Below are 144,179 nucleotides of genomic sequence, written 5' to 3' on the forward strand. Positions count from 1 at the left end.
TTGGATCCAAATGTTAAGTTAACAAATCTTTTCCAAGCGTTGATGTGAGGCCATAGGCATTCCAGTTTGCCAGTTGCTGGTAAATGAAGCTTGCTGCCTTGTAAGCATTTAGAAAGTGGCAGCCTTGTGACATTTCCCTTATAAAATTGGACATTAAAAATGAGGAAAATAAACAAACTTGATTATAGAAATGCAATGATTCCCCCTAGAATTGTCACTATAACCTATAAAGAAAAATTGCAGAGATATCATTTGTTTCCTTTCCTGACTGTCTTTTGGGGCAGGGTGGAATTTATCTCTTCTTTTTCAAATGTTAGACAAAGATCAATTGTCCAAGGATAGAGAGCAAGAAGAAAGCCTTTGTCTTCTTATCACTTTACATGCATATTCTTTATTTCCTATCCAATGGGAAACTGAAATAACTTACTTTTGTATTTCTTTTCCAGGTATCCATCAAATGGATTAAAAACCCAACAAAATACAACAATAAATATGCAACTGCCTTCAAGAGAGACAAAACCCTATTTTAATAGCTTGGATCAAAAGGACCTAGTGGGATACTCATCCACAAGGGCCAGTTCTGTTCCCATCATCCCTTCAGTGGGCTTAGAGGAAGCCTGCATGCAAATGCCAGGTATTTCTGACATCACAAGCCTCAAATGGTGCAAAAACTCCTGTTCTGCTGAACTTGTCAATGTGAGTGGTCCAGTCAGCAGTTGTCTTATAGTAGAACAACAAGAAGTAAAAATATTGCTAGAAACTGTTCAGGAGCAGATTCGAATTCTGACTGATGCAAGAAGGTCAGAGGACTATGAACTGGCCAGTGTTGAAACTGAGGACAGTGCAAGTGAAAACACGGCCTTTCTACCCATGAGTCCTGTGGCCAAATCAGAAAGAGAGGCACAATTTGTCTTAAGAAATGAAACACAAAGAGACTCAGCCTTGACCAAGTGACTTGGGAAATGAGGATCTGTGCATTCAATGCTTTGCTAAACAGGAAAGAGAGGAAATTAAATACAAATTATTTATATGCATTAATTTAAAAGCATCTACTTAGAAGAAACCAAATAGTCTATCGCCCTCATATCATATAGTGTTTTTTAAGAAAATATTTTTTTAAAGGGAAAGAAACATTTCAGGAGGGATAAAGCTTACATCAAAAGCTTTTTGGTAGGATTCTGAATACACTTTCAGTTAGTTTTAGCACTGTTCTCTTTGGCTCTTAGAAGGCTTGGGCTATGCGTAAACACCACTCTAAAAGTTCAATATTGGCCTTAGATACGTTTGGGGTTTCAAGGTTTAAATGCAGAATACTATTCACTGAACGCAGATTGTTTGGTGAATAGGTACCTGCAGCTTTGCTGGAATATGCTCAAACCTTTAATTTCTTGTCCACCCAATAGGGTCACTGCAGGTTCCACTGTGGCAACAGATTTTAATATTCCCTATCTGATTTTGAAATATGGCACAAAAATAACTAAATTCTGGAATGGTCAGAAGCACAGGAGATGCAGGTGCCCTCCAAAATGCTTTGGTGCACTGTGAGATAATAAGAATTTCAAAGGGTTTTAAAGTCCTAGAACTTGAAGGAGTTCTAAATGTGGCACTGATAGAAACAGTCAACCATCATAATTTGTCACAAAATATACTACATAAAAAGTCAGACTTTGAAGCTCTTGATTTTCAAAGGAACACTTGTAGGGATATGTGTGTATGTATCTGTGTCCGTGTGTAGGCGTGCCTGCATGTACTCACATGAACCTGTGTGTGTATGTGTGTGGGCTTTCTTTCCCCTTAACTTTGATATATATTTTTTTTCTTATGAGATGTCAGGGAATCCAATATTCAGCCAAATATGTTTCCATTTTAAGTCTAAATTTTATTTTTTCTTTTACTTTTTGCATTATACATAAACTTAGTAAGTTCCTAGAGCCCAGGGTCCTCATGGTGGGGTCCTCTTAAGGTCTTAAACATTTCTCTGCCCCCTTTTTTTAAGAGGGAGAAAACATTTCACCAGATGACAATAAATCAAGTACTGACTAAACTAAAGGTGTGTTATTTTTATTATTTTTGAATTATGTCTATTCATACAACTAACCAGATAGCCTTCTCATCTTCATTGCTAAAAAGATTGATTTTTTTTAATCTAGTCTAATCCACATGAACTAAGGCATTTGGCTTCTTTTATTAGGAAGGGAGGGGCAAATTAATAGAATGACATAGGCCAAATTCCTCAGTTCACAGGGAACCCCTTGCTGGTTCAGTAAATTGTGATATATGTTCATTTGGAATAAAGCAATATTTTGACCAATGTCAAGTCAATGTCAATATTTTCTAAAGGTTTATCTTTTATTTCCCTTTCATATGACATTAAGGAAAACTAGCCTTTTCATGATCAGTATTTTTTAGCCACCTGGACAATTATCATTAATCTACCATTTCTGTGGCTACAATCTTTACTCTGTTTTCACTTAAAAAAAAGGCAAAGAAGTTGAAAGGATACATGAATTCTGAAGCAGGTTGGAGAATATTTGCTTAGAACTTCACATTGTAGATTATCATTGCACAGAAGATCTTTGGGTTATAACCCCTTATGAAGCAAACCTGGATACCATACATTTTTATTGCAAATTAATTTGATATTGAAAACGTAGTGTGGGATTGCTTTAGAAGAAGAAATGCAAGAATTTAGCAATGTGTTTCAAAAATAAGATTAGCTTAATCCAAGTAGAGTAGGAGGGCTGCAAAATCACTTGATTGTGAAGGAGGATCTGAATTAGGTGGAGTTACTACTTTGTGTTCAGTGAAAGAATGTGTGTCTCTTATACGAACTGCCCTCATAAGTTGGTACACTGCTTGAACACAGAGACATTAATGGTAATAATTTAACAAAGACTTATGTCTTTTTTGTTTGTTTTTAAATGCCATACTTAGATAAGTTCTTTGTTTGAATAAAAAAAGATTTAGAAAGGTAAACTTGTAAGTGGTATGCCCATTCCCCATATATCTAGCTTCCTGTTGGATGGAAGTTATGATTTTGCCAATGTGTCCCCATATAATGGGTAGGCAGCACAGGTGAGTAAGTGAGAACACTTTATCCATAGCTGTATCCACTACAATGGGAAATGTTCCTCAGCTACATCTGTGTACTGTTCAGCTAGCTGGGAGAAGTTATGCAATGTGTGATGCATAATAAATTCATTCAATGTCTTAATTGTCCTGGCAAAGACTGAAACTAGCCAATTCCAACCAAGGTTGGTTGCATTTTCTCAAATATCTCTTTTGAGCTTATCTCAGTGAGAAAGTTAAAACACCCCATGCTATTTAAACTATGAAATGAAATCCCATATACATGGGATTCTAGGCATCAAATAGTACATGTTCTATTAATCACTCAACATACTCCCCTAGAAATCCTGACATTATCATGAAAGTGGACATGATGGAATTATTCAACTGGGTTCTTTATCTGAGTAATTGTCAATTAATTTTTAGACAAGAAATTCCCTAGCAATTTATCTGTTTAAGAGTTTCAAAGACTTATTCTCCCTATTTTGGGAAATGCCCCATTACAAAAAATGTACAAGCAGAAAATGTGTATCCATGTGTACGAATTTAAAAGATCTACATAGAAACACTTTAAAAGTCATCTTAAACAGCAAACACCTGGAGCTTGTCAGTACCTTGTCCTTCGAGCTCATTTGCCTAAAGGCAAATCTTTGTGGTTTAATAAGATACTTCTGATTCTTTTTTTTTTTTTTGAAATGTCTTCCCCCCCTCAACCCCCACTTCTTTCTTGTGTAAACAGGAAGCCTAAGTTTAATTGAATTTGTTATTCATTTTCCATTTCAGAATGAAGTTTGCCTATTGTGTTATGTTAAGGCGCTTCTTTCTGTCCCTTCACTCAAAACAGAGTTGTTATTTGCCAGGGATTATGGGAAAATGTTAATGTCATTGATGAATGGGAGATGGAGGGTCTTCTGGAAGAAGGACTGGAAATGGAAGATTAACATCCAGAACTTGCCCCTCATTTTCTTGGGGAAGGGAGGTATGGTGAGTTACATTATGTCTCTGTGGGTGGTCATCTCACCTTGCTTTGAGTTAAGGACTTGTCATTTGCAAATTAATCACATATCCACTGTGCTTTCACTATTTTAAGTGGCAAAAGAAAGATGTGAACTGAATGAAAAGGTTTTTTTTCAAGGCTTCATGGATTTTGTGCTTTATAGTTGTAAAAATCAACATGAAAAAAGAGAAAATAATAAAGTTACAACTTGCTTAGCGAGAGCCCACTTTGGATAGCCATGACCACCTAAATATTCAGATGATTCAGACTGAGCTTCCTGAATCTGGACCAACCTTGGGAAAGCATACTGTACCAAGCATCAGATGTAAAGAGTAGATTGAATTAGAAAACTGGGAGGGAGAAAGAAAATCAAAAACTTTCCTTCCCTTCTTGTTATTTAAATGTTGCCAACATCATTCTTTTCAGTTTCAATTACTGGTCAAGCCTAGCTTTTGGATCCCCACTCCTAGTAATTAAGATGGCAGAACTGTTAGTATTATGTGTCTTTCACTGTTGTCAGCAATGGTGGTTCTCTTCTAGCCAAGCCCTAAAGACTAGGAAATATTGCCCCAGAACAACTGTTGTGAAACAAATTTTCCAACTAAATCTATCCTACATATAAGAGGGGTAGGGTTTTTGTTTGTTCTTTTGGATATGGGAAACCTATATTTTATATATAATGAACTCTTTTTTTATTACTATTCAATTGTGTAAATTCAGTATATGGTATACAACTATGGCATGTCAACTGTGTTTGTACTGTAGTCATAAGAAATACAATGTTCATTTGGCAGAGAGCCACAGACATCTGTGCTGTCCCTATCACTTAATGCATACCAACACACAGGAAGTCACAGGCCTTTGAATAAGCTTTATCTCTTCCTCTTTACTTCTTACTTTCCCTTTTAAAGAAACAGTGAGGGTAGAGAGGACTCTAGATTTAAGATCCCAAATTAAGCACTCCTTCTATCTGACTTTCTGGAGTTTTCTTCTAATTGTTAGTACATTCCTATCACAATTTGTCCTGATTGTTCAAGAGTTTCCAACATTTCAAATATTGTATTCTCAATGATGGGGGGTTATTTTTTGTTCTTTCTGCTTCCATTTCTATCCCAAACAATAGTGATAAATACGGTTTCCAAGTGTTTGGGCATTTGTCTTGTTCTTTTTGTTTGTTTAAACATGCTTCACTTTTTCAGGTCTTTTCCCCTGCTAACCCACTAAAGACAAACAGTGACAATGTGACATGGAGTCCCAATGATCTCACATTAAATGAGAGGCGTGGCCACTTGGAAATGGTTGAAAGTATTCCCACATTTTTGATCCTCTTCTTTCTTGGACAAGCAGAGCTAACAGTTGGTAGAAAGCTTGGGATAACCCTGGGGTAAAATCCCTGTTAGATTTCCTCTTAGGAACTAAGATGTAAAATTTTGTGTGTATGATTGCTGTCCCTAAAGTGTATAATGGTCTCAAATATATATATTTTTACACTCTTAACCATAATGTATTTAAAAGGTGTCCAGAAAGTCACCTTTGAATTCTGTTCCCCAACCTGTTAAACTGGCTAGCTGGTAGAATGGGGACAAAATGGGGAAAATTCTGAGTTAGTGCCAATGTTGGCTAATACTTATGGAGATACTTGGAGATCTGACCAACACATCCTTGGCAAAATGGAGGTCCATTTGGTAACTTGTCATAAATTACTGTATTGATTGCATGTGTATTGCTGCCTATGAAAGAATTAATTGTGTGATAGCAAGCAATCAGTGTTACTATTTGTTTGGAAAGTATTAGAAAACTATCATAATGAAACTCATTACCAACAAAATAGTGTCCCACTTATTTTCAGAGACCAAGTCCTAATCTGTTAAATGAGGGGGCCTGATCTAGATGACCTCTAATTTCTTTTCCATCTCTAAAATTATATGGTTCTATTTCAGACCTGTATTAAACCTCACTCCTTTCCCTTCAATTCCACACCCCCTAAATTTCCAACACATCTTCACTTTGATTCTTCTATAGGACTGAGACAGAGAAAAATGAGGGAAAGGTCATATAGATTAGTGGCTCATAGGAGAGAGGGCATCATTTAAAATCAAATCTTCTTTGAAAAGTTCATGGGCCTCACTTCAAGGTCTTCAATATATTGACCAGTCTGAAGCTTGAAATGTGTTTATGACAGCATCTGATATATTTTTTTCTGCTTGTTTTCCATAGAACGATTAGCATATTTTTCCCCAATAAAATGAAGACAGGTGTTATAGATGAAACAAAGGAGAGTCTCTGTTGGATTCTTAGTAGACACACTCAATCACAAGTTTAAATTACCTGTTTTCCATTTGAAAGCCCAAATGCATAGCTCCCTATATAAAGTAAATTGTATGGAGCACCAAAATATCGTATTATGCCCATATCAAAGACAGTATTTCTCAATATGTTTGAGTATACTTAGAAGACTATGTACATTCACCACCAGAAAGCAAGTATCCTTAAAGAGACTCCATTGTCTCTCAAAGGCCATTAGCAGAAGCAAACTAAACACAAAAATTAAAGTAGATATTCATATTTGTTATTTTTCCCCTTTTTTTGCATCTTATGCTTAATACCATATTCGTCTATCTAGTCAAAAGTGAACAACTCTGAAATAATATCTCAAATGCTCAAAAACAATTGGGAATAATATAATAAGAAAACCCAATATCTCTGGGTGAAATTACTTCTTAATGGACCTATGATCTCATTAAATAGCACTCATTCTAATGATACAGATTACAAATCTTCCATACCTGCCCATCCTATGTAATTTTTGCCCACGTCCTCCCATAAATCTTCCACAGAAAACTTCCTCTAGCTACCTTTAAATTGCAGGAATGTCACCATCATAATGTACCATTTGTTGGACGATGAATATTTTATTTTTCTTAATAATATGTTGACTAGTAAGGGCCCCTTTTTGGGGGGTTGGCAAATAAGAGTACATTCTAGGACAACAATTCAACAATATTCCAGTCAATAAAATGTGAATTTAAATGTAACTTCTCTTAAATGGATCAACATTTGAATATTTTTTTCCTGTATACATTGTAAACATGTGTATGTTTGCATTAAATATGAATTGCAAATGTAAGACTTGTATGAATGAACAAACATATTTCCCCTCTTTGACCATGGCCTGGTTCAATGGTTACAATACTTTGTTTACTTTTTGACAGTTTGTAAACGATGTTGATTCTAGAAGCAAGAATTAAAAACACAACATTTATGACATCAGACTGATCTTCTTGAAGATCACAACCTATCAGTATTACCCATTTAGAATATCCATGACCTTGTGAAGGTCAACAAACCCTATTTCCTTCATTATCCCTTGAAACAGGGCAGAATTTTTAAGTATGTTAAGGTAAATGGAAATGAAAACTGAAGTTTACAAATCATCTGATGAAAACAAAGAGTTTTACCACTGTATGTTTGCAATTTTTAAAAAAGGGGATAAAGTCACTTGGAGGAAATCAAGTCAGGAAAAACATTGATCTTTGACATTCCTTTTGATTTGATGGAACTTGCTATTTAACCAAAGGGACCATTCTATATCAATACCACTCAATGACACCCTCACTTGACAACAGTTCTCTAGGACTTGCTCGTGTACTTTAGCATTGTCTTTCTTAATTAAGCCCCACTCCCAAATATATTACACTCATGTTGTATGTTAAAATCCAATGTTTTACACTTGTTTTGCATATTTAAACTTATTCCCACACTTCTCACTGAACATGTTTCATGTCTGCTGAGACACTGAGGGCTAAGTGCTAAGATAAATTGCCCAGCAAATAAATGAAAGAAAATTTAAAAAAGAAGTCAACATTTTAGTCTGACTTATGCACAGGATGTTTCAGCAAATTCTCCTGAACAATAAAAAGCTTGGCAAGAACACACACACACACACACACACACACACACACACACACACACTTATTTCAACTGTAACTGATTAGATAATACAAAGTTGGCTAAACTTAGATAAGTTAATGCCATGGAATTGACATACGTGGATTTTAATTTAGAAAAAAAAAATTGGACCTTACCCACATGTTCAAATAGCAGATTAACACCATTAAGATCAATCATAGTCTATCATACTATTCCAACCAAACATTTATGCGTTTGATTAATCATTTCTTAATGATGAATGTTAAACCACACCCAGTACAATAGATTAGAAAGTAGGTAGACTATTTGTGTATTTCCAACTGGTGAACAGTTTGGAATATGGGAAAGAAGACTGGATTTGTAGGCAGCAGCCCAGGATTCAATTTTTAGCTCTAGTAATTACTTACTAGTTGTGTGACCATTCTGAGCCTTGGGTTCCTCATTTACAAATGGGGATGTTAATGCTGACACTACCTACCTCACAGGGTTGTTGTGAGGAGAGTGCTTTGTAAACTCAAAAGCACCATACTTACGAGCAAATAATAACTGTCATCATTCACCTTTATTTCACTTTTATTTCTGTTCTGTAAAGAAACATTCCTAGTGCCTAAGATGAAGATTATGTTTCAAGGAGACTTCAATGTGTATCACTTTTCTCCTCTTTCAAGTAATGATTTGAAAATGAAATCCACTCTTCTGTTGGCAATGGTAATCGGAAACAACCTTGAGAAATATGTCACTCCACATCTGAGCAAATGTTGCGTTCCATTATGTTTGGACTCCATTTTTGGGGGAGATGTACATTCCTGTTCATGATTTTAAAGGAAAGAAATAAGAACTGATTTTAATAATCAATCTGTAGTTTGACTCTTTTGTTGAAATTTTAAAATAGAGTATATCTTACCTTTAAAAATACCTCAAAATGGGGGCAGCTAGGTGGCACAGTGGATAGAGCACCAGCCCTGGATTCAGGAGGACCTGAGTTCAAATGTGGCCTCACACACATAACACTTACTAGCTGTGTGACCCTGGGCAAGTCACTTAACCCCATTGCCTAAAACAAACAAAAAAACCCCAAAAAAACAAAACCCCCAAAAAGGGGGGGCAGCAAGGTGGTGCAGTGGATAGAGCACCGGCCCTGAAGTCAGGAGGACCTGAGGTCAAATCTGGCCTCAGACCAAATACTTGACACTTACTAGCTGTGTGACCCTGGGCAAGTCACTTAACCCCAATTGCCCAAAAATAAAAAAAAAAAATTATAATTAAAAAAAATACCTCAAAATGGCAATGCCAATTTCCCTTTTTTGTCCCCTTGGTATTATGTAAGCAGCTGACCACCCCAAACCTCCTACTCAAGTTGTGTTCATACTGAGTGTTTGTCTTATCTCATTTCTCTTTATTAAACAGGGATTTTCAGCACCTAATCAGACCACAAGGTGAGAGGCAAATGTAATCTTATGGAAAACAAAAGCTTTGTTCTTTCCAGCTTCATTAGTAAAGGGATAAACTGAGATTATTTAGAATATAAGAGATGATGAGGTTCATGACTAGCTGCCATTTCTTCACACACAGAAACACTCTAGAACCCTTCAATTTTACTGACAATATTAAGTCTACAGACCTTTCAGCCCTCTTAGAATTATGGCATTATCTGTACTAGGCCCATTTTGAAAGATAGAGAGACAGATGCAATTATACATTTATATAAAAAAGCAATAATAAGTTACAACATTGCACCAAAGAGCACAGCAAAACAAAGTGGGTTTAATAAAAAATGTTCACCCATTATAATAACATAAAACATGATCCAGAAGAACACTAAAAGGACTTTCCCTTCTGGAAAACAACACTTAGGATAGTGTATCAGTCCAAGAGTTTCCATAATATGATTCTTTTTCTTACATCATTGAAAATACTTGTCAGCCTTTTTTATCAAAAGGACTTTTCTTCCTGGATTAGTATCTTTTCTCAGAATTTCAATCATGCAATTTCTGTTGCTCCAGTACTCCAGCATTGCAATAGATCTTCAGCCAAATGGATGTGGATAATAATTCCAAAGACAGAGATGGGAACTTACTCAAATCAGTCCATCCTGACTGACTCTTATTCAATTCCACCCATGAGATCATCACAGCAGGTACATTTAACTAGCAGGGGGACTTCCTTATGCTCTCTTCATGTCAGGAGGCTAACAATAGAACACATATGCTATATATGAGAAATGAGCTGCCAAATGAAATGAAAAGCCAACTCATCTCCATTATGTAGCATATTAAATCTCAAAGGCACGTATGTACCAAAAATGTCCCCATTTATCTCTTGCTTTTAATTTGCTTTGAATATTTATGTATGTTTTAATGCATGGTTAAAAACTAGTTGGCAGAGTTCATATCAGAAAGTAAAAACAATCAGATGAGACAAATATCCCAAACCAAAATTAGAAAGTTCAAATATAACCCTCAGATGTTTGTTTCAAATTTCATTAAAAAAAAGATTATTGATATTTTAAGGTTACAGGAAGTCTATGATTGCCAAGCATACTTCCATCCTGGGTGAGATAGGGAGACCTAGTTTCAAAAGAAAAAAAAAATTGGGGGAATTTGGGAGCCAGTGAATTAAATGACAACCTTCATCAATGCTTCAAGGATCAATGGTTTCATCAGTACCATTCATTTAATATATATGTGAAAATGATTTGAAATTTTAAAATGTTATATATGTGAAAAACATATACATAAATACAAAATTTACGTATAAGAATGTGCATAATTCCTATCACAGGATATTAGTGTTAGATCAGCAACACTTTGCAGAGGGTGGACAAATGAGGGTATTTTTCTCTGATTTAATAACTAAATAAATAGGAGCTTATCTATCTTTTCTGAGAGGAGGTATGGAACAAATCTTGCTATGTATCAGATATTGCTATATATCATATGTTCTTCCCATATGATTGAAGAGTCTGCTTTATATCCAAGTCAAATACCTTTAACCTCTTGTCAAAAGCACTTCTATATCAAATATTTAAACTTTGTAGGGCAATGCTCTGACTTACCAATTTCTAATGAATTCTTCTATAATATATTGATGTTAAAATATTGATCATCTGGGGGCATTCAAATTGAAGTTCATATTTGAAAAAAATGTATAAGTCCCCATTTACCAGGATGTTATTTAATGTAATATTTTAAGGAAAATGGCCCTTTAATGAACAGCTCTCTGTCTCTCTCTCTCTCATTTGTATACACACACACATAATATATATATATATATGTATGTATGTATAATATATATACACACACAATATGTATATATATACATATGTATACATATATATACATACATATATATATATATATATATATATATATACACACACACACACACATAAACACACACACACACATGTACTAGGAATCCCCTTAACAATATAGGCCAACACGCTCTCTACAGCTCATAGTTCAAGACTAAGCCAAAGCACTTAGTGACTTAATGAATAAGTGACTTGCTTTGGATTACATGTATCAGAGGCAGGACCTGAACATAAGTTATCCTGGTTTTGAACTTTGAGGTCTATTGAGAGAGGTTTAATGGCTTATCCAGTTACACAGACAGTATAGATTAGAGGAAGAACCTGAAACCAAACCTTCCTGATTCTAGGAAAGGCCTCACTTCCATTATATAATATTACTTCCCATTGAGAAAACAATGCTCAAAGGAGGATTAATATTTATTCAGTTGGTCAGTGCCCATATGTTATAAATATACATTTACACACATATGTGTATATATGTGCATGCATGTGAATATGTTATATATGTGTGTATTATATATGCATATACACACATACATGTAATCACTAACATGCATTTTTACACACTATATCCACATATGTCATTTATAATTATACCTATATCTACATCACCTAACCCCCTCTGTCTCTGTCTCTGTCTCTGTCTCTGTCTCTGTCTCTATCTCTCTCCTCTATATTTACATCCACTTAAAAGATTCTGATATAATGTAGGTCCTTCCTGAAGACAGATTTACACTGTAACCTAACAAAGCTGAGTGAACGATTTTTGCTAACATTAAAGCTGCTGATTCCAGAAGCTCTTTTAAGTTTTCCTTCAGAACAAATGGCTGGATTCCTGTGTCTTCATTACTGATTAGGAAACAGCTTTGGGGTGCTTTGCATGGGACAGCGTTCCCTCCTTCTCTGAGTCCGTGGCGTGTCTTTTTGGTTTGATTCATAGTTGCTGTTGTTCCACTCCTCTGCATAGCTGTGTTTATGTTGTGTAGGAGGAATTGGAGACAGAATAATATTATTACACTCTCCCTCTGAGGCTTTCTATTTTCCAGAGTTTAGACATATTTGGTCAACAGCACCATGTTGCTGGATCAATTTCCCTCTCATTTCCTTGGCACCTGAGGGCAAATGGCAACCTTCTTTTCTGTCATTTTCCAACTTGGGAAATTGATGCATGTTTTGTCTGTGATTTAATATTGGCAGACAGTTCTGAGAATCCACCACCCATGAAACCTGCTGGCCTCTCCATGCTGAAGAGCTGAATTAACTTTCAAGGGGCTTTTTCAGTGCTAGCACCTAAGAATGGCATGACAGGGGTTCATTCTTCACAAAATTATGAAAAATCTCTTTTGACACTAGGTTAGAATTTAGCTGACTGATGGAATTCTACTCGCTATTGTCAAAGTGATACTAATTATTTCTTCTTGCTGAAGTCAACTGGAATACATGTGCATGTCCTCTAATGATTTTTGAGTCTGACTATATGGGAAACAGTCTTATAGAATGGTAAGATTTAGGGCTCATTGATTTGGTGCTGAAAGTCAATAATCAATAGTCAATAAACATTTATTAAGCTCCTACCATGTACAAGACAGCACAGCTAAATGCCGTAGTGGATAGAGAGCCAGGCCTTGAGTGAGGAAGACTCATCTTCCTGAATTCAAATCTGGCCTCCAACACTTAACTAATTTTGTGACCCTGGTCAAGTCACTTAACCCTGTTTGCCTCAGTTTCCTCATCTGTAAAATGAGCTGGAGAAGGAAATGGCAAACCACTCTAGCATCTTTGTTAAGAAAACCTCAAACGAGATCAAAAGGGGTGGACACACCTGGGAAAATTGAACAACTGTACAAAGTACTATGCTAAGTGCAGGCAATACAAATATGAAAAAAACCAGTCTTTGCCCTTAGGGAGCTTACTTAATAGAGGAAGAAAACAATATACAAAAGCAAGCTGAAAAGGGAGAGAGGAAATTAATGAAAGTGAATGTAACAGGAGAGCTTGAAGTCTAAAATGAGTGTCACCAGGTGGGAATTGGAGAAATATCTAAAGAAATTAGGAGAAATGAATTCAAAAGCATTCTATAGGCCATGAGATAGTTTGAGAATCCCTAATTTTATAGGTGAAAAAAATTGAGAACCTAACTTGAGTGTTTTGGGGCAATATGAATGGAAGAAGTAGCATTGTCTAATACTGGACTAGAAATGATAGGCTATACACATAAAAGCTGTTTTCAAAGTGGAACTTTTTTTTATAATGACAAAAGAAGTATAAAATAATTTGATTCACTCTCTTCAAAAATTGTTGATTCTTCAATCTATGTATTAGCCTATTTACTTCTTTCCCACCAAACGGTAATTTAGGGATTCCAATAGATCCCAGAGGGAATTCAATATTATAGAGACTATTAACAAAAGCACATAAGGGCTTGAAGTTGAGGACAGTATCGTTAAGCCTCGATTTCCCCATCTCTAAGTGCTTAGTTCTGGGCCTAATTCACCTTTCTGTACCTCAGTTTCTCCTCTGTAATAGATGGGTCAAATGAAGTGTTCCCTGAGGCTCCACTCAGTGTCAAAGATGTGTTTAATAATTGCTTTCTTTAAAGTAAAAGAAAGATTCCTTTTCAAGACTCTTTTCTAGTGATACTTTCCTAGCAGTTTGGATTTGCTTACCAAAGCACTCTGTCCATTTTGTAAATTTCAGAATATTTCAGAACGTTTCAGTAGAGTACCTGAATGGATGTGCACTAGCTCCAGAGGCAGCCTCCAAAGATGGGCCTCTCTTTCTATGGCGCATTTACTTTTGATTGTGATACTTAATTCCCTTTAAATCACACTTCATTCTTTCAATGTCTTATTCTTCAAAATGAGACGATCTAGAACTCATATTGAAGGGGGGAATGTCGAAGTGCTAAATACTGAAAGGCCATTATAAAGATGAGTAAGACAAGATATGGTCTCTGTCTTTAAGGAGCTCATACAGGCACATGCCCATGTGCACACACGAACACATACACATACATTCACACATACAACCAAATAATTCTTAAAAGAACTAGAGCAGAAATGCATAAGAGAGGTAGGAGCATAGTGCTATCTCAGGACAAAGAAAGGAAATATAATTTCCTATTATAGGAAGAAACCAAAATATAACCAAAGTGCATTTCCAAATTCTATCATTTTTATTGCTTCAAACTTATTTTATAATAGTTTGTATAACTATCAACTAAATAAACTCCAGTAAACAATTTAAAACTTTTAGAAATATAAAACACATTTTAGTAATATAGTCACACATAAAACCTCAAAATCCAACTTGTCCATTTTTCCAGAATGTTCCAAACAATTTGATTTTGATAAAATCTAGATTTTCTAAAACTAAGATACTTTTCAAAAGTTAGAGTCACAATTTTTACCTAAACACTTAATTGTTCTATTATCCAAAATTTAACTATGTGAATTAAGTTTTAGGGCAAGAAGGATCTGTCCTCACAATATAGTTATTCTGATTCTAGACTTATTCTTGAATTATTCTATGAGTATTTTTGAAAAGAAAAAAGTCAATAAGTCAATGAAAAGCCAACTAAGGCATGCATCTGATAATTTTTTTTCTTGTGACAATTTGCTAATTATCACAAGATATAAGTTTTGCTCTTGTCAATACATACATTTTTAAATACTGTGTCAAATATTACATGCAGGTCATGATTAATATGAATAATGACTCCCTAGCTAGTCCATTATTTGAATTTACACTGAATAACTCCTTTGGACTGGAACCAGTTATTGTATTTCACACAATTATAACTTTGAATAGTGTGAATTCAAATACATGGGACCATTTTAGATGATTGATTATTTACACCAACTGAGGCCTAGCTTTCCGAGTAATCATTCAACCACTAAAAACAAAATGAGCCATAGCATTAAATAATTTAATACATTATTTTAACTTCATAATTATGTTAAGAATTATGTTAAATTTTCTTAAATGCCCCATGATGACACAAAAGTGACTCTAGGTTTTCAAAGGCTCTTTCAGTGGTGTACAAACTACCATACTTTATCAAATGTCTCGCTGACATAGTGATTATGTCAATTGCCTCAAGATAAGCTAGGAAAGGCTCATTAATAGAAATCTAGTTAATGGGAAATTTTTTCAACTATAATAAGTCATGAAGTCAGGGAGTGCTTATGATCAACATTGTTGGAATATGTTCCTACATGAAAGATAGCATCCATACTCTGTTTCCAAGTATAAATTAATCTTCACTGAATTCCCATTCATATACTTGCTCACATGCATGAAAAAGACCCTAGATGCTTAAAAAAAAAAACATCACAGACAGAAGAATGAATTTCTGGAAAGTCCTTTTCCACTGGAAATGTTTTAATTTTGTGCCCAACATCTAGCTTTTCTCTAAGGACCAGTCTGATCAAGCACTGATAAGTTCCTCAACAGAAATTTGACCCCTAGGTCATGATTTTTTTTTTTTTGAGAGGGGAAATCAACACATAAAGTCCATATGCTAAGTGTTTTGGTTTTGAGGAAAGGCTGTATGCATAAAGGCTGTTTTTGTAAGTAAATCAGCCTGTGTGTGTGTGTGTGTGTGTGTGTGTGCGTATTTTAATGTTGAAGAGATAAAAAGTATTTGTAAAGTAACTTGATCTACTCTCTTCAAAAATTTTGTCCTGGTCTATTTACTCTTTTTCCCCTCACTGAATGATAATTTAGGGGTTGTAATAGATCTCAAAGGAAATTCAATATTATAAAGAATAGAACCTTACATTACTAGAAGCTACAGGTTTATTATCTCTCCTCTCTAAGCTATTATATTTTTTTTTTGACTGCTTGGCCTCTGATGTCCCTTATAACTAAATCTATAATGCTGATGTTTTCCAATAATTAAAAAATGTAGCATTTAGAGAAGGATGAAACAAAAATCAAAACAAAAATAATAGCTATGCAAAATCTCCAGACATTTGATACTATATACAAGAAGATAAAGGTGACAGTCTTAGGAAGCTTATTTTTTTCTTGGAAAATATAATACTTGAAGATAAGTACCATACAATGCAAGTGGGGATGGAAGCTAAGGAACAAGCTAGGGTGTTGTTATAGGAAAAATGGAGAAGGAAGAGAAGAATTTTGACTTGGGGATCAGAAAAGGCTACAAGAAGTAGATGGCATCCAATCTGATCCTTAAAAAGGATGAATGTGAGGTGTATTGTAGTTATGGGAGATGGTCTGTGCAAATGCAAAGAGATAGGCATTAATGTGTTGGCTTTAAGGAATGGCAAGTAATCCATTTGGGCTATGATATGGAATTAATGGAGATAGGTAACATGAAATAAGATTGAAGTCAGATTGTGGAGGATATTGATTGATAGGTTGAGAAATTTGAGTGTTGTTGTAGAAGCATTAGAAAGTCACTTAAGATCTTTCTTTCTCTCTCTAATTTTTAGTTGGGATGACATGATTAGAGTGATCATAGAGGAAAGAGATGGTGGCAGGAAGAGAAGTTAGAAGCCTGTGACAATAATCTATGTTACATGTTGCGGCATAGTGGGTAAAGAGCTAACCTCAAAGCCAGAAGACCTGGGAAGTGCTGTTTTGGGCACACACTGCCAATAAGGCTGAACAAATCACTTCACTTCCCATTGTTTTAGGCTACTCTCTATGACTGTATGTTGCTGAGAATGTGCCAGGCTGCACTGGTTGAGAAACTTTATCAGGGAAAGCACAGGTCCAATATCTCTCTATATCCCTCTAACATTCAAGACAAAAATGAGAAGGGCCTATACTGACAGTGGACATAGGAGTGAAGAGAATAGACCAACCTCTAGGGATGTAGTGAAGACTGAATCAGCAGGATATAACTCAATTGGAGGTCAGTAAAAGGAAAGTCTTCTAACTGGACAAGTTTTCAAAATTGAGTTTGGTGGAAGGAAAGTGATACCTTCAATAGAAATAGAGATCAGCTCCATTATAATTACATAAAACTAATTTCTCTGTCTTGTCTGCATCTAAAAGGGCAAGAAAGCGTCTATGATAAAGACAGCAGCTGATGCTCATGACTGACCTTCGTGTCTGAAGTCTCTCATCTGGTGAGCTCTAGGAAGTCAGGCCAAGTCCAAGAGATTGCCATTTAAATTTTGGATCTCCCAGTACCTACACAGTGCTCTATACATAGTAGGAACTTAAATGTTTGGTACATTGAACCAAACATATCAACATCCATTCTGAATTGGTGGTTCAAGATAGATATCAAAGCCTGCTTGGTACATAGTGGACCCTTTAGAGAATTTCTGTTTCAAGGGAAGCAATATGGTGGTACATTGGAAAACAGAGAGGATTGAATTTACAAGTTCTTATCTAATCTCTGTCACAAATGGACTGAGTTTTCTTGGACAAATCTTGAGAATAACCCAGATATCAGTTTCCACATATCTAGAATGAGAGGTGATTTAAATATCTATTGTCCTTGTATGGATCTAACATTATTTAATTCTATTACTGAGGAAAAATCCTTAAGAAAAGAACCCTAGCAAATATCCCTTATCTACCAGTAAAAATGAAGGTAAGAATTGAAGAATGACTCCGATAACTCAAAGTAAAGATGGTTTGGGGCCAAAAGGATTTTTGTATCTGTCTCTATTCTCCAAAGGTCTGACCCTCATCCGATAAAAGAACACATCTCTATTTTGAAGTGATGTGTTGTAAGAGAAATGAGCTGCCAACCATCAAACATTAAAAAACCTTTTACCTGCCTTGTAACTGCACAATCCAATGAAGTCAATATGAATCTTCTCTGAGTATTTACAGAAAGACAGCTTTCTAAACAGGAGAAATGATTGAAACCGACATAAGGGTGGGGGTGAAAATCTAATGGATTTAATAACACTTTAATCAAGGAAACTCCTTAAGTAGCCAATTTAATCACTGTCATCAGCAGCATCAGTGTGATTGAAAGCATCATTACCTTAACAGTTGATTATGAAGAGCTGGATGGTATAGTTTTCTTTTTCACTAAAACTGGTCATTATGGAGGTTTCTAAGGGGGGCATATTAACCATCACCTTAAATAGCAAATGGACTTGATGGGCTTCCACCATAAAGTTAACAATTGAATTCTTTCCCAAGGCTTTAAGCATTGTAATAATGTACATCCTAGAAATGCACTGATTTCATCTGGTTGATATCAAGCAAAGGCCTGTTTGGTCACACAAGTCCAACCGTCTCCTGGGACTGTTAAGTCAAAGGAATGGGTAGAGATCTGTGGGAGTAGTTTAAAAGGCTCAAACAAGATAATATACATTTTACACCTTTAATTTGTATTATTCCCTTCCTTTCCCTTCCCTTTTCATATGTCCAAATGAACACTACTCATTCTAGATCACATTTCTGTCTATATATTCCATAATCTTTAAAATTCAAGCACTCAACCTTTCAGAATCTTTTTCCTAATGTCTATGCCATCCCCAAATCGGATAGTTCTAGAATAAATAAATCTGGTTTTCCTGACTTGCTCTTCCCAGAAATCTATTTATTTTATCCTCAACCTTAGAATTTTTAAACCGATTCTTTCTGATGAGGGGTGAGGTAGCCTTCATTTGCTCTCATTGGAGCTGGGGACTATGAAAATTCTCTCCAATAGTGGACATAGGCAACTGTCTGTAACTAACAAAGACAAACAGTTTCCTATTATACTGAGAGGTTATATGACTTGCCTGTGGTCACATGGGGAAAAAGCAAGACTTGAATGAGTTTTCCTGAGTCTAAATTTAGCTGTCACTCTACTGAACATTGACTAAATACACTGTCTTAAATGTTGTTTCTGTTCAGTGACTTTTGAGAGAACCACAACTTCATGTAAATTATCAGTGGAGAGTTAGTAAACAGTTATCCTTACTGACTTTTCTGATACCTTAAATGTAAGGTTGGCAACAAACTGCTGTTAGAATCATTTGGCTTGAATTTTGCCACAGAAGCCAAAGGCTGCCAACTGAGCACTGATGACAACTTAACCCATTGTGAGGTTTTATTTTTCTTGTTTGTTTGTTTTTAGGTTTTCATAGTATTAACCCTGTTTGAATGTGACCAATTTATGGATTACCAAACATATTACTATTTTTTGCAAATAACATATGGACAGCAATAGGGATATTGGTTCCTTTTTTGGTTTGAGATATTTTAGTGGACATTATTTTTTTTTGACCCACAGTCATCAGAAGGGAAAGTAAATTTTGGATCATAGCATCATACTGTTGCAGAATTGTAATGGACCATGTATTACAACTAACTCACCAGAAGGTAAAAGGGAAGCATTGCAAGGCAAATAATTTTTAAGATTAGGAAATCAAAGAGCTAGAATTCAAACCCAGGTGAAGAGCTGATAGATAGAAATCACCCCACAGAGAAATAAGCTATACAAATGGAATGGATAGTCTTGTGAGATTAAAAGCTAGCCATCAACAAAAGTTGGAAGAAATTTGTAAGCTTCCCATGTATCACCCCCACTATTTTCCATATGAGGAAAATAAAGGTCACAGAAGTCAAATGACTGATCCAAGGTTGGTTGGCTGTTTTCCTTCATGCTTAGAAACAAAATGACATCACTATCTCTGGGTCAAGGTACAGTCTATGTGACAGTGGCTGATCAAATTAATACAAGCTCAGAAGGCTCTACCACAGGTAAGACACAAATGGGTCATATTGATATTTGTAGTGGAGATGTCTCTGAATTTATGCATCTCACATTTCTTTTGAGCTACTGCAATTGTGCTTTGCTCATAGAACACAATGCCTTCTTTGATGTGGGTATACCATGCTGGGCATTCTTGTACTAGTGTCTTGAATGTCTCACAATTCATTGCAAAGCTTTTCAGAGGGATCTTGAGAGTCACTCTGTATCACTTCTTCTGACCTCCATATGGGCATTTGTCTTGTATGAGTTCTCTGTATGATAGTTTTTAGGCAAACATAAGTTTGACATTTCAACAACATGGCCAGTCCACTGAAGTTGTCTTCTCTGCAATAGTTTAAACGCTTGGCAGTTCAGCTCAAGAAAGGATCTCAGTGTCTGCTGTCTTATTGTGCCAGGTGATCTTCAGACTTTTCCTAAGACAATTCAAAGGAAGTGATTCAGTTCCTTGGCATAGCATCAGGATATTATCCAGGTTTCATAGACATACAACAATGAGGTCAGCACAACAGCTCTGTAGACCTTCAGTTTGGTAGCCAATCTAATAACTCTTCTCTCCCACACTTTCCTTCAGAATCTCCCAAACACTGTACATGCATCAACTTCATCATCTGCATGTACATCCCTAGAAAGTATACTGTCAAGGTAAGTGAACTTATCCACAGCATTCAAAATGTCTCCATTTGCATAAACAGTGGTTCCAAGTATGGATGATACAGCGCTGGGTGGTAGAGAACCTCTGCTTTCTTGAAGTTGTCAGGCCAAAATTAGCATAAGTGGCAGAGAATCAATACACAGTCTGTTGTTTCTCAGCCTCAGAGTCTGCACTGAGTGCACCTGTGAACAAAAAGTCATGCACCAAGTCTCCCTCCACTTTATTCTTGGTTTGTAGCCTTTTCAAGTTAAATAATTTACCATCAGTGCGATAGCTGACCATAATGTTTTTTATCCTTGCTGAGGGCATCTGACAATACTGCTGAAAATGTCATGCTAGGAAGTATGGGAACAAGCACACAGCCCTGCTTCACTCCATTGATGACTGGGAAAATGCAAGAGTACCATTCGTTATCCAGAACCCATACAAGCATGTTGTCATAGAAATGGTTTACAATACTGATGAACTTCTTCAGGCAACCAAATTCTTCCATGCTCTTCGATGAGCCCTGAAGACCAACAGTATCAAAGGCCTAGCTCAGACTGATGAATGCTGTATGCAGACCTCTGTTCTGCTCCTGGCATTTGTCCTGCAGTTGTCGAGCAGGAAAACCATATTGACTTTTTTTTTTTTTCCTGAAACCACCCTGGCTTTCAGGCAGATGATCATCTTCAGGTGAAGGATCAGCCAATTAAGAAAAATTCTGGTAAGAATCTTGCCAGTAATGATTAAGACAAAGGACCCCCACCTATTATTCTCATAGGACAACTTCTTCCTCTTTATTTTGATAGAGATGTACAATGGAGTCATCCTTGAAGTCCTAGGAGATAACCTCCTCTTGCCATATAACCTGGAAAATTTCAGTCATTTGTTGATGAGCAGTGGATTCCCTGCCTTGTAAATTTCAGCTGGAATAGAATTAGCACCAGGTGTTTTACCACATGAGAGGAGCCTACTGGCATTTAAAACCTTTTCTTCTGTTGGAAGTTCACCTACAGAGGGATTGACTTCAACTTGAGATATACAGGCCATGGCTTCAGCATTGATTGATAACGGTCTGTTGAGAATTCTATAGAAATGTTCAGCCCACTTCTCCAGGATTATATCATTATCACTAATCAGCGTGGCTCCATCAGCACTGAGTAGTTGAGATGCACCATAGGTCTTTGGCCCATAAATAGCATTCAGGATATCATAAAAGCATTTTGGATTGCTACTTTGGCATAAAATCAATTTTATCTTCCATCTTACTGAGGCAAGAGTACTTCACCTCTCTAAGCTTTGCTTTCACTTTACTTTTCAATTGAGTTAAACACTGCCTTATTAGAAATGGATGAAGGGGCAGCTAGGTGGTGCAGTGGATAGAGCACCGGCCTTGAAGTCAGGAGTACCTGAATTCAAATCCATCAGACCAAACACTTGACACACTTACTAGCTGTGTGACCCTGGGCAAGTCACTTAACCCCAATTGCCTAAAAAAAAAAATTAAAAAAAAAACAGAAATGGATGAGCTATCCTCTTAGCAAGTGCTATGGAGTTCTTGGATTTTGATCTGCAGCTCCTGAATTTCCCCATCATTTTTGTCAGACCAATCTTGATGTTTGGAAGTGTTTTGGTCCAGATGAGTAAATGTGATGCTGTACACCAAAGATCTGAAAGCTGCCTACTCCTTTTCTGCTCCACTGTTGCCAACTGTTTGTTGGCTCAGTTTCCCTTCAAGTTAACAACAAACTGTTCACATGTGGAGAAGCATTCTAATCTGCAGACATTAGGTCATCTGGTAATCATCTTGCCTTGGGGTCACCATTTTTTGTTTAATGTGAATATTTAGTTGGAAAGGATAAGACTATAATCGGCCCAGCACTCTGAGCCATATATCACCTTTGTCACTTTTACTCTCTCCTTACAGTCTTATCTCTTCAGTCTACTAAATGCCAGTTTGTGTGATGTCATGCCCATGAGGTTGTATTTTGTAAACAGAAGACAGTGATGATGATGAGGTCATAAGTTGCACAAATCTTCAGCAGTAAGTGGCCATGACTACTGCTATTTCTGACTCCATTCCTCTTGATACTCCCTATCATTTCTGATAGTCTGTGCCTACTCTGGCATTAAAGTCACCCAGAATTACAAGCTTATCCTCTTTCAGCATATTGATGATGAGGATCTCCAGGCCTTCATAATTATTTTTCTTTGATCTCATCAGGCATCATCATGGTATCATCATGCACACTGATGATGGTGGCATGATGCTTTCCTGCAAGTGGCAATCACATCATCATGGGCCTGTCATTCACTTCTTTTGAGGGGCATATAAGCTTGTTGACTAGATTAGTTTTGATTGTGAAACCTATGCTAGCTTCCATTCCCCATCACTATGGCCACTCCAGAAAAATGTGTATTTACCTTTGATTTCAGTAAGCTGGCCTTCATTTACCAGGCTTGTTTCACTCAGGGATGATATTTGGATGTGATACCTGCTGAGTTCTTTCACAAAAAAATTTCCTTAAGGTCTGCTGGATTTCATGTTGTCAATAAGCACATGAACATTCCATAAATCAATGGTGAGTAAATTATCTTTGTAAAAGTTTTTGTACATTTTTGTGTGTGTGTGTGTGTCTGTGTGAGTGTTTCAACCACAGGGTAGGAGGCCTGGCTGCTGCAGTAATCAGACCAGGGCTGGGTTAAGGATACAATTTTTAGGGCATTTTTCCTAGCCCCTCCCTCACTCCAAGAGGTGAGCAATTCAGTCCTTAAAAAAGGCTGCTCAGATACTCAGAGGGCTGCAGAATCCCACTGCTGCTTCAGTTCAGGGAGATGATCCTATGGCTCAGGCCACCTGTGTGTAAAGTTGTGACTACAGCTCCTATTTTATCCATATCTGCTGCTTAATCACTTGCATGTTGCAGAGGACTTTAAGGTAGGTAAAGGTGATAAAATGGATGGGTGGTGTCTTTTAACATGTATAAATTGAAGGCAGATTTGCACAAAGTTGTGGACTTCAATCTCTCCTCCAGAATCATCAGAACTCAGTAGTAAGAGAAAAAGTCAAGATGACTAGTGATGGCTCAGGATGCAGTAGATGACTTTGGCATCTTTTATGTCTGAAGCTTTAGATGATCCACAGAATTTGCTTCCACCGCCTTCATGTTTTGTTGGAACAATTTTTTTTACATCTGCTATTCTTCTAGGGAAGCCTTTACATGCTTGGTGTAGACACCCCACCTACTCACCGAGGAGTTTAAGGCCTATCAGTTACAGTCAAATTGTTTTATCCCATCTGCTGAAACAGTTTACTGGAGTGGGGCTGTTGTGCATGCTACAGCTTCTTGGAGCCACAGGTAAGATTTGGGTGACAGGTGTACATCAAAGGTGGAATGAAGTCCTGAAAAGGGCTGAGCAGACATCAGATCAGAGGTACTAGTATTCCCTGAAAACCCATACAATACAAGGTCACTCAGCTAAGTAATGACCAAGCTAAACTAAAAAACTCAAACCCCATGATTCCTATACCAATGTTGTACCCATTATTCAAATTGCTTCTTTCTCAGGGATTTTATAGAAAATATTTTGTTGTTTGGTGGGAAAATTTCCTAGATAAACTTAGATTATATTTCAATGCTAATATTGAAATAAATAAAAATATTAATATTAAAAAACTCAGAAAGCCAAGTAACATTGTTGTTGTTCAGATGTTTTAGTCATATCCAACTCTCTGTGACCCCATTTTGGGGTTTTCTTGGCAAGAGATACTGGAATGGTTTGCCATTTTCTTCTCCAGCTCATTTTACAGATGAGAAAACTGAGGCAAACAGGGTTAAGTGACTTGCCCAGGATCACACAGCTAGTAACTGTCTGAGACCAGATTTGAACTCAAGAAGATAAGTCTTCGTAACTCCAGGCCCTGCACTCCATCCACTGAGCCACCTAGTTGCCCCTTTTGACCCTTAGTTGCCATTAATCAAATCCAATTATTTCTTCATATTTCTTAGAAAAGGGATCTTCCTGATCAAATATCTTGGGATTAAGGATGGAGTCTGGTTGCTTCTGAGCTCTATAATCATCCCTTGAATATGTTATCCCAAGAGCAATAGTATGGTCCTAGAAAATGTAGTTCTCCACTGTCACTATTTAAGCTGTTGCTTCTTCGCATAGAGCAAACTGTCCCCTATATGGAGATGTCTTTCTCTAATAAATCTGGAATAATAAGGACTGTGTGGTGCACATAGCAACTACCTAACGAGTTCTTGCTGAAATGAATTGAATTGAATTGGATGTTCTGTTACTTCGGAAATCATCTGATCAGTATTCTTAGTGGTCTCTAGAGTTCTGCGGTAGTATCTCACCAACCTTTCTTCAGTTTTAACCCAGATCACAGAACTAATTTTCAGTCAGGCATGTATTAGTGTCTTGTGGAAATGACTAGGTCCAGTTTTACTTTACTAAAACGCAATACCTCTTTTTTTTTAATACAAATTTATTTGTTTTTAGTTTTCAATATTTACTTCCACAAGATTTTGAGTTCCAAATTTTCACCTAATCTCACCCCTCCCCCCACCCCAAGATGGCATGCATTCTGAATATCCCTTCCCCTAGTCTCTTGTCTCTTCTATCTCTCCCCCCACTTCTCTTATCCCCTTCCCCTTCTATTTTCCTGTAGGGCAGGATAGACTTCTGTACCCCATTTCCTGTACTTCTTATTTCCCACTAGCATGTGAAAACATTTTTTTAAACATATGTTTCTAAAACTTTAGGTTTCAAATTTTCTTCCTTCCTCCATCCCCACCCACCCTCATTGAAAAGCAAGCAACTCAATATAGCTTATACATGTGCAGTTATGCAAAATATTTCCATAGTAGACATGTTGTGAAAAACTAACTCTATTTCCCTTAATCCTATCCTGCCCTCCCATTTATTCTATTCTTTCTTTTGACCCTGTCCCTCCTCAGAAGTATTTGCTTCTGATTACCCCCTTTCCCAATCTGCCCTCCTCTCTGTCATCCCCCTTCTCTCTGGTCCCCTTCTCCCCCTATTTTCCCGTAGGGTAAGACAGATTTCCATACCCAATTGAATGTGTATGTTATTCCCTCCATAAGCCAAATCCTATGAGAATAAGATTCACTCATTCCCTCTCATCTTCCCCTGTTTCCCCACTGTTGTAAGAGCATTTTCCTTTCTGTTTTTTTTTTGTGAGATAATTTACCCCATTCTACTTCTCCCTTTCTTCTTCTCCAAATATAATCCTCTCTCATCCCTTAGTTTTATTCCCCAGATATGACCCCTTCATCTCCAATTCATCCTGTGCCATCTATCTATCTATCTATCTATCTATCTATCTATCTATCTATCTATCTATCTATCTATGTATACATGCAATTTTTTTCCTCCAACTACCCTAATACTGACAAAGTTCTAATGAGTTATAAATATCATCTTTTTTATTTTTTAATATAAATTGATTTATTTTCAGTTTTCAATATTTACTTCCACAAGATTTTGAATTCCAAATTTTCACCCCATCTCACCCCTCCCTCCACCCCAAGATAGCATGCATTCTGAATATCCCTTCCCCTAGTCTGTCCCCTCTTCTATCTCTTCCCCCCTTCTCTTATGCCCTTCCCCTTCTGTTTTCCTGTAGGGAAGGACACCTTCTGTACCCCATTTCCTGTATATCTTATTTCCCAGAAATATGTGAAAACTTTTTTTTAAACATATGTTTTTAAAACTTTAGGTTTCAATTCTTCTTCCTTCCTCCCTTCCCAACCACCTTCATTGAAAAGGCAAGCAACTCAATATAGGTTATACATGTGCAGTTATGCAAAACACTTCCATAGTAGGCATGTTGCGAAAAACTAACACTATTTACCTTAATCTTATCCTACCCTGCTATTTATCCTATTCTTTCCTTTGACCCTGTCACTCCTCAGAAGCATTTGCTTCTGATTACCCTCTTTCCCAGACTGCCCTCCTCTCTATCATCCCCCTGCTCTCTTGGACCCTTCTCCCCTATTTTCCCATAGGGTAAGACAGATTTCCTTACACCAAATCCTATGGGAATAAGATTCACTCATTCCCTCTCACCTTCCTCCATTTCCCCTCCAGTGGAAGAGCATTTTCCTTTCTGTTTTTTTTTTTGTTGTTGTGAAATACCTTACCCCATTCTACCTCTCCCTTTTTCTTCTCTGAATATAATCCTCTCTCATCCCTTAGTTTTATCATCCAGATGTGACCCCTTAATCTTCAACTCACCCTGTGCCTTCTATCTATCTATCTATCTATCTATCTATCTATCTATCTATCTATCTATCTATCTATCTACATACATACATAGAGATTTTTTTCCTCCAACTACCCTAATACTGACAAAGATCTCATAAGTTATAAATATCATCTTTCCATGCAGGAATGTAAACAGTTCAACCTTAATAAGTCTCTTATGATTTCTCTTTCCTGTTTACCTCTTCATGTTCCACTTGAGTCTTGTATTTGAAAGTCAAATTTTCTATTCAGCTCTGGTCTTTTCATCAAGAATGCTTGAAAGTCCTCTATTTCACTGAATGACCATTTTTCCCTGAAGGATTTACTCAGTTTTGCTGGGTAGGTGATTCTTGGTTGTAATCCTATCTCCTTTGCCCTCCAGAATATTATATTCCATGCCCTGTGGTCCTTTAATGTAGAAGCTGCTAAATCTTTGTTATCCTGATTGTGTTTCCACAGCATACTTGAATTGTTTCTTTCTGGTGGCTTGTAATATTTTCTCCTTGACCTGGGAACTCTGGAATTTGGCTACAATATTCCTAGGAGTTTTCCTTTGGGGATCTCTTTCAGGAGGAGATCTGTGGATTCTTTCAATTTCTATTTTGCCCTCTGGTTCTACTATATCAGAGCAGTTTTCCTTGATAATTTCTTGAAAGATGATGTCTAGGCTCGTTTTTTGATCATGGCTTTCAGATAGTCCAATAATTTTTAAATTCTCTCTCCTGGATCTATTTTCCAGGTCAGTTGTTTTTCCAATGAGATATTTCACATTCTCTTCTATTTTTTCATTCTTTTGGATTTGTTTTGTAGTGTCTGATTTCTCATAAAGTCATTAGCCTCCAATTTCTCTATTCTAATTTTTAAGGAGGTATTTTCTTCAGTAATCTTTTGGACTTCCTTTTCCGTTTGGCCAATTTTTCTTTTTAGGGCATTCTTCTCCTCATTTGCTTTTTGGACCTCTTTTGCCATTTGGGTTAGGCTATTTTTTAAGGTGTTATTTTCTTCAGTATTTTTTGGGGTCTCCTTTAGCAAGCTGTTGACTTGGTTTTTTGTGATTTTCTTGCATCAGTCTCATTTCTCTTCCCAGTTTTTCCTCTACTTATCTTACTTGCTTCTCAAAATCCCTTTTGAGCTCTTCCAAGGCCTGGGACTGATTCATATTTTTCTTGGAGGCTTTGGATGTAGGAGCTCTGACTTTGTTGTCTTCTTCGGGTTGTATATTTTCATCTTCTTTGTCACCAAAGTAAGATAATATAGTCTGACTCTTTTTGTACTGCTTGTTCATGATCCTGGCCAATTACTTGAATTTTAAACTCTTTGTTAAGGTAAGAGTCTGCTTCCAATGTGGAGAATGTACTGTCCCAAGCTTCGGAGGTTTATATAGCTGTTTTGAGAGATACATGTAGGGACCCGTAAATTTTCAGTTCTTGAAAGGTGGTATGACAAGGGGTGAGGTTTTTACTCCTTTTCTGCTGTGCTGTGGTCTGTTAGTGACCACAAGCACTCCTTTCTGTCCTGGAACTATGAAGAAGGTTTCCTGTCCACAGCCACTGCAAGCTCAACCGTACCAGCGCTTCTCCTCACCCCAGTACTCCCATCCAGAACTGTGACCCAGATCCAAGCACAGGCAAAGCAAGAGATTCCTGCCTCAGCACCAGTGGAGAGATCCCTGAAATTCCCCTCTGATCAGCCACTCAATTCCCCTTCAGTCTGTCGGCTGGAAGCTCAGGAAGCAGCTGCCCACTCTAGGGCTGTGATCTGGGGGAACTGGATCTGTGACCCCAGCTTCCTCTCTCAGCACTGCAGAAACAGACTTTTCCCACTGACCTTCTAAGTTGTCTTTGGCATCCCTGGATTGAGGAGTCTGGAAACCACAACAGCTTCCTGTGATTCAGTCCCCTGAGGCCTGCTCCAGGTTTGCTGCACCCTGCAAACCCATGCTGAACTGTGCTCCTTTCCCAGCCCAGTACGATATACTTTTCTGATCAATCATCCAGGTTGTCTTAGGCTGGAAATTTGTTTCACTCTGTCTTTTTGTGGGTTCTGCTGCTTTAGAATATGTTTAGAACCATTTTTATGGGTATTTGGAGGGGTTTTGGGGAGATCTCAAGCAAGACACTGCCTTCACTCCACCATCTTGGCTCTGTCCCCTGGCAATAGTTCTTATGGAGCAGGAGTTACTCCTAAGAAAAACATAGAAAGAAAAGCATAATGCTCACTTAATATACTTAAAAATAACTTCATTTTTAGTGAAGACAAATGAAGAAGGTGAAAAAAATTCCTTTCATTGTCAGTTGTCAAAATTCCTTTAATTGCCAATTACATCAGAAAATACATTTCTCCTTAACTACATATTATATGTTAAAAAGTATGTTTCATTAATGAAATTACTGTATACTTGGGTATAGGAGTTAAAGGTCCAATAGTATGGTAGCAGAGAAGTAAGTTTTCACCAAGCAGGGAGGATTCTGCACTTATTGAACTATTCATGAGTTAGGACTCCAATAAAAGGTAGATGAAACAGGATGACTGATATCTGTGTGTACAATAAATTATCTCAGAAATGCTTATCTAGTTTTTAATTGCAAACATATCTAAGAAAACCAAATGTGGAAAATTGCCACCCACTTTTCCAGATGTTTGGTGACTGCCAACTTCTCTTTCTTTGATGAAATTATCACTTTCTCTCCTATATGTCATGATCCCAGTCTCTTGTCTTTTCCCTAGCCTTATTCACCTTCTCTCAGAAAATTTTGTTGCACGTTCAAGACTGAATTCTAAAAGCTAGGTGTAAGCTGAAAACAATGTCACTTGGGCATATGGCTTCAAGTATGCCAATGATTACATTATCTTGGAGAGGAAATTGTATCCTTCTTATTTCTACAAAAGATAAGTACACAAATTCTTATAATAGCTATAGCCATTACATCTCCTTTTAGTATAATTCCCTTCATGTCTTCCCAAACAATCTCAAAAATTTAATCCTATTACATGACCACAGAATCACAGAACCTCAAGGTTATCAGGGACCACAGAAGTCCAGTTATTCTGAATAAATATTCTTTCCAGATTAATTGACTAGTTGAATACATACTTTGCTTGAAGACATTCAGTGTTAAGGGTCATGTGCCGCCTCCAGATGTAGTCAATTCTATCTGTAACTCTATTTGATAATAAGTTTTTCCTTATATTAAGTGATTAATAACTCATCTTAATTTGCCTTCTTGCATCCTTCTCCCATTGTGCCTGGTTTTACCTTCTGAGGCAAGATTTTGAACAACGGAATGCCACTTCAAAAAATCGAACTTACTTGTCATGTACCTTCTAGTTATTCTATTCTCCAGGCTAGACATCTCCAGTTCTTTCATCCTTATATGACATGATCTTAATGCTTTTCATCCTGCTTGTTAGCCCCACCTGGATATTCTCCAGTTTTTAATATACTTCCAAAAATTGAAACTTGACAACTGCAAATGTGATCTGACCAGAGCAGAGTACAGTAGCACTACAGTCTTTGCAATCTTTAACACTGTATATTTAAATTTAACTTAAGACTTTATCAATTTGGTCTTAGGTGGTAAAAAAGAGCATTCCAACCATCCCTATAGCCAAAGCTCTTGGATTTTTTCTAAGATATCAATTTATCTAATCATAGATAACTATTTCAAAATAAATTTGTCTAAATCACTTAATTCTATATTGGACCTTCTGAGTGTGTTAGTACCTATTATAATTCAATATTTTAAAGGATTTGGGTGCTTATCAATGCAAGTAATCGACAGTGCTTTATCCTCCTCCTATGTAATTCTCATCTTTATTCACCCATGACTGTTTTAGAGATGAACAACCCACTGACCTTGAATGTGCTCCTCTTCTTCTCTTACAAGCAGCTAAGTGGCACAGCAAAGAGGATGCTGGACCTATAGTCAGGAAGACCTGGGTTCAAATCCGGACTCAGATACTTTTTAATTTTATGACTCTGGGCAAATCACTTTACCCTGTTTGCCTCAGTTTCTTCATTTGTAAAATGAGCTAGAGAAGGAAATGACAAACTGCTCCAGCATCTCTGCCAAGAAAACCCCAAATGCAGTCAGAAAGAGCAGAAAATGATATAACACTTCATTTACATTTGATGATTCCAGTACAGCCTTTGCAATATCCCTCTCTTGTCACCAGTTGATGTGTTCACCATATGACCTTAGTTTTCATTTCCTGAATAGTATCCCCCATCCTGATCACTCTGTAAGCCTTCACTGAAAATAGGGAACAGCCAATTTTCATTCTTTTTTTTTTTAATTTTAGATTACTCACAAATTTAATTATTTGTAGTCTTGTTCTATCACACTGATACGAAATTCATTCAATAATGAATCAATTTGATATCATCCTTATAACTTCCATGTTTCTCCCTTTCTTGCCAAAAGAACACTAGAATCACAGCCTCATAGAATCTTCAAATTGGAAGCGATTTCAGAACTTAACCTTAACCTTAACCCTAACCAACCTGTACCTTAAGCAACATGCCTCTACCTTATCCTAGAAAAGTGATTACTAAGTGAAAAACTAACTTGAGGAATGGATCTCTACACTGATAGGTTTTGGGTCTTTGTTTTCATCTACCTTTCCCAAGGTAATAAATGTATTACTGTTAATAAATACATTTAATTGATCAATGATTTTCATCTTAGATTATCATTATCTATTTTTTAAAAGTAATTTCTTTTGAAACCACCATGGAAAGGGCAGCCCCAGTGCTAGTGCCTTTGATTTTGGGATGTTTCTTTTCTTAAAAGAAGATTAAGGGGATGAGACATTTTGACTACAAACTATAACTCTCAGAAAAATGACGTATCTCTAAAACACCAAGCCTTCATTTAGCTGTTAGCAGTTAAGCACACATGGAGAGATCATCATCTTTAGAAATCAGGGTAAATTTGGCAAACACTCAGGTATAGAAGCAGACTTGTTATTGCCTATGCATGAACTCTTGTGTATTTACATTCTTTCTTTTTTCAGTGATGATTTTAATAGTGAAAGAAATGAAATATGGATATGTTCAAACTTAACACTTAAAGCTCAAGCATACTTAGAATGATTAATAATACTGATATGTACTGAATAAATGATGGTACATAATTCAAATGTCAGTAAATACTTTAAGGTGCAATTATGTATTTCTAATAAGAAGGATTTTCAAATCATAAGCATTCTCTCTGCTTGTATAGTTTTTTTTTTTTAAAGACAGGACAAAGGGAATGCAATCCAACCAGTATTTTTTCAAGTTAAATTTTAATTTGAAGTTAAATTAAAATTTAATGACATCTGAATTTTTACATAGTCTAAGCTCCCTCCATAATTATGGTTAAGATCTGGATCACTGGAAAATGATAGAAATTTGTAACATTTTCATAATGTTTCCTTTCATTAATTCCTTTATTGGGGGGGGGGGACAGGGGTTCCAGTTCTGTGATTTTATCAAAACAGAAAAATCATTCCACCAATGCCAACTGTTAACATTTCTGAAATTTATGGCCTTAGATGACTTCCTGGTGATTTAGTGACTTTGACATTGTTTCAAAGATAGTAAGTATATCGCAAAGCAAGGATTTGAACTCAGATCTTCAGGACTCCAAGGCTAGCCCTTTATTGAATATAGATATACATATATAGATATAGATATATATCTATATATGTATTATATATAGATATACACACATATATGTATGTATGTGTATATATGTACTACCTCTCAGTTATTAATGTTGTTATAAATTTAATTGTAGTAATGCCACATTTCTATAATGCTTTTCAATCCATGATATTTGGCCTAAGAGCTAGGGTATAGAGTTTTACTGTTTAGACATGAGGTTACTGAGACTGAGTAAAAGTTAAACAATTTACCCTGAATCATCCAGATAAAAAGTGGTGGAGACAGGATTTGAACCAAGATGTGTGTTCGTTCCAAATAAAGGATTCTTTATTGAAGGGACTCATGAACTCACCATAGCTCAATCTAACATGACAGTATCACTGTAGGTGAGGAAGGAAATAGAGTTGTTTAAACAATGGAAGTATGATGATTTGAATTTAAATTAAATGTTCAAGTACCACCTACCCACTATAGGGAAAATGGATTCAGGAATAGAGATGACTAAAGACAGTTAAAGTTTGCCTCGGATAACCCATGGCTACAAAATACATCTGGGCCTTGTTCAGGAAATCTTTTGCTTCAAATGGATTTGCCTGTGAGAGCTAAATCTCACCAACTATACAAAACTCCCTGATTGACAGAAGATTGCTCTTGCTTGAATGGACGCATTGAAATTTTAAACAACTAACGGGAGCAGGATGAACATTCGAAATGCATTCTGCTCTTAGGATTTGACCTACTTTTCTTTTTATCACCTAAAGCCTAGCAAGGAAGAGACCTGCCAAGGAAAGATGAGCTGGAGAATGAGCATTGGGAGAAAAGGGCTGAAAATTCTCTGGAAAATATCAATTGATATTGATATGGTGCATTAAGGTTAACAAGGCATTTTACATGAATTATTTTATTGGATCCTCACAAAAACCCAGTGATGTAGGTGTTATATAGAGCCTTACTGTTATCCTCATTTGTCAGATGAGGGATCTGAGTACCTGAAAATTTGAGTGATTTATTCATGGTCACAGACAATTAAGTGTCAGAAGCAAGGTCTAATCAAGGTCTATAATGATTTCACATCTAGCATTATTTCTACTACACCATGCTCATTTTTTTTTCAGTGTTGTGGATACCTTAAAGCAAATGTAGGATGGCAACCACTAACTGGGGATGTTGGAGAATGGATTCCTGTTCAAGGAGACTTAAAGCGGGACGACCTCTGAACTCCCTTGAAAATCAAATTCTCTGGTTTATTCAGTGTAACTAATATCCAGGAACCCTGAGAATTTTAAGAATTGTAAGTGATCTCATCTTTTAGGTATCTTCATAATATAAACAACATTGCTCATTATGATAATTTTTTTCTGTATCAAATTCCAGATAATAATTCATACCAATAATTGGCTGCAGCATGACACCATGGACTTTGATTCAGGAGACTTGAGTTCAAATCTCATTCCACATTTGATATTACATGATCATAGATTTTAGATTTGGAAGTGACCTCAACGCCATCTGAGAAACCTCTTATTTTACACATGAGGAAACTGAGACCCAAGGAAATTAAGTGAATTATTTCCCAAGGACACAAAGTTGTTAAGTGTGAGGTGGAATTTAAACTCAGGTCCTCCCTGTCCAAAGCTAGTGCCATTTTCATGAGTTTTATAACTAGGACAAATCACTTATCTCTCTGACCCCCTGTTTCTTCCTTTATAAAATGGGTTAATAATAACTATATCACTAACCTCACATAGGTATATAAGAAACTTGCTTTGCAAACATTCTAAATAAATATGAGTTTTATTAATATTTCTGCCTATGATAATTTTATCTCTATATGGATTATAATTAAAATGAAATTGAGCTTTTAATACTACCATTTACACTTGTCACAAGATATTTCTTGTAGGATTGGCTTTAAAACATTTTCTGAAATACTTCTTTAATTTCTAAATAGACTGTTTAGAGCAGTGCTCCTTATTACATAGATTTGGCTTTAAAACATTTTCTGAAATATTTCTTTAATTTCTAAATAGACTGTTTAGAACAGTGCTCCTTATTACATAGATTTGGATATACTTAGTGTCAGGATATGTCCCTTGAAACAAAACTTGCATATTATGGTAGAAACATCATGAAATTATCAGGAATTTCTTCATCCATTCTATTCATATTATCAGTGCAATCAATAACTGTAGACATGTTTCCTTGTCTTTAAAAACTAGTCCATCCTTTTCAAGGCCATGTTCTTTTCTACCATCACTATTTTAGGATAGAGAGAGTCTCACAGATATAAAATGTCACCTGATGACTTCTAGGTCACTTGAGCAACAAGATGGCCAAACAGATATTTTCTCCAATTCCCACAATCTCTCAGATCTCTCCAAAACAGAAATAATGTGCCAAAGACAAAGCAATTTCAGCTGTTTCCATGGTTCAGGACACATGGTTCAGAAGTAGTAAGGGTAAAGGGGAAGAAAACGGAGGGGGCTAATAGAAGGGAGGTGGGACTGAGAGAGGCGGTGGTCAAAAGCAAAACACTAGTGAGGAGTGAAAAGTAGAAAGGAGAAAGAAAAGCATAAAGTGGGGGGGGAAGGATGGCAAGAAAGACACAGATAGTAACCATAATGATGTGATATATGAATATAATGGAATACTATTGTGCTATAAGAAATGATGAAGAAGCAGATTTCAGAAAAACATGGAAAGACTTGTATAGTCTGATGCTGACTGAAGTGAGCAGAACCAGGAGAAGATTACACACAGTAACAGCCGTGTTGTAAGATGACTAATATTGATAGACTTAACTCCTCTCAGCAATACAAGGATCTAAGACATCTCCAAAGGCCTCATGATGGAAAATGCTGTCCATATCCAAAGAAATAACTGTGGAGTTTGAATGCAGATTGAATCATACTATTTGCTATTTTTTTCCCTTCTGTTGTGTTTTGTTTCCTCTTTCTAGCGGTTTCTCCTATTGGTTCTAATTCTAATGTAAAAATGTGGTTAATAGGAATGTATATGTAGAGCCTATATCAGATTGTGTGCTGTCTTAAGGAGGGAGGTGGGGAGAGAGGAGGAGAAAAATTAAAAACTCAAAAGCTTATGTGATTGTTGATAAATCAAAATATATTAATAAAAAAATAGTTAAATTCTCTTTCATTCTAAAATCCTATAAATTGTAGACAGAGGGATTTGATATAATAATCATTTAATATCTTATGATTTAATGTAATAAAAACATATATCTACAGCTAAAATTTGGCATTATGTGCAATGGAGATATGCTAAAACCTTTTTCCAATAAGTACAGGAGAGAACCAAGAATGTGCACTCTCCCTACTGTTATCTGATCTAGTTCTAGGAATGCTAGTAATGGCAACCAGTCAAGAGAAAGGAATTAAAGAAATAAGGATAGGCACTAAAGAGATAAAACTATGCCTGACGTTATGATGGCTTACTTGAAAACCCCGGGGAAACAGTGATGACAACAATTTAAAAAATTAATAGTTAATAGGACTACAAAACAATGTGTACCCTTTGAACTAGCAATACCATTACTGGGTATGTACCCCAAAAAGATAAAAACAAAAAGGGAAATGACTGTGTACAGAAAAATATTTATGACAATTCTTTTTTTATTTTTATTAGTTTATTTTTAGTTTTCAACAATCACTTCCATACACTTTTGAGTTTTAAATTTTCTCCTCCTGTCTTCCTGCCTACCTCCCCAAGACAGTGTGCAATCTGATATAGGCTCTACATATAAATTCCTATTAAACATATTTTCACATTAGCCATTTTGTAAGGAAGAATTAGAACCAATAGGAGGAACCACAAGAAAGAAAAAACAAAATAAAACAGAAGGAAAAAAAGACAAAATGTTATGCTTCTATTGGCATTCAAACTCCATAGTTCTTTCTCTGCATGCGGATAGCATTTTCCATCAGTGTTAGTTGTCACACAACATGGCTATTACTGTATACAATGCTCTCCTGGTTCTGCTCACTTTACTCAGCATTAGCCCATACAAGTCTTTCCAGTTTTTTCTGAAGTCAGCCTGTTCATCATTTCTTACAGCAAAATAGTATTCCGTTATATTCACATACCCCAGCTTGTTCAGTCATTCCCCAATTGATGGGCATCCTCTCAATTTCTAATTCTTTGCCACCATGGAAAGAACTGCTATAAATATTTTTGTACATGTGGGTCCTTTTCCCCATTTTTATGATCTCTTTGGGATAGAGCCCTAGAATTGCTATTGCTGGGTCAAAGGCTATGCACACTTTTATAGCCTTTTGGGCATAGTTCCAAATTGCTCTCCAGAATGGTTGGATCATTTCACAACTCCACCAACAATGCATTAGTATTCCAATTTTCCCACATCTTCTCCAACATTTATTATTTTCCTCTTTTGTCATGTTGATAAATCTAATAGGTATGATGTGGTACCTCAGAGTTGTTTCAATTTGCATTTTTCTAATCAGTAGTGATTTAGAGCATTTTTTCATGTGACTATAGATGACTTTAATTTCTTCATCTGAAAACTGCCTGTTCATATGCTTTGAGCATTTGTCAGTTGGGGAATGACTTGTGTACTTATAAATTTAACTTAGTTCTCTATATATTTTAGAAATGAGGCTCTTATCAGAGATACTGGTTGTAAAAATTCTTTCCCAGTTTTCTGCTTCCCTCCTAATCTTGGTTGCATTGGCTTTGTTAATGCAAAAACTTTTCAATTTGATATAATCAAAATTATCCATTTTGTACTTTATAATGGTCTCTATCTCCTGTTTAGTCATAAATTCTTCTGTTTCCCATAAATCTGACAGGTGAACCATTCCTTGCTCTCCCAGTTTGCTTATATTATCAGCTTTTATATCTAAATCATGAATCCATTTTGACTTAATTTTGGTATATGGTATAAGATTTTGGTCTATGGCTAGTTTCTGCCTTACTTTTTTTCCAATTTTCCCAGAAGCTTTTGTCAAATAGTAAGTTCTTATCTCAAAAGTTGGGGCCTTTGGGTTTATCAAATAGTAAATTACTATAGTCATTGAGTACTATGTCTTGCATACCTAACCTATTCCACTGATCTGCCACTCTATTTCTTAGCCAGTACCAAGTAGTTTTGATGATTGCTGATTTATAGCAATTCCTTTAGTGGTGACAAATACTTGGTTATTGAGGTGATGTCCATCAATTGGAGAATGGCTGAACAAGTTGTTGTATACAGTTGTGATGGAATCCTGTTGTTCTTTAAGAAAGGACAAGCAGGATTTCTCAGAAAAAGCTGGAAAGACCTACATGAACTAATGCAAAGTGAAATGAGCAGAACCAAGTGAACATTGCACGCAGTAACAGCAATATTGTATGATGATCTGTTGTGAATAGTTTAGCTGTTCCCAGCAATACAATGATCTAAAACAAATCTGTAGGCCTTATGATGAAAGATGCTGTCCACATCCAGAGAAAGAACTGGTAGGGTCTGAATGCAGATCAAGATATTTTTTTCTTTGCTTTTTTTTTTCCTTTTTCATCTGTGTTTTCTTTCATATCATGACTTAGACATAAATGTGTTTTGTACGGCTACATATTATAATCTATGTCAAATTGCCTGCAATCTCTGTGGGAGGGGTAGGGGTGGAAGGCAGAGAATTTGGAAGCCAAATTTTGAAAAAAAAATGTTAAAATTAGTTTTACATGTAATTGAGAAAATTAAATATGAAAAGAACTTACCAAATGTTTCTTAATTGATTAATCATTTTATCACTTGATGATATGTGTGTTCAAATGATAATGTGAAATCCTGGCTCAGGATTCATAAATCATTGAATGTCTACTTCTACCTATTCCAATTGAAATAGCATCTTTGCTTAAAAAGATAATGACTGGGCCAGAATGTCATCCAGCAAAAGAATTATTGTTACCTTTGTACGAATCATCTGTGGTGTTCCCAAATCTGTTGATTGGTGGCCAAATTTATGGTGGGTGAATAACCTCTTCAAAATTTAACTTAGGACCCACATGTATAAAAATATTCACAGTAGCTCTTTTTTTGTGTTGCCAAAGAATTGGAAAATGAGGGAATGTCCATCAATTGGGGAATGGTTGAACAAGTTATAATATATGAGTGTAATGGAATATTTTTGTTCTATAATATATGAAGGGAGTAGTGGTTTCAGAAAAGCTTGGAAAGACTTCTTTGAACTGAGGTAAAGTTAAGACAAAACCAAGTGAACAAGCTACATAGTTATAGAAATATTGAAAAGATAAACAATTGTGCAAGATTTAGTAACTCTGATCAATACAATTGTCCACTACAATTCCAAGGACTCACGATGTGAAATTCTCCACCTCCAGGTAGAAATCTGATGGACTCAGAGTACAGTCTGAAGCACATTTTCCTTGTTATTTTTTTTCTTCAGAACATTGCTAATGCTGAAATATGTTTTGTATGACTTCATATGTATAATCAGTATAATTTCTTGCCTTTTCAATGAATGGGGGATAGGGTCTAGGGAGAGAGAGAATTTAGAACCAAAATTAAAATTTTTTTTTTGAGGGGCAGCTAGGTGGTGTAGTGGATAGAGCACTGGCCCTGAAGTCAGGAGGACCTGCGTTCAAATCTGGCCTCAGACCAAACACTTGATACTTAACTAGCTGTGTGACCCTGGGCATGTCACTTAACCCCAATTGCCTAAAAGAAAAATTTTTTTAGGAAAAAATTAACTTAGCTGTATAAGTTCAAAGATAGATACGCAGAGAGCCTATCACTAGGCTGATTCTTAAAGCCTTTTTCGACTTGGAAAGTCTTTTCATGGCTTGAGCTCTTTTCCCATAGTCTTTAAGAACCAAATGTCACTTCCAGAGCTCTGCATAAAATTCCCAAGGTAGTGTCAATGTATTTGTTCACTACATTTAAAAGTTAAGCAGTGTGTGAAAGAAACTTGAGAGTTGAAAATCCTGAACTGAAACTTATTAAGTCTGAATCACCCTCATAATCTCTAAAAGTGAATGAAGAATAGACTTTTAAGTCAAGTCATCAAGGATTTATTAATTACCTAACATGTTCCAGGCAGTGTGCTAAGAACTAGAGATACAAAGAAATGTTAAAAACAAAAGAAAACAAAAGAAAACCCCATCTCTCGAATAGGTCATAGCACAATGGGGGAAGCAACATGCAAAACAACTACATACAAACAAGATGCCTACATCCATATCTATATCTATATCAATATCTATATCATCTATATCTATATGTAGCTTTCTATCCATCTCTTTATCTATAATGTCAGTAATCTCAGTCCCTAGGAGAGTGCCAGAGCCTCTCTTTAGTGTCTGTTCTCCAACCTTCCAGCATTCCCACTTTTTTTAATACCCTATTATTAATCCCCATTTGATTCTGCTGTGTAATACTTTCCCTTTTGGCCCACAAAATGGATAAGCTAAAGGTTTCTAGAATATACTTATTGATCTGTTCCTATCCAGTGGACATATTGATGTTCATAGAAAGAAGGACCCTGCTTTAAGTGGTAAAGGGATAAGCAGATAGTGAGTAACAACAGTGCACACACAGAAATGAGCCAACTGAGTTTGGTTGCTGACAGCAAATCAATTGATTTGTGGTCACCTGAACCTCATCCTCTCTCCCCCCAAACTCAACTAAGCCACTATTTCCTTTCAGAGATTCTCATAGCTATTACATGGCATTAAATGCACACTGAGAAAACTACAGGAGACAGCGCAACACTGAGAATAACTGGCTTCTATAATAAAAGGTTGGAGAAAAGTAAAAGGTGGTCAGTAGAAAGTCCAACCTTTTAACAATAAAATAATAAAATATTCTTATACAAAATATTCATATTTTGTAAAAAAAAAGAGAATAATAATATTCATCATCCCCTACTCAGATGTTCATTTCAGTATCCTTTAGAATCAGATCAAGATCCCTGAAGCAGCTAAAAATTGAAATGATGAAAAATGAAATTAGAAGTTGAAATGAAATGAAAAGCTTACTTAGAGTGATATGTGTTTTCTTCTAAAAGTGTAGTCTTTACATCCTCTATGTATTGTCTTAGGAAATTTAGGAGTAATGTAGCATAAGAATAGGGAATGGATTAGTCAATATCTTTTGCAAGTCCATTCTTGGTATCCTCTGGTGATTATGCGCTGGGAGTCTTCTCACTGTACTAGCTTCCTTGTAGCTTACTTTTTTTTTCCAGCTTTGGCACCATGCGTGTGATCATCTTCCTTTGAAGCTAGCAGTGAGAAGGGGCTCTTCTTTCTCTCATGAGAAGGGTGTCTCTGGGATCTTCTCTCCCCAAGATGTTGAGTGCTGCAGGATCTCTTACTTCCCTAAACTCTCAAATCTGAGGTTGCTAAAGGAGTAACTCCTGGGCTAGTAATTGCCTAAGAACCACCACTTCTCTATCTCTAGAAACGAATTGAGGAACTTGGAATACATAAACTCTTTTCAGGCTGTAATGTGGAGAAACCAGTCAACTCCTATCTGCCTCTGAACCAAAGCAGCCATTAGCAACTCCCAAAGTGACAGAATGTATGAAGAGGTTGTACATCTTCACAGACCAGGCTTCAAGTTCTTCCTGGGAAGCCTACTGATGTTGGGCAAATTCAGTTAGCCTCTCAGTGGTCTAGATTGTTCTCTAAGGCTATATATTATAAGTAAGATGATAACTTGTATTGATTGAGTAGTTTCCTCACCTGGGCATTTCCTATGCACATAAAAAGACATCCCAGGTCCAGCCCCCATCCTCTATCCATTTCATAGCTGTTCAAACCAAATATTTTATCCCCATGAAAAATGAATCAATGAGATTCAATCACTTATCCTCAATGAAGTCTGACTGTTTCTATAAATACTTAAGGCCATCTCTACTTTCCATATTGTGGGGAAATAAAAGGTTTACTGCCTTGTAAGCACATGAAGTTGGTTAGTGAACCCCTCTCATCAACTCTTTGAAAAATAACTGACATGGGGGCAGAGCCAAGATGGTGGAGTAAAAGCAGTGACTTGCTTGAGCTCTCCCCCAAACCCCTCCAAATACCTATAAAAATGGCCCTAAACAAATTCTAAAGCAGCAGAACCAACAAAAACACAGAGTGAAACAAATTTCCAGCCCAAGGCAACCTCGATGGTTGATCAGAAAGGTATATCGCGCTCGGTGGGGAAAGGAGCTGCGATTTGAAGCTAGGTCCTCTGACCATAAATCCAGCCCTCTTTCCACAGAAATTTATATCCTTTAGATAAAATGAAGTTGAACTTACTAATATTACAAGTGAATAAAACTGAGACACAGAAAGGTAAATGACTTGACCAATGTCAACTAGTGAGTCACTTGCTGGACTGTAAATATTGCCCTGGTCCCCAGATTCTTAGTACAATTTTATTTCTACTATACCACTATTACCTCTATAGTTTAGATCTAATCACCCTAAGATTTATCTTTTAAGAAAAATTATCTCATGTTACATGTCCATGAGTATACGAGAAAATTGTTCAAATCATCTAATTTAAGCTATTGATTGTTTTAGATGACAATATATTAATTTTCTCACCTACAAAATAAAGAGTTTGTAATGTATGTTTTCTCAAGTCCTTTTCATCTCTAAATCTTATGATCTACCAAAATCTAGTACCATAGCATTTTACCAAGAAATAAAATTTTTTTAACCTGTGGGTACAATTGAGAAGATAAAGTAATTCTAGGTATTAGAACTTAAGTCCAGAAGGGCATAATTCAGGGATATGCTAGAACCTGAGAGCCAATTATCAAATTTTAAGTGGGAAGTTTGAAATCAGAAAATGCAACAAATATTCTGAAATCATAACATGCAACAAATCAGGTCTTTATATATTTTTTTCTTGGTTATCTTTAAGAATTTTAAGAAAGAATTCAGAAAGAGATGGAGAAAATGCGGATAATGTAGATTAAACTTAAAATATATATCTCGTAAATGTTTTTGGGGAGCCAGTTGTTAAACATGTACCAGCACACTTCTGGCATAAATTATTTTAAAGTGTATTAACCAATCTTATGGGATGGACTATTACCAGTATAAATACAAAACATGAAAATAAATTCATTTTTAAGAGAAAGAGCAAAGAGCTTTGAAAATATCTACTGCAGAGCTTTCACACAATACAATTGGAATTGTAAATTGTACTAATTTTTTAAAAAAGATTAACAATGAGTTCTTATCTCTGTTCTTAAATAATGCAGATTGTCTTTAATTGGTACAATCTAAGTGTCCAAATAGACAGATATAATACACCTGCTGTCTTTCTCTCATTCTTTCTTAATGTTAATTGAAGGTTATTGCATTGGAAATGCATGCTGCAAAATAATCCTCATTCCAATACTATCGCCTATGCAATCTTCCTGGTTTCCTTCTTCCTCTCCATATCTTGCAAAGAGAGAATAGTTTCACTGAATGTTTCCCTTTGGAAGTGAAATCACTGTTAAACTATGTTTCTTGCATCTTATAGTATAATGATGCAGCTGAAAGATGAAGTTTAATTAAAAAATACACATATGCACAGAAATGTGGGCCCTGATTTATCTGATCTATAGAGCATTGCAAGTCCCACCTTTTTGATGGCTGCTTAGTGCTAGAAAATGTGATTCAAAAGATTTTGTGAAGTTTTTCCTTCCCATTCTCTTAAGCTTTTTCCTCATATTGTAATGTGCCACTTGGTATTATCATAGTAATTCTGTACATTTTGTCATCTTCCATGAAAGAACAAATCCAGAAAGCTTCAGGAACAAGGTGAGGAATCACAGATTTTCACAGAACAGGCCACTTAAAATGGTTCCATGTGCAAATGGGATTTGGATTCATTTCCATGATAAACAGAGAGGGAAGCCCCTTGGATGTTTGGGTCGATGTGTGTATACACCAAAGCAATCTATATATGGAAGGATTTAGAAGCCTAAAAGAAGGAGAACCAGTGGAATTCACATTTTAAAAATCTTCCAAAGACCTTAAATGTGTATAGGTAACTGGTCCTTGAGGTAGCCTCTATTTAGGAAGTGAGAGACAGCCCAAAGGGAAAACACTGCAAAAAAAGAAAACTAAAAGGAGATTGAGATATTTTTTTCCTCTGAGGACTTCTTTAGCTGTACCCCAAAAATGTTGGCCAAGACACAGTTCTAATATGCAATTGGACTTGACTGTAATAGGCAGGAATAACAGATGCTGCAACTATGGTGGCCTTCGTCATCATGCTAAAGAATGCAATCTACCTCCTCAGCCACAGAAGTGCCATTACTATCAGAGCATCATGCATGTGGTAGCTAACTGCCCCCATAAAACTGTTCCACAGCAGCCTACTAGTTCTCAGAGAAGACATGAAGCAGAACTACAGACATCCACTTCAACTTTCCTTCAAGAAGTGGGATGAGCCTATGGCTACTCATCTCCATCTTATTCTCAGGAGGGCAGATCAGAGAGATCAGAATGGTCAGACAGATCACCTTGAGAAACTTCTTTGAGTAAGTTATCTACCTCACCCCGAAGAACAAAGCAGAAAGAGGCCTTCTGTTCGAAAAAGGGGAAAAAGAGCCTCAAAGCTTTTCATCACATACCATTTTTTCAACCCAGTTGGGATGTACCTCATGTAAGTACAGGGGAAGTAATTTCACCAACAGCAGGTGACATGGAATTTTAACTACTGTTGAGGAACTGTGAATTTTTTTTAAACAGACAAATCACTCTAAGCTACTTATATTTAAGCAGGGTGTCATGTTTTATGTTGTTGGAAGAATAAGAGCAAATATGAGAACATATGTATATCAGCATATGCATATGTATTTGTATGTATATATATATATATGTATATATATGTATATATATATGTATATACCTACATATATATGGGTATATCTTTATATATGTGTATGCATATATGTAATCATACACTCTCACACAACTGGAAATGTCCAAAAGTTGAATGTCCATGTGAAGCAATATTCAAATTTTAGGATGCATTTGAAAATTACCTCTTGGAGACTTTCTTGAAATATTATCTTTTTTTATTTATAGCCATTTATAAACAAGAAAAATATGACTGATACTCTTTATTTGAACCAAATAATACTTCACATCTCATAGCTGCCAGTCATGTGGTACTAAGGGTATTAAGACATCCATTTACTCTAAGTTTGGGATAACTTTTTGTTTTTCCTTTTTTTTTTTTAATAATTCTTATATATCAGCATTTCCTATTATCACATCTCAAAGGCAGTACCTTAATGCTCTATGCCTCCAAGTGTTGCAGTTTTTATTTGTTCTGGAATATAGAACTCCAGAAAAGACAATGAATGTGTATTTTATGTGATGGTATCTCAGTGTTACTTTACATTAGTAACAGCTTAATTGTGAGTTAGATGCCTACGAGGAGGAACAAAGGGAAGGTTATGTAAAAATTGTTATGACTTGATAATTTTGTATGGTATTATGATACCACCTCACTGCAATACTCTATGTATTGTAAGATTTTTGAGGGTCTTTTGGGAGTAGCAGCTTTCCTGGTCAAGTTAATCCCTCTAACCACTGTTTTAGATCAAAGGGCCCTCCTTTTAAAAAAAAAATCAGCTACTGAAAATCTTGGAGAAAGACTCCATTAGTTTGATGTATTTTTTGGTGGTTGTTTTTTTTTTAAAAGATCAAATGGAAAAACCAAATGGACAGATATGTTCCAAGAAGGTCATATCAGTTTAAACCTTTCAGCTATTTTCTCTGACCTCAGTATGATCATTTCTTCAATTTATGAATGCCATTTTTCAGATCATCTGATCACTTATGATAAGTATTCTTACTGCTGATACTAATGAGCATTTAGATAATATTCATGTTTAATTTTTTCCATATAGAATCACTATTAGCTGACTCTTAACAAGGGATTATGGACTGGCTCCAGAGGATTCATACAGAAAGGGGAAAACGGTGGGCTAGGTGTGAATTGACTTGAATATTTTGCAATGCAAACCAAAGCTTAGTGCTGAAGGCAGTGTGCCTACCACCTTAAAGTTTGGAAGTATCAGAGCTAAAGAATCCACTCACCCAAATCAGTTGTGATACCTGCCAACTAATCATGGGCTTCGTGTCTTTGGAAAATACAAAAGCAAGTGGAGAAGGAAAGAATTGCATTGAGAATATAGGTATAAGGACTAAACCTGACATTTCAGTGCTATACAGAAGTCCCAGGGGAGGAAAAACATTTTTCTAGTATAGATTAATCCTTTCTTGGAAACTTAGAGACTTACCTAGAGCACTGAGAATTTTAGTGACTTGCCCACAGTCCTACAGCCATCATCTGCCAGGGGCAGGTCCTGAAGGAGTTCTTGTTTTTGCAAGGCTAGCTCTCCATCCTTTCTGCCTCAGAGCTTCTCATGGTAATATAGGGTAGCTGAGGAAAGGTATAAGAGCAAGGTATAAGAAACAAGGTATAAGAAAGACTTTATAGGTAAGTTTAAAAAAATGCAAACATGGTCTATTTGTCCATACCTTTCACAAACTAGAATGCTGTTAGGGTAATAATTGCAGAATATCCCAAGAGAAAATGCAAAGATAAACTAGAGAGTTTAATTTGAGCTCATGAAAATGATAGATACGACTCTACATGCAAGCCTCAACACTCTGTCTCTGTCTCTCTGTCATTATCTTTAGACACATTGAAAAATGCAGCAATGGTTACAGGAACAGTGATGCCAGCATAACAGTTCAATTAACTTTTGCAAGATAACTTTTGCATTTTAAGTTTAAGATTTGAGTTCAATTTAAATTTCTCCTATTTAATGGCTATGTGGTTTTGAGTAAGTCCTTTTATTTCTTTCCCTCAGTGTGCTCATTTGTGAAATGAAGAGGTTGGACAAGATGACCTCTGAAATATCTTCAAACTGTAAAACTATGATCCTATGGTCTTTCCCTGACTCATCTCTTGAACTCCATGATAATACCCTCATGATGACCAGAGTTCATGTGTTCCATAAAGATAATTTCAGCAGAAAGGTATGCTATAAGAAGATCAGATTGTGAAAGACCTGATCCAGAGTTCATGTTCATGGAGTACAACCACGTGATTCATCGTACCACTATGAAAGCTGACATTTGTAGGTTTAATTGATCCCTTTTTTTCAGTTTTTCATGAGCCTCATCTTTGGATTAGCAAAATTACTTGATGAAGCAAAAAGATCAACATTGTTAGATCAAGTCAACAGTCATTTATTAAGTACCTACTATTTTCAGGCACTGTGTGAAACACTGGGGATACAAAGAAAAATGAAAACATAGTCTCTACCCTCGAGGAGCTCACATTCTAATGGGAAAGATGGCATGCAGATAGAAAAAAACAAATAAGATGTATGTGTGTGTATTATAATATATGTATGTATGTATGTATGTATGTATGTATGTATATCTTAATATATATATATACATACACATACACATATTACACACACTTCAGCCAATGGTGTTCACAAAATTCTAGGTAGCTCCTGTACCACCATTCCATTTAAGAAGTACTTAACAGTGGCATACAATTTTTACAATTTTCACCTTTTCTAGGTGCCTTGGGAAAAAGTGAGAGTGTCTCAGTCTGGTAGCTTTAAATATGCAACCTGTTCTGACTATGCAGTCAATGAAACAAAGCTACCCCATCTCACCACCAAATTGGTAGGGAAATGTCTTCTCCCAGAAGCAAGTTCTTAGTTTTTCCCACATTGCTGCCTCCATGTGAGGTAATCTGGGCATGCTTCAAAACTTTTTTACACCATGAAGTAAAAATGAGTATGGAGAGAGTTCCAGACATAGGGGACAACCAGTGAAAAGATTCAAATTTAACTGATAGAGTGTCCTGAGTCAGAATCACTGAAGGAGATCTGTGTCACAGGAGTAGAGAGTGCATGGAGGGGAGTGAGGTGCAGTATTAGAAAGGTAAGAAGAGACAAGGTTATGAAGAGATCTAAGAGCTACATGTTCCTTGTCACCAAGGAATTAAAAAAGTAAAGTCTGAGGAATAATCCTGTTTTCTCCTCTTTCTTGCTTTTCCACTGTTGTTTTCGACATTGCTTGAGAAGGAGAAAGGATTTAACCGTGTAAGTCGTCCAAGTCAGTGGCCATATGCTCAGCTCTAAACTACTTTGATTTGTCAGGTCCTCTCACCTTCTGCTGACAGTCCATCTTCTCAAATGAGATGCACAGCAGCAGCTGAGTTTCCTAAGTCATGTAAACGGGTTTATTAAGCTTTACACATTAAGGCTGCAAGGTCATCCACTTGACATTTTCTGTCTCTTACAATGTATATAATTCATTTGCTCAAGTTACAAGGAAATTTTTTTGTGGGATCTTCATCATAGTTCTTAAATGAACAAATTAACATATTATATCATCTCAAAGCTGGACAGAAAATCAAAGATCCATACATCAACAAGAATTCATTCTATGAATACCTGATGGATGGTCAGCCATCCTTGGATTTAAATCCTCAAGTGAGGGATATCTACAGGGTCCTGAAACATCCAATCTGCTTTGAGATAGAGCTAAATGTTAGAAATGCTCCCCTTATCCCTTACAATAAACCTAGAACTTCTAAGAATTACTATTTGTTGTATGCTCTGGTACCAAGCAGAATATGCCAAACTATTCTTCCATAGCTCCTAAGATCATTTATCTAAAGCTAGAAAGGATTGGAGATGTCATCTAGTCCAACCTCTTCATCATCATTTAAAAGAAGAAACCAAGTTTAAGTATCTTGCCCAAGGAGTCAAACTCAGGACTCAGGACTCAAATTTTAATGTTCTAACAAATACACCATGTAAGACGATACCCTTTCAAATACCTGAAGATAACTATTATATCTACCCTAAGTATTTTCTTCTCCAGAATAAACCTCCCCAGTTCTTTCAGTTGATTGTTATATGGCATTCCATTATTGAAAGCATGCCTCAATGAGAGAAAATGACTGAATAGTAGCCAGTTTAATTTAATCCTATCTAGCTAGTATTTAGTAGGAAGCTGATGTGCTTCAGTTTATGGGTACATAATTGTATTAGGAGGATACAGAGGATGCAGAGACATGAGATAAATAGCTACATGGGTCCTGATTAGTGCAAATATTGAATCCCCTGAAATGGTCACTTTATTAGAATTTTCACTGTTTTTTTTTCCATTGGGCTGGAACCATTTACCAACTTTTGAACTTTCAAATAGTGAAAATTCAAATAGATGTGACTATATCATATGATTTGTCATCAGTACTCTTCAAGACCTGGATGTACAATATTTTCTTTTCAACAATTTAAATTATAGTTGGGGAGATAAGTCATAGGCAGTCAAATAACATTGACTGGTGGCATGTATTGAGTACCACAATGAGTGGTATAAATGATAAGTTCCATAGGAGGTTAGGGAGGGAAAGATCAAGGTGGACTAATGTAGTTGAGAGAAGGAAATAAACTAAGTGCTTGCTGAGAAGGCTGAAGTTCTATAGAGGGAAATAAAAAGCTGGGGACTTGTTGAACCAACAAGAAATCATTTATCTTCTCTGAACTGGGGAGTAATAATTCTTTATTCCTGAGATAAGAAGACCAGAACATAAAGAGAGGTCAGCATTAAAAGACCAATTTAAAGAATCAAAGCCCATTTGTGAGTGTTCACAAGATGGAGAAATATGCATGCAATTATTCTCACTCAAAGTGCAATTAGTGGGCTTCTTAATGCTTCATTCAAGGCTACCAGCAAACTTGTAACAAGGAAGGAATACTGAAGATACTCAAAGCTAAAATTCCAGATTTTGACATAGCACAGACCCTGCAATTGCAGACCTATGTAAGTTCAGCTAAGGTTTTAGGAAGTTTATCAAGTGATAAAGTCACCATAATTAACAGTTTTAAATGGAGACAGATCTATTCAATCAAAGCTTTGTATCACAATTGTCAGTGAAAATGGTAATTATGAGGAAAAAGTGTAGGCTCTCTAACAGTTAAACAATAATTATTCTTATAGCACTTTTCTCTCCCTGCTATATCACTGAAAATTACAAAGTACTTGTCAGCACCCTAACTCTAAGATGTGCAAGTTATTCTCTGGGTGTTTAATTCCCGTTTTAAGCAGTCTTGCCAAGTAACACACATCTCCATGGCAGGAGAGGAGAAAGGATATTAGCACACTTCATAGCATCAGGGATTTTTATCTGAAAGGGACAATAGAAGTCATCTAGGCTGATGCACTCAAGGTGTAGCAGTAACTGAGGCTCAGAGATGCATCTTGTGCGAGGCCGTTCCAAAGTGTCCATAGGAGAGTAAGGATTTGAACTCGGGTCCCCCTTTAATGCCTCATGGTATGGTTGGAACTTGGTGCAGTTATTCCAGTATTCCAAAGACCTGTAATTTCATCCACAGGAGTTCTATATTGTTTGGAGGCAAGGCAGATAATAGCCAGCTTCCATACCTTTGAGGAAATGAGTGGAGGTTGTTGCAACACATGTCAAGGAAAACAGCATCCCCAGACCCTGAAATGGAGAGGACAAAATTCTTTCTTAAAAAAAAAAAAAGACTCAGCAGAGCTCCTGGAATCTTTAGCCTGTATAGAACACTGTAAATGTACTCCAATTTAGGCCTCAGAAGATGAAAAAGAGAGGAGGCAGCATGTGTCTCCCCAGTGGTGAGGTTTCAGGCAGTGCAAGGCTTGACAACCTATGTTGACTAATGAACTTAACAAAACAGCACATGGGGCTGTGGATTTCTAGTCCCTCATTATTGTTGTATTTTGCTCAGCAGTAGATCTGGCTACTCTGCAGAAAAGATGTCATTGTGGAAGCTGAGGGCCATGCATTCTGGGAAGAAAGAGTAACCTAGTTTTGATTTTAACTCTTTGCACCTTATTGCTTCAATCTATTTAACCTTTGAGCAAGTATAACTGTGGAAGGAACATGAGTCTCAAAACTCTTTGGAATCAGCAGAGGCATATATTGCTCTGAGGTATGTGTCAGCATGCACAAGGATCAACCCATCAACAAATTAACAAATATTTATTGAGCTTTTAATGTACAAACCCTACTAAAATCCTACCTTGATGATTATTCACCAATGTTTTGCCACAGTAATGCCAGCTATAGCAGATTCTACCAAATATGAAAGGCTTCTCAGATAGGCTCAATGATGGAGTGAATAAAGGCCTGTTTCCATGAACCAAACTAACCTAGTTTGGAATGACTCATCATCAGATTTGGTTATAGATCATGGATCACAGATTTAGAGCTGGAAGGGTCCTTGGATATCATTTGGCCTAACCGCCTCATTTTATAGATGAGAAATTGAGTCCCAAGGAGTTGGAAAGACTTATCCAAAGTCACACAGGTAGTAAGTAGAAGAAATAGAATGTGAACCCCAGTCTCTCTTATTTCAAATTCAGTTCTTTTAAAATCACACCAAGCTTTCTTGTCTATAACTCTCACAGACAATCTACTAAGTCTTTGAGAAGACATGATTAACATAGCTGGCAGAAGTTCCTACAGTGATGAATTATAAATCCTCAAAGTCCTAAAGGACTATGAAGGATTGTAGAGGATCCTGATATCTAGAGATGTTAGGAAAAGCAGACACCAATATATATTCAATTCTCTCATCTTACACTTGGGGAAACTGAGGCCTAGAGAGTTTAAGTAATTAACACACGGATAATCAGTGTCAGAAGAGAGGTTTGAATCCAGGTCCGTGGACTATGGAATTGGTGTTTTTCCCAGTATACCAGATACTCTCACACAAGGACTTGATTCAATTAATAAAGCATTTATTAGGTGGCTATTATATGTTAGGCATTGCACTAGCCTCTGGTAACACAGAGACAAAAATGAGACAGTCCTTGCTCTCAAAGGGTTTACATTTCATTGTGAGAAAATAGTATATGCTTTAGGAATGAATACTTGCAATTATTTACCATTTACCAATTATTTTGTAGAATAGATCCTTTGGACTAGAGGCTCCTTTCCCCTATGAAATTCTGATTCTCTCTAAGAAATGATCCCAAGGGACAGTTAGGTGGTGCAGTAGATAAAGCATTTGCCCTGGGGTCAGGAGTTCCTGAATTCAAATGTGACCTCAGACACTTGACACTTACTAGCTATGTGATCCTGGGCAAGTTACTTAACCCTGATTGCCTTGCAAGAAAGAAAGAAATGGTAAGTACCATTAAGATACTTACAATTCAGTTGAGGGTTAAGAGGATTTCCTGATTTTTATAAGATGAGGCATTCGTGATCAAATTGTAGTAATCTCAACTTCTTTCTATTCCAGACCAATCAGGTAGAAGGCTAGATGACATATTCCTCATTTTCTTTTTGGCTAGGCAATGGGGTTAAGTGACTTGCCCAGGGTCACACAGCTAGTAAGTATTACGTGTCTGAGGCCAAATTTGAACTCAGGTCCTCCTGAATCCAGGGCCAGTGCTCTATCCACTGAGCTACCTAGCTGCCCCCCATATTCCTCATTTTCAACAGCAGTTTTATACATCAGTATGCAAATGAGCTGACCTCCCTAGGAAACTCGGGTGCTTTACATTATCTCCAGTAGAGTGTACACATCTGTAGAGCAAGGACCATTCTTTTTTTTTTTATTTTGATATTCCTACCACCTAGAATTATACCTTGAATTCAAGTAGCCAATTATTTTAATTGGATTGATTCATTGTACTACTTGCCTCCACAGAAATACCTATCCCTATTATTTCAGGAACTGAAATTACTAAACAGGAAGTAGAGGCATACTTAACCTCTTCAGTCCAATTTACTTATCTGTAAAACTGGAATTGGTTGTATTAGATTGCTTCTAAAATCCCTACCAGTTCTAAAACTCTGATCCTCTAATCCAAAACTGACTGTACTTTTAACTCTTTGCTAGAGAAACTCAGAGTTGTCACACACCCGTCTTAATTACTTTGGCAACTCAAATTTTGTTCTTTTCTTTTTCAGAGATGAAAGAATTTAATGACATCAGGTGACCTCAAGGACCTGGGTTCATGGATTATGAAACTATGAAAAATTACTATTTATTCTGAAAGGACAATTCTTGCTGCCTTACCATTCTATATTGTTTTTCTTCTAGACATTATGTGGATATAAATCTGTCCATTTCCTGCTTCCCACTCACCTTCCCTCCCCCACCAAATGCACCCACATACATTACATGACAGCATGACTTTTTTTAGTCTTCATTTGGTTTCCTATGCATACTGAAAATAGAGAAAGGATGGAGGTGCTAAGCAGAGTTGATCTAGAAACAATGCTGTCTCACAGATCCCTAGTGATTTAAAATTTAATTCTGAATTTATCCTATAATGTAAGAGAAGGAGGGAAAGTTAATAATTAATAAACCACTGGAAAGGATGATAGCTGGTCATGTAATTCCTCTCTAATTCTGACTGGTTTTATAAGAGGGCAGAATAATCAACCCACCCTGAAGATGCCTTGATGGGAAACTTTACTTAGCAAAATTGAACACAGATTATCAAAAAAATATTAAGGGTAGGAGTGGAGAGCACAGAAAAGTTATCAGAAAACAGTCAACCAGATTGATGAAACATAGGTACCATGGAAAGGGAAAAAAACACACACTTTTTTTTTAAATACTGTTGCCTTTAAGTAAGAGTGGGACGGATCAGAAAAAGACAGCTGCCAGTATGATGGGGTGGGGTGGAATTAAAGTCATTAAAAGTGTTTTTTCACAAGGTGGGATACAGTTGAGACTGAGACAGTCATTCAGTAATCTCATTTTTTCCATGCAAATAGTAATCTTTGCAGGATGTTTGAAGGCTGTGGTGTAGGCTTCTACTGAAAAGTAGGTATATTTTTTCTTACTGGGAGAGGTCTGAGAAGTTAGAAATTGATGCTGCCATTGCAGCATCTTTCCTCCCAGCTAACATTACCTGCATCCAGCTTTATCATTCCTCAATAAACCTCCTAGGAAGAAAAAGCCTGATACTCCTTATTTGCAAATGTTTGAGAACAGTTGTAAAATTGAAAAACTTCCCAGTACTTAATTTGGATAAGGAAAGGAAGATTGAATTTGAGGTTACTGATCAGTCCTCTGATGCCAAGGTGAATGCAGCTTGAGCTTCCTACATGGCTGCTGAATTTTTAAGAGCTCTATACCTCACCTCACACATGCCCATAGCTAAAGGTGGTGGCCTCCTGGCATTTCTAAAGAATCTTGATCAGGGAAGGGTTGCATGACAGGCAAAAACCCTTCAATATGAATTCCTTTGGAGAACACTTGAAAAGTAAAGACAAATTTGTTGAATTCCAGTATTATCATTATATGCAATCCTTTTTTGAAACAAAAATGCCCATTTCATGTTCAATGTGGTTATCTGTAGGCCTAAGTTCCCCCTTCCATTCATTCAAGAATATATTATAACAGTGTCCAGTAGTATTATAGCTGTGCTCTTCCTAAGCATTCAGATATCATCTCTTTATAATTATTCCTACTTGATTGTCAGGCCATCTGTGGTATTCTCAGAGCCCCTGGCACATCAGCAATGAGGTGTGAATAAGATCAGGTTTCCTAGCCAATACTAGTCCTTAGAATGGTCTGAAAAGGACAATACTGGCTGCTATCCCTGCCTCTGTCACTTGGGAAGATTATAGAAGGAGTTTTATCCCTTGTAGAGACTTTTTTTTTTAAAAAAGGTCTTATATGTTCAGATTTTAAATAAGACAGGCAGATTAAAGGAATATTTGAGGAAAAGTGCTCAGATATAATAGCTCTTAAAAGTAAATAGGTAAGTCAGAGTACAGAGTACAGCTAACACAGGCTTAAGGAAGAGTTGAACAGGGAGAAAAATATAGAAAGAGCCAGCAGGGACATGGAGCTTGTATTATGAGGTCTTGATACAGGCAGTGAACAACCAGTGAAGGGGGAAGTAGACAAAAACAGAATCTTAGCCACAAGGGATATATCACCAGATGATCATTTTAGAGCTAACAGAGATTTCTTGGTCATCTGGACCAATCTCTCATTTTTCACTGAGGAAACTGAGTCCCAGAGAAATTAAATGATTTTAGTAAGGTCACACAGAAAATAAGGACTCAAGGAAAACATCACAAGTATGCAAACACAGATCTTGGATTTCAAATCAGCATTTTTTTTTGTTAAATAAGAAATTCAAATAATTAGTCCTCAAATCCTAAGTCAAGTGTTTGAGAAAAGGTTGATTTGGTAGAGTGTAATCCACACATGGGCCTTTGCAGATGTCCAGAAACCTTCTCTCCTGGAGACTTCAGCTAACCTGGAGGGTTAGCTGAAGATGCGGATTAGAAGCCTACTCTCTCAGACTTCTCTCTCCTTATGTGTTCCCAGGCTTTGGGACAGAAGACTACTTTCCTCCAGAGGCAGCTAACCATTTCCAAAGTGAGTGATTATTGCATCTGCCAATCTCCAAGGCATAAAGGCTACTATTGAAAATTTTATAATTAACTATCTTGAGTAAGTAATAGCTGACTCCAGCACACCTCTACATAAATGACATGGCATCTGTTGCTCCCATGTCTTTATCCTGTCTCTCCCCCAAACTTGGAATGTTTTCTTTTCTAACCTTTGCTTTGGCTTCTTCACTGAACAAATTAGTGGCTACTTTCTACAGCAGACCTTTTCTGATGCTCCTGGTTCCTAGTACTCTTCCTCACTCCTCACTCCCCTCCAAAATTGCTTTGTATTTTCTTTATATAATTCATATATATATTTATCTGGCACATGTTGTTTTTCCCTGTAACGTAAGCTTGTTGAGAGTAGACACTGTTCTCTTTCATCTTTGTATAATTAGATGATTGGCCTAGTCCTTAGAGCCTGCTCATATTTGCCCTTCCTGGTAGGTTATACAGAACATGTGGAGATATTTCCCGTCTGCTTTCAATCTAGCAAATGAAACCTTGAGGATTCAGAGATGACTTATTGAAGGGTGGGTACAGTATGATGATGAAAAATCCTCTGCTTGGCTACAGAGCTTGAAGAAGCAATGACAAGGATGCACTTTAGAACTGAAATGGCATACAAGAGACATGACGGTGAATCTCTCATTATTGTCCTTCCTGGCCCTGAATGAGGTAAGAATTTCTGTAAGCACCTGGGTGGGGAAGGGGCCACAAGCTGCATTCTTTATTCCTCAACATGAACACAGAGCCTCTCTCTATTTGCTTTGTATGTATTCTCCCCAGATCTTAGGTGATCAAGTTCTTGGGATGGAATCATTCAAGCAGCAACTACTGAGTCTGAAGATCCATCAGAATCACGCAAGATCCCACTGGCAACAAGCAGCAGTGGCAGTCACCTCCCAAATGGTTTTGCTTCCAACAGAGGGAAAGCTGGCAGATGGATGAGGGATATCAGTTGCTCGAGACTGATAGTGGCAGTTTCAGGGACATGATAGGTGCTGAAAAAGTATTTATGGATTGACTGAAGAGAGAAGGGCAGGCTATGACCTAGAGAAAGGCACTGACACTTGGAGCCCAAAAATAGTAATGGTATTAGCTAGTACTTACATAGTGTTTAAAATTTTACAAAGTGCTTTACAAATGCAATTTCATTTGATCTTCATAATATGCCTGAGATTTAGGGATTTAGGATTCAGATTATCCCCATTTTAAAGATGAGGAAACTGAGATTAAGTGATTTGCCTAAAGTTACACAGAAAACGCATGTCTGAGGCTTGATTTGAACTCAGGTGTTCTCCACACCAGGATTAGCACTCTATTCGTTGTACTACCTAGCTACTTCAATAAGGCTATACTTAAGGTGACATTCATAAAGGCTCCACAAAGGCAGGGCCAGGCATTTGGTGCTTCCCCGTGACTCCGTCCATTCTCTACCTATGTGCCTCACTACCTTTGTATTTTGAGTTTGAGTACATTCTACCTTCCAGTCACAGTAGTAAGAAACATATAGGCAGATGGTTAACAGGGAGCTTCAGGCTGATCTGACTATGAATGGTAGCCTCAAGGTTCTAGGGTAGATCTGCACCATCTGACGGAAGGCAAGGTCATCATAGTAGCTGAGGCAACAATTTTGTATATGCAAAGGGAGAATACGCCTGCAGTTTGGGCAGAATGTTTGCTTCTTTGTAATTACTGCTCTTGCATCTTCTCACTAAATCCCTTTTCTAAAAGCAAATAACATTCAATTGATTCTGATTGATAATGGGGAGAATACTGAGAGGGACTCAGAAGCCATAGTATTTTCCACCTCATTCCCTCAAGGTTATACCTAGAATCCTAAAGGGAATTGCAATCATCTGCCCTGCTATGTACAAGTGAGAGTTGGAAGCATGAGACCAGAAACCTGTTGCATTTGTATAACTTAGTGCCTGGGACTAAGTAGGTACTCAATACATACACATTGAATAAAATTGAATTGAGGTAGCTTTCTCAACGTCACAAAGGGACTTTGTGATAGAAGAGGTAGAATTTTGACCCCAGTTGCATTCATCTTTCCACATACAATTCTGACTTGATTCATATATGTTGAGAATACATGGGAATTGTATAAGCACATATGTGTGGAGATTCGCACATGTGTGAGAACACTTGCAATTTTCTTTATTGTAAACTTACTCAGAGCCACATTCATATAGGACTAGAGTTCCTAGCAGCTCAGAGGACAGGGTCAGTATATTCTAGCAGAAAGTAATAATGCATTCTATCCCTGAGCCATCCTCATTTCCATATAAATGCCAGCTATTACAGTAGACAATGCACTTTTGCTGCATGGGAGAAGTTAACGGTAAAGTCATTTGAGCATGTCATTTATTTTCCTATTTTTATTCAGTTACTTGCCAAACTGATAGAGCTCTGTCTTAAAGCCTTTGATCCTTGGTCTTTCACCTCATAAGGCATGTCTCAACAATGATAATTGTTTCCATTGATCATGAGAATTGGAATGTAGAATCTGATTTATCAGCTTATGTTGTTGTTGGTTTTTGTCATGGTTAATGGTTTGGTTTGTTTGTTTTACTCCCTAAGACAAATATCCTCCAATAAAATCCTGCCCCATGTCTCATCAATGAGGTGACTTTCATTGATGACTCTTGATTCTTAAGGTTATGCTAGCAGAACGTAGGCTTTAGTAGGACCTGAGGAGTTGGAAAGGCTTTACTAACCACCAGGGAGTATCAAGGGGAAGCCACTGAACAGAACTCATTCAGCAAAAAGGATCTGGGTATGTGGGAATCCCACAATGATGGTTGTTGCCTCAGCTGCTATGATGGCCTTACCTTCCTTGCAGATGGGCCAGATCTGCCCCTAGAACCTTGAGGCTACCATCCATTGCCAGATCAACCTGAAGCTCCCCATTAACCACATCTGCCTATATGTTTTTAATTACTTTGACTGGGAAGACGGAACATTTAGGAAATTTGACAAATATTCTCTACTTCAGTTCAAAGAGGAGAAGATACATACTGAGGTTGGGACACTAGCAGAGATTACCAAATTTTACTTCAGGTTATCCAAAAACCAGACTATAATTAATGGGAAAATGGACTAAGTGCAATGGTATATTCTCTGTAGTTTTGGGGGGAAATGCTTACCTTTTCACCTTTCCATTATCAGGTCACTTTATTGGGAGTTAAACGGTGGTGGAAGGTCAGATACCCAAAATATGCATATGGTGTTAACAGTAAGGAATAAGGACTACAGTTCAGAGTTGTGGTGGAAGTCAGGATGAAGATCCACTCCTACTGTCTCTGTCTTCAAGGACGTGATCATTAAAAGAGACTCAACCATGTCAGAATTGGAGACTAATATTTTTTTTGCAATTTGTTTACATTGTCATGTGGTCCTTTGTTGAAATTCCCTCCATCTACTCACTCCATGCCTTTTAACTTGCTGTCCCCCATGTCTGTAATGCTCTCTCTTCTTATCTCTGCCTCTAAGCCCCCTTTAAAACTCTGCTCCAATCCTACTTCTGCAGAAGGACACCTCGCCCCCCTACCTCCTGCTAATGCTTTCCTTCTGAGAAAATCCTGTCTGTCTGCTCTAGGTCTTTTATTACATACTTATTTATATATTTTCTCCACCATTAGAATGTGAGTTTCTTGAGAGGTGGGACCATATTCAGTCTCTCTTTGTGTCCCTGGTGCACAGCACAATGCCTGGCTTATAGTCAGTATTGAATGAATGCTTTTTTGAGTGACACATCCATATTTTATTGTTTAATTGAACTTTTTTTTGAATCACTAAAAATCCTTCTCACCCCCCCCTCACTTTGAGAAAGAAAGGTGCATAGAACTTCTGTTAGAAACATGTAATTAATATAATCAAATTTTCACATTGGCCATGTCCACCAACAAAAAAAGTCTTATTTTGCGCTTTGAGTCTTTCATTTCACTATCAGGAGGTGAGTAATTTTCTAGAATTGTGATTAGTCATAAAAATGTTCACAGTGAGTTCCCAAGTTTTTACAGAGTTGTTTGACTTTATAATGCCATTGTCATTATATAAATATGTGTAATCATATAAATGTATATAATTATATAAATATATAACATTGTCATTATACAAAATGTTCTCCTGGTTCTATTTACTTTCCTCTGTATTAATTCATACATGTCTTCCCAGTTTTCATTTGGTTTTGTTGTTTTTCGGAAACTATCCCACTCATTATTTCTTTGTTGTTGTTGTGGCACAGTAGGTAGAGCGCCAAGCCTGGAGTCAGGAAGACTCATCTTCATGACTTCAAATTTGGCCTCAGACACTTACTAGCTGTGTGACCTTTGGCTAGTCACTTAACCCTCTTGGCCTCAGTTTCTTCATCTGTAAAATGAGCTGGAGAAAAAAATGGCAAGCTGCTCCAATTCCTTTAGTAAGAAAACCCAAATGGCGTCATGAAGAGGTGAAAATGACTGAACAATAACAGCAGTTTCCAATTCTTTGTTACTGAAAAAAAAAGCTGTGTTTTTCTACATACTTAGAGTTTGTTTTGCTTAGGATGATCCTTCCTGTATTCTACTCTCCCCTTAAATTCCCATTCTCCCTTTTCCCTTTCCCCTCCCATTTCCCTATTAAATTAAATGTATTTTTGTATCTAATTCTATGTTTATTTTTCCTTCTTTTGACCATTTCAGATAAAAATTGAGTTCAAGGGCTAGCTATTCCCCCCAACTCTTCCTTCTTGATTGTATAGTCTTTTACTCTGGATAGCTAATTATGCAAGATAATTTTTCTAGAAAATTCCTCTCCCTTTCCTCCTCCTCTTCCCTAGTTTTCCATTCTTATTTTAAGGTCATCAGTATATAACAGAACCAATTCCAGGCCTTGTGTCTAATTAGACTCCCTCTATGATCCATGATGATGACGGCATTCAGAGGTTATACACATTAGAATGTAAGTAGTTTATCTTCATTTAGTCCTTTCAGATTGTTTGATCATGTTAACATTTTTATATTTTGTGTTTGTACTTCAAAATTTCTACACACTCTGTTCCATTCATAAGGAATTCTTAAAAGTCTTCTATTTCATTAAAAACTCATTTTTTCCCTTAGTGGTATTATACTCAGTTTTGATGGCTAAATTTGGCGTGGCTGTGAACCTAGATTCTTTGCCTTCTGTGATATTGTATTTCATGTTTTCTGTTTCTTTATGTGATGACTATTAAATTCTGTGTAGTCCTGACTGTGGCTCCTTGGTACTTGAATTATTTCATTCTGGCTGCTTGTGGTATTTTCTTGGTTGTGAATGCTCTGGGTTAGACTACTAGCCTCTTAGACAGTCTTTCTATGCATGTCATGAACTCTAAGAAATCCCTGTATCTATCATGGCCTATGTTAACAACCTAGCTGGCACTGATAAGTACTGCCATCTTATCATCTTGGCATCCTTTTATATGACCTTGAGCTTGACCACCATACCTTTCTTCTTTAGTTACATTTCTTCTCACTTTCTCGCACTACTTTCTAGCCAAATTTTGTCTGTTTGCTGCTTTCTGTAGCATGAATGGGGAGGGACAAACAACAGGCATTATATTCTGAGTACGGGCCATGATGATCCACTGTGTGTCTGTTATCCAAGGATATCCTTGATAAGTTCAGAAAACCTCATTGCCAGGTTGACAATGATTTGTTGTTGCTATGAAAGAGAAGCAGTGTGTTGGGATAGAGAACCAGCCTTAAAGCTGAGAAGAGCTGCATTCAAGTCCTTTCTTTCTTATATGTTGGAAATTTTCCATGCTCCAGGCAGCTATGCTATCAACTGAAAAAAAAAAAGGGTACAAGCCTGAATTTGTAGAGGGAGTTTCCTCACACGGAAGTTCCTTATACCAATGAAATAACAGCACCAGTCCCCATACCTATCAAAATCTGTACTAAGGTATGGAAGGATTGTGATCTGCACTGGTACAGAGAAAACTGACTCCAACATACCCTTTCCAGGTGTTATACATTACTTCAGTTATGTTGTCCAACTCAACTGAGTTTATCTTTGTTCCTTGCATAAAATAATCATACCCCTACCTCCAGATCTTTGCAATGGCTGTGCCCCATTCTTGGGCACATGCTTTCATCACCTATAGTCTAAGAATCCCTAGTTTCCTTCAAATATCAGCTCAGATGCAACCTACTACTTGAAGCCTTTTCTAATATTCCCAAGTTTCCCCTGAAGTTACCTTGTATTTTTTCCATATTTATGCATGTATATGGTACTTTCACCAATAGAATAAACTCAATACATATTTAGTGATTAGCCAATTAAATCTGTGCACTATTGAAATAAAAGATTTCTGAGATATGGAAGGAAGATTATGAAGGAAGGAAAAAAAAGAAAGAAAGGAAATAAGGATTTCTACAGTACCTGCTATATTCCAAATTCTTTCAAAAAATCTCACTTAATTATAATAACTCTGAGAGGTAGGTTTTAATATCACTACAATTTTATAGTTGAGTAAACTGAGTCAAACCAAGATTAAGTGACTTAGCCAGGGTCATACAGCTAGTAAGTGTCTGAGTTTGGTTTCGAATTCAGATCTTCCTGACTCCAGGCTAAGTGCTCTGTCTACTTTACTACCAGCTTCTTCTTCCTCATAGAAAGGAAACAAGCATTTATTAAGTGTGTGTTGTGTACCAGCCACAGCTAAGCACTTTACAAATGTCATTTCATCCTTCTGACAACCTCAAATGTAAGTACTATTATTATTCACTTTTTACACTTAAGAAAACTGAGACAGACAAAGGTTGCAATTTGCCCCATGTCACACAACTAGTAACTCAGGTCTTCCTGGCTCCAGGCCCAGTGTTCTAACCACTACCACTTAGCTTTCATCATGTAAATATGAAGAGATCCCAATAAGAGGAGAGAATGGACTAGATGTTGAAAACTTAAAATTCATAGAATCCATATGGAATCAGGAGTTTAATTAAAACAAAATTAAATTTGAAAATAAGGTGGTTACCATAATATATGATGTAGTCATGACATCTCCTTAAAGATTTCATAACTTATCCCTCCGAAAAAGATTTTGTCTTCTTGATCTACCTACAACTGGGCTCCAAAAAAGGCCTCATAGATTTCCTGTGTACAGGGTTATTTTGGATACAGAGTCAGTCACTGGATAAAGGTGTTTGCTTGATATTCATAGAAAAATAAAAACGGAATTAAATTGCTGTTCCAGTCGAATCCCTGCGCTTCACAGGAGACGCACTGCTTATCTCTAAGTTGTTATGTTATCACTTGATGTCGCTAATATTTTCATCCATAGCACTTCAGCCTGTGATTTTTTCAGTTTTCATAATTTGAACAAATTTGATTCAGGTCATTATTTGGATGGGAGCACTTTAAAGCTTTTTATATAAGTATAGAAATTCTTCAGACAATAAGCAATATAGAGCAGAGCATGTGCGGTTCTATTGATTAGAATAATTTGTCATTAATTTTCTCTGAGTCACATCAACACTGAGCTTTACAAAAAAAGACAACATCAAATAGCAAAATAGTTCAGCAAAGTTACACCCACTTGCGTCTCATCTTCTATCCCCTTTCTCTTGTTCTTTCTGATCCTTTTGAGTTCCAGTTTGGGGGCAGGCAACATTTCTAAGGGGTGACAAGCCATGTGCATGTGGGATGTGAGAAGGAGCTTGGAGGTCAGAAAGAAAGGTGCGATAAGAGATTAATCTGCACAGAGGTGATACTGGAAACTTGAAATGGATGAGTTTTCCTAAGAGAGTGTGCAGAGAGAATTCCTAGGACAGAAGGGATCCTTTGGGTAGGCTCATGTGAGAAGTAATGTAGTAGAGTGGAAAAATCCTTGGAGACCCAAGTTCAAATTCTGTTCTTTACTGATTCACTGTGTAACCTTAGATGAATTGTTTAATCTTTGGATGTCAGTTTCTTCATCTGTAAAGTGAGGGATTACGAATGAATGATCTATAAAATCCCTTCTGTTTCTAAAAAAAAAATTAAATCAATAATGGTCTGAAGCATTTTCTGCTCAAAGATATTCCTCATCTTCCAAGCTAATATTGCCCTCCTGCCTTGTATTTATTCTTGTTTCTATTTATCCTGCATGTGCTTACATATGTAGGTCTCATCCCTGCTATAATGTAAGATACTTGAGAGTAGGGAATGTTGCATTCCTTATCTTTGCATTCATACAGATAGCAGAATATTGCATGTTGTTGTTCAGTCATTTAAGCCGTGTCTGACTCTTCGTGACCCCATTTGGTGTTTTCTTGGTAAAGATACTGGAGCAGTTTGCCATTTACTTCTCCAGCTCATTTCACAGGTGAGGAAACTGAGGCAAACAGAGTTATATGACTTGCCTAGTAAGAGTACGAGGCCAGATTTGAACTCAGGAAGATGAGTCTTCCTGACTTCAGGCCCAGTTTACTATCCACTGCCACCTAACTGCCCCAGGGCTGCATATTGTCTAAGAAAACCGCAAAGTAATATTCTCCACCTTGCATTATATTTTTATTTTGTTAAACATTTCCCAATTACTTTTTAATCTTTCCAAGGCCACATTCAGGAGTTTTGCTTTTTGAGGCCAGCGGGCTGAGAGTTTGACACTTCTGGTCTAGATCACTGAGAGTTTTAGTGACCTACCCAGGGTCACATACCTAGCATATGTCAAAGTCAGAACTTGAACCCAGGTCTCCTTGGCTTCAAGGCTAGAGTTGGAACAATGACTCCAAGCTGCCTTTCATTTTGTTACCAGTCTTTAAAAATATCAAGTAAACTAATACTATGTGATGCATGTAAGACAAGATTGTAGGACCGTAGATCTGAGCTCAAAGGGATTTCAGAGGCCACTGAACCACCCTTTCATTTTTTAGATGTGGAAATTGTAGCCCATGGACATGATGTGATGTGCCGAATGTCACACAGAGAAAATAGCAGAGGCAGAATTCAAAGCCAAGTCCTGCAGCTACAAAACCAGCACTACTTCCCTTGTACCTCTCCTCTGAGCTGTATTTTATACTGCTCACGCTTACAGTGTCTGAGATACTGCTGCTGCACAAATTTAATCTTTTTGCAGGTCAGCTTGTCTCCGACTATATAGTTTTGTTATCTGTCTTCCAGCAGTTGATTAAGTATGGGTGTTTCAGTGGCTGCTAAGGAAAGAAGACAAAGTTTGCATATGTGACATTGGGTCAAAAAAATCCCTAGAAGAAAGTAGTGGAACATGGTACAGGTTTACAGTTTGTACATTTTGGCAGCCTCTAATCCTTCTGTGGGTAATCTTGCTTAATTTACCATTGCTTCTCATGCGTGTATTTATTTTTTAAATTTAATATTTTATTTTCCCCAATTATATATGTGTGTGTGTATACATATATATATATATACATATATATATATATATATATATATATATCATATGTGTAAAATTTTAACTTTTGTTTTGTAAAACTTTGAGTTTGCAAATTTTCTCCCATCCTTTTCCCCCTTCTCCTTTATTGAGAAGGCAAGCACTCTGACACAGGTTATACATGTGCAGTCATGCAATGTATATTTCCATATTAGTCATGTTGTGAAATAAAATGCAGATTAAAAAAAAAAGAAAAAGAAAGACAGGTTAAAAATAGTATACTTCAATCTGCAGTCAAATTCCATCAATTCTTTCCCTGGAGTTGGATAGTATTCTTTTTATCATAGGTCTTCAGAAACGTCTTAGATCATTATATCACTAAGAACAGATAAATCATTCACAGGTGACCATTGTACAATATTGCTATTATGGTGTACAATTACTCCTGGTGCTGTTCATTTCACTTGCATCAGTTCAGGCAAGGCTTTCCATGTTTTTCTGACAGCATCTTGCTCATCATTTCTCATAGCACAACAACTTTCCATCACAATCACATAGCATAATTTGTTCAGCCGTTCCTGAATTGATGGGCATTCTCTCAATTTTCAGTTCTTTGTGACCACAAAAAAAGCTGTAATAAATATTTTTTTCTACAAATAAACTATTTTCTTTTAAAAACTCTTTTTGGCATATTGCAAAGTCAAAGGGTATGCACAGTTTTTAACTCTTTGGTCATAGTTCCAAATTGCTCTTCAAAATACTTGCATCAGTTCACAACTCAACCAACAATGCATTGGTATCCTAATTTTCCTACATTCCCTCCAACATTTGTCTTTTTCCTTTTTTGTCATATTAGTCAATCTGATAGGTATGAGGTAGTACCTCAGAGTTGTTGTAATTTGCATTTCTCTAATCAATGTTGATTCACAGCATTTTTTCATATGATTATATATAGCTTTGATTTCTTTATCTGAAAACAGCCTTTTTTTATCTTTTAACCATTATCAATTAGGAATGACTTGTAATCTTGTGAATTTAACTCAGTTCTCCAAATATTTGTGAGATGAAAACTATATAAAAGAAAATTACTCCAATCCCCCCACCCCCAGTTTTCTGTTTTCCTTCTAATCTTGGCTGTATTGGTTTGGGTTGCAGAAAATATTTTTAATTTAATATAACCAAAATTCTACATTTTATATCCCTTAATGCTCTTTATCTCTTGTTTGGTAGTAAATTCTTCCCCATGCATAGACATGACAGGTAACCCATTTTAGACTCCCCTAATCTGATTATGGCATCATCCTTTATGTACAATTCATGTACTACTTTTGATCTTATCTTGGTATAGAATGTAAGGTATTGGTATGCATGCATGCATGTATGTATGTATATTTCTGTCAAACCACTTTCCAGTTTTCTCAGCAGTTTTTGTCAAATAGTGAATTTTTGTTCCAATAGTTTGGATCTTTGTGTTTGTTTATTAAATACAAGATTGCCATGATCCTTTCCTAATGTGTATTGTATACCTAATCTACTCAACTGATCCATCATTCTATTTCTTACAGATTGTTCTGTAGATTACTGCTTTGTGATACAGTTTGAGTTCTGGTATAACCAGGACAATTTCCTTCACATTTTTTTTCATTATTTCCTTTGATAATCTTGATTTTTTTTGTTCTTCCAGATGAATTTTATTATTTCTAGCTCTAAAAAATAATTTTTGAATAATAGTGGTGATAATGGGCATTCTTGCTTATGATTGTTACATATAATACTTGTTGGTGGTTTTAGATAAATACTACTTATTATTTTAAGAGAAACTTGATTTATTCCTATGTTTTCACTTCCACAATATTTTGAGTTCCAAATTTTCTCCCCATCTCATCCCTCCCCCCACTCCAGGATGTCATGCATTCTGTATACCCTTTCTCTGATCTGCCCTCCCTTGTATCTCTCCCCCACTTCTCTTATGTCCTTCCCCTTCTATTTTCCTGTAGGGCAGGATAGATTTCTATACCTCATTTCCTGTATTTCTTATTGCATGTGAAAACTATTTTTTTAGCATGTGTTTTTAAAACTTTGGGGTCCAAATTTTCTCCCTTCCTCCCTCCCCACCCACCCTCATTGAAAAGGCAAGCAACTTGATACAGTTGTAGTCTTGCAAAACACCTGTATAGTCATGTAAAACACTTCCATAGTAGTCATGTTGTGAAAAACTGTGTATATTTCCCTTCATCCTATCCCACCCCCCTCCATTTATTCTATTCTCTCTTTTGACCCTGCCCCTCCTCAGAAGTATTTGCTTCTGATTACTCCCTCCCCCAATCTACCCTCCCCTTTGTCATTTCCCTGCTCTCTTGTTCCCTTCCTCCCCCATTTTCCTGTAGGGTAAGATAGATTTCCAGACCCAATTGAGTATGTATATTATTCCCGCTTTAAGACAAATCCAATGAAAATCAGATTCACTAATTCCCTCTCACCTTCCCTCATTTCTCCTTCACTGTAAAAGCCTTTTCTTGTTTGTTTTACATGAGATAATTTTCCCCATTCTACCTCTCCCTTTCTCCTTCTGCCATTATAATCCTCTCTCACCCCTTAATTTTATTCTCCAGATACCACTCATTCATCTTCAATTCACCCTGTGCCATCTATCTACCTATCTATCTATCTATCTATCTATCTATCTATCTATCTATCTGTCTATATCTATCCACATACATATAATTTTTTCTCTCCAACTAGCCTAATACTGACAAAGTCTCATGAGTTACAAATATCATTTTTTCCATGCAGGAATGTAAACAGTTTAACCTTAATAAGTCTCTTGTGATTTCTCTTTCCTGTTTACCTCTTCATGTTTCACTTGCAGTCTTGTATTTGAAAGTCAAATTTTCTATTCAGGTCAGGTCTTTTCATCAAAAATGTTTGAAAGTCTCCCATTTCACTGAATGACCATTTTTTCCCTTGAAGGATTATACTCAGTTTTGCTGGGTAGGTAATTCTTGCTTGTAATCCTATCTCCTTTGCCCTCCAGAATGTAATAATCCATGACCTCTGGACCTTTAATGTAGAAACTGCTAAATCTTGTGTTATCCTGATGGTGTTTCCACAATACTTGAGTTGTTTCTTTCTGGCTGCTTGCAATATTTTCTCCTTGACCTGGGAACTCTGGAAGTTGGCTACAATATTCCTAGGAGTTTTCCTTTGGAGATCTCTTTCAGGAGGTGATTCTTTCCATTTCTATTTTGCCCTCTGGTTCTAAAATATCAGGGAAGTTTTCCTTAATAATTTCTTGAAAAATGATGTCTACAATCTTTTTTTGATCATGGCTTTCAGATGGTCCAATAATTTTAAGTTCTCTCTCCTGGATCTATTTTCCAGGTCAGTTGTTTTTCCAATGAGATCTTTCACATTGTTTTCTTTTTTCATTCTTTTGGATTTGTTTACGTGTTTTTTCTCATAAAGTCACTAGCTTCCAATTGCCATTATAATTTTTAAGGAAGTATTTCTTCAGTAACTTTTGGACTTCCTTTTGCATTTGGCAATTTTGCTTTTTAGGGCATTCTTCTCCTCATTGGCTTTTTGGACCTCTTTTGCCATTTGGTTTAGGGCCATTTTTTAAGGTGTTATTTTCTTCAGCATTTTTTTTTTTGGATCTCCTTTAGCAAGCTGTTGACTTGTTTTTCATGATTTTCTTGCATCAGTCTCATTTCTCTTCCCAGTTTTTCCTCTACTTATCTTACTTGTTTCTCAAACTCCTTTTGAGCTCTTCCAGGCTGGGACTGATTCATTTTTCTTGGAGCTTTGATGTAGGAGCTTTGATTTTTGTCTTCTTCTGGTTGTATTTTTTGATCTTCTTTGTTACCAAAGAAAGATTCTATGGTCTGACTTTTTTTTTGCACCTTTGTCTGTTCATGATCCCAGCCAATTATTTGACTTTTAAACTCTTTGTTAAGGTAGGGGTCTGCTTTCATTGTGGAGAATGTACTGTCCCAAGCTTCAGGGGTTTTTTGCAGCCGTTTTCAGAGATACTTCCTTGGACCTGCAAATTTTCAGTTCTTCCAAGGTGGTATGATAAGGGGCAAGATGTTTACTCCTTTTCTGGCTTGTGCTCTGGTCTGTGGGTGACCACAAGCACTCTTTTCTGCCTTGGAACTGTGCAGAGGATTTTCTCTGTACCACCCACTACAAACTTCACCATGGCAGCTCCTCCTCATCCCAGGACCACCACCCAGAACGTGACCCATCTCCAACCATGGGCAAAGTAAGAGAATCCTGCACCAGCAGAAAGATACCTGCAATCCGCCTCTGATCAGCCTCTTGATTCCCCCTCAATCTGTGGGCCAGTAGCTCCAGAAGCAGCCACTGCTGCAGGGCCAAACTCAGGGACTGGGGCTGGGACTGCCTTCTCTCTCTCTCTGTCTCTCTCTCTCTCTCCCCACAGTCACAAACCTTTCCCACTGACCTTCTAAGTCTTCTAAATTGTCTTTGGCATTTGTGGGTTGAGAAGTCTGGAAACTGCCACAGCTCTCTGTGATTCAGTCATCTAAGGCCTGCTCCAGGTTAACTGAGGCCTGTTTTGCCTGCATGCCCACATAGAACTGAGCTCCTCTCCCTGCCTGACTCGATACATCTTTCTGATCAGCCATCCAGGTTGTCTTGGGCTGGAAATTTGTTTCACTCTGTCTTTCTGTGGGTTCTGCTGCTTTAGAATTTCTTTAGAGCCATTTTTACAGGTATCTGGAGAGATTTGGGGGAGAGCTCAAGCAAGTCACTGCTTTTATTCCACCATCTTGGCTCCATCCCCTGCAATTATTTATTATTTTTTTTTACAATTAATTTTTAATCTATGGTTTCACAGCCCTTAATTGAACATTATTTTTATCACATCATAATTTGAAAATGGCACATTTAATGCTTCTGCTTTTTCTGCATTTGGTTGTCAGGTTTTTATGGTCACTTTTTGTGTAAATGTCATGTATAGCTGAGAAAGAAGTATATTTATTTCTATTACTATTCAGTGTTCTCCAGAGATCTCTCATATATAATTTTTCTAAAATAATGTTCATTTCCTTAACTTCTTTCTTGTTTATATTTTGGTTAGATGTCTCTATCTCTGAGGGCAGAAAACTGAGGTTGCCTACTGGTATGTTTTATGTATTTTCTCCTGTAACTCATTTAACTTTTCCTTTAAGAATTTTGGTGCTATGCCATTTAGTGCGCATGTGCTTATGATTGATATTCCTTCATTGTCTATGGTACCTTTTAACAAGATGTACTTTCTTTGCTTATCTCTTTAATTAGATCTATTTTTTTTTCACTTTGTCTTGGATCATGATTGCTTACCCTGCTTGTTCTATTTCAGCTGAACCATAATAGATTCTGCTTCAGCCCCTTACCTTTACCCTGCGTGTTGCTTCCTGCTTCAAGTGTGTTTCTTATAAACAACACATTGTTGGGTTAGGGTTTTTAATCTACTCTGCTATCCATGTCCATTTTATGGAGAATTCACCCCATTCTCATTCACTGTTATGATCACCAACTTTGTATTTCCTCACATCCTATTCATTCTCATTCTCTCTCTCTCTCTCTCTCTCTCTCTCTTTCTGTCTCTCTCTCTCTCTTTCTTTCTTTCTCTCTCTCTCTCTCTTTCTTTCTCTCTCTCTCTCTCTCTCTCTCTCTCTCTCTCTCTCTCTCTCTCCTCTCTCCTTTCACCTCCTTATCCCTCAAAAATATTTTGCTTCTGCTCACTACCTCACCCGATATGCCCTCCCTTCTATCAACCCCCCTTTCTATTCCTCTCCCCTCTAACTTCCCCATAGGGTAAGATAGATTTCTATACCAAATGACTGCATATATTATTCCTTCTTTCAGCCAATTCCGATGGGATTAAGGTTTGAGCATTGTCTGCTAATCCCCATCTTCCCTTCCAATTGTGAAAGCTTCATACCTTTTTTGTCTGAGATAATTTACCCATTCTACCTCTCCTTTCCCACTTCTCCCAGTACATTCATCTTTCTCATGCCTTCATTTTATTTTTAGGTATCATCTCATCACAGTCAGCTCACATCTGTGCCCTCTGTTTACATATACTATTTCTAACTGCCCTAATTATGATAAAGTTCTTAGTAGTTATGATATATCATCTTCACATATAGAATATAGACATTTTAAACTTGTGGAACCCCTTTTGATTTCCCTTTCCTATTTACCTTTTTATACTTCTCTTGAGTCTTGTATTTGAAAGTCAAATTTTTCATTCAGCTCTGGTCTTTTCATCAAGAATGCTTGAAAGTCCTCTATCTTATCAAATGCTTATTTTTTCCCCTGAAGGATTATACTCAGCTTTGTTGGGTAGGTGATTCTTGGTTTTCATCCTAGCTCCTTTGCCCTCTGAAATATCATATTCCAAGCCTTCCAATTCTTCAGTGTAGAAGCTGTTAAATCTTGTATTATCCTGACTGTAGCTCCACCACACTTGAATCATTTCTTTCTGGCTGCTTGCAATATTTTCTCCTTGACCTGGGAACTCTGGAATTTGGCTATAACATTCCTGGCAATTTTCATTTTGGGATCACTTTCAGGAGATGATTGGTGGATTATTTCAATGTCTATTTTACCCTCTGGTTCTAGAATACCAGGGGAGTTTTCCTTATAAGTTTTTGAAAGATGATGTCTAGGCTCTTTATTCAATCATGGGTTTCAGGTAGTCCAATAATTTTTTAAAAACTATTTCTCCTGGATCTATTTTCCAGATCAGCTGTTTTTACAAAGAGATATTTCACATTGTCTTCTATATATTTTTTCCCATTCATTTGGTTTTGTTTTGTTATTTCTTGATTTCTCATAAAGACATTAGCTTCCATTTGTTTCATTCTAATTTTTAAGAAATTGTTTTCTTCAGCAAGCTTTTGGAACTCCTTTTCCATTTGGTCAATTCTGCTGGTCAAGGCATTCTTCTCATTGGCTTTTTGGACCTCTTTTACCCTTTGGCATAGTCTGCTTTTTAAGATGTTATTTTCTTCAGTAGTTTTTGTGTCTCCTTGACCAAGCTCACATTTTCCTTTGGGACTTTGTATTTAGCCCTTTTGACATTGTTGTCTTTTTCTGAATTTGTGTTTTGGTATTCCCTGTTCCGTGTAGTTACTTTCTACAATCAGATTCCTTTTTGTTGTTGCTGTCATTGTTGCATGCTCATTTCTCCAGTATATCTTGACTTTTAACTTGATGTTAAAGTTAGGGTCTGTTCCTGGCCTGCAAGGAGCACTGTCTGAAATTTCAGGTTTGTTTTTTTTTTCTTTTTCTGTTGTTTTCAGAGCTCATGGGGGGGGGTCTGTAATTTTTCAATTCTTCCAAGGTGATATGATTTTTAAAAAGTCACTGCTCTCCTGGTGTGTACTTTGGTCTGTGAGTGACCATAAGCATTGTTTTCTGCCCTGGAACTGTGACCAGGGTACCCCACTTTCCTGCAGCTAGGAATACTAGTGTACTAGTTCTCCTACTTGTCCTGGAACTTTAAAGTGGATCTCCATATCAACAATGCAACACAGTCCTGTACCTAGTATCAGATAAAGGTCCTCTATAATCTCCTTCTGACCAGTGGATGCCCCTTCACAATATGTGTACTGAGAGCTCTGTAAGTCACTGTCCCCTTTACAGTATGTGTACTGAGAGCTCTGTAAGTTGCTGCCACAGATTCAGCTATCCCCAAAACCTGCACCTGGCTTGTGCCAGAGGCCTCACTGCTGTCTTGCCAGACAAGGGGCTGGACCGGTATCTCCTCTTTCCCCAGTAAGACAGATTTTTCCTGATGACCTTCCAAGTTGTCTAGGCTTGGAATTCTGTTCCATGCTGATATTTTGTTGGTTTTGATGCTCCCAGATTCATTCTGAGGCATTATTTTATCGTTGTTTGTAGGGGAATTGGGGAGAGGTTGGGTGAGGAACTGCTTTTACTTTGCCATCTTGGGTTTGCCTTCATATTTGTATTTAATAGATTTCTTCTGATGTTTGAGTAGAAGATGATAATGTCATTACATGTTTACATACAGATGAATAAAGAATGACAAGAAATATGGAATTATACATCATAGATTTTTTAAAAAATCATTTTTGTTTATAGCATGTGATTCACAGTTCTCACTAGCCTTGGCAAATGTGCTTTTCCTAGATCCTCCACTTTAATATTTTTACTCTGTGGCTGCCTTGTCAAGACTGAATTATTCCTTCATTTTATACCTCTATTACTCAGTAGACTCTCTTCCCCACCTCAGTTTACTGGTTTAGCTAAGCTAAGCTAAGCTGATAGACATACTAAAGGGACAATAGAAAATAGATGTTTTACTTTCAGTCTCATTTAGGGAATTAATCACTTTCTCGCTGCAAATTGGTTGTGTCCTCCTTTCTTTTCCCTATCCCTAAACCTGGGGTTGGCTTTTGAAAACTATATTCTGCAATGACAATTTTATTGATATGTAGCATTTTCAACATAGCTTCATTCTTGTAATAAGCAGTAAAATAGTCATCATTTCATGATATTTCTAAATCTAACCAAAGTGCTGAGATGCAATCTAGAAGAAAGCAGAAAGAATAGTACACATTCACCAGGGGTAGGACTAGTGAGAGTAGGACCTAGCTTTGATTCCCCCCAAAATGTTTTCTTCAATGCTCCAAAGGTCAGCAATTTCATTGGTGGAAAGTGTTCCTTTCATTGATGCAGATACTGACCCTTCCTTTGCTACTCAAATAGTTTTATAAATTGTTATTTCAAGAAAAAATTAACTGCTGACTTTTTGCTCATCAACTTTCATGATTTAGCTAGGTGATTGTGTACTTAGGAAACACTTTAAAAACATTATTTGAGCATATAAAGCACATAGGAAATGAAACCCAAACTAATGGGAGGTTGATGCAGATAGGAATAATGATGAATCAGATGATGAAAAAAGCATTGAGAGCTGAAGGATGGGGCAGAAGGGAGGAAATAAACATTTATTAGGTATGCCCTATGTGTCAGGCACTGTGCTAAGCCCTTTACAAATATTATCTCATTATTTCATGGGGGAGAAATCATGACTAGAGATACAGATTTAGAATCATAAAACCAATTTAAAGGTTCCTATTGGCACATCTCCATTTCTACAAGATACCCTGCTAAAATAAAATCACATGACTCCCTATTCCCTCCCACCCCCCAGCCTGGAGCTGAATAGAAGAGAGAGCTATTATATACACATATCTACTCTATATCTGTTGAAAAAAAGTTAATGTTAGCTGATGTTATTTCCAAGTAAGGTTAAACTGAGAGATGTCTAACAAGGATGAGATGATCAAGAGTTTAAAAAGCATTCAGTCCAGGAACAACTTACATTTGTTGTGACCTCTGATAACCTGAATATTGCAATCTCTGTTTCTGTAGGCTTGAAGAATCCCAAATGTGGTACTATAATTGCTTGCTAAAACATTCAGTACTAGCCAAAAGTCTAATTTGTATTGGAAGGTAGAGAGAGAAGTATTCTTGGTGCCTTGTAATTTATCCTCTTGGGTTTGTTTTGGATTTCATTTCTTCCAATGCAATGTTGTAATTTGCTACATTAATACAAGTGCCAGACATAAAAAATTCTAGAAATAGCTAGGGTTCTCTCAGGTCATCCATTACTTCCACTAAAGCTGCCCCAAATCTTTCTCTGATATGTCTCTATCTTTAACATGAAGATCTTTAGATAAGAAAGGTGGGAAACAAGCATTTATTAAGCAGTTACTATATGCCCCAGAACTATGCTAAGTACTTTACAATATTATCTCATTTGGTCTTCACATCAACCTTTGGATCTAGGTGTTATTATTATTCCTTGACAGTTTAGGAAACTGAGGCAAACAAGTTCCTAGAGTCATATGGCTAGTATCTGAGACTGGATTTGAACTCAGGTCTATCTTGACTGCAGAACTAGTGCTCTATCCACTCTGCAACCTAGCTTTCTCTTAGGTAAGAAAATTCTAAAGTCTCCTTCGAGGATGAATTCCTGAGATGAATAGACTAAGCTTCTGTTTGGAAAAGGAGAGGGGGAGGGGAAGAGAGGAGAAGAAAGAGGAGAGAGAGAGAGGGAGAGAGAGACGAAGCAATCTTAAAAGGATGTTCCATGACTCATTGATAGAGTTGCATTGTTTTATATAATTATGTGACAGAGCAACAAGTATGTAAAGTGTGTTTTCATGTTTCATTATGTGCTTCATAATTCTGAATACTTCAATCAAGTTTCTTCTCCCCTTTTCTATTTCCACATAAATTATTCTAATTGTCAGGAACTCTTGTTGTACACAAGTCCTAACCTGACACCACATTTTCTGTTGCTCTTCTTCTGAACTTTCTGTCATAATAAAAAAACCACTCCTCAAGAATAGAAGAGGGAGAGCTCTACAGAAAACCTAGGGCTGAAATGTAATTATGTATTGACTATTATGTAATGTAATGACTTTTAAGGATTTTTCCATTAGTTCCAAATAAGTTTCATCTAGAATTATCAAAGAACCAATTGGGAGTATACTTGTGACATTTTATTTGCAATTAGCATGGAATCAAGTGGGAACTAAGCCTGAAAGTTAATGCATCAGAGTGAAAAGAGTGTTAACTTCAAGGCAAGGAGGACCTGGATTCAAATCCTGACTCTGTCACATACTGATTGTGTGACTATGGACAAGTTCTATAATCTTTTGGTGCTTTCCAGGCAACTTACTGAGACCACACATTTCAGGAAAGATGCTGATCTACATTGGTAGAGAGTTTCCTTCTTGAAGAGTTCCCTATACCAATGAAATCACAGGTTTAGTTTTTATTCCCATAAAGTTGAACCAACCCAAGTTATGTGCTAGCTCCAGGGTATCAGCTGTCTAGTTCCCTGGCTCACTTTTCCGTTATATTGTATGTGACTATTTTCTTGGGTTTATCTTCCAGGATTGGGAAAATATAAACAGATATAATATGAAATATTTTCCTCTTCCCAAAGGACCACATTTATAAATTACCTCCCCCTCACTGTTCAATGTTAGCTTTGAAAAGGTCCCTCTCCATTACCCTCAGACTCTAACAAAGAGAAATGTTTGAATAATTGAGATATTGCATGAAATTTAGCATTTTGGTCCAGATCTTCCAAAGCTAATTGGACTGGTTGGGATGTCTGCAAAATGTAATATACATGCAAATTAGATATAAACCTTTGTGTTTTCCTTTCAGCATGAAAGAGAAGTTTGATGGGAATTAGCAATAATGGTTATTGTTCACTATATAATAAAGTGGGAAGAGTAAATCAAAGAAGTGTGAATGGCAAATGCAGATTAGAACCTGAAACAACATCAGCCTCTAGCATTTCATTGTAGGATTTGTCAAACACTAGAGGCTTGTTTATGAAACTGCTGGGTTTCTCTGTAACGATTCTGGTGTGTGTCTCTCCCTCAATCTTTTGAGCATACTAATACCTCCATAGACTCACATTAACAGATACAACACGAATAATTGTTGTAGACACTAGAGTTCTGTAATCAAGAAGGCATATTAAGTGAGTAGCACAAGACAAAGAAAGCTTGCATGGAAATGATCCAGGAGATTGCTGAATTCCAAGACATAATTGTCCCTAGAATAATTTCATTTTTCTGTTTTAAATCGTGACATGCTAAAAGCATGCCAACCCTCATGGTCCCTGACCCATACATGACAATGACTTTCATATATATATTGACAGTATTAATCTCCTACAAAATGTTTTTTTTTCATGGTTTCCAGTGTAAAGTTAAGTATATTATACCACAATTGGAACTCAAGGGGGAATACATAAATCTGCAAAACAAGAAGAAAATACCATTTTTGAAAACTTGTTAGTATAGGTAAAGAAATGCATCACATGGAAAGTCTGTATTATATTAAACATACTTTGTTTTTTTTCCTATAACTTAACTCTAGATTTTTTTTCATTTTAATCCCCAATAATCACAAATTATAGACCAGAAGATGCTTATAGTTTGAACCTAAAAGTCTTCATTGGGCAGAGATGACAATGTTACCATTTACACATGATTCTTCCAAATGAAATATGGACACAATTGCCTTTTAAAGAGGCCTTCTAGAGCAAGAAGGTGTGTGTATGTGTGTTGTGCATATGGATATAGATAAAAAGATATATATGTTTCTAAAAAAATATATGCACATATATGTGAATATATGCACATATATAGATGTCTGTCTATAAAGACAGATAAATATCTATATACACACACACCTATACATAGATATAAATATTTATCTATATTTCTATATGCTTCTAACTTGATTAATAAGAAATGTCTTGAAATCATGGGGGTCATTAATAAAATGAGCATTTTAAGAAAGACTATGTAAACATATAGGGGTATAGCTTTGAGGAATAAATATTACAACTTTTAAGGCAAGGTCCAGAGATAGCACATTATAGTGGATTGGGAGCCATGTAGATTCAAGTTTTGCCTTTGACATTTATTGGATATGTGAACCTTGACAATTCACTGAACTTCTCAGTGCCCTAGGCAGCTTAGTAAGACTTTAAGTTACAGAGTAGGTATCAATCTGCATTGCTAAAGGGTATTTTCTCATTAGGAACTCACTATACTAAGAAATCAAAGGCCTCATCTATTGAAAATTTATCATAATAAAGTTCCTGGTGTGAATACTCAAAATGGATGTTAATATTTTCCAAGTGTGATTTTTGTGTACCAAAGAATGGATACTGTATTAAAAACATGCTCACATGAATACCCAATGTAAAAGACATTAATCTTTCCAGTTGGAATTGTTTTTTTTTCTTTTACCTATAAATATATACTTACTTTACTCATTTATACAAAAAACATGATCGATCAGCATTTATTAAGCACTTAGTATGTGCCAAGCACATTGCTAAGTGATGGAAAAATATTTTGGAAGTGATGACTATATTCAAGTTATTTTCAAGTAAAGATGAACTAATATAGTTGAGGAGAAAGAGGAGGCATGTCAAAGAAAGTTATGTTGGTGGTGACTAGGCCCTGATGAAATAGCTGATTCACTTGCTGACCACAATTTGTCCTCAGCTTCAGACAAATGAACCCTAGCAGTCTTGTGCCTTTAAGAGAAGATGAATGAAGCCACTCAGCTGGGAGAATATGACAGAGGCCAAGGCCTAAAAGAAAGATCTTTCCAAAGGGTGAATGTGATGAAACACAAGCCATTTCATCCTCCTCAGAGGTCCTAAGAGATGACACCATGCCAATCATTGTGAAGAACCTCCCAGTAACAAATCTTGAAAATCAAAATTTACCCTTAAGGCACTGGAAGAGAAAATTGATAGCATAAAAGAAATATGCCTTTGCAGGAAAGGGCCAAAAATAATTTTTTGTATTATGCAGGAAAAATCCTCAATGATGATACTTCTTTCAAAGAATACAAAATTGACAAGAATCAAAATATTCAGTGTCGTTTATGGTAACAAGATTCAAAACAAGACCATCACCCACTGTAGCTTAGCAATCAAACACCGTTACAATCCATCTATAGTATCATTTGTGTGGTTCAGGCCTTGATACCCAACTCCACAGCTAGATCAGTTACTCTAGCACCTGGTACAGCAGCTTGTGAAACTATACCCATTAGTACTGCAAAGGAAAGGAAATCAACTGAAAAACCAGTATGTGCACTTAATTGGCATCAGGCCAACACTTTTTGGTAGGCTTTATGGAGGCTAAAATCTCATATCAACTAATGCTATTATGAAGTTCACTAGTTTGTTAAAAAAAAAAAGATTTTCACCTCTTAGCCAACAATCCACACTTACATAGCTTTGCTGATATGGATATGATTAGTAACAACTTACTTATAGGGATGCTACCTATGCGTCAATTTTAAATATCTGAAATAGCATGAAGAACCTAGCAATAAGAAAAAAAAAAGGCCTTAGTGCAGCCAAAATAGGCACCATATGGTTCCTAATGGTCAAGCCCTTTACTCATTGGAAAGCCCCAGTGCCTTTCCTCAAACTCCATTAGCATATTTGGAATAGAGCTTTTTTTAACTATTTTGTCTATAAAGGAGCTCTTCCTGGTATAGGAACACTAATAACAAAAAGTAGAAACAAAGGCTAACTTACAGATATAAAAACAAAACAAAAATAAAGAGGAATTGTGGTAAAGCATGAACATTTAGTGTAGAGATAAACAACCCTAGATACTTCAGTAACGGACATAAATACTCCTGTATTCTGGGCCAGTATAATGATAATTCATGTTCATAATGATTGTCCTTCATCACAAAGAAAGGGATAAGTATATTCTGTTTGAGTCAGAAAAATATATGATTTAGTTTTAGAAAGACTTTTATCCACAATAATGATTTTTTAAAATGATACTTAAAGAGGTGAGCTTGAATTATCCAGAAAAGTGTATATAGAGAATCAGATGAGTGGGATGTTAACTATAAAATTATTTTGAATTTGAAGTCCTATATTGTATTTATTAATTGATTTTTAAGTTGTTGGGTTTTGTTTGTTTTTTGTTTGTATTTTTGAGACAGAGTCTCCTGAACTCAGTCAGGCTGGAAGTGTTGAGGATATTCACAGTACTGATCCCATTGGTCTTCTGTACAGAATTTTGATCTCTTCTGTTTCCACCCTGTGTCCATTCAGCCCTCCTTAGGCAGCCTGATGGTCACCTCTGCTCCTGGGGGTTCACTAATATTGGTGCAGGCTTAGTGGGACAGCTCACTGCCATAGCTCAGGATGTACCAGTCTCAATCTTCCTTAGAGCAAAGATTACAGGTTTATACCACCCCCTCTCAGCAAAATTCCTTTTGATGAACGATTTGTATGTAGCGTTTGTATTTGAATACTTATTAAATTGAATATGAATAAATTTACTTCTCAAAAAAAAAAAGAAAAAGAAAACTGACACAATACTTGTAAGGACTATGATATAGCAGAAGGGACACTGTATTTTGAATCAAAGGTCCTGAGTTCAAATTCTAGCTTACACTGTGATGATCAGTGTGATCCTGGGCAGGTTATTTATTTTTCCTCTTTGGGCCTCAGTTTCCTTAAAATAAGGGGACTTGAAGTAAAATAGACTATTTTTTTAGTCCTTTCCAGATCTACATCATATTACTCTATATGGTACCTGCTACTTCAATTTATGTTCCTTTCTACTCTTACTTTCCTTTCAAAAAATATTTATGAGAATTTGGATTATGAAATATATTTGTAGTTTTCTTATATTTTATACAAACAATTTATATCATTGTAGCATGGGGACAATTGGTAAGAATTTGTACAGTTAGTAAAATCAGTGATTCCAGAACTTCTTTTTACTCTAAATTTCTAAGAATTGTTATAGATTTACAGTAATAATCAGAGTTTCTTCAACAAGACATCAATAATGCTGAAAAATGACTGATTTAAAAGATGCAATGTGAATTTAGTGTACAAAATAAAACCTTCTTGTCTCTCTGTTAACACAGAGGTCTTCCTTTTTAAATAGACCTCAATTTCTTATAAGAAAGGAAAATTATGATTTTACAGAATACTGAATGAGAAAGAGATTTAATTAAGATGAGCAATTCCAAAATTCATTTAAGACCTAATAGTGAAATGTTTTATGGACAGTTAAGGTAGTAAATTATTGATTGGCTAATCAAATTCTCAATTACTGACTACCTGATAAATTGTAATCTATTCGATAACAGATATTCTCAAAATACATTGTCAAGGCTAAGTGACTCCTATAGCATCCGTCATATTCACTAACAAATTATGAGCTTCTTTATATAACACCAGTCATATTTATCCACAATGGTGCTGCCTAATCTTCAGGTGCTTTCGCTTATGTGTTCTCAATGATCCATCAACCATATTCTTCACCTGCCTTCCCTTTATACGCTTACTCTCCTTTCCATCCAAATGGATCAGAATATTAACACAGTCAGATCAACAGACACAGACAGTCAGTCAGTCAGTTAGAAAATCAATACTTGCTTGATGCTTACTACACGGTTGGCACCTGGGCAACTAGGTGACAGAGGGAATAGAGTGCTGGGCCTAGAGTCAGGAAGACTCGTCTTCATGAGTTTCAAATCTGGCCTCATACTTCCTAGCTGTGTGACCCTGGCCAAGTCGCTTAATCCTGTTTGCCTCAGTTTCCTCATGTGTAAAATAAGCTGGAGAAGGAAATGGCAAACTATTCCAGTATTATTTTCCAAGAAAACCCCAAATGGGGTCATGAAGTCAGATATGACGGAACCAACTGAACAACGGTAACAAATAACAACAAACTTGGCATCATGCTAAGCAGTCACTACCCTTATTGATACCGTGTTCCAATTGGGAGAGACAACATGTAAATTATTAGGTACATATAAAATATTATATATGTACATGTATGTATGTATATATATTCAGATATATTTAATGAAACCTTCATTCATATAAAAGTACATATTTATATCTATGTCTATATGTCTATATATGGATTTTTCTCTCCCTCAATGTGTATGTATGTATATATATATATATATATATATATATATATATACACATATGTATATCTTCCATTTATAGATTATATCTTTATTTGTATCTATTTCAAATCTGTCTCTAGCATCATTATATCATCACCATGATAACTCTATTTCTATTTCTAGTTCTATCATCTCTTTCTTTATTTATATGAAGAGATCCCGGGAAACTAAGAGAAAGAGATTGAGAAGGCAGAGCACGCCAGCCATGGGGGAGAGCAGGGCCAAGACCCAACTGTGTACAAGATAGACTGGAGCATTAAGAGACTTGATGCAGGAAGACCAATTTGGAGCTGTTGAAATAATCTAGAGGGGATGTTAGGAACGCTTTCATTGTACACAGTACAGTGAAGTTGAGCTATATTTCTGGTGACACATTACCACTTCGCTTCTATTAATGACAATCTTCCTCAAACTAATTTCTTCTAGTGCTCATTAGGTCAAGAAAACAAATGAGTAATTTTCTCCAAAGATAACTATCTAAAACTTGTCATTGCCCAGTGAATATTTCTTCAAGGTTTCTGAGATCTATAATTTAATCAGGGTGAATACTGCATCTACCCACACAGATCAGTACTCCATGTTTTAGTTGATGTTTTTTTATGAGTTCTTTGAGCAAGATACACACACACACACACACACACACACACACACACACACACACACACACACTCCTTAGCATTTTACAGTAGAAAGAGCACTTTATGCTGAGTCAAAAAACTGTAGCTCTGTAGAAACCCAAAGCCATATCAGTATAGGATATAGGATACATTTCAGGATCGAGGGAAGAATAGCTACCCAAAGTTCAAGGCATTCTATGGGTCTGTAGTTCTCAGGCTCCCACTTATAGTTTGATTTTGTACTGTCAGTCAAAGGACTCAATACAGAGGAAATTGCTTAAGTTGATTAATAAAGAAAAGTTGCCACAGAAGATCTCCCCCACAACCCTGGGGCACACCCTTCCAATAAATACTCCCAGCATCAGCAGGAAGAGAGGATACACAATGGATATGAGAAAGGAGAAACACAAGGAACCTGTGTAAGTAGAAGATGCTCACACCTGTCATTCTTCAGGGCTATGTGGTCACTGAAGTCCTTGTGCTGGTTTCACAGTCTTCACCAGCTGTTGTTCCACTTCTTTCTGCCATCACTGGTTGCCGTCGTCTCTACTGCCTCTAGCATTTGGCTCAGCTGCAATGCTCAGTTGCTATGTGCCAGGAATTATGTGGATGTTTTCTTCCTTTCTAAAAAGTAAGAAGCATAGGAAGAATATAACACCTTTGTCAAAGACCCAGTGTATATAATCATTGAACTTAGAAAATGTTGAACACAGAGCTATAAGACATGTTTCAAAGCTGGTGCTACTCTGGAAATCTCCCTTCTCCACTAGCAAGCTAGATCATAGAGAATGTGTTCTCCATCAAATTCAAACCCTCCCCCACAACCCCACATCCCCTCACTCCCCTCTTCTCTACACAGATGGTTGGAGTTTAGGAAACAGTGTCCTTGAATCCACCTCATATGCTGGTTACAAGCAAGGTATCTCCTACAGCCATATGCTTCTGCTATTAAGATACCAGGACAAGAGAAATCCTCTCCCTGCTTTGTCACACTCGGCAAGAGGCATAAAGCAAAAGCAGAAGAGTGAATCCTGAAGAGCTCAAAGCTCCCTCAAGAGCTCTGTCCTTCCTCTAGAATTGACTCACTTATAGTAATTTGCTTTTAAAAGCCCAAATGGCATGGCTGACCCTTCATCACCTAATCATTCAGAGTTTTCTGTGTCCCATCAGTTTCTTTCTTCCAGCTTCCAGAATCCTAATATTTTATCTGACGGTTTAGGAAATATTTAATCAAATAAAAACATACTTCAAAAACTAATGGTTCTAATTTTCTCATATATTTTTAAGTCTGGCTCAAGTATTCCTGCAGATAGTTTAGCTATTCTTTTCAAGGACACAATTTCCAAATATTCAGAGCTTTAATAATGTCTCTCACCAACACTACAATCTTTATATCTACTGACAAAGAATAAAGATCAAAGTCCTGAGCTTGACATCTGATACCAATTACCATCTGGCCTTAACTCTATTTCCAGACTTAACACTCATTTCTCCCTTTCACAGTCTCTAAGCACTGTCTAAACTAAACTACTAGCCAATTCCTTAAACCAGAGGTGGGGAACCTGCAGCCTTGGGGCTACATGTGGCCCCCTAGGTACTCAAGTGCAGCAGCTACTGTAGACTCGAGGCCGCAGGTTCCCCACCCCTGCATTTAACCATCTTTCCTGAGTCTGCCTCTGTGCCCATTTCCTAGCTGTCCACCTAGGAAGGAAGATGCTTAACACTACCTCCTTTCCCCACAACTTTGAGTTGCTCAGGACCAGCTTAAATGCCATTTCTCCCTCAAAGTCTTTCTTGATTCCTAACCTTCTCTCCCAGTCTCAATGGTCTCTCCAGCTTCTATGCTCCTATGATGTCACCTTTATACTTCATCTATGGCATTTCAATTTGGCTTTGAGCGTATTTGTTTGCATACATCTTCCTCTGGGTATTCCCCCTATCGTAAGCACCTTAAGGATAAGTCTTTTTCATCTTTGTAATCTCTACCCATAATAACTAATATTATGTCTTGTATAGAATAAGAATTTAGCAAATGTTTTTCATTGAGATAAATCTAAATATTGATTCTGTAGCAAATCAGGTTGGGCTTTTATGAAATGGCATATTTCCCCCAAGACTTATTTGTTATCCAAATATAATCCTCTTAAGAACTGGAAAATATTTATGAGTTATGTATAAACAGCCACTTAAAATGTACTAAAAAATCTTCCCTGTCTTCCTCTTAAACTTAAAGAAGTTTCTGTTTGGAAAGCAGAAGGAACAGATCTCCCTCTTGATAGTATCAAAGCCAGTGATGCACTTAGGCCCCATCCTTATTGTCTACAACTGAGAATTATATAATTTCAAGGTCTGGGTCAGGAAGGCAAAGCAAAAACACTATTGAGGAGTCTTGGGTGAGCACTAGAAAGGCAGATAGAAGGATAAGTGCAAAGAAAATTAGTTCTTGTTCAAGAGTACAAGGTAGTAGTAATTGCAGAGCCCACCGTGTCAATGCTGGCTCAATAGTTTTAAAGTCAGGAAGAGCTAGGTTCAAGTCCTACTTCAGATACATGCTGGATAGTTTTGCCTTGGGCAAGTTGTTTAACCATTCAATACTCTCTATAAGACCAATTAGAGACTAAAGGTTGAGTTTTCTTATCCAGGAGTTCCCTCTAGCAGTGTCATCAGGACCTAGCCATCCATCCATATATATCTATATCTATATCTATATATCTATATATAGATATATAGATATATGTGTGTATGTTTATGCATATGTGTGTATTATGCACATACATGCATACAAATCTACACGTGTGTGTGTGTGTCTGTGTGTGTGTGTATGTGTGCATTCTCATTTGGTCCTTCAAACAGCCCTGTAAGATAAACACAAACAATACTGTTTCCCACATTTTACAGATGTGGAAAGCAAGGCTGAGAAATATTAATGAATAATATCTCATATTTAAATGTAAACCTTAAGGTTTTCAAAGTACTTTACAATTACTTATTTGATTCTCATGATAACCCTGAAAAGTAGGTGTTATTATTATACCAATTTTTACAGATGAGCAAACTGTGGCACACTGAAGTTAAGTGACTGCCCTAGGGTTTCACAGCTAGTATGTGTCTGAGGCTGGATCTGAACTCATATCTTATTGACTCCAGGTCCAGCACTATGCCACCTAGCTGCTAGAGCTAAACCATTAATAAATGTGAAGAGCAGTATTTAAAAACCTCAAGTCTTTAACTGACACCATATTCAGTTCTCTCACTTCTATACTGTGTTTCCTTTGTGAGTACTGAGAAAGGTAAGGCATAGAGCAATTTATCCAAGGTCATAAGTGGGATTAAAGTCCACATCCCCTGATTTCAAGCCTAATGAACTTTAAATTACATTATTAAATTACACTACTGTTATATACAACTCAATGAGTACCTCCCTTTTTATGTACATGCTCACTTTATCCAACTAGATTGCTGCAAACTTTAGGTCAGGACTGTCTCCAATTTCTTTGTATCAGTAGGACTCTTTACATAGGACACATTTGATGAATTGTCAGAGTTTGCCACTGTGGTTGTTGATGGTGCTTTCATCAGCTTGTAGTTACCATCTTCCTGACATTTTATTCATACTTATAAGCACCCAAGGAAAGACCTCAGATGCCTTGGAGATGCCTGCGTAAATCAGAGGTACACCTGAGGAAATTTACCATACAAATATACTCCATAGAGTCACCCCAACCAATTCTGTTTTGCAACGCTACCTTTAATAACCTTTAGCAGACAAAATCCCATCATTATATAATAAAGACTTCCTATAACAGTACCTTATCCCCACAGTATAGATGCAAGTCCCCTATGCCCTGGAATTGATGGAAACTGGAAGGGAGACCATCCAATAGGCTTTGATATGCTGGCCAATAAGAAAATGGTTGCTAGGTCAAGGCAGTACCAATACATTACTAATTATGCTTGCAAGTGGGAGTTCCTTTCTGAGTAGGTTTCCCCCACCTTTCCAGATGAAGAAAGAGTAAGTGGTCCATCTCAGGCAACTTACAGGCTGAAGGTGGAGGTGGGGAGAAGACACAAATTTATGTGACCAGCAGTTGCAATGTTGAGGGAGATCCCTTATTTCTGTCTTTATATCTCTAATCCATCTCAGTCCAAAGGAGCCCTTTATAGAAGCTTTTCCTTCCTAGCAGATAAGAATACCTAGATTTATGGGGCAGAGATAGGAGTAAGTTGTGAGGGAAAAAAAGAAATAATTATTAACAGTATAAAGAAAATGTCAGATCAGGTCTATGCTCAAAAAAGAAAAAAGAGTAATTTAAGCTTTTAATGTTTGAATTCTTGCTGCTCAGTAACAGAAATATCTCCTATAAAGCTATTTTATTTAACATCAAGCTTTTGTAAAATCAAATAGCACTATTAGATAATAATAATAACAATAATAATAATTCACATTTACAATATAAGGGCTGTGAAGGATTTTTCTCATAACAGCCTTAGGTAGGTATCCTCATTTGCTTGATGAAGAAACTGAGGCCTTGAGAGTTTAAGTGACTCATTGGTTATTTTGTAACTTATAAATGTTTGAGGCAGAATTCACACCTACTTGTCCTGACCACAAATCTAGTTCTCTATTCATTGTGCCCAATTGATCCTTGTGTGGGCATAATTGTAACAATATTTGCTTACATTTGTATGTAGCAGTTTTCATATAGAGTATCTCATTTATCCTTAATAAAGCATTGTACTAAGTGGAGCAGATGTTGTTATCCCCACTTTGTAGCTAAGGAAATTGAGGCTTGCAGGAATTAGTGACAAGACCAAAGCTGCCTTGATAGCATGTACCATAGAGACTAGAACCAAGGTCTTCTGACTACTGTTCTTGTGTTCTTTTAACTATCCTGTGCTCAGTATTTCAATTGTGTGCTTTACTGACTTTTAAAAAATCTTTTTTTTTCAACATCCACATTCTGTCACAGCTGATTAACTTTTTAACTGCCTACCTAAAGGTGTGATAGATTTCTTGGGTTTGTGCCCCTCTCCCCAACCCTGTACCAGGATGATGAATTTATGATCTTTCTTTCTTAATACTTTACCTTTAGAACCATTTTTTTTAAAGCAAGGACAAAGTCCACCCTGTTCTCCTTATGAATTATTGAACTATCTATTTGAAGAAAAATTCCTTTTTCTTACAATCTTGATCTTCATTCTTTTGTTCCAATGAGGCATGTCACCAATTTAGGTTTAGATGCAATCCAAACTAAATTATCCCAAGAGGCATTTAACCATATACTCTGTGCTAGGCAATAGAGATATAAAATCAAATGAAAAGCAATCCATGCTATCAGGGAGCTTATATTCTGCTGGATATTTTAAGTCCACCATCATTACTATTAGAAATAGCTTCCCCAGTTACACCTACCACTTCTATCTCATTTACATCATTCTAGTCAGGCAGTTTATAATATACTCTCTATTATTGTCATTTAATTATGAGAGTGTGAAATATCTACTCATAATGGTTCCACTTGAGTTTATTCTCTCTCTTGAGCATCTGAACAAACACACAACATAACTAGCGTAATATGAAGTCAATAGTGCTCTGTCTTTGGAGTCAGAGGATCTTGGTTGAAATTCTGTCTCTGTTGCTCTGTGTGACTTTGGAAAAATTACATGTCCTCTCTGGTTCTCAGTTTCCTCTTTTATAGAATGAGGCGCCTTTGAAGGTCCTCCTAGGTTCAGAGTTATACATTGTGATCTTTGCTCTATGAAAACAAGTAGCCTTAACTAGGACATTAGTTAGTTAGCGACATTAGATAAAATCTAATCCAAGACAACCTGAGCAGAAATGGCAAGACGTAGAGATGGTCATGAAAGAAGGTAGAGGCCTCGATCTGGGCAAGATCAAGGGAAATCTTGCCTGGCAACCTGGTATCCAAGACTGAGCTCCAGGTTCATATAGGAGTGAGATAAGGATAAGTGATAAGTGGTCCAGGACTTTGGAGAAGAGGAAGTCATGATTCATCTGGACAGCTCGAACTTTCAGATGCATTTTAAAAGGTAAGAAACCATTTATATGTATATATGTGTATGTATGCATATACATGTGTTATAAATTAACGTGCACATGCACATTCTGATTGAATCAATGTCAATGCTTATGCTTACATGTATATATGTATATACATGTATACAAGTGTAGGTTTATACATGTTCATGCACATATTTGTATATGCACATGTGTTTGTGGTAAATGTATCTGTATGTATATATGCATGTGTATTTCTATATGAGTGTATGTGTGCATGTATATGTGCATATTTGTTATAGGAAAAAGGATTTCTTTCTTAGAAAAAAACTATTCTATTTAAATCCAAACTTATTTGATTAAAGGTGGTCTACACCCTGAATGTCATCTGACCCCAGCAATTCTCTAGGAGTGATAGAGATAGCTACAATATATCTTAGGTTCCCCTAGGTTCTGAATCATTCTGGTTTGGGGTTACTACAGTCAGGGCTTGTGATGGATCCAGTCAAGCTTACTGTGGTTCCTGTGCAGGCACCCTTGTCTAAATTCTATATAATGTAAATCATCCAGAGCCTGGAAGAGATAGAGCCATATCTCCTTTCTGGCTCACTCCCTTCTACCAAATTACCTAATAAATTTCTTTCTAAAACTATTCCAGATTTTGAAGTGTTTTCTTATGAATAACTATAAATACACACATGTTTATATCTATGTATGTATGTATGTATATATGTATGTATAAATATTTGTATATAAGTATTTTATCTGTATCTGAATTTGTATGTATACATGTGCATGCATACATGTATATGTATAATCTTTTTTCCAAGCCTTTGCTGATTTTCCTCTACCATCAATCTCAGAAACCCTCTTCACGTTATTATATTTCCAAACACAACAGCCTTTAAAAACGGACTTCATTCCATTCCTAAAAAACATATTCATTAAAGCAGACACAAATATAAGAGCAAGAGTGAGTGACTTCAGTAGCCAAAAAGCTTAGACCTGAATTTAAATTCTTCCTCTGATCTTTGTATGGGCCAGTGCAAATCATGTTTCCAGGCCTCAGTTTCCTTATCTGTGGGATAATGCAGGTTATAGGATATGATCTCTAAGATTTATTTTTATTTTAAATCCTCTCATTTCCTTTAGGTTTGCCACCTGATTTCTTTCAGGATCATGGACAAACAAGGCTCCAAGCCCTCGGTCCAATGTTTATTTTCATGGCTGACCAGAAAGGTCTATTGTTTTTCTCTCTAGGCACCCAGGTTAAATGGAGCACTGTGATCTATACCTGCAAAACTCTATGGCATTACACATGGGAATGCCATGGTTTAGGGCCCCATCTAGTGATCCAGATAAAGAAATGCCTTAATTTAAAACAGCTAAATGAAGGAGACAAAGAAAGTTCATAGTACAGACAGAGTTCCCAAGGTCTTCAACCTGAATCTTTGAATTTAGTTTAAAAACCCATGCAATTCAAAATTGATAATAGTGACCTGATGCTACTTACTAAGGGGCAAGAGTAAGATTTTTTCTCTCTTTTAGGAAGAGATACCTGTCCTCTTTAGTTTCACAGAGTTACCCATAGAAAAGAGAAAAAAAAAAAGGATTGCATCCTCTCTCTCAACAAAATGACGATATTAAGTAATCCAAAGTACTTATTCTGGAAGGAAAGTTAAATGTGAAAACATTGTTGTGCCTCGTATGTGCCATCTTGTCTCAGTAGGAGATTGCAGACAATGTGGGACCATTAATCCTGACAGCTAACTTTGGATGGTAGTATTGGTGATTTCCCACCTTTAGTTCTCCAAAATATAGATGCGTGAAATAGAAGTTGGAAATCAGAAAGTAGGAAGTATTTAACATTTTTTCATTAGCCAATTGGGCTTGTTAGAAGCTTGGTTCACTTAGGGATAAAGCCTGCCATAATTTAAAGAATATGGAACCCTGAGTAAAGAGAACAGCATTTGAATCTCTGATGTTAATTCTTGGTACGATGTTAGTTAAGACACTTAATTTCTCTGAGACTCAGTTTCCTCATTTGTAGCAGAGGAATAGTATTTGCTCAAAGCGCTATTATGAGGAAAGTACCTCAAAGTGATATACAACTGTTAGTTTTTTATTACTGAAAAGATTTTTCAAAAGAGTTTTGAAAGCAATAGTGCTGCTTTGAAATTTGATTTTGCCCCAAACTCTGATTCTGTAATAAAGATGGGAAATAATGGGATTCTAGCATGGAATAGCTGGAAAGCAACATGCTCATGAAGAGAATGCTGGTATGGGAGTCTGAAGTCTTGGGTTCTCATAATTTTGAGAAAATAAACTGTGTCCTTAGGCAAGTTGATTAGCTTAGCTGAACATCAATTTATTTATATGTATAATAAAGAATGAATGAATAAATGAATGAATGAGTCTCCATCATCCCCTGGAAATTTACTTTAATGTGCATCCCAACATGGCACTGTCAGCTATTTTCCTAAAACATGTACTCAATGTATTCTGAATTCCCACCAGAACAAATATAAATTCAACATATCCTTTGTAGAATGTATTTCTTCATGAAAGATAAGCGTACCGGCTTATCAAACCAATTAACATCCTTCTACTTCCCTGTTTTCTTTTTACCAGCTTTTTACCAGATGTCAGGACCAGAAACCATGCCCTCAGGACTTAATTTTAATATCATAGGAATTCCTTTCCTAAGACCCTGCTAGGCTGATTGGTGAGGAAATTTGGGGGTCCACTATTTTATATGGGCTGTGTTTCACTCTCCAATCAACTTCTAACTATTAGCTAGCATCAGCAACCACACCAAATTTATGTCATCAAATCTAAAATAGTCCTGCGGAGCATCAAGGCAAATGTTCTACTCGTTCCCACTGAATTCATGACCCTACTCTCCACAGTAGCTATTCTAAACTTTTTCATCTTTCTTAAGACTTCCCACTGTACTGTCTTCCCTTTCAATTGCCCTTCTGAGAAGCTTGCCTCACTGGGAAAATTGAGGCAATTCCTCCAAAGCTCCTCCTTCACCATCCTCAGATCTCTTCCTCCAGTCCATCCTTCATGCACCTGCCAGAATGCTTATTCCTACAGCCAAGATTTGTCCATATCACCCACACCAATAAACTCCAGGGGTTTCCTATTACATCTAGGATAAAACATTAATTTCTCTATTTGGCACTTAAAACTCTCATAATCTGCTTTTTCTGCCCTTCCAGTTTTCTGATACTTAATTTCCTTTACTAACTCTATAAACAGAGAAGGGAACAAGCATTTATATGGTGCCTATTCTGTGCCAGGAATTGTGCTAAGCACAACTCTGCAAAGTTGGTTCTGTTTTTATCCCCATTTTACAGTTGAGAAAACTGAGGCAAGCAGAGGTTAAATGACTTCCCTAAGATCACACAGCTAGCAAATCTCTGAGATCAGATTTAAACTTGAATCCTCCTGACTGTAGGCCCAACACTCTATTTATTGTTCCACTTACCTATGACTGAAAAAATTGGCCAACTTCAAGTTTTTCAAATATAACAGTTCATCTTTAGTCTCTGTACTTTTGCAATATTGTCCCTAATGTCTATAATTTTCTGCCTTCTTTAACCACTTAGTTTTCCTAGATTCATTCAAGTCCGAACTCAAATATCTTCTACATGAGATCTTTTCTAGTTCCCATTGGGTTGGGGGGGGGTAATCCTACTATCACCTGACACAGTGCCTTCCCCTCTGAAATTACTACTCAATTCCTCTGTATATATTTTGTATGTACTTAGTTTTGTGCATGTTGTTGTCCCAACTAGAATATGAGCTCTTTAAGGGAAGGGACTATTTTTAATCTTTAACTTTCTCCATATACTCAGCACATAAGCACCATGCCTAGAATTGCAAGTCTTAATAAATGCTTTCAGATTTATGGGTTATCTGAAAACTATATTCTTTCACCTCCAGAATCACTGCTGAGCTGATTTGTGAATCTCTCCCTTTTGGGGTCTACTTTTTGATGAGACAACCATGATTTAACCTCTTTCCTTTCTAGTCGTGTTACCACTATGTCTACTTCTCTCATCCACCCTATCTACTACCCTTTGACTTCTGGGACCATGAGGAGCTATAATTACATCACATTATTCCTAGAAATGGTTTCCCTGAAGTCCCACTCATCAACCCATTAACCCAAACCAAAGTGCCCCTCTTGAATGATGTGGGCTGTCTTGTGTGATAGGGGCATTTAACTTGAATGAGAGCTTAAAAATTTGATAAATATACTTCATCATAATTGGTTTCTTTTGAAATCCCATAAATTTTATATTGTGCATTTAAAAACATTCTGAGAAAGGGTCTTAGACTTCATTAGATTACCGAAAAGGTCTATAATACATAAATAAAAGTTAGGAACCCTAGCTTTATTAAACTAGATGTTGCTTGAGTGCAAAAGATCTCCATGTTTTTGTTTTGTGTCTACAAAATTGGGCACAGTGGTGTGCACGTAGTAATTTTTCCCCTTCATTAATTCACAACAAAAGAATTGAAGGTTTCTATGTCTAACATCCATGCTATAAATACTACTTTGAATATTTATTCATAGAACTCAGTTTGGGCCCCATCCAGAGAATGCTAGCTAACACGCCTATATTCTCATACTATAAACATATTGCTATCAGATGTTTCAAAGATATATGGAACTCTTGATGACTGAATTTTGTCTTTCTATCTTCAGGTTCCCTACCAAATAAATAATGGTGATGAAAGATACGATTTTTTTTTCTTTTGCCTTTTGCCTCAAAAATAATTGGCTACAGACATATAACAGGTTTTGGGTGACCTGAGCAGGCAACGTGTTGAGAAACTTGTAAGGGTCTAGCATGTGAAGGCAGCATCAATGTGGAGTTGAAACGATTCTCCTCATTCTTCTTGTCCTTCCTCCCTGCCCCAAACTCCAAAATAAGGATCAAATGAAATAATATATGTTATGTTCTTTGCAAATGATAAAGAATTATATAAATGCCTGTTCATTCTATTGAGCTTGGAAATGCTGTAAGTGAAACTATAATCCTTGATATCTTTCAATCATAGATTCCTATACACACAATATACCTACACATATATGCACATTCATATGGATATGTGTATATATATTATATATATGTATACATATATATATTCATTTATGTATGTGTACATGTGTATATGTATGTATGGAAATTTATTGTACATAAAACATATACACATAAATCTATATATGTAATATTTATATTTCTGTTCATCCCTCTGTTGACTTCTGCATCTCTAATTCTCTTTCATTAGACTGTAAGTTCCTTGAAGACAGGGATTGCCTTTGCATTTCCTTTTGTCTTCAGCTCTTAGCTCAGTGATGACATATAATAAGCACTTAACAAATGTTTGTTTTTACTTCACTTGTGTAGGTGGAACAACATACTCTTGGCATTTTACCTTCATTTATCTTCTTCTTTGAAGTTATTTAAATATGTTACATTAAATCTGAGATTGGGATTTACCCTGCTTTGTTTTGCTACAGCAACATATTAAAACATGCTTCTCTGAGTACAAATAATTTTATGTTTTTTTTAAAGTTATATCAATCAAAAGCCCTTAAGACCTCACCAGCAACATGGCATTAAATATTCATACTAAAAATAGTGATTTGATTAAATGTGAGTAAAATTTATTTTAACATGGCTTTTTTTTTAATTCTTAGAGGAGGTAAAAACTTGATCTATAAGTTATTTTCAAATATTAATTGTTTGTTGTCAGAATGTTTCCTTTATATTCCTTTTTGTTTTATTTTTACTATACCCTTAGCATAGTTGTGATTGATGAAAATTTTATGGCCCAAAAACATACATTTCAAAACTTAAAGATTGGCCTTTAAAGATGAGGCTCATGGGAACCTAAAAAGTAACAGAATCAAACAAATCAATAAATTGCAAACAAGCTCTGAGGACACTAATCTAACCCATGCCTGACCAACCATGCCCTCTACCACATACCTGTTAAGGAGTCATTCAGCCTTTGTCTGAAGACCCCTAATGAAGGCGAAAGCCCATTCCATTTTTGGAGAGTTAATCATTAAGAAGTCTTTCCTTGAATCGAGGCTAAATGTTCCTCTTTCCAATAACACATAATTTTTCTTATGTCTACCCTTTGGGGCCAAACAGAACAAAACCAATTCATTTCCCCTAAGACAGCCCTTCAAATACCTGAAGTCATCAATCATCTTATACCAGTCACCAATTTTTCTCTTCTACAGACTAAACATTTCTATTTCCTTGTATTTTTTAAAATGCTCTTGAGGCTCTTCACTGTCCTGGTAGACCTCCTTGAACCTTTCCCATTTTATCAGTGTTCTTCCTAAAAGGAGGTGGCCATACACTGTTCTGTAGATGTGGTCTGACCACATTTTTAAATATGGCCAAAGATCACATTTGATTATTTAGAGAATTGTCTGGATAGGAAAACTTTCAGCTCTTTGTTTCTCAAAAATAAAAATAAAATATTCTATCATTTACAACTAGGAAAGCTTCCATCCATCTCCTATGGAGGAATAGAGAAATGAAAAAAATGCTAAAGTCTTCCTGTGTGAAAAAGGCAGGGTAATTAATTAAAAGTTCAGCTCATCCATTCCTTCTGAACCTCTAAGTTGGAATGATAGCAAAGGGCAATTTAATACACAACTTCTTCAAATTCGTGGCTTGATCTAGCCCTCTGACTATCTTCTCATTTGCCTAGAATTAGGTGCCAAACACTTCATTCTTCAGCTTCATACAGTTGAGTAGATTGAGTGACAGGTTTCTCCCAAGCAGAAGAAAACCAGAATAAACAGGCTTTTTTTTTTAACTTCTAGAGAATGTGATTCCAGAAACTCCTTAAGTAAGCCATTTTGATCTATAAATCCCCTTTCTGTCGAGAAAGCTTTTAACATCAAGCTGATTTCCTGTGTACTACCTCAAGTCCATTTTCAAATCTTGTGTCCCCAGTGGGAATGAAAAACAACTGATTGCTCTCTTATGGATAATAATATTCTACCAGGTCCTAGAAGTACGTTATTAAATCATCCTTTAGCCTTCAACAGGCTTTAAACTTTCTTCATTATTCCCCTACATGTTCCATTGATTTTAACCAAGCTGTATTTTCCCCATACATATTTTGCTTATTTTACTTCCTTATGACCAATAACTACCATTTTCTCTTTGAGATATGACTACCCAAGTCCTCTCTGCTAATTTATATCTCCTATCTTATTCAAAAAATTACTTCAAAACTCACTTACAATAAGCCTTCCTTGAATGTTTGCCCCACCTTCCTGCTACTTGCTTTTTTGTTGTTGTTGTTGTTTTTACTTAAGGGGCCATCCCTTGACTCACTTCTTAATGAGGGCTGCTTACTTAATGGGTGTTACCTCATTCAAAGTGAGAACCTGAAAAGACCTTAGCTTAAAAGGGCCAGGGTCTCCCATTGCATCCTGGGCTATCACCAGTCATGCTGCTGAATATCTGGTCACTGAACCAAGATGGCTCTGGAGGAGAAAGTGAGGCTGATAACCTTGCACAATGCTCCCTCACTCAAATCAAAGTCAATTGGAAGTCATGTCATCACCTCCCTGATGTCATAGTCCTCTTCCAGAACGAAGGACAAACACAAGACTCTCAGTATTGTTATGCCAGTCAAACTCATTCAATTGGGATTTGAAATCTACATGATCTTGGAATGTCTTATAACTGTCCTAATGAAATCTGGAAATAGATAGAAATTGGAATAACAAGGCTTAGGGAACCATATTCAGAGAATAATTATTCAAAGCATCTAGTTTTTTGGGGAGGTTGTGATATGAGTGCCCCCAAATATGGCAATTAGCATACATTTTGACCACAAAATGACTGTATTTTATAATCCCTTATTTTCAATAAATTATTTGATTTAGAGAGGGAAGGAAAGAGAGGGAAGAAATGTATGTAGTGCCTACTATATTCCAGGCATGTTGCTAAGAAATTTACAAATATCTCATTTTATCCTCACACTAATCTTGTGAAGTAGGTGCTGTAATTATCTTCATGTTACAGTTGAGAAAAATGTAAGTGACTTACCCAGGGTCAAAGAGCTAGTGAGTATTTGAGGCAGGATTTGAACTCAAATATTTCTGATCCCAGATCTAGACCTGAAAGTAATTGTGAAAGATATTTGAAGAATTTGAGATCTGGAATAAGGCTTGAAATTAAATTTTTGGAAGGGAATTTGGGGAGGACTTGTAAATTTTCAAGCCTCTAGATAGAGAAAGAAAAGAGCTGGACCCAAAGACTGGCAAACGTCTGAGGCCAAGAAGCAAGTTATGAGTATAAGAACATACAGACCAGAAAGAAGATGGAAAACAAAAGAAGGAAAGAAGTTAGTAATAATGTGTAAGTCAAATTGGTAAGATTTTGTAAAAGATTAGTAAAACAAAGGCTGTCTTGAATATTAAGAGGTTTAGGTGTTAATGAAGTGATAAAGTACTAGACAGTTGAGAAGAACTCAAAAACTGAAGATTCTTATAATTGGTCACAGTTTTTCTCTAAACACTACTGCCAAGAACAACACAGTTCTATTTTCAGAAGTATGGAAAAGCTAGAGAAACAGTTATGGGATAGTTGTATTTCGTCCCTGGCCAAGTAACTGCTATGTAAGTTTAAAGTTGAGGCTAGAAGTAGAAATCATAGAGGTTCTCAAGGAAGGCCTTTCTACATTTCATTTTTTCATGGAGAAGGAAGGCAAATAAAGCAGGAAAGAAAGAAGGAAGGAAGGAAGGAAGGAAGGAAGGAAGGAAGGAAGGAAGGAAGGAAGGAAGGAAGGAAGGAAGGAAGGAAGGAAGGAAAAAAAGCAGAAAATGAAAACAAATAAAAATTATATTTAATGTCAATACAAAGAAAAAAGATTTGCAAGATCAAGGTGTAATCTTCACATATATTAAAATTATAGAAGGCAGAATGTTGGAACATAGCATGTGGAAGTAAGCAATAGATATAATTATGTACATACTTCATGTAGAACAGGCTGGTTTTGCTTTAAGGGGCAGAGGGCTGTCCTCGAAATTTAGCTGTTCAGTGATTAGGGTTTGAATTACTGACTTGACTTTCTTGTCCCTTGAGACATGAAAGGACCAGCCTAAGGGACAGTGGAGTTCTGGAGATTTTATTGGAATTCTTGTTGACTTGTAGTGACTTAATACTTCTATGCCAAACATTCTTCACTGATTGTAGCCAATTGCTGTGGTAAACATGCAGGCAAAGAGGAAATGTGTTTTATTTGACTTTAATTGGAAATTGTACACTTTTTAATCTTATCATGTATAAAGTTGTTTCTCTTTCTCTTTCTTCCTCTCTCTCTTCCTCCTCCTTTTTCTTCTCTCTGTCCTCTGTCTGTCTTTCTTTCCCTGTCTGTCTGTCTCTGTCTGTCTGTCTGTCTCTGTCTCTGTCACTGTCTCTGTCTGTCTGTCTGTCTGTCTGTCTGTTCTGTCTCTCTCTCTCTCTCTCTCTCTCTCTCTCTCTCTCTCTCTCTCTCTATTTGGTGGTCCATATATGTTTCATTTCAATCCAATGGAGAGCCTGAATCTTTGGGCTGGTTTGTTAGGCCTGACCCAGAATAACAATGCTCTTCCTGGGGAGTAGTGAGCTGGACTCTCTTAGGAAAAAACAGCTATTTACCTTCCAAGAAATGATATATAGGCTAACAGGTGCTGTCAGGGGAGAGATAATCCAGTATGGGTCAGCAGAAGAGTAATAGTAGTGGTGGCTGGTGGCTCCTCCTGTGTACTGAGGTAGCTATTTGTTAACCTCAGAAAAAGAATAGCTCAGTTTATACTCTTTCTCTGTCATACATGCAATATATAGCCCTAAAACTCCTAAGGCCCGTAAAATACAGTGACTGTTATTTATTTCTTATGATTCAAATGTGCATAAATGATACTTCTAGAAGGGATATAGTATAGAGAAATATTATAACATCTTGGGCAAAAACCTTATGGGAAAATTGGTGTTTTGATCACTGCTGCCAATAGAAGGTAAGGATTTTAGGAAAGGAAGGGAGAGAGAGACAGAGACAGAGAGAGACAGAGAGAGACAGAGAGAGACAGAGAGACAGAGATAGAGAGACAGAGACAGAGATACAGAGACAGAGAGACAGAGATAGAGAAAGAGAGAGAGAGAGAGAGAGAGAGAGAGAAATTAATTTGGGAAGTGAACAGCTGGCAAACATGATGTTGTCTGTTACTGCGATTTGAATATCTGGAGCACAAAATATGGGAATGACAGTCTCCTGTCCACTGATGGAATATGTCTAATTGATGGGCAAAGATACATTTGCCTGGAATCTTACAACTCTAACCTTTTTTTTTTTGAAAATAGTGTGGGGTTTTATTTAAAGAACCCTAGAGAATCAATGAAAAAAATTAACCAATGTGACTAATAGTTTCAGCAAAGTAGCAAGGTAGAGAATAAATCCTGAAAATTATCAGCCTCTTTGTCTGTAACTAACAAAATCCAGGAGAAAAAAGATAAGAAAAAATCCATTTAAGATAACAAAAAGAATGAACTCTCTGGTAATTAACCTACCAAGAAACACACAGAAGTTAAATAAATACAACTACACGGCATTTTTTTTTTTTGCAGAAATAAGTGAAGATGAAAAATTGGAGAAATATTCAATAGTTATCCTCAGGGTAAGCTAACAAGAAAGATACTCCTGGATTACACTATTGATTTAATGCTATACCAATTAAATTGCCAAAATGATAGTTCATAGAAATAGGAAAAATAATAAAAAAAAGAATTTGGATGGGTGAAATGTCAAAATACATGAGAAATCAGCTTTTTTCTAAAAGCCACAAAAAAACTATTACTTACCACCTGGAAAGGGTTCAGTAAGTAAAACCACTAAGAATAAGACAAATCCAAATTAAAACAACCCTTATGTATCACCTAACAATGTTGCTGTTGTTCTTAGGGTTTTGTTCTCTAAGATGACCATGACATCAAGAAGGTGATGCCATGACCTGTAAGTGAATTGGATTTAAGTGAGGGAGGGCTATGCAAAGTCACCAGTCTCATTCTACCACCTTACAATGATTGAAGTAGCAAAGATGATTTTTTAAAAATTATTGAAAAAGCAATGGTAATATAGGAATGGTAATTCACTGCTGGAGAAATGTGCATTGTTTCAACAACTCTAGAAAACAGTCTGGGATTATGAAATAATAAAAACTACTAACCTGTTCATCCTTTTACCCAGAGATTTACAAGGTACAGGTCTTATATCCCAGGGAAATTATGAACTTGAAAAAACTCACATGTACAAAATCTGTAGCAGAATTGTTTGTGATTAAAAAGCTGAGGAGAAAATATATTCCCACCCATTGGGGCATGTCTGAATGATTTATGGCATATGTAATTAAATTGAATGTTAATGTGCTGTTAAGGAATGGTGAAGATGAGGAATTTAAAGAAACATGGGGATATGTGAATGATGAGATTCAGATTAAAGAAAACAGACAAAAAAAGCAAACAGCAATTGCAAAATTTTAAATTAAGTCAATATTAGAAGCAAAAAAAACTTATCAGTTACAATGAACAGTCAATGTTAGTGACATATTGTCAGAAATAAAAGGCGTCCCTCCATTCAGTTTGCAAAAGATAACTGTTGTGGAACGAGTTGAATTTACTTTGTGAAAGTACTTGCTTTGGTATTTCTTGGGAAGTTTCTGTTAGGTTAAATCTAAATACATATATGTACACACACACACACACACACACACACACACACACATATATATATATCCATATATATATATATATATATACATATATGCAGATACATATATATATATATATATATATATATATATATATATATATATATATATATATATCCAAAAAATCAAAGAAGGATGGCCAACATTGCAAAAGAAAACAAAAAGTGGAAAGAATATGTCTGTTTATAATATACTTATGTATGTGTACATCTGAAATCTTGCAAACATAATTTAAATGATCTTAAATTAAGAAGGAAGATAGTAGGAGAAAATTACCTATGTATAGCCATTAAGGTAGATATCATAGAGAACAACTAAAATTTAGAAAGTAAAGAAATTCGTGGAAACAAATAAGACAATATGAAGTCAGCAGCAAATCTCATAGCCTGTTACATTCATGCACAAATATACAAAATGTGGTCAATGTATGAGTTGAACTTGAACTTTCTGGACCATGAAATTCCACTTGTAACAGAAGTCTTTGAGAAAACCAAGCATGATTAATCAATTTATTAGGGAGTCCCTAATTACTTGAGTCCAAGATCTTCCTCACCATCAGGGATCCCTCATCTTGGGTGCTAGCTACTTTTTATACGCTTGGGAAAGCACTAAAAATAGGGAGTGTTACAATTCACTGACTGCTCAATTCCAGAAGTGGAGAGATCTTATGGTTGGCTAAAGGAAATATATATATATATATATATATATATATATATATATTATATATATATATATATATTATATATATTATATATATATATATATTATATATATGTATGTGTGTGTGTGTGTGTGTGTGTGTGTGTGTGTGTGTGTGTGTGTATATATATATATATCTCATAATTACTTTGTCAACAGGCCTTTCATGGGCCATGAGTTCTTCCCTAGGTCATCAATTCCAGGTCATTTTATATTGACTTTCCATAGGCCATAAGTCCCTTTCAACAACATCTCAAGGCCTTCTGCAAGTCATAAAACCCTACTGTTTGACCAACAGTATCCTAGGGTCCAAGGAAGTTATAGGATTGAAATAAATGGCACTAAGGAGTGGAAAGTAGTGATTCGTAAGGTATGTGTGTAGGGTAAAGTGCAGTTAAGAAAGAGAGGAAACAAGGGATATGCACAAACATAAAAAAACAAAGACGAGGAATAGAATCACTTAGGGAAATATATATATATATATACGTATATATATATACATATATATACGTATATATATATATATTTGTACGTATACATATATATGTATATTTATGGTTTTTTTTTTTGTGTGTGTGTGTGTGTGTGAATATCTGTATATAAATATATCCACACTCAGTTATAGTCTGGGGGTAGCAGGTATGAAGAAGAAGGGGAAAAAAGAACAAATAAAAAAGTGTATAGCAGAGAACAAAAGAAAACCTACAAGGAAGCAAAGATAGACAGTTTTCAATATAATGCACAGTATTTAATATATAGGCTTTCTCGAAATGAAAAGTTATTGCTATATATTTTGAATCCTCTCCTGCATTATGCCACACACATGAAATATTTTTTTCTTTTCTTAGTTTATATTTAGTTTTACTATTTAAATTTATGTTTCTTTCTCTTTTCTTATTATGTATTTAAGTTTTTGCATTTGTCTAAAATAAAAAATAAAAAGAAACAAAACCATTTTACATATAAAAAAGATGGCAAGCAATTTGATATAGGTTATACATGTTTAGTCATGCAAATATATTTATGTATTAGTCATGCTGTAAAAGGAAAAGTAGACCAAAAAGAAAAAAGAAAAAGAAAATTTAAAAAAGTATGCTTTGATCTGTCTTGAGATACCATTAGTTCTTTTTCTGGGGATGCATAGTATTTTTCATCATAAGTACTTCCTTCACAGTTGTTTTGGATCATTGTATTTCTGAGAATAGCTAAATCATTCACAGCTGATCACCTTAAAATATTGCTGTTACTTTGTAAACAGAACATTTCACTTCACATCAGCACATTTAAGTACAGGTTTTTTTGAGAGCATCCAGCTCATCATTTCTTATAGCATCATTTCTTATATAGACTAGCATTCCATCACAATCACATACCAAAACTTCTTCAGCCACTCCCCAAATGATGGGCATCCTCCCACTTTGCACCAGAAAAAGAGGGGATATAAATATTTCTGTACATATAGGTCCTTTCAGCTTTGTTTTTTAATCTCCTTTTGGATACAGACCTAGTATTGGCACTTCTAGGAGAAAAGGATAGGCACAATTTATAGCCCTTTGTCCATAGCTCCAAATTACTCTAAAGAATGGTTGAAAACCCATTTCTATTAAAAAAAAAAAACTAGAGAGGATAGGAACCCATGGAGTTTTCCTTAAAATGATAAATAGCGTCTATTTAAAACCATCAGCAAGCATTTTATGTAATGGGGATAAGCTAGAAGCATTACTAATAAGATCAGGGGTGAAACAAGGATGTCCATTATCGCCACTGTTATTCAATATAGTACCAGAAATGTAAGCTTTAGTAATGAGAAGAAAAAGAAATTAAAGCAATTAGAATAGGAAATGAAGAAACAAAGTTATTACTGTTTGCAGATGATATGACAGTATACTTAGAGAATCTTAGAGAATCAACTAAAAACTACTTGAAATAATTAAAAACTTTGGCAAATTGCAAGATATAAAATAAACCCACATAAATCATCAGCATTTCTATATGTTACTAACAAAGCCCAGCAGCAAAAAATAGAAAGAGAAATTCTATTTAAAGTAACTATAGACAATATAAAATATTTAAGAGTCTACTTGCCAAGACAAACCCAGGAACTATATGAACACCATTACAAAATACTTTTCACACAAATAAAGTCAGATCTACATAATTGGAAAAATATCACTTGTTCAAGGGTAGGCCGAGTGAATATAAGAAAAATGACAATTTTACCTAAACTTACTCAGTGCCATTCCAACCAAACCACCAAGAAATTATTTTATAGAGCTAGAAAAATAACAAAATTCAACTAGAAGGGCAAAAAATCCAGAATATCAAGGGAAATAATGAAAAAAAATGCAAGGGAAGGTAGCTTAGCTATATCAGATCTAAAGCTGTATTATAAAGCAGCAATCAATCAAAACTATTTGGTACCAGCTAAGAAATAGAGTGGTAGGTCAGTGGAATAAGTGAGCTATGCAAGACACAGTTGTCAATGACTAGAGTAATCTACTCTTTGGTAAACCCAGTAATTCCAGCTTCTGGGACAAGAACTCAACTATTTGACAAAAAACTTCTGGGAAAACTGGAAAACAGTATGGCAGAAACTAGACGTAGACCAACATCTTACACCATAAATCAAGAAGAGGTCAAAATGAGCACACAATTTAGACATAAAGAGTGATACTATAAACAAAAAAGGAGATCAAGGAATAGTTTACCTGTCAGATCTATGGAGAATAGAAGATTTTATGACGCAACAAGAGATAGAGAACATTATGAAATGTGAAATGGATCATTTTGATTACATTACATTAAAAAGTTTTTTGTACAAACAAAGCCAATGCATCCAAGATTAGAGGGGAAGCAGAAAGCTGGGGAACTTTTTTTTTTTTACAGTCAGTGTCTCTAATAAAGGCCTGATATCTAAAATATATTAAGAATTGAGTCAAATTTATCAGAATGTAAGTCATTCCCCAATTGAGAAATGGTCAAAGGATATGAATAGGCAGTTTTCAGATGAAGCAATTAAAGCTATCTACAATCATATGGAAAAATCCTCCAAATCACTATTGATTAGAGAAGTGCAAATGAAAACAACTCTGAGGGATCAACTCACACCTATCAGATTGGCTAACATGACAAAATGGGGAAATGATAAATGTTGGAGAAGATGTGGGAAAATTGGAACACTAATATTTTGTTGGTGGAGTTGTGAACTGATACAAACATTCTGGAGAGCAATTTGGAACTATTTCCAGGGGGCTATAAAACTGTGCATGCCCTTTGATCCATCAATACCACTACTAGATCTGTAACCCAAAGATACCATAAAAATGAGAAAAAGACCCACATGTACAAAAATATTTATAGCACCTCCTTTTGTGGTGGCAAAGAATTAGAAAGTGAGGTGATGTCCATAAATTGAGGAATGGCTGAACAAGTGGTGGTATATAAATGTAATGTAATACTATTGTGCTTTAAGAAATAAAGAGCAGGCAGATTTCAGAAAAAAAAAAACTTGGAAATAATTGCATGAATTGATGCTGATTGAACTGAGCAGAACCAGGAGAATGTGACACAGTAACAGGCACATTGTTCGATGACTGACTTTGGTAGACTTGGCTATTCTCACCAATGCAATGATTTCAGTCAATTCCAAAAGATTCATGATGGAAAATGCAGTCCACAGCCAGAGAAAGAAATGCGGAATCTGAACACAGATCAAAGCACACTATTTTCTCTATTTTTGTTGTTTTTTTTTCTTTCTCATAGTTTTTCAGTTTTGTTCTGATACTTCTTTCATAACATGACTAATGTGGAAATATATTTATTATAATTATACACATATAGTTTATATTAGATTGCATGCCTTCTTGGGAAGGGAGGGAGGAGGAAAAATTAGAGCTGTGAATGTTGAAAACTAAAAATAAATTTTAAAAAAGAAGGGTTGAATCAGTTCACAACTCCACCAACAAGTAGCTCAGTCATGTAAAGTGGTAGGAGAAGTATCACATAAGGATGGTAGGGGGTGTTGGACAGAGTCAGACTAAGTTTACTTATAGATTAGATAACATAAAAGCAGCAGACATGATTGCTCAGAACAATCACCTCTACCTCCTTTAAGTCTGGCAAGACTATTTTGGATTCAAGAAACAGGGACAGAGGCTGGTGTGCAGGACTGCACTAGACCTAAAGATGAAATGGACTGGTATCAAAGTAGGTCAAGTCCTGTCCACTCAGATGGTACTTGGGGTAGGCAATGAGACCAGTGAAAAGTGTATTCCTCAAAGTGACAGGACACATAGATAACTTTTAGTTTTAGACACAAGTGTATTTACACCATCAAAAGTGAAAAAGTCAGGAGTGAGTGGCAGGGGACTGTAAGGACTGATATTTAAAATGTCAAAGACTTTTGGATTAACAACCTCAGCTAAAAACTTAGATTACAGGTAGATAACTCAAGAAGGAAGAGTCTAAAATCAGTAGTGAAGATGAGTAACAAAACATAAAAGATTGAAAAAACTCTAAATAAATGTTGCAAGAGAAAGGGAATTAGATGCTTGATGAAACACAGAACATCATGGATTTTCAAAAGAATATAACCAAAGCAGGACATTCCAAAATGGTCCAAGAGATAAATCAGAAATGAGAAGAAATGATTGAATTTATGGTTACCACATCAAAAATAATTACATGAATGGAAACATTTCAATCCACCATGGTGAGCCACACTAAAGGAAAAAAAAGAGAAACTACTGATTGGAAATATAATACTAAAGTGGAGGATAATCTGGAAGAAGAAATTTTAAAAATGATTTTTTTTCTTAATACATTCTCTTTATAAGCAATACAGGTTGATCTCAAATATAGCATTAATAGGGACAATTTTAGGATGATACTCTCTGAGGCAGCTAGATGGTGCAGTGGATAAGCTTCAGCCTTGGAGTCAGGAGGACCTGAGTTCAAATCCAGCCTCAGACACATGACACTTACTCTGTGACCCTGGACAAATCACTTAACCCTAATTCCCTCACCAAAAAAAGAGAAAGAAATAAAAGAAAGAAAGATGATACTCTCCCCTTGAAGAACACAACAAACCAAAAAATATGAAAACCATGAGCAATAATATAAGAAAGTTGCTTAGAATTTATGAATAAAAATAAAAAAACTATCAGTAGAAAGAGCACACATTGCCCCTAGACAAAAATCTTATGTTGTGAACTCCAAGATACAGGGTAGAATAAGAATTCCAAGGATAAACAATAAACACTATAAGAAATTAAAAAATATATACTCAAAGATAAAGTAAATAAAATTAAAATAACATAATATTAGTCTTTACTCACTAGAAAGTACAGAAGATAATATAACAATATATTTGAAAGGCATAGGAATTCAAGATATTACTTAAAATGGCATACCCTTCAACCTGGAGCTTAATCATCAGTGAAAAAATATGAAAACTTAAAAAAGAACATAAGAAGAGGAAAGTGAAGCATTCTTACATTCACAAAATTTTAAGTATATTAAAAGGTTGGGCATAGCCACTCCAGCTGAACATTTGTGACAGAGGAGATGCAAGTTATGCATAGTATGATATATACCTTAGATTTTGTTTGGAAACCACATTTCCAAATTCGGAGCAACAATGGTCAGGTACAATAGTATAAACATTTACAGGGAAAATGGGCTCAGGTTGATAGGCAAATAATTCAAAATTCTGAAGCCAAAAAAGGATTATAATAATAATAAAAAAGGGAAGTTGTGTAACAAAACTGATAGTAATGCATACGGAATTAACAAACCAACTTACATTTTTAAAAGATGTATATAGAAGCAGGAAAAACTGGTAAGAGAGGATGAATGCAAAAGTAGGCATGACTCTCCAAGACTAAAATCAGGGGCAAGTAATGTTCAGAAAGAGGGGGAGTTATAAAGGAAATAATGATATTTAGCTGACTGCACTTGCAATGTGGATCAACAATGTGAAATGGAATCCAAGAAATGTTAGAATGCACAAGCTTACATTACATCTACAAAAACACACTCTTCATAAATGGAAAAGGGACAACCCTGCTATATTCTTTCTTGGTTTGATTACATCTGTAGCACTGCATTAAGTTCTAGGTGTGACATTTTAGGAAATACATTTGTAAACCAGAGAATGTAGAGAAGAGGGTGATCCATATAGTCAATTTTCCTTTATTGAGGTCCTCAAAGGATGATCACTTTTTATTTATGTTGTGAGGGCATTTGTGTTCAGATATGAATAGAACTCATCATCAGGAAGACCTGGATTGGAGTCCCACTTCTGAAACATACTGGCTGCATGACCTTGGACAAGACATTTAAACTCTTAGTCTCTCCTTGCCTAACAGCTCTTTAGGTATATAAGTTGAAGAGCAATTGGAGAGCTATACTGACAGAGGGAGTTTCCATGACAGAACTTCCAGACATTAATGAAATCACAGGTTATGGACAAAAAAAAGTGTTACACTGTAGAATCCCCGACAGTCCTACTTATCTAGATTTTGGATGTGATTAATATAATGCAAAAGAGATAGTAAGAAAACACCTAACTGCACCTGATCAATTCAACACATATCAAATTCCTTGTAAGACATAAGCTCATAGTTAAAATTATATATTAGAAGCTCACTATGTTTCACAGGCTGACATGATGAATTCTCATGTTATAAATACAAATCCACAAATCTTCAAATTTATTGAACAACTCAAATGATAAACTTTATAGAAACTAGTACATTAGTACAGATCAAACATTTATCTACAGTTGTCCAGATATGACATTGATCCATAAAATCCCAAGGACAATGTTTGGAGCAGATGCCATCATACCAAATACTTAAAGTCTCCAAACTACATGGAATGGATAGCTTTCAAAATACAGAACCTAGAGGAATAAATCAAAATCATGTCAAAATAACATGAGGGACATCTCCCTGTCAAATGAGAGTGGTACCAGAGTTGTTTTCATGAAGCCTACAGAGAACAAGCTTAAGTCTTAATATTTTAATTTAACAAGAGAAGGTAATTATTTCATACACCTTTATACTAGTCTGCAGATAATAATAATAACAACAACAACAATACTAGCATTTACATAGTGCTTTAATATAGTCAAATAACTTCACAAATATCTCATTTAATCCTCACACATACTGGCTACGGATGACATGCTGACCCTGGATGAGTAACTTAACCTCATGTCCTCTAAGCAGCACGCAAAATCTACGAATTGTAGATAAAGTCCCTAGTGTATCAGTTTAGGGCTGTATGGCTTATAATGCACTTTCCCTTAAAATCCACATGAAGTTGACAATGCAAATATTATCATCCTTTTACAGAAAAAATTAAGTCACAGAGTAACAGAATTGGGACTATGGAACCCAGGCCTGACTCCAGGGCTGATGTTTTATTTCCATTGCCTCTTATATAACTACAAATATTAAAAAGAAATGTTTATTAAATCAGATAGAAGGTGAAGTCTTAAACTGATAACAAGCCAGTTGGAAGCTCAATGGAAATGTGGAGTAGTTGGTAACACACCTGCTTATCAATACCAAATGCATAATGGACCACTGTTGTGTTCCTGCCACATTAAAGTTTCAGCACAGGAAAACATTTGTTCACTAACTTTCATCTTTTGAAAGGAAATCTAATTAATTTTTTATTGCTGCATTCATTCCACAGATGTAATATTTGTTTAACTTTATGCAATAGGCAGCCCTAACAATAGGACTGTCATTCTGCTCTGTAAGTAGGGCATACATAATTTTGCACCTCATGAGTACTCTGAAAAGGGACAAACAAAAGATCTGAACAAATACTACTCTAAAAGACTCAGATTGATCAATTGTTTTGTTTTGTTTTGTTTTTTCCAACTTGATTCTTTAATCACATGGGCAGCCTTATTCTCCTCTGGGCCCAGTTCTTTCTTTTAACTTGTTTCCTTCTCACGGATTATAAAGGGATAAAAAGAGCACTGCATTTCTAATTAGAAGAGTATTGGTCTTGGATTTAGAAGACCCTACTTTCAATCTTATTTCTGCTTCCTATTACTAACACAACCTTGAACATTCTTTCCTCTGCATTTCAATATCCTAACCTCAAAAATAAAGCACTTTAGACTAGATAGGTGGTAGCCTGGAGGCAGCTAGACTGCACAGTAAATACAGCATTGGCTCTGGAATCAGGAGGACCTGAATTCAAATCTCACCTCAGGAAGTTGCTTGCTGTATGATCCTGCACAAGTCACTATCTTCTGTTTGTCTTAGTTTTCCTAAAGGTAAAATGTATAAAATAACAGTGTCTACCTCCCCGGGTTGTTGTGAAGAACAATTGGGATAATATTTGTAAAGTGGACACAGTTCCCGACATATAGTAGATGTTTCTATTCAATGTTTGCACTCATATAAGAAGCAGTGGAAAGAACATTGGCCCTGGAATCATGCCTGGATTACCTAGTCCCTATTGTGTTATTCCCCCCCACACCCATTTCTTCTGTTAAAGTAAGATAACATTTGCATTATAAACTTCAGGTAGATTTTGAGAGAAAGCACATTATAAGGTATGCAGCACTGAATGAATACTCTAGGGACTTTCTCTACAGCTTTGAGAGTTTCTTACAGCACAAGAGGTTAAGTTACTTGCTCAGGGTCACATAGTCAGTAAGTGTGAGGCTTAAATATATAAACATTTCCCTCAATGACTTCTATGATCCCTTTTAATACTAAAATCCTCTGAGTCTGTGATCTATTGTCTTATGTTGGAGTAGAGGCTCTGCCATGTATTGGATATGTGATGTTATAGGAATCAATTAATCCCTCAGCTTTGAAAAATAGAGAATGTTATATTTGCCCTAACTGCTGCACTGAGCTGTGTATACACACACACACACACACACACATACACACACACACACACACACACACACACACACACACACACACATGAAAGAGCGAGAGAGAGAGAGAGAGCTGGTACAACAGAAAGGGCACTGCTTTGGAGTTAGAGGATCTGGTTTCAAATCCTGGTTGTATCACTTTCTACCTATGTGGCAAGTTATTGGGCAAGTCATTTACTCTGTATGCATCTCAATTTCCTCATCTCTACTGTAAAAAGAAGGGATTGAAGTAGATGTCTTCTATCATTCCACCACTATTCCCACTCTAAATCTCGGAAATATCAGAGAAAGAGTGGCAATATTGCAAACCAATTCCATTTCGTGGGGCTCAGGATATATAAGACTCAATTACATTAAAAGGTAAGCAATTACTGATGCCCTAGGTTTCCCTTGTGTTTGAACTGTTTGTCCCCTCTATGTTGGGACAGAAAATCAAAGGGAGTTCACTTGGTTTCCATTTATGTCCTCAATAAATAATTGTTATAAACATCTGCAGCAGCATGTTATGTGAAATCTCTAAGTTAATCCCTCTGGTCAAATTGACCTGAAACAAAAAGCAGTAAAGAGCCAGAACAGGCAAAGAAATATCACATTCTTGCACAAACCATGTGTAGGGGGATTGTCAGGTATTCTCTTGCAGCTGGGTTAGGAGAGAGGAGAATTTTCTGGATGTGCAGACAGGAGAAATGCTTGAAAATCCTATATTACATTAAAGATTCATTTTGCTCCCACAGGAGTATACTCAACTTTGCAAGATGAGTAATTATTGTAAACTCATGTCTTTTGTGTTTTGTAATATTGTGTTCCAAAGCACTCCTCTTTCTTAATATAAAGAATGTCAGGTCCTATGCAATGCTTTTCACTTGGTATTTGAACTCCTTTCTGGGTTCTAGTAGCATTTGTCTTTGAATTTCCCTTCACCTCACCTTCTCAGCAGAGAACCTTGTCAAATATTTCACTGAAAAGACTGAAATAATTTGCTAAGATCTCCCTCTTCTGACCAACTCCTTGTCATGCAATACTTTTCCATAAGCCTTCATGTAGCATATACTCTATGACCACTGTCTAACGTGAAAAGACAGCCATTCCTCTTTCAAGGGAAATCCCTTTACATGTAAAAGTGATCCCACGGTCTTCTCCAGACTGCTTCTTTATCATCCCCATGCTTTCAGTAACCTTCAAACTCTCTTTTTCTATTGTCTGTTTTCCTGCAGCCTACAAACATGAGCATAGAGCTTCAATCATTAAAAAAAAATTAGTTGATCTAGCTATGCCTGCTAGCCTTCATTCTATTACTGTCTTCCATTTTAATGGTTAAACCCTGTCTGCAATTGATGCCTCAACTTCCTTACTTCTCATTCTCTTACCTCTGTAATCTGGTTTCTGATTTCATCATCCAGCCAAAAACTCCTCTTTCCAAAGTTACCAATAAAATCTTAACTGTCAAATCATTTTTTTCAGTATTAATCCTTATACTTTCTTCAACCTTTACTACTGTTGATCTCTCCTCTCTACGTTTCATGACATTGGTCTATCATGATTCTGTTACAACCTGTGTGACCACACCTTTTCAATTTTTTTTTTTGCTGGATCTCCTTCTAGATGTCTTTCAATAACTATGGGAATTCCCCAGACTTCAGTCCTAGTCCCTCTTTTGTTCTCCCTCTAGATTATTTCACTTAGTAATCTCATTAGCTCCCATGGATTAAATTATCACCTCTAGGAAAATTGGAACATTACTGCATTGTTGGTAGAGTTGTGAACTGATCCAAACATTCTGGAAAGCAATTTGGAACTATGCCCAAAGGGCTACAAAACTGCATACCCTTTGATCCAGCAATACCCCTTCTAGGTCTATATCCCAAAGACATCCAAAAAATAGAAAAGGTCCTATATATACAAAAATATTTATAGCACCTCTTTTTGTGGTGGCTAAGAATTGGAAATTGAAGGCATGACTTTTAATTGGGGAATATCTAAACAAGCTGCCATATATAATTGTGCTGTAAGAAATGACAAGCAGGATGATTTCAGAAAAAACCTGGAAAGACTTACATGAACTAATGCATGGTGAAGTGAACAGAACCAGGATAATGTTGTACACAGTAACAGCAATATTGCTCAATGAATTGTAAATGGCTTAGGTATTCTCAGCAACACAATGATCCAAGACAACCCCAAAGGACTGATGATGAAACATGCTATCTGCCTCCAAAGAAAGGACTGATATTGACTGATTAGAGACTGAAGCATGTTATTTTCACTTTCTTTTTTTTTCTTTTATTCGAGTCTTCTTGTACAAAATGACTAATCTGGAAATGTTTTACATAAAAATGCTTTATTTTTTTAAAAAGAGGTATTTACTGATATTCTGTAATTATAGTGGCCTCCCATGAGATTACCTCTAGCAATCAATCTGTATAAGGTACAGATGCCTGGAGGGATAAGGGAATTAAGGACATATATTTAGCAATATAATTAATATGAAAGCAAGTGAACACTCAAAACTTTTTTTTTAAAGACAAGAATATGCCACCTCCCTATCTATTTTAGTAGTAAAAAATAAAATGGAAACTATTATATAATCTAGAGCAGAAGCACTAAACTCATTACCCCCAGCTGGCAAACTGCCTAATGGAATCTAAAACATTAAAATATATTTGGGAAATATTTAACAAAATTAATAAAATTTTAATATGCCTTAATTTGTTATTTTTTAAAGTTAATATGCTGATATTTCCATGTGAGTTTGACAACAATGATAGAGAAAAGTCTCCTTCCTAGGAATTATCACGAACTTGGCTTTCTGTTGGTAAAAACAGAGGAACAGCCTTATTCCATATCCCAGTCCCTTAATTTTCCTCTGAAATGGAGATGATAATATAAATCCTCACACTGTGTTTGTTTCTTTTATATGCATGTTTAAATATATGTCTAAATGCACATATGCATATGTATGTATAAGTGCATGTGTGTAAGTATATGTCCATGTGTATGTGCATTTCTTTTGCTCTATGGTTATGATTTCATTGTTATGGAGACCTCCAATTACAGAAACTCATTCTGTCAACATACATTTATTACCAACAATTTATAGTCCTAGAGTATTTCATGTGGGCTTTTAGAATTTAGATGACTTACCTGTGGTTAAGCTGCTAGTATGTGTCACAGTGAGAAATACTAGATTTTCCTGACTGTCATGATCAGCTCTCTATTTATAGCTCCATGTGCCTTAGGTTTCTTACGTTGTTTAGAGGAGACAAAAAATACCAACAGGTTTTGCAGCTAAAAGTATTCTAAAAACTTGAAAGGTTATTGTTATTATTAATATTGTTTTGTTTTATTATTTTTTTTTACATCTGAAGGGATTGACAAAATTTCATGATACCCAAATCATCCAAAACATTGTGTGCTGAATTCTGCTCTGGAGTCCAGAACCAAATGGTAGTTTCAAATTCCTATCTTTTTTTTTCCTTTTGGCTAGGCAATGGGGTTAAGTGACTTGCCCAGGGTCACACAGCTCATATGTGTCATATGTCTGAGGCCAGATTTGAACTCAGGTCCTCCTGAATCCAGGGCTGGTGCTCTATCCACTGTGCCATCTAGCTGCCCCAAATTCCTATCTTCTTGTGAACAAAATTAAAACAAAATAATAAATCTAAACACAGAGTTATTACAATCATAGCCTTTTTATTAGTTGTAACTATAGGTCAGCGTAGGTCCAGGGAGTCCTAGGTACCCCCTAATGGACCTCAGCTCTGGATTTACATTTCAAGATTCAGTCCTTGGGAGCCTAAAATTTCTAAAGGGAGGAGCTATGTTATTTTTGTTTTGTTTTGTTTTCTGTTTGTTTGTTTGTTTGTTTTATCTAGCTTATTGTACTTCTACTACCAAAGTAGATTACATCTCTTGGGAAACTTTTTTAAAGTTCAAGTTTAATTCATATATAGAATCTTTCCAGGAATTAGAAAAAAAATACAAGTAATACAAAATAATCAAAGAACCCATTGTCCTTATTATATTGCCAGGGCAAGTAAAGTCCTTTTCATAATCTGCCAAATTGGTATTTCTCAACCACCAAGGATCTTCACTGCCTGAGCAATTCATGCCAATTATCATGGAGGATTGGCAGAGTCCAGGTCTGCTGACTCCTCTTCATGTAGCTTTAATCATTAACATGATGATCAATCCTTTTCGCCAATCTCTTTTCTTAGAATTGCTTTTGAGGAAATCTCCCTTTCCATACATATCATATCTGACTCTCAAAATCAGGAAAGAGTATTCATTAAGGATTACCCACAAGATGACTCCCCAAACTAGAAATATCCATTCATCAGGAGGTCAGATTTGAACTCAGGTCCTCCTGACTCCAAGGCCACAGGTAAGTCATCTAAATTCTAAGAGCCCACATGAAATACTCTAGGACTAATGGTGAAGATGAAGAGGATAAGGATAACAATGAAATAATATAAAATGTGACAAAAGGTATAGAATGCTTTGTATGTTTTTATTGTACTTTATCTTCATGTTGCCTATATTTAAAGAATGATTTCAGGTCTTCACCACTCTGAAAGAGAGGAGTGAAAGTTATACTCTCCATATCTAAGTTAGGGATATATCTCTTGGAAGACAGAAGATGCTATTTCCCAACAACCAGCAACAATGACAATGATGATGATGCTGGTGGTGGTAGTGATGATGGTGATGACAATGGTGATGAGAATGATAACTAGTATTTGTATAGCTTTGCAAAGTTTGAAAGTGTGTTCGAAATATCTTATTTGATCCTCACAGCAATCCTGGGAAGTAGGTACTATTATTTTCCTCATTTTGTGGATGAAGAAATTGATGCAGACACAAGTTAAGTGATTTGCCCAGGTTTGCATAATAAGTATCTAAGGTCCTATTTCAACTCAGGTCTTCCTTAAACTAAAGTCAGTACTCTACCCACTGAGCAACCTAGCTGTCTTTGTGTAAATAAACTATTAATACTAGAAGCAATGTTTTGAATCAGTATTTTTCATGTGACATTTCTATTGCAAGAAGAGAACTACATTTTTTTGCTTGGTAATATTGTCCTTTGATTTTAAATTATCTGCTTATTTTTGAGAAAAATTCTTAATATTTGAAGAAAATAATGAATAGGAATTATTTCAGTATTTGTATCTGTGTTTTTCAAACCTAGTAAATTATGTCACATAATAGGAAGTCAATATTTTTAAATTATTAATCATATTCCTTTCCTTTGGAAGAAGGTGACTAGTTTCTTCATTTCAATGATGTAGGGAAATTTCAGCATGAAAATTCCCTTCACTGACATTTAGCACAAATTCATTTGTAACTCATCATGTTAGATAAGTGGGAACTGGGAAGTTAAGTGACTTGTTCAGGGTCACATACCTAGTATATATCAAAGGTGGGAGACTTGAATCTGGGTCTTACTGCTTCCTATACTAACCCATTATGCTCTACACCAAATTGCCTCTCAGATCATTAATATATGGTTATCACAGACAAAAACATTGATGGAACACAATTTTTACCTTTGCTTATTAAGGTATTATTTCTAGGAATGAGTTTCAGTATAGGACGGCCTGTCTCTGTATGTATCAATTTAGTTGATTCTCAAACAATGCACTAGGCTAATAATATTTATGTTCATTTGAGAATATATGCATAAAAATTTCTAGAGTGATTTGAATTCTTGCTAATCTCCATTCTCTTTGTATTTTTAATATAAATATTATCATCATTCAAATTGGAATTTTCCTTCTTTGAGCCTGGAACCCCAATCCTGACAAAGAAGGGAAAGAAAGATGTCCTCCAGCAGTAAGCAATGAAACCTGCAGGCAATTAGTGATTAGCCACCAAAACAGGGAAGCAAATGCAGCAGCTGCTTGCTCTTGGGGGAGTGATTTACTCTTTTTTTTCTGCTTGTAAAATCCAGGCAGCCGCTCTACAAAACACTTTTGGGTACTCCAAATCTTAGCCCTCCAGTCCTAGTGTACTTGAAAAATGGTTTCCCAGCCACAGTATAATGACCATTAAAAAATATGTTTTTGTGTGTCCTCCACAGAAAAGCTGGTCACCAAGACGTGAGCTCTAATTACCAGGAATGCCTTGTATCATGGATTATGATCGTGTTTGCATCCTGATACCTCAAGGTTTGCACGTAATTCCACAAGGTTTGTATTAAAGTGGAGGTTGTGCTCTATAAGCTGCAGTATAAAATCATTTGCCCTTGCCATTATTCTCTTCTCAATTTTGCTTTTGTTACCCAGATACAGCAATTTTGAAATGTCTCATTGAAACAGAAATTATGTACTTGTTCTTGGGGCCCCAGTGAATTACGTGAATTACAATTCCCTACGTTAGTTGGCATAAGTATTTATTTATTCTTTGAATCTTCATTTTTATGTATTCATAACATTTTAGATCTGGGAGAGGCTTTAAAGGTCATCTTGCCCAACTCCTTCATTTTATTAATGAGGAAACTGAGGCCTAGAAATATAAACTCATAAATCCAATATTACACTAGTTAATGTGGCTTAGGAAAACCAAAGGCCAGGTGTCCTGTCTTTTCTCATAAAATCTTTGTGGCTCTTCTCACAATGTGAGCAAAGTAAAAATTAAAGGATGGTATTTTTTTTAGATGGAGGAGAGAAAAACAAATTTAAGAAAAGTTTTATTCTCTTATTTTCCCCATTGAGGAATCCATTTTTCTTCCGCTAAAAAAAAAAAAGGTATTCTTAATATCTAACCCCAACACTAAAAAATTACCATAATCTTAAAAGGGTGGGCAGCCACTAGAATCATTATGCTTCTATGCTTTGCCTCTGCCAGCTATTCCTAGTGATTAATTTTATTTGCATATGCAAATTAAAATACCCTGCACTTATTTGCTTAAATATGTTTTTCATTAGGTAAATGAAATGCTTATTGGATATGATACAAGGCTAAAAGAATATTGTCAAAACAAGGCCAAGAATGAGTTTTTTTAGAGTATTTTTCCTTCCAAAGAAAGTGACATTATTTTTTTTAACTTCCTAAATTAGCATTGACTTCATAATTTTTAATTGGAAAAAAAGAAGACAGGGAAGCCTAAGTTTCCTCTCTTATTTTGTTGAGCTGTTTTATTATATAAGATTTGGAGCCTTTAAAACTGAATTTAGATATCTTTGTTAACAGGTGATTAACCTATTGAAGTTAAATTAATTTTTAAGGTCACACGAGTAGTCAATAGCAAAACCACAAGTCATATCCTGTTTTTCTGAGTCTAAGCTCATTTTTCATTCATCAATGTTCCCTTATGATCACTAAATTGGTGTTAACTCAAAAAGATGCAAATTTAGATGTGGAAGGGACATTAGAGGCCATCTAGTTCAGTATGCCTATTTTATAGATGAGGAAAGTGAGGCCCAGAGAGGTTAAAGTGACTTTGCCAGGATCAAACAGGCAGCATATATTAGAAGCCAGATTTGAATTCAGGTCATCCTTATGTCAAGTCTAGAATTCTATCTACTGCATCATGTAAAAACAGAGGAAAAAGAGGACTTGAAATGAGAACATGACATTAATTTTTAAGGGTAGAAAAATGGATTATTAAACCCGAGGTCCAGAAAGAGGATGTCAAAAATATTCAACAAATGACTTGTGAACACATAACAAATTAAAAATAAGCATCATGTGGTTTCTAGTTCGTAAGTAGAGCATTCCTTCCTGCCCTGAGGAAAAATTGGACTCTCTATCTTTGAGAAAAGTTATCAACTTAGATTTTGCCTGGAAATTTTGAAAGAGGAACCTGCATGATGGGACTCTGTGATGAGTCAGTCAGTCTGCATGGAACCACTAGTGATAGTCTTTGGGAATCTACAATGGAGGAAAGAAAGCAGCATCACTAGCAGCAGCACAATAGAGACATTTGTATGATAGACTAACAATGGCAATTTGATGTAGCTGGGGCTTTGCTTACTCAACATCCTGCCTATTAAAAGTAATACTGTGGAGAAGATCCCTGAACTACTTCTCCCTTCTTCTTCTCCCCAAAGATGCTTAAACTGGTGGTGTACCTTAATTCCTACATTCCCTTCCATTGTATCTACACCTATTACATTACAGGTGAGCATATTTCTTCTATTGGTTTTTGCCTTTGAAAATACTTTTCCTTAACATGAAAATCCATGATACATTATGACTTGTGACATTTTTTGTCTGTAGTTAGGCCTAAACAGCTAAGGGAAATAGAAGAAGTGATTAGCTAGCTAGAACTACATAGAAAAGAAAAAAAGTTAAAAAATAACTCAGGGGGATAAAACATGTCCTGGTGATCAGCAGGCACCATATGTGATATTTATTAATGGTCTCCATTTAAATCCTATACTTTTTAACATTTTGTAAATGACTTGAAGGAAGTATTTATAGCTAATTGGATAGATCAGGATACAATATGTCTCAATGGTCTGGGAAAAAAGTTAAAATGATCAATATTACATATTGATATTTTCAAGTAATTTTGTGTTTGGATCAATTAAACCACTGATACAGATAAATGTCCTTTAGAGTAGATTATATCTCACCACATTAAGTCATATTGAACGATGAGCACAGCAATTTTGGTTGACAGTAGATAGAAAATCAAAGGTCATTAGATCTAATGGCTCTTGACCCAGCCATTTTCAGTTTTGTTCTTGATTTGATTTAATCTAATAAATGAAAGAGAGAATAATTAACTGGTAATGCAAATATACCCAAGTGTGGGACAATCTAGATGAGGAAAAAGAAGTAATAACATTAAAAGATAACACAATCTCAATACAAGCATAATACATTGACTTGCATAAACAGGATGCATAGTGACAATTTAAGGATTATAGTTCTCTCAGAATATGACAAATTAAAAAAAATGGACAGTATAATGCGAGATATAACACAAGAAAATTGTCCAGATCTCTTTCCTCAGTGTGATTCTGTCCTGAGTGGAGTCCTATGGGAGCCAGAACTGATCTGTTCTTTCACTGTGCAGCACTCCTCTCTTCACAGCTCTGTTCTTTTTAGTATAGCTGATCAATGAAAGGAATCAATGGAAATGGATATGTGCCCCTTCTGGCCCCAGATTTTCCTCTTTAATTGGGAACTAATCATTTTAAAGTAGAGAATGGTGAAAATGTGCACCTGTTGTCATTGAGGATTGTGACTTTAGGGGCTGGTGCAAGGGATAAATTGTATATTATTGAAGCAGAGGTGCTAAACTATGAAGCAATACAATTAAAGTAACGCTGGCATCTTTGAAAATGTCTGTGCAGCTGATAGTTTCTCAAGGTGGCTTTGAGATTACACTACCACTAGTTTTGGGGTTGAAATGTGGTTTGAGACCTGTGAGTGTGAGTGGCCAGCTCCCAGTAGCACTGGAGGAAGATGCAAAATCACATGATGAAAAGGAAGATGATATGAAACTCTTAAATATGTCTGGCAAATGGTCTGCTGTAGGAGTTGTTAGCAAGGTTCCATGGAAAAAGGTAAACCTTTCTGAAGAAGATGATTACAATTATGAAGATGATGATGACTTTGAAGCTGAGGAAAGCGAAACAAAGACCCTTCCAGTAAAGAAATCTGTTCTTGATATTGCAGCAAAAAAGTGCACAAAAATCAAGCCATAGTGAAAGAGATTCAAAACCAGGCACACTAAAATCAAAAGGTCAAGAATACTTCTTTCACAGCAACATAAGTGTTCAATTGCAATAAGCAAAGACAAAAGCCCTTTAATAATATTTTTCTACCATCACCATTGTATGTGTATGTAAGTGTGAACATATTTTTTTAAAGTTAAGCACAAACAAATATAATTTCTTAAACTAAAACTAGTATTTATTGGAAAAATATTAGTAATATTTGTTTATATTTTAGGACAAAATATTTTTCAGTTATAGATAAGTGGCTAAATATAGACAAAAGAGTAAAAATACTGGTGACAATGCAGCACAGTGTTCACTACCAGGTTGAAGTACACCTAAATTGACAAGAAAGAGAAAATATGTCAAATCATGTGGCTCTCAGGAGAGTAAGGTTTAAACAGATTATTTAAATTGAAAGTTGTTATATTTTGACTGAGCAGAAATCCAATTTTGTTAATTTTTTCATAATGACTTAGGATTTTCGAAACTGTGTTATTTGTCAGATATTTTAAAAAATTAATGATTTTAACATGTAACTTTGAGGAAAAATGTACATATTTATGTTAAGAGACAAAATGAAAGTTTTACTTAAAATTTGACATATGGAAGGATAGGGTGGAAAATAGTTTATTAGACATGTTTACAGCTACAAAGGATTTTGTATTTGAAAACAATCTTCCCAAAGATTTAATTGTGAGAGTTATAATTGATCATCTGAAGTGCCTAGAGACACAGTTTCAGAAATACTTCACTTCAAATTTTGATTCTAAGATATTAAGTTGGTTTAAGCCATATTCATTGAAATAAAAAATGTCAGTCATCTACCATTAAAAGCTAGTTATCAAGCAACACAGGTTAAAAACTTGAATTTTCTAAAAAAAAAAGTTGGAAAAATTTTGGCTTGAGATTAGGACAGAATTTCCAACAATTTCCAAAATGGCCCTAAACATACTTCTACCATTTTGTACTGTGTATTTATGCAAAGTGGCATTCTCAACATTGTCAATTATAAAATGAAAATATTGATCAACTCTGAAAAATGTTGAAGATGCTCTATGTCCTACATTATCAAATATTCCACCAAGATTTCATTTTTATGTAAAAATAAATCAGCACATCTATTTCATTAGTAAATTATATGTATACCAACACACTATTCTAAAATAAATTTATTTATGATTTGTCAGCAGTAAATGTTTCATTTGTATGCCTATTATATGTAGCTATATACCTGTGGTCACATAAAACTTTCTTGGGTGAAAAGGGGTCCTGAGTGGAAAAAGTTTAAGAACCCTTGCCATAGACAATGAAGTAATATCAATTCTAAACATATATGCATCAAGTGGTATGACATCCATATTCTTGGAGGAGAAATTAAGTGAGTTAGAGGAAGAACTAGAGAGCAAAACTATGCTAGTATAGGACTTCAACTCCCTCTGTTGGAACTAGATAAATCTAACCATAAAATAAACAAGAAAGAAGTTAAAGATGTGAATAAAATTTTAGAAAAGTTAGATATGACAGACTTCTGGAAAAAATTAAATTAAGATAGAAAGGAATATATAATTTTCTCAGTGGCACAATGCACCTACATAAAAATTGACTATGCATTTGGGTATGAAAATCTCACAATCCAAGGCAGACAGACAGAAATTCTAAATGTATCATTTCCAGATAATGATGCAATAAAAATTGCATGTAATAAAAGGCCATGGAAAATAGGCTAAAGATTAATTGGAAATTAAATAATCTAATCCTAAAGAATGAGTGGGACTAACAACAAATCATAGAAACAGTTAATATTTTTATCCATGAGAATAACAATAATGAAACAACATACCAAAACTTAGGGGATGAAGCCAAAGCAGTTCTTAGGTGAAATTTTGTATCTCTAAATGCCTGTATGAACAAAATAGAGAAAGTGGAGATAAATGAATGGGGAATGCGACCAAAAAAGCTAGAAAAACAACAAATTACATATCTTCAATTAAATATCAAATTAGAAATTCTGAAAATCAAAGGAGAGGTTAATAAAATTGAAAGTAAGAAATCTATTGGACTAACAAATAAAACTAAGCTGTTAAAAACATAGGAAACCTTGGTTTAATTTGATTTTTTAAAAAAGAAAAAAAAAGTGAAATTACCAGTATCAAAAATGAAAAGGGTGAATTTGCCACCAAATGAACAGGAAATTAAAACAATAATTAGGAGCTATTTTGCCCAACTGTATGCCAATAAATCTGATAATCTAAGTGAAATAAATGAATTTTTACAAAAATATAAATTGCAAGAGAAGAGGAAATAAAATTCTTAAATAAACTCATTTTAGAAAAAAAAAATTGACCATGCCATCAATGAATTCTCTAAGAAAAAAATCTCTAGGGTCAAATAGGTTTAATAATGAACTCTACCAAACATTTAAAGAATGATTCCAACATTATATAAACTATTTGGGAAAACAGGTGAAGAAGGTGTCCTACCAAGTAAATTTAGGACACTAATATGTTGCCATTACCTAAACCAGCATGATCTAAAAGAGACTAAGAAAATTATAGACCAATTTACTAATGAATATTAATGCAAAAAATTTAAATAAAACATTAGCAAAGAGACTACAGTAATTTATCACCAGGATAATGCACTATGACTAGGTGTGATTTATACCAGGAATGCAGGGTTAGGTCAATATTAGGAAAATGATCAGCATAATTGACCATATCAATAATAAAACTAGCATAAATCGCATGATTATCTCAACAGGTGTAGAAAAAGCTCCCAACAAAACATAGCCCCCATTCCTATTAAAAATACTAGAGAACATAGGAATAAATGGAGTTTTCCTTAAAACGATAAGTGACACATATCTACTATCAGCAGGCATTATATGTAATGGGGATAAGTTACCAGCTTACCCAAAAAGATCAGGGGTAAAACAAGGATTCCTATTGTCACTACTGGAATTCAATTGTACTAGAAAGGTTAGCTTTAGCAATAAAAGAAGAAACAGCAGTTGAAGGATTTAGAATACGCTATGAAGAAATAAAGCTATCATGCTTTGTGGATGATATATGATGGAATACTTGAAGAATCCTAGAGAACTAAATAAAAACCTCTTTGAAACAATTAACAACTATACCAAAGTTATAGGATAAAAAATAAACCCTTCTAAGTCATCAGCATTTTTATATATTACCAACAAAGCCCAGCAGCAAGAGATAAAAAGAGAAACTTTATTGTTTTAAACTGTATTGATTTATTTTGATTTATCAACAATCACTTCCATATGCTTTTCAGTTGAAAATTTTTCTCCCCCTTCCTCCCACCCACCCTCCCCAAGATGGTGCACAATCTGATGTAGGCTTTACATTTACATTCTATTAAACATATTTTCACATTAGTCAAGTTGTAAGTAAAAAGTAAAACCAATAGGAGCAACCATCAAAAAGATGAAACAAAACTCAGCAGAAGGTAAAAATAAGTGATAGCTATTCGACTTCCATAGGTTTTTCTTTGGAGGTGGACAGCATTTTCCATCCCAAGGCCTCTGGGAATGTCTTAGATCCTTGTATTACTGTGAAGGGTTAAGTTTATCAATATTAATCATCGCACAATGTGGCTGTTATTGTGTACAAAGTCCTCTTGGTTCTGCTCACTTCACTCAGCCTCAGACCATATAAGTCTTTCCAGGATTTTCTGGAGGCAGCCTGTTCATCATTTCTTATAGCACAATAGTATTCCATTACATTCACATACCAAAACTTGCACAGACATTGCCCAATTCATGGGCATCCTCTCAATTTCCAATTCTTTGAGACCACAAAAAGAGCTGCTATGAATATTTTTGTGCATGTGGGTCCTTTTCCCATTTGTTTGATCTCTTTGGGATACAACCCTAGAAGTGCTATTGCTGGATCAAAGGGTATGCACATTTTTGTAGCCCTTTGGGCATAGTTCCAAATTGTTCTCCAAAATGGTTGGATCATTTCACAACTCCACCAACAATGTATTAGTGTTCCAATTTTCCCACATCTTCTCCAACATTTATCATTTTCCTGTTTTTTCATGCTGTCCAATCTGATAGGTGTGATGTGGCACCTCAGAGTTGTTTTGATTGGCATTTTTCTAATCATTAATGATTTAGAGCATTTTTTCATATAACTATAGATGGTAGGATTTATACCAGGAATGCAGAGTTGGTTCAATATTAGGAAAACTATCAGCATAATTGAGCATATCAACAACAAAACCAACAGAAACCACATGATCATCTCAATAGATGCAGAAAAAGCTTTTGATAAAATATGACACCCATTCCTATTAAAAATACTAGAAAGCATAGGTATAAATGGAGTCTTCCTTAAAATAATAAATAGCATGCATCTAAAACCTTCAGCAAGCATTATATGTAACGAGGACAGCCTAGAGGCATTTCCAATAAAACAGGGGTGAAACAAGGATGTCCATTATCACCACTGTTATTCAATATTGTACCGGAAACCTTAGCTTTAGCAATAAGAGAAGAAAAGGAAATTGAAGGCTTTAGAATAGGCAAAGAACAACAAAACCCAACAGCAAGAGATAGAAAGAGAAATACCATTTAAACTTACTGTAGACATTACGAAATGTTTAGGAGTCTACCTCCTAAAACAAACCCAGGACCTCTATGAACACAATTACAAAACACTTTTCACACAAATAAAATCAGACCTAAATAATTGGAAAAATATCAGTTGCTCATGGGTAGGCCAAGCTAATATAATAAAAATGACAATCCTACCTAAGCTAATTTACTTATTCAGTGACATACCAATCAAATTACCAAAAAATTATTTTATAGAGTTAGAAAAAATAATAACAAGATTCATTTGGAAAAACAAAAGGTCCAGAATATCAAAGGAACTAATGAAAAGAAATGCAGGGCAGGTGGCCTGGCAATTCCAGATCTTAAATTGTATTATAAAGCAGCAATCATCAAAACTGCTTGGTACTGCCTAAGAAATAGGGAAGTGGATCAGTGGAATAGGTTAAATATGCAAGACACAGTAGTCAATGACTATAGTAATCTATTATTTCATAAACCTAAAGACCCCAGCTTCTGGGATAAGAACCCACTGTTTCAAAAAAACTGCTGGGAAAACTGGAAAAGAGTATGGCAGAAAATAGGTATAGACCCAAATCTCACACCATATACCAAAATAAAGTCAAAATGGGTTCATGACATAGATATAAAGGCTGATACCATAAGTAAACTGGGAGAACAAGGAATAGTTTATGTATCAGATCTATGGAGAACAGAAGAATTCATGACCAAACAGGAGACAGAGAACGTTATGAAAAGCAAAATGGATAATTTTGACTACATTAAATTGAAAAGTTTTTGCACAAACAAAGCCAATGCAACTAACATTAGAAGGAAGGTAGAAAGTTGGGAAACAATTTTTACAAACAGTTTCTCTGATAAAGGCCTCATTTCTAAAATACATAGAGAATTAAGACAAATTTATAAGAACACAAGCCAAATCTCCAATTGATAAATGGTCAAAGGATATGAACAGACAGTTCTGAGATGAAGAAATTAAAGCTATCTACAGTCATATGAAAAAATGCTCTAAATCATTATTGATTATAGGAATGTCAATCAAAACAACTCTGAAGTACCACATCACACCTATCAGAATGGCCAACATGACAAAACAGGAAAATGATAAATGTTGGAGAAGATGTGGGAAAATTGGAACACTAATACATTGTTGGTGGAGTTGTGAAATGATCCAACCATTTTGGAGAACAATTTGGAACTATGCCCAAAGGCTACAAAAATGTGCATACCCTTTGATCCAGCAATAGCACTTCTAGGGTTGTATCCCAAAGAGATCAAACAAATGGGAAAAGGACCCACATGCACAAAAATATTCATAGCAGCTCTTTTTGTGGTCTCAAAGAATTGGAAATTGAGAGGATGCCCATGAATTGGGCAATGTCTGTGCAAGTTTTGGTATGTGAATGTAATGGAATACTATTGTGCTATAAGAAATGATGAACAGGCTGCCTCCAGAAAATCCTGGAAAGACTTATATGGTCTGAGGCTGAGTGAAGTGAGCAGAGCCAAGAGAACTTTGTACACAATAACAGCCACGTTATACAATGACTAATATTGTTAAAGTGAACCATTCTCAGCATTACAAGGATCTAAGACATCTCCAGAAGCCTCTGGATGGAAAATGCTGTCCACATCCAAAGAAAGAACTATGGAAGTTGAATTGCTATCGCTTATTTTTACCTTCTGTTGAGTTTTGTTTGATCTTTCTGATGGTTCCTCCTATTGGTTTTATTTTTACTTACAACTTCACTAATGTGAAAATATGTTTAATAGGAATGTAAATGTAAAGCCTACATCAGATTGTGCACCATCTTGGGGAGGGTGGGTGGGAGGAAGGGGGAGAGCAATTTTCAACTGAAAATCATATGGAAGTGATTATTGATAAATCAAAATAAATTAATGAAATTTTAAAAAAAAGAAATTATCAAGAAAAACTGCCCTGATATTCTAGAACCACAGGGCCAAATAAAAATTGAAAGTATCCACTGATAACCTCCTGAAAGAGATCCCCAAAGGGAAAACTCTCAGGAATATTATAGCCAAATTCTGGAGCTCCCTGGTCAAGGAGAGAACATTATAAGCAGCCAGAAAGAAACAATTCAAATATTGTGGAGCCACAGTTAGGATAACAGAAAATTTATCAGCTTCTATGTTAAAGTATCAGAGGGCTGGGAATATGACAATCTGGATGGTAAAGGAGCTAGGATTAAAACCAAGAATTACCTATCCAGGAAAACCACCCCATTGGGGGGAAATGGATATTCAGTGGAATACAAGACTTTCAAGCATTCTTGATGAAAATAGCAGAGTTGAATAGAAAATTTGACTTTTGAATACAGGACTTAAGAGTAGCAAAAAAGGAAAATAAGAAAGAGAAATCGTAAGTGACTTAATACAGTTAAACTATTTACATTCCTACATGGGAAGATGATACTTGTAACTCATAAGACCTTTCTCATTATTATGTAGTTAGAATAAGTATATATAGACACGGAGCAGAATATGAAGGGAAGATATCTAAAAAATAAATAAAGGGAAAAGAGAGGAATGTACTGGGAGAAAGGGGAGGGTAGAAGTAAAATGGGGTAAAAAAAGCTTTTACAGTAGTAAATGAGAGTTAAGGGGGAGTGAGTGAACCTTACTCTCATTGGATTTGGCTGAAAGAGGGAATACTGTACAAACTCACTTGGGTAAAGAAATCTATCATAGAAAAGTAAGAAGGGAAGGGGTAAGAGAAGGAGGGGGTGATAAAAGGGAGGGCAGCTTGGGGGAAGTGGTAGTCAGAAGCAAAACACTTTTGAAGAGGTACAGATTGAAAGGAGAAAGAGGATAGAATAAATGGGGGATTGGACGTAGGAAAATACAAGTGGCAATCATGCTGTGAAAGAAAATGATGCAGGATTATCTGATAAAGGCTTCATTTCTCAAATATATAGAGAACTGAGTTAAATTTATAAAAATATGAGCTATTCCCCAATTGATGAATGATCAAGGGATATGAAATTTTTAGATTAAATAATCAAAGCTATCTATAGCCATATGAAAAGGTGCTCTAAATCACTATTGATTGGAGAAAGGCAAATTGAAACAATTCTGATGTACTAACTCATATCTACTTGATTGGCTAATAGGACAGAAAAAGGGAATGACAAACGTTGAAGGGGATTCAGGGAAAAAGAAATTAATGCTTTGTTGGTGGAGTTGTGGATAGATTCAACCATTATTTAGAGCAATTTGGACCTATTTCCAAAGGGTTATAAAACTAGCAGTTCCGCTACTAGGTCTGTATCCAAAAAGAGATAAAAAACAAAAGGGAAAAATAACTACATGTACATAAGTATTTATAGCAGCTCTTTTTTGCCGGTAGGGAGTTAGAAATTGGAAGGATGCCCATCAATTGGGGAACAATTAAAGAAATTGTGCTATGGGATTGTGACGGAATACCATTGTTCTATAAGAAATGATAAGCAGGATGCTCTCAGAAAAACCTAGAAAGACTTCCATGAGCTGTCGCAAAGTGAAATGTACTTTGTACAAAGTAACAGCAAAACTGTAAGACCATCAACTGTGAAGAACTTAACTGTTCTCAGCAATACAATGATCCAAGATGACTTTTAAGGATTTATGATGAAAAATGTTATCCATCTCCAGACAAAGAAATGATGGTGTATAAATGCAGATTTATGCACGCTTTTTTTACTTTATTTTTCTTGATTTTTTTTGGTGTATATTTTCTTTCACAACATGGCTAATACAGAAATATGTTTTGCATAACTATACAAGTATAACCCATATCAAATTACAGGCCTTCTTAATGAAGGGGGTGGGGAGAGAGGAAGGGAGAAAATTTGGAACTCAAAGTTTTAAAAAACAAATGTTAAAAGTTGTTTTAACAGGTAATTGGGGGAAAATAAAATACTAAATTTTTTTTAAACTTAAAAAATAGAAAGAACACCAGTCCTGGAGTCAGGAAGACCTGAATTCATATCCAGCCTCAGACACTTGACACTTACTAGCTGTGTGACCCTGAGCAACTCGCTTAACCCATTGCCTAGCAAAAACAAACAAACAAAAAAAGAAATTAAAAAAAAAAAAGAAAGAACTTAAAGAAATATACAGGGGCAGCTAGGTGGCACAGTGGATAGAGCACTGGCCCTAAAGTCAGGAGGACCTGAGTTCAAATCCAGCCTCAGACCAAACACCTGATACTTACTAGCTGTGTGACCCTGGGCAAGTCACTTAACCCCAATCGCCTAAGCAAAAAAAAAAAAGAAAGAAACATACAGTGCTCGTCTCTGGACATGCCAATGTCATAAAAATGGCAATACTATCAAAGTACATCTTTAATTCTGCCCCATTCAAATTAAAAAGGTATACTTTATAGAACTCAATAAAATGGTAACAAAATTCAATTGAAAATGTAAAAGATCTAGAATATCTAGGGAAATATGAAAAAGGATGAAAGGAAAATAATTTTACCATACTTCAAACTACATTATAAAGTTTGAAATAACATATAAATGACCAAAAAGTGTTTTCCAATATATTATCAAAGGATTGGAAGAAACAGTTCTCAAAAGATTAACTGCCACCTATTAACAACTAGGTGGCACAGTGGATAGAGCACCAGGCTTGGAGTCAGGAGGACCTGAATTCAAATCTGCCCTTAGATACCAGTTGCATGACCCTGGGCAAGTCTCTGCCTGTTTTCTTCAGTTTCTTCATCTACCAAATGAGCTGGAAAAGGAAAATGCAATCTGCTCCAGTATCCTCACCAAGAAAACCTCAAATGTGTTCATGAAGAGTTGAACATATTGTTTTTGTACATCCTCCATTATCGAAAAGTACTAATGACATTGGGGGGTTGATATCTTCACTTATAAGAGAAATAGATTTAAGTGAGGCAGAGCTGTGCAGAGTCATCAGCCTTGCTGTCTCCTCCAGAGTCATTTGCGTCCAGTGGCAACACATAGTTCAAGACTACTGGCAATGGCCCCAGATGTATAGGAGACTTTTACCTTTTTAAACTAAAGCATTTCCCAGGTCCCAATTGAAGAAATACTCATTCAGTAATTGAAGGATAGGTAAGAATTGAGGTAAAAGATAGTCTAGACTGAAACAACTGAACAGCAACCCTGTGAAACAATGTCCCAAATCTCTAAGATTAAGAGAAGTGCAAATCAAAATAACTTTGAGATTTCATCTCACACGATACATATTGGCAAAAATGACAAAAGATGGGAATAGTCTGTGCTGGAGAGGTGTTGGAAGATAGGTATGCTACTGCATTATTGGTACAACTATAGAATGGTATAGCCTTTTGGGAAAGTAATATGGAGTTATTCAAATAAATTCTACTACCAAAGTTAGTCCCCAAATAGACCACTAATAAGAAGCTAATTCCTATTGTCACCAAAATATTTATAGCAAGACTTGTTCTGATAGTAAAGAATTGGAAACAAAATAAATGCTCGTTGATTGTGGAATGGATAAATGAATTGTGGTAAATGGATATAATGGAATATTACTATGCTGTCTGAAATGATTAATGTGATGAATACACAGAAGAATGAAAGATTTATGGATGCAGAATAAAGTGAGCAGATCCACAAAAACAATATGTTTACTAATGACAATAACATAAACAGAAAGAATAATTACCAAAAAATCAAAAAGTAAATGTTTAAAAAATTTAAAAGAACAAGTCCCACCCTACCCTACTGCAGTGGAGATGCACAAGTATGGTACACTGTATATTTTGTATTTTTTAAATGAGTTGATAAGTTATGCTGATTGTCTTTTTAAAACTGTTTGCTATATGAGATGGCTCCCTAGAAGGTGAAGGTGGTGAATGCTGGGAAGAAATTATGCTACTGTACAAAATAAAAAGTACTATGCAATCAATAAAATTTATTTTAAAAAGAAAAGTATATCATGCTCAATCTTTGTACAGGATTTCTTTGTGTTAACATTTTACTAGGATTTTCTTAGAGCTAAAATTTTCACCTTAAGCATTTATCTCACAAGTTAGTATGTGTGTCTTTGGACTAATATTTTCCTAAAATAACTAAGGTGATTTTAAACTTTTGTTTGTTTGTTTTTCATTACACATTCAAAGTAAAGCCAGTATGGATATAAGGTGAAGAGAATTTGCTAGGAGAAGACATTACCATCCTCAAAAGATCCCTGAATTTACAAGACTATGAGAAAAATTAAAGCATGTCCAAAGTAAGTCCAAATCTGCCAGAAAATAGCAAGGAATCTTGGTCAAACATGTCCCTTATTCAGTGTATTGAATATCACTATATGCCTCGTCCTATTCTAAATGCTTTAGGGAGACAATAGAGGAGAAAAGTAAAATATTTCTTCACTCAAGGACATTTTCACATTCTAGCTAGAGAGGCAAAACTCAAAAAAAAACCCTAAAGGACAATATAAAAGACACCAAGCCATGTGAAAAAGGATTGATTAAAGCCCCGCTTTGTACAAGCACAATACTGAGGTTAGTGAGTCTAAGAAAGGTTAAATATTTTCTCTGGCCTCAAAAACCAACAATCTAATAGGGGAAATAACTTGTAAACTATCATGTGCAAACATGATATATAGAGAATAGATTGGAGATCATCTCAGATGGGAGGGACTTATTTTCAGGGGAATCAGGAAAGGCTTTTTGAAGAAGATGGGATTCTAGCTGAGACATGAAAAAAGCCAGCTGATGGAGACGAGGAGAGAGAACACCTCATGTTTGGGGGTCAGGCAATGAAAAATTCACGTTGCATGATATTGTCATGTGCTTTGTAGTTTCCAGAATTTTTTTGTGCACATCTCATTTGATGGTCACAAAAACCCTAGGATAAGTAGTGCAGGCATCTTTATGCCTGTTTTACAGCTGAAGAAACCAAAGTTTAAAGGGAATAGGTGACTTTCTAAGGTAAACAATATGATAAGCAGCAGGGCTGGGATTGTAATTCTACTGGGCTCCAGGTCCATAATTCTTTCCAGAGCATTACTGTTCCTTTATAATCAGCTGGCACATTGTTTAGAACTGAGGTGTCAAACATAACTCTTCACAACACTTAGGAGGTTAGCTAAAACCAGATTAAAATGTAATTAGAAAATATTTAACAAAATGAATAAAAATACAGTAAAACATGAATAATATGAATATCAATGTGGATTTCTAAGTCAATATATGACCTGGAAGAATCCTTGTGTATAGTTTAGTGGTCCTGTTTCTAACTGAGTTTGGCACCACTGGTGTAAAACACACTATATGGGGGCAGGGAGCTCAATAAAGGAAAGATCAATAGAGGTTGGCATATTCAGGGAAGTTTTACACCGTGAGTAAGTGAGCAATCTACTCTACTGAGGTAGTAGAAAAAGCGATAGACTAAGAATCAAAATAACAGGATTCAAGTTCCAGATCTTGTACTCCCTAAGTATACGACTGTGAGAGATTTTCTTGACCTTTCTTAATGTCTATTTCCTATTTCATTGAGACTATCAATGATGTGTACACTACCTTTTTTCAAAATGTTGTAAGAAAAGACTTTATGAGTCCTAGATGCTTTAGCAATGTGAGGTACAGTTCCAATATGGAAAATGAGGCATTTGGACTATATTATCCCTAACATTTCTTCTAACTTTAAAATTCTTTGTTTCTCTGCCCCAGATGAGTTGATTATGGAGTCTAGAGCCAAGGGGAGACAAAATTTTTGCTGAGAATTATGAAAAGTACTGAAACATCACATGCAGATCATCAATGTATACATACGTACATACATACATACATACATACATACATACATACATACTACATACTGACATACTGACATGCTGACATAAAGGTGTGGAAGGGTGAGACAGATATTACATTTTATTATATTCTCACATTGCCCTGAATTGTCCTCCTAAGAAAGTTGGATCCTGGCCTATCAACAAGCCTGGGTGGCATGATTCTCTTTCTGTTCCCCCAGGTAAAATGTACTTAGAGGCGTATTTCTTAGAATAAATACACCATCATGGGAAAGGAGAGAGCAAATTTAGTTATCCTATAATGAGTTTGCACATATGCACATATCAAGTTTGAGGGAGCAAGTGAGGTTAACTATGTTATGGTTTTGTTGAAAATAAAGAGTGAGTTTGTCCTATCTCTAAGAATAATGTATAAAGAAAGAATTGAAACATTCCTTTGAGCATGTAATAGAAAATGGTATGTGAGTGATCTGGAGGAAAATGTTAGACTCAAACATCTAGGGAGCAAAGAAGATGGTGATATCTCTTTAATATATAAGCCAATAATCTTTAAAGGCAAATATCTTTGGTGAAATATCTTCAGCAGAAAATCATGTTGGGAACTGCCTTTTGCCATGACAATCAACCAAGCACTATGCATTGTGTAGAGTGTCTTGTGCCTTCTTTCGAGGCTTCTAACTTAAAGATGCATTGTATATGACCATACTTTGCTTTCTTTTTGCTACCATTTAAGGTCACAGTAGAGATTTTTAAGGTTCCAATTTTGCCCTGAGGTTACAATCATTGGATTGGAAATCTAAAGAGAAGGCTTAGAGTTTTAACATGGTAATGGTAATATTCCAAAACAAGAAACTCAAAGTGAAATAAGGGACATAATGTTATATAAGGAATGTCTTGGCAGGATAGCCAAATATGAGAACTGGGATTTATAACTAAGTGAATTCTAGAAACAAGAGGATTTTTATCCTCTATAGTAGTATATTCATCCTTCAGAGCTATTGTGGCTGCAAAGAAAGTGGTTACTTCGTTCTGATCCTTTAGATACTCCCAGCCCTCAACCCACCCCAGTCCTTGCCATGAAAATATAACCCAAATTAGCTAGAAAGTACTGAACACTGACTCCACAAACCTCACTACACTCCTCATCCTATACTCCCCCAAATGCTTACGCTTGAGAAAATTGAAGGCAATTCCCTCTTTCTCTGAGCCATTTTATGATTATTTAGAAGCTGCATGGCATAGTCGATAAAGTTGAAAACTTACAAACAGGAAGCCTGGTCTAAAAATTTGCCTCAGTTATTTGTTAGCTATATGACACCAAGCCAAGGAATTTAACCTCTCTGAACTTCAGTTTCCTCATCTATAATGCCTATCTCATGCAGTTGTTGGAGAAACAAATGAAATGATGGCAGTAAAACACTTTACAAACTTTAAAGTTCTATTGTTATCAAGAATCATCATCACCATCATTATCATCATTGTCATCAGTAGCAGCAGCAGCAGCTGGGATATTAAAGGTAATTTAATCCATTCCCCATTTGGGACAGATATTTGCTTGTGATTGGTAGTGGTGACTGGCATAAGATATTGAATCACTCAGATAAGTACACTATTTATTGACATGAAATTTAAAGAAAATTAGGGCGACATGCCAGGCCCTTTACAAGCCAGGGATACTTCTTTGAGAGAAAGAATGTCCAGTACTATTGTAAGACAGTGGGAGGAAGCTCAGGGCTGAAGAATAAGTCCTCAAAATAGATCAGTGCTGATGCCTTTCATTCAATCAAGGGAAAAAGTTGAGCTTTGGAGAAGAGGGGTGGGATCTTCAAGGGTTAAAAGATTCTCCCCTTGTGACTATTGTTCTGAGATGATTGACCTGTAATAAACAATGACATCAAATTAACTGTTGTGCAAATCATAGAGAGTGCATGTGTTGTTTGTGTTGTGGATACCACATAACACTAAGCAACTCCATGAGTACCCTGCCTGTTGTTCTAAAGATGCCTAAGAAGCTTCATTGGCAATTACATCTTAGTTATCTTCCTGCATGTATGGTGCATCTCCATACTTGTCCTAGCTCTGTTTAGATATCCACCAAACAAGTCAGTCACCTAAGAAGTCCAACCAATTGAATTCCTCTCAACTATTACTTCAAGTAATACCTCATTAAATATCCAATTCCAAGGTCCTGTTTATAATAGCACTTAATCAAAATGGCAAAATATATATAGGCAAGTTAATACCCATGTATTAGTAGTGTAAACTTCACCCTTCATTTAATCCCTTCTCCAACCCTACAAGCAGAGAAAAACAAATATGTAGGCATCCATTCCCCCTGCCACCAGCAATGGCTACATCATGACTCTCTAGAAATTCATTATTTAATCCTAAACTTTCCTTATGTGAGCCTAAGGAAGAAGAAGAGAAATGGCTGGATGCTATTCTACACTACTAATAATTTGGGCTGGATTAAATCTCTTTGTTGCAGTTGCCTACAGGCTTCTCTGATCATGGAGAAGATAATTTATTCACTAGAAACAAAGGCAGCCCAAGGCAGGTTGAGAGAGTCTTCCTATAGCCAACATTTTCCCACTCCTTACCTTGGAAAAGTCTCATGTCCAGTGCTATGTCATACATGATATAGTCACCCCTAGGAAAATCTACAGGACATGTCCCCAAAGTTTTGTGGGAGATGGAGTCTGAGGTTGGGGAAGCAAACTAGTCCTCTAACAGAACTGTCATACATGCTTCCAGATAAATGTAATAGAAGTCCAACAAACATGTACTGAGTACTTACTATATGAACTTTTTGCTAGATACTAAGAATCATTGTTGTTCAGTCATTTTGGTCGTGTTTGACTCTTTAGGGTTTTCATGTCAGAGATACTAGAGTGGATTGCTATTTCCTTCTCTAACTCATTTTAGAGACTAGGAAACTGAGGTAAACATGACTGACTTTCCCAGTGTCACAAAGCTAATAAGTATCTGAGGGCACATTTGAACTTATTAAGATAAGTGTTCTTGATTTCAGGCCTTGTACTTTAAACACTATGTTACTTAGCTTCCCCATTAATAAGAAAACCAACTCAAAAACAGAAAGAAAAAAATTCATGTTCCCCAGAATCTTATGTTCTATCGATCTATGTTTGATTATTAGCATTAATATGGAGGCAATCAAAAAGCTTCATACACAATCAGATCACATAGCATTCAAATTGCAAGATTTATATCTTGGTCTTTAAAAAGTGGACCATTTTGTTCCATGTTATAATACTCTTATTTTCCGAGCTGAAAAAGCCTTTATGGAATAAGGGAAGCTTTCTTCAATTCGATTTACAGTGAAGCAGTTGGAGTGTATTATGATCCTGAGATTTAAGAACATAATTATAAGCTGCAGTAGACAGTTAAGAATATAAATAAGATGGAAAGAGAGGGGTGAGGTCTATAAGCCATACATTAATATGCTAAGTTAACACACTGTTATATAAAGGAAAGCAGCAGCCCAAACTTTACTACATTAAACAATGATGTCTTGCTTCTTCCTGCGGATTTGTGGAGCTCAAAAGATCATAATATGCCCATAAGGCAATATCAAAAAATAATAACAACAGAACAGCTCTTGTTTGAGCAATATAAAACACCTTCCTTTATTATTACCAGCAAAGAGTATTAATGAACTTTCAAAATGAATTGCCCCTCCAGCAATAGAAGACTGAATCATTTTCCTGTAGGATTCACAATTACATTAAATGGAAAGAATATGGAAAATACAAAGCACAAGTCCTTGCCATGTGCTGAACTAGAATGCAATTTATTTGACAAGGATTAAATGAATTGAATATTTTAGTAAGATGAACAGAACCAGTGCATTATAAACCTAGCAAGGATCTTAGATGAGATCTTAGGGTAGGGAATGGGACTAATTTCAATTCAATTCAATAAACATTTATGAAATACCTACTATGTGCCTGGCACTGTGCTGTGCTAAGTACTAGGATATAAAAATAAGCAAAAATAGTACCTGTCCTCAAAGAGCTTGCAATCTAATAGGGGAAGCCAATATGCAAATAAAACTATACAAACTAAGCTATATACATGATGAATAGGAAATAAGAGAGGGAAAGCACTGGAATTCAGAAGTGTTAGAGAAAGCTTCCTGTAGAAGATGGCATTTTAGTTGGGACTTAGTTGAGAGATCAGTAGTTGTATTGCAGGAGGCAGAGCATTTCAGGCATGGGGGACAGCCAGGAGAAATACCCAGGAGAGAGATGTAGTGGTTTTTATTTTTTTTCATGGAACAACCAGGAGGCCAGTGTCACTGGATCAAAGATAACATGTCACTGAGTAAGGTGAAAGAAGACTGGAAAGGTAGTAGGGGGCTAGGTTATAAATGTCTTTGAATGTTAAATAGAGCATTCTGTATTGGCTTCTGCAGGCAATAGGAAGCTACTGGAGTTTATTAATTAAGTAGGGAATTAATATTGTCAGACCTGTATTTTAGGAAAATCACTTTAGTGAGTGAATCAAGAATAGATTGAAGTGGGCAGCGACTTGAGGCAGGCAGACCCACCAGCAGGCAATTGCAGTGATCAAGGTGTGAGATGATGAGGTCCTGCACTAGAGTGACAGTGGTGTCAGAGAGAAGCAGGTGTATTCAGTAGATGCTGCAAAGGTAACATCTGTAGTCATTGGCAATAACTTGGATATGGGATGTGAGAGAGGTTGTAAGCCTGATGGAATAGGAGGATGTTGTTGACCTCTGCAGTAATTAAGACTGGACCTATGATTTCACTGGTGTGAGGAACTTACAGATATGGAAATTCCCTCCACCAATAGACATTGTAAACTTCTCTGCAACTTCACTGAGGTATTAAATGGTTTGTCCAGTGTCATATTTCACTGTGTGTCAAAAGCGGAACTTGAACCCAGTTTTTCCAGGCTTTGAGATCTTTACTCACTATGCTATGTTAACTCTCTAAACCTTTGCTACTTCTTCCTTGAGACTCCCATTGGGGGCAGATAGGTGATGCAGTGGCTAGAGACCTGCCCTTGGGATCAGGGGGAGTTGAGTTCAAATCTGACTTCAGACACTTACTAGGTGTGTGACCCTAGGCAAATCACTTAATCCTAATTGCCTCAAAAAAAAACCCCTCAAAACTTCTATTGATTACATGTTAGATAGGCAACCTCAATCTTATGATTCATTTTACAAATGAGAAAGTTGATATCCAGGGAATGGAATGAATTGTTAAATGTCACAAAACAAGACTGCGGCAAAGGGGTCTCAATCGCTACTATTCAGTGCTTTTTTCCTTTTATTGTTCTGCTTTCCAGCTGATTTTTTTCTTCCTTTTCTGGTAATAAGGTGACTAGGATTGAGTATAGAGAGAGAAAGGTCAAGCTGTAAGACATACCAAAGGTAGTTAAAACCGTGCTCTTGGCTGAGAATATCATATTAACTTCCCTAGGCAGAGAGAAAAGAGCCAAGGTGGAATGGTCAGAAACTAATCCCAAAGTGAAAAGGTAGAATAAGAGAGATAGTACATGAGCATAGCATTGTATAATTCATCTCCAACAAGACTTGCATGTGAACTAACAGAGTATTGTAAAAATCCCAACACTACAAAGTATGATGCTTTACATATTCTGTTTCTACATCCTGTTCATAGGAATACACAGACAATAAAGTTATAATGATGTGGTAAGTACACTGAATGCAAATACCCAAACCAAAAACAAAAATGTAAAACCAGCCATGTGATAGATTGGAAAGAACCCTAGAGTAGGAATCCAGTGAGACTGGCATTTCAAACTTGCTTCTGATACCACCAGACCCTGGACAAAGTCCAACCTCTCTGTTTCTAATTTTACTTGTCTGGTTTTATAATTCTGGGAGAAAAGTTATTTTGGACATGCAAAATAGAGGAAACATATAAAAATGGGAAATAGATAAAGGAAATATGTTGGTACAGTCTAACATTATTTTCTATCATAGGCTAATGAATGAAAAGGAATTAACACAAGGAGGCCAAATAGCCCAGAATCTTTAGTCAGTGACCACCTTATCTCATTGTCAGATGAAGTAATATGGTAAGAAAATGGTAATAGTTCAAAACATAAACTTTTTTTAAAGTGATGGATGGGTATGGTACAAGCAAAGGAAAATGGGACAAATCAGTCAAAATTTCTATATCAAACTATTTTCATCATTGATGATGGTGGAATCATTTTATTTGGAGTCTAATGTTTAAGTCCTTGAAGTGTATGAGAAAGCAGAAAAGTTATTAAAGATGAAGACAGGAACATTAGTCTGGACCAGACTAAGTAAGCATAGAATAAATTGGTGATAGAGTTGATACAGTGTCTAAAGTTCTGAAGGAATGAATGATTGGAAATAGTTGCAGTCAAAATGATTATTTTTTTAATGTGGTTGAGAAGATATCAATAGCTTCTCTTCCCTTAAAATTTATATGAAAATGATTTTTTCACATATTGGAGTTATTCATGATGACAATTTCAGAAAGGAAAGGATATTTTTGTTGATGATTCCTTAGAGTACACCACATTTTCACATTCTCCCTGTTGACTAACGGGTATACAAAACAGAAAAACTGTGTTTGTTGGTGGTTGTTCTGTCTTTTCAGTTGTGTGTGATTCTTCATTACCCTATTTGGGGTTTTCTTGGCAAAGACACTAGAGTGGTTTGCCATTTCCTTCTCCAGCTCATTTTGCAAATTAAGAACCTGAGACAAACAAGATTAAGTGACCTTCCCATGGTCCCAGAGCTAGTAAGCATCTGAGGTCAAATTTGAACCAACTCCAGACTTGGCATGCTATCCACTGCATCACAAGTTAATAAATAACGTAATCTTAAACGATATCCTTCTGCAAGTTGTCCCATATATATTTTAACATCATACAAGATTCTTTGAAAAATATAACCTCAAGTATACTCATGTTCAATGATCTTGTTATCAGTATCTCAAATAAGATCAGATTAACAAATCACATGGGAAAAAATAGATGAAGAATGATGACTGTCTAGACCATGACTCTAGTTGGCCTGGCAACCTGTTATATTATTTCGTCATTACAGACATCTTGGATAGGTGCTTTAGATGAACAATGGTTTGGCCTGGATATAAGTATAAAGAAAAGACTGAAATAGATTGAGTTCAGAAAATTTCAAAGTTTTTTCAATAATTTCAAGCTATTCATTGCTCCATAAACACTTGAATGAGACTAATACTGTTTCTATAGAATCAAAATTGCATATGCAAAGAAAAATGGAGAAAAACATAGTAGGTATGATTAAGCGTTAGCATATAATACATAGGTCTTTTTTTTTGGGGGGGGAGTATTACAAAATATATTACATAAGAAATGTATGTTTGGAAAAAGAAGAGGTCCAGAAAGTAAAGGATAAATGATGGACAGCCCAAATGCTGAACTCATATTCACCACAGACAAATTATCCACTTCATAAAGTGAGCAGAACCAGGAGAACATTATACACAGTAACAGCAACATTTTGTGATGACTAACTTTGATAGACTTCACCCTTATCAGCAATGCAATGATCTATAGCAATTCCAAAAGACCCATGATGGAAAATGCTATCCACGTTCAGAGAAAGGACTATGGAGTCTGAATGCAGATTGAAACATACTATTTTCTCTTTTGTTTTTGTTTGTTTGTTTGTTTTTTTGTTATGTCTTTCTTGTGGTTTTCCCTTTTGTTCTGATTCTTCTTTCACAACATGACCAAACTGGAAATATATTTAATATGATTGTATATGTATAGCCTATATCATATTGCATGCCATCTTGGGGAGGGGGGAGGGAAGTAGGGGGGAGAAATTTAGAACTCAAAATCTTAAAGTAAATTATTAAAACTAAAAATAAATAAATTAAAAGAAGTTCTTTACTTCACTAGGGATATCTTCTCTGAAGGATTTTTGGAAGGAAATGATAAAATGTACCAAATAAAGATACGTGGATAGGTTTCTATTTTCATCTTCAGTAAGACAGAAATCCAATGAACCATTGAGGTATACAGAGTTAGGTAGATCACAGGATCATAGCTGGAATGGATCTCAGTCATCATCTAATTCAACATACACCTTAAAAGCAAACTATCCTAGAACACGTTTGACAAGTGTCCATCCAGTCGCCGTTTGAAGATCTTTGTGGGGGCGGGAGGAAGGGCACGCTAATATTTACAATGACAACAGTTACTGAAGGACAACCAGTGGCTACAAACCCCTTTCCTTTCCTGTTATTTTTCTTACTTCATCTCCATGGTCATCAGCTACTCCCATGAAGGAAGTTCCTACTAGTCTCCAGTTTTCATCTCGCCCAGGGTAATAAAGGACAAGTTAAGATATGGAATGACTGAAAATTACAGGGGGTGAAAGTGGAAAGGTAGAAAGGAAGATAAATCTAATGACACTTCCAGCCCCCAGTACTGAAATTAATTCTCCTTGTTGTCTCAGTCAAAGCTGCAGACACTATTGCATCTTCTCACTCTTCAATTAGGGGCTGTACCCTTTTCTTTACACCACAGGCCTAATTTTAGTTTCCAGCGTGAAATAATCAGGATATCCTGAGTATGGTTTCCCTCTGAAATATAGATGAATATTATTTTAGACTTTGGTCCATGATGACTATTTATTAATGCATAAATATTATTTTTCTTTCTCCAAAGAGTTTAAGTGAAAAAAGAAAAAAAAAGTCTTGGCAATAATGTAAAGAAATGCCCCAGGTATGTAGCTGGTTGAAGGCATACCCTATTTCAACCAGTATTGGTAGCATTTGAACTGAGTTTGAAAAATTAGATAAGATTCAGATAAAGAGAACAGAGGGAGGGGCAAATATCAAGTTTTGAGGCGTGGTGGTATGAACCATATGAACAAAAATAATCCTCGCATTCAGAGTAGTAATTATATTGAGATTACCAGAACTGTGATCTGGGGTTTCAAAATTTTATGTGCAGTGACAGTACTTGTACCTCTCCAGCTTGTAGAAATAACTGAGATTTACCACATAGTTAACAAAAATAATTAGTAAAAATAGGAAGCTATTTAATTATGGCCTGTACCTTAGGTAAGCTGTTCTCCAGCTTTTCACCTCTCTGATTTCTTTGCTTGTGGTGGCCTCCCCAACAGGAGCTATTCAATGACTCAGGTTCTCTCTTCTTCCAGGAAGATATCAAAGTTATCTCCTGTCTTTCCTATCATTTCCAACTAAATATGTCTTTTAAAAAACTTAGGGTACCTTTTAATCTGCCTGCCCATTTTTGGTGGTTGAGTTGATCCTCAGAATTGCTGGTTATAGTTCTACTGGTGCATGTAGAGGATAGAGAGTGAACTTTCTTAACTGGAGGGGATGATTTAAGTTACAAAGGAGTGAGAAGTAAGGTTGGATAAATAGAGTGGAATGGGATTATGGTGTCTTAAAAGTCAAGCAGAAATTGTCCAGAAGCACTGGCTAAAAAGGAGCCATTATATGATTCTTCTTTATTCCTTGGGCACAGATTCTTGCCCTTTGAAATGATTTTCAAATGACATACCCAAATGCTAGAAATATGAGTCAGAAGAATTCTAAAGCATAAAACTATTCCTTTGTGAAACTGAGTTTTCAACTCTTAAAATGGCATTTTGAAAGAAAATTTGAGTAAAGTTAAAGCTACCAAAAAAGAACCTGTAATCCTCAAGAAAGCAATATTAATTAGAAAAATGACTGCCCCTGAAATCTCTGAATTCTTCTAATTTACATTTTTTTGGTTTATTTTTGCAAAAAAGTTTACTAAATGATTACAGTTGCAAGTGGTGAAAGTAATACCATCAGCTGGTTGCCAGGGTTGTTGTTTCAGACAAAAAAAGTGGTGATTTTTAAAAATTACTCCTTCCCCCAATCATTTTTCTAGATCTTGAAGCAACGTTTAGATCTTAGTAGAGATGGCTCAGGAGAAGCTGATAGCTAGGAAACCATCTGGCTTAAATTCAGAATTGTAGATATGGTGAAATATAGTGAGCAATTCTAAAGCAAGATTAACGATATTAATGATATCATTCTTCACAGACTCATTCTATCAGGTCTCAGATGGTTAAAAAGGTCTCGCTATACTTGCTTGTATGTTTAGCAATCAGAAAAAAGAAATTCATCAGATATCATTACTGGCCTCAAAGTCACCAAGCTTCTCAATGAATAGTTGACATCTTCATTCTGTTTTCATAACATCTTACTAAGGTCTTCTTGCCGACAAGCAGTGTCATCCTCTGCACGGTGCAGCAAACACACCTCTTGGAGCAAAAATCAATGCAGCCTTGACAATGTTTACTATCCATACATTGCAAGGGCATTCATTGTGGCTTGCCTGAACTCCTGCTAGGATTTTTTTAAGTAGTTAGAGGAAAGTGAAAGGATATATTGAAAATATAAATTATTAAATATTCAATCATTTAAGTCACACTTCAGGCAGACATCACATTCAGATTATTACAAAGAATCATTTCTGGCACTGTCTCTACTCATATTTAAAGTATAAAAATAGTGAAATAAAAGTGTTGTGACAAGTAGCTGAAATTGACTTTCATTCTAAATTGCTGAAAATGATATTTGTTGGGGGGATTCCTCAGAAGACTTTATATGTAGTTCATTTATGTTTTATGGTTCTGTAAAAAGTTTGATATTTATTAACATAGATTAAGAAGAAAGAGACTATATATCTCTACCTATCTATCTATGTATCTATGTAACTTCTTTCTTTCTAATTCCAAATATATGTATGTGTTTATATATGCTTGTATGTGTATATATATATATATATATGCTTGTATATATATATATATTCTTATATGTGAATGCATATACATACATACATACATACATACATACATACATACATACGTACATACATACACACACACCTACTCATTGTCCACATGGGCAAAAGAGACTATTGGAAAGATAGCTCTCAGTTTGGCCAATGGGAGAGCAATCCCACTGATATGACATTGGTAACCAAATGTACAACCACTAATTCCTTAGGGTAGGTTTATAGGACAGGGAGAGGTCACCAGCTGGGAATTCAATTTTTGATTGAAAAGCAACCATTACTGAGCATCCATACTAAGCCTTCACCAGGCATCCCAATCTCCTAAGTAAGCCACTTATGTGGCACAGACAGCTCCACTATTTCTTTGTCTGTTAGAATTTATTCACAGTGTTCTAACACCATTTGGGATTACATTTTAAAGGAATGTCTCTTTGCTACCAACTTTTATGTGCATATGCCATTGAGGAAAAGACTAGCCTCACTACACATGTAGGTGAATAGAGGGAAATAAGAGTTTGTTATGTCCTATCTACCTGAGTATCTGCATTCATCCATCCCATCCATCCAACAGGTTTTAATATATCTGAGGTTTGGGTAAACCCTTACTATTGAAGTTCCACACAACTGAGGACACAAGTTAGTATGAAAAAAAATAGTGCTGAATTTAAGGTCATAGGATATCATTCAACATGTTGATTGTACCTTTTCCTACCTGTGGGACCCTGGGAGAGTCTCTTCATCTTTCTCAACTTCAATTTCCTCAACCTAAAAATGAAGGAATGTAATTATATGACTTCTTAAGTCCCTACCAGTTCTAAGTGTATGCTTCTATTATCTCATTTTGATGACAAAGACTAAAGAGCATAATAAAGTGGAAGAACCATTAGATTAGGAATTACAAGGTCTGGATTTAAGTCTGAGCTATGATACCACTAAGCTATGTTATCTAAACCCCTATTATCCATCTATAAAATGAAGAGCTTGAATTAGATGATCTTTCTTCACATAATTTATTTTATTTTTAATTTAAAATATATTTACTTTCCCACTTACCTTCATTTAAAACAAACAAAGCCTTGTAACAAATATTAAAGGTCAAGCGAATTCACATGTTGGTCATGTCTAAAAATGTATAGAGCTTCTCCCCAAAGTTTTAGCATAGTTTGAAGCTTTTAAAGTGCACTAACACTTTTGGGACACCCTATGCCCCTCATCCTGTACCCTGAGTTCAAAATTTCTCTAGCAGGAGGAGGATTGCATGCCTCAACCAGATGATCGTTAGAATTATTCCCAATTCTATTAATATGTAAATCTATGAATCTATTCTATGTGTGAATATTCTTAGGGAAAAAAAATGGCATTCTGAGTATTAGGAAGCTGAAGAAAACTTGGGAGTACCACTGCACTAATATAAAAAAAAGGGGAAAAAAAGCAACTTGGGAAATGGTTCTGTGGAAGCTCAGAATTTAGCTTCCTAAAGCCTATGTATCATTATTTCCCTCTACTCCTTGACACATTGGAAGGCAAATTTCCTCATGGTCTAAAGCAGTGCTTAGTGAATTTTGTCCTTCAGTTTTTTGTTCTTCCACATCTTGAATGCTGTTTTCTTACTCCTTCACTTACCAAAATAAAACTGTCCTATCACAACTCAATTCAGTTATTATTCTGCACTGAATAGCATTTTTTTTATAATTACATGGAAAGATAGTGTTCAACATTCACTTTTATAAGATTTTGAGTTCTGATTTTTCTTTTCTCTCTCCCTCGCTTCCCAACCCCCTCCCCAAGATGGCCAGCAATCTGATATGGGCTATACATGTACAATCATATTAAACTTATTTCCACAATATGTTGTGAAAGAAGAATCAAAACAAATGGGAAAAACACAGGAAAGATGAAAAAAGAGAAAGTAGTATGCTTCAGTCTGCATTTAGACTCCATAGTTCTTTCTGTGGATGTGGATAGCATTTTCTATCATGAGTCTTTTGGAGTTGCCTTAGATCATTGTATTGCTGAGAAGAGCTAAGTCTATCAAAGTTAATCATCACATAATGTTGCTGTTACTATGTGCCTTATTTTCCTGGTTCTGATCACTTCACTCAGCATCAGTTTATGCAAGATTTGCAGGTTTTTCTGAAATCTTCCTGCTCATCATTTCTTATATGGATATTTCTAATATCCATTACATTCATACACCATTACTTATTCAGCCATTCCCCAATTGATTCACATCCCCTCAATTTCCAATTCTTAGCCACCACAAAAAGAGTCACTATAAATATTTTTGTACATGTGGGTCATTTTCCTTCTTTATGATCTCTTTGGCA

General features: G+C 36.0%; 1 protein-coding gene and 2 pseudogenes across 1 annotated transcript in view; all 3 read left to right on the plus strand.

Annotated features, from left to right (window-relative positions):
• LOC110215494 (pro-neuregulin-3, membrane-bound isoform) overlaps nt 1-8,851 on the plus strand; it is a 22,832-nt gene extending 13,981 nt beyond the window's left edge. The window contains exon 2 of the mRNA XM_020997059.2: nt 447-8,851. Within this exon, the coding sequence (XP_020852718.2) occupies nt 447-954 (508 nt within the window). The 3' untranslated portion in view covers nt 955-8,851. The remainder of the gene's footprint in view (nt 1-446) is intronic.
• An 11,061-nt stretch (nt 8,852-19,912) lies between these two features.
• On the plus strand, nt 19,913-44,209 carry LOC110215381 (protein lin-28 homolog B-like; annotated as a pseudogene).
• An 11,432-nt stretch (nt 44,210-55,641) lies between these two features.
• Nucleotides 55,642-118,728, plus strand: LOC110215382 (nucleophosmin pseudogene; annotated as a pseudogene).
• The last annotated feature ends 25,451 nt before the right edge of the window (nt 118,729-144,179 follow it).

This window comes from Phascolarctos cinereus, unplaced genomic scaffold (assembly GCF_003287225.1).
Source record: "Phascolarctos cinereus isolate Bilbo 61053 unplaced genomic scaffold, phaCin_HiC Scaffold_3;HRSCAF=262, whole genome shotgun sequence".
NCBI classification, from domain to species: Eukaryota; Metazoa; Chordata; class Mammalia; order Diprotodontia; family Phascolarctidae; genus Phascolarctos; species Phascolarctos cinereus.